Source organism: Gymnodraco acuticeps, unplaced genomic scaffold (genome assembly GCF_902827175.1).
Source record: "Gymnodraco acuticeps unplaced genomic scaffold, fGymAcu1.1, whole genome shotgun sequence".
Taxonomy (NCBI): Eukaryota; Metazoa; Chordata; class Actinopteri; order Perciformes; family Bathydraconidae; genus Gymnodraco; species Gymnodraco acuticeps.
In genome coordinates, this window is record NW_022991325.1 from 1,513,830 (window position 1) to 1,658,008 (window position 144,179).

Consider the following 144,179-nt stretch of genomic DNA (forward strand, 5'->3'; position numbering starts at 1 on the left):
CCGTTGCAATGGAAATATTTGGACTAAACATTGCTCTTCCACCTGCCAGCACCCAGCTAACATCACTGCCCCTCCACCCGTAACATCACTGCCCCTCCACCTGCCAACATCACTGCCCTCCACCTGCCAGCACCCAGCCAGAGGAGAGCAAACAACAAAAACAAGCAAGGTGTCCCGTCATGTACCTGGAAGTTTGGGTTGGCAAAATGGAGTAAGAGAGGGACTTGAAAAACCTTGGTGGCTCTCTACTCCTGTTGTTACAGTTGTCTTGGTTACAGCTCTCACATGTTTTTTTGTTGCCATTTCCACATCTTTAGAAAATATGAAATAAAAAATTGAAGTGAAATCAACCTCTTCTCTGGAGAACAAACTTTGATTTCTTTGTCTTGTGAGTTTGCAGTCTTGCTCCTCCACCTGTAACATCACTGCCCCTCCACCTGCCATACAGTAGGTTACTAACAAGATTACTTATATAATACAGTGATAGAATACATGTTTAGTATGCTTACTTATATAAAACAGTAGTATTAAACTTACCTTGTGTTTTCACACTCACTTAAGTCCCTCTCCCTTTGCCATCAATCCAAAATCAGCTGAGCTGCAACATTATACAGGCAGGTAATAATCAACATAATCACAAGGACACAATATGGCTCTGCTAAAAACACTCACTCTTACACGCACCAAAGTTATATTTATCTAATATTTAACTTCCGGGGAACGAATGAGAGGCTCCACGATCCGCCATTGCTGTAAAAAAGTGGTCCATTGGAGTGAACGGAGATGTCATAACTCTTCTATTATACGGCTCTGGTTCAGTGTTTCTGTACTTCCTCTAAGAAGAAAGGACAGTAAAAGAAGAGCTCTGTGGCTTCAGGCTCGATCGCCATTCCAATGACAGCGTTGTTTCCCCCAAAAGTGGGTGGGGCCGTAAAGTGACGTAGATGTTACTCTCATCTATGAAAATTGATAGCCTACTGCTATATTTAACCATATGTCGAGCCCGATCGTCGATTTCTAATGGCTTAATGCAATTGTTTGCCTGTCTGGCCATTGGAATCGGGCTCTTTGAAGATCCAAAAATCTCCGGTTTCCTTACATTTCTGATCGGATTGGCAAAAACTTCAGAATTTGTATTGTTCAACTGACAGCGTTGTTTTCCCCCAAAAGTGGGCGGAGACGTTATTTTTGCCCGGAAGTGACACACTCTCATCTATTCAACGTTTTCATTGTTACCAAGGTGGTTGCTAGGGACGCTGCTATCGATATTATTTCTGTTATGTTGTGTAACTGTTTAATGGTGTTATCTTTATTGCTACCCCCTTCCCCATCAATGTATAGTGTTGGTCCACAGCGCAAACGTATTAGTTTAACAAAATCCGCATCTAAAATTGTGGCATACGTTATTTTCCCCTGTGCAATTCTCCATTTACTCAACAATAACACATAATTATCCTTGTGTTTATTTATTTGTTTGATTAATAAACACAAGTTGGAGTCCGTCAGGACCGAGGGTCGGAGCAGCTCGTTTGCTTTAGAGAATATTACACCCGGAAGTAAGTATTCTCTCCGCTTCGCTTAACAAACCCTGTGATAGTCCTCAAGGGGTTACGCCGAGCGTCGAACAGCACTTGAAATGGGATAGAACCACGGCAGACTGTCCAAAACTGGATTTGAACGGGTCCACCCCGTCCCCCCCTCCCCCACCCCGTCCCCAGAACTACACATGCTGGCTATTGTGTGTTTTGCAACATGTTCTATGGCACGTCTCTACTGGGAGTTGTAGTTTTAAAAGACGTTTTCGTATTTCCCATAATAAGAAGTTGCCAGTATTAAACTGTGTACATCCCTGGAGGTTTAGGGGATAGGAAACACTCAAATTTAAAACATATAATTAATAAATGGGTGAAAATTGCTTGTGCCCATAATGGGCAGCATTAATATATACCCACATGCCAGCTAAGGTCAGAAGAGCTTTATTTAACAGCTGGTCTTATGTCTGTGACCCCTCCTGTTGTTAATTTGAAACATGCACTTGTCAAGGTTCAGAGGCAAATATGGCAGTAGCCATCGATCATCTTAAGATAAGATATACTTTATTGATCCCAAGTTGGAAACATTTGCGTTACATCAGCATGTGTAACAGTTGTAAATATGCAGTGGTGTTTATTTGTAAATCATTTAGTATAATCACACAAATTCTGTGTTTTATATTTAATAATTCTGTGTTCTTTATTTATTGATTGTTCAATACCTGACAAGGTCGGAGATGAAAAACTTGGGTCGCAGGTTCTTCAACAGTGCATTACAAGACATCTATCAATATGTGTGTACCTCCACCATTAAACGTATTATTACTTATCGTATTCAGCACATTTCTTATACTATCTACATACATCTTATAAGAGTATAATACATATGTATGTTTTTGTATAATATCAGTTAAAATAAGTGCTTCAACATAGTTAACATTGCTGGAGGTATACACAAATATTGATAGATGTCTTGTAATGCACTGTTGAGGAACCTGCGACCCAAGTTTTCATTCAATGCATAACTACACCGTTTGTGTATATGATATGTCAATAAACCTTAGAAAATCTTGAAATCTTGAAAGGGTTGTGCAAAATATACACTCTTTAATTAACTATTAGTAGAGAATAACGAGTAATGAATATACTTTATAGGGATCCTATTAATATCTAATAATACAAATAATGACATTCAATAACATGCTTTAACCACTAGGTGTCCCTTTATATCAGCTGTGCACCGTTATGGTGTAAATACAGTCTATCTACCAATTGGATCAAATATAAAAGTCAGCCGAATTAGTGTTGATAATGCAAGGAGACGTATTGTGTGAAAGGAAATGTAAGATGTTGTTTAATTGCTGATATATTTATGATCCACGTCACGTTTTCAGTTTTGGCGGCAGTTTCTCATGTTTTTCCAGAGGTCTTCTCATCAGGGCTCTCTAAATAGAGAACTACGGCAGATATGTAATATTTAATGTAGCGGAACCGTGTATTACAATGCCGTTATGTGATGAATTTCAAAGAGAAAAGCAAGCACACTCGGAATAAAGTAATATTTTATTTAAAAAAAACCTTTTCTGTTTCCGGTATTTGTTTATGACGATGTGATGTGAGATGTGAGACTGGAATTGCACAGAGGAAAATAACGTATTTATGCCACCATTTTAGATGCGGATTTAGTTAAACTAATATGTTTGCGCTGTGGACCAACACTATAAATTGACGGGGAAGGGGGTAGCAATAAAGATAACACCATTAAACAGTTACACAACATAACAGAAATAATATCGATAGCAGCGTCCCTAGCAACAGGTAGGTAACAATGAAAACAATGAAAACGTTGAATGGACACAATTTCCTGAAGTAATCTTCGTAATAACTAGCAAACTAAAGATCATGTACATCCACTGCACACATAATCTGAAATAACAACTCATATTTCTCGCATCAAATGAAATCAAAACGCATTTTAATGGCCAAACTAACCTTAAAATAGGCATTTTCCACCGAGAATAAAACGAAATTCGGCCATGTTTTTTTTTTCTGCAGGGAGAAATTTGAAGATCACGTGACATAGACGCCAGCCATTGGAAATTAATGGTGAAAAAAAATGTAGGGATCTTAAAATTTCATAGGCGTTTTTGTAGAAATACTACGTCCCAAGTTGTGGACCAACGTAGTTATTACACGTTTAGATGTGAGACTGGGTTGGTAATACTAACACAGTAATTAAACATATATTATAGTAAAATGAACCATTTTGCATATTGAGTATTTGTTTTTGGTATTTGAAGTGCATTTTGGTGCAATTTCTTTTTAGATTTATACTTAAGAATGATAAGGTGAGTAAAACATACATAACTTGTGTTACGATGTTTACCTTATTAAAAGATCAAAAATACTTTTTTCACCACTGGAAAGTTTTAATTTTAAATATGTCGCTGGTGCTTGTCAGACTGACATTGGTATAATGTCTCATATCTTTCAGCATATTTCACTTGAAGGAAGATCAGGCCACTGAATTGAAGACCACACACCACGACTAAATGGTGTTTACACACATCTTTAAATAGTCAAGCATATTTCCTCGTGAATACAATGTAGCACAATCAGAAAGAGACTTAATAACATTTAATTACAGTGCAAATCCGTGTAGGGGCTTACAAATTATCCTAATGATTTAGATGTGTTTAGATAGCTCGTTTTTTTGTATGTCTGCTCACATATTTTTCTGTATAAGAGTGTATGCTGTGTACATGAAAATGTTTGTGGTTCTTTAAACTTGCTTGCAAGGAGGCTTTTCCTGAAGTACTGGCATTTACTCTTGTCATCAATCCAGCAAAACTCCCTTTGAATGTCAATGTGGTAAAGTAGCATCTATTTATATGACTGCAGCACTGCTGACCTCCATGTGCTGTTTTCTTATGACAAACCCTTCCACCTACACATGTTACATATCGCCAATCATATAAGAAAGCAAACACAAAGTAAATGTTTGACTTAAATCTTTTTTGGAACTAAGAGTAACAGGGCGTGTGGCTATAGATGCAGTTTGGAAAATCCAGAATGCTAGTGGAAATTTGTTGCCAAGGATTCATTTACTACTTTCTTTTTGGGCCTCTGTGAGCTGCTGCTGCCCAATCCACCATCAATTCTTTTTTGGTTTTTCTTTCTGTAAACTCTTTTAATTAACCTCTGGTCAATAGTTTTCATCAATACGAGATTTAAAAATCAACAGTACACTTTTGGAGAATTTCTAACTATCTATACAAAAATGAGCAAAATCCAACTGCTCGACCATATTTTGTTGAAAAAGTGTTGTTGTGAGTTGTTTCTTTCTTTACAAAGGTCATCAATTACATTTTACATTCATTGAAATAAAATAAGTTCAACATTTTGGCAATTACACCTTTTCTGCTGAGAGTTAAGAAGATTTATACAACTGTCTTTGGTATGCTAAATATCACAAAAACTTAGCTTAGCTTAGTTTAGCATGAAGACCGCTAACAGGGGAAAGGAGCTGGTCTGGCAATGAACAAGATTAACAAAATATGCAGGCCGGCCCCTCCCTACATGCAGATCACGCAGACTGCGTGGGGCGGCCCTACAAATATGCCATATTTTGTTTGTTTAATTCATACTCTGCGACCAGCCAAGAAATAGCTCATTATATAACACAATGAGTAATTTTTACACCTACACACATACTGTACACACACAAACAAACAAACAAGATGGAATATGTTAATAAATCTCAAATGAGACAACAGTTAGCTAGCTAGCTTATCTTATTCTGTCTCCACTTCACGACTTCTTCCTTGAGTTGCGAAGGCGGAGGGACTGTGCTAGCTAGCTAATTTATACTTTTGTCCTAAAGAAGAGGCTTTGGTATCTTCTGAAGTAAGTTGAAAACCAAGCTAGCTGTTTCCCCATGCATGTGCCTGTCTCCTGGTGGTAGCTTTAACTTACAGACATACATAAGAGTCTTTCTATACAAATCAAACAATGAATGTAATGGCTATAAAGAACCAGCCATTACAATAATTGTTTTATTGCTGGAACTATTCTCCAATGAATTACACACATAGACACACTCTATTATTGCTTGTAAGTTGTATTGTATTTGTAATTGCAGTAATTAGTCAGGAACAAGTTTTTGGAGCCTTTGCTTGGTTCCCCTGAAGGTTAAAATAGTTTACGTGACACGTCATTCGTAATTCTTAAGCTTTCCGTTTGTGTGTGATTGTATTTCTCTGAGTACAATGTGTTACCTTAAAGGACATGTGCTTTGTATACAATATTCCCACCCTAAAAAATTGGTTCCGATTCACTGGCTTGTGGCTGGTTTGACTCGTCTCTAGTCCCACGGGAACCACGCTGCTGTCCCAGACAAATCCTCCTGCCAACACGCCAGCCTCCAGAGAGCTAGGCCAGCTTAAGCCCTACTTCCCCTCCAGAGGCAAAAAAAAATCCAAACAAAGTAAACAGTAAGCACCTAGTAGTCAACTTCCTTATCCTTGTTAATTATTCAAAATCCCGGGGGAGAGACCGGCCCACAGTTGTCTTCTGAGTCACTTTTTTTTCTCTCATACAAGCACTCACTCACCACAAAGCCCCCCCTTCTCTTGCCTCCCCTTTCAACTTCAAACCCAGTCATTTCTGCAAGCTGCGCTTTGATTGTACCAAACACCTGTATTTTTCGAGGAGAGACTTCCTTGCGAGCCCCCGCCTCCCATCTTTGATTGTTAAACAGCAGTGGCGCCGTCATTACTGTGTCTGTGCGACTGATGCCGCCCAGCTTCCCCTCCCATCTTCCAACTCCTTTCAACCAGAACTTTAATTGCTCAGTGAAAATTTGGATTGCTTTATTTTATCTAATTTTCAAAAACCCTTTTTTGTTTTTGAAGGGTTGTAAAACTTGAATGTGCCTTGCTGGATTTATCGGATGACGATCACAGATTTCGTAACAGTTAACACTGAATCCAAAATGTCCCCAGATTTGTAATAAGAAGTGAGAACTTCTTTTTTAAATTTAGAACATATAGTTAGTCGTAGCCAGATGGACACACAGACTGCAAAGGTTTTTCTAACTCACCTCAGTACTTTAGTAATCCTTCAGGAAGACAAACAGACAGACATACACTTACACACTCACACACAAACACACACCTTTGCAGCAGTAATACCATGCTTTATTAGACGGCCTCTCCTGCCATCCTGTCTCCCCCTCAGATTAATATCCTCTGGGCTTCTCACCAGCTGTTTCCGTCCCATAACACCCCTCATCTTCCCCCGGCCGGCCCTCTGCTTCACATGGGCTTACAAACTGGACCACTTTGCCTGCGTGTCTCTAGGAGTGATCTTTGGCTTAACACTTTGTAGGTTTGTGTGTGTGTGTGTGTGTGTGTGTGTGTGTGTGTGTGTGTGTGTGTGTGTGTGTGTGTGTGTGTGTGTGTGTGTGTGTGTGTGTGTGTGTGTGTGTCGATATGTGAGTTCACTCAGCCAGCTGAATGCCGGATCTTGTCCACACGGCCGCTTGAAGAAGGTTGGACCAACTTTATCTTATATTTCTTTATATGTTAAGGCTTTTAGATGATGGTGTTTTAACAAGATAAGCAAAGGACAATAAACCCATGGCCATAACTTTTGTTTCTAAATCATTTTTCATCAATTAATTATTCAACACAACTGTTGGTTGTCAACGTGATATGATGTATTGGTGTATTTACAAGTTTTGTCTGTTTAATTTCACTCTGTCTGTGCTTGTTTCAGTGCCCGAGTGTGTGTGTGTGTGTGTGTGTGTGTGTGTGTGTGTGTGTGTGTGTGTGTGTGTGTGTGTGCGTACTGTAAATGTGTGCGAGGTCTCATTTAGGTGTGTCTGCCTTTGGCTCAGGTGGGTGTTTACTTCTCATGGTGTTTTTACAGGATGTGCAGTGCTTGTCAGCATGCTCCAGGAGATGAAAGGCCGGAGAGGGTGTGGAAGTAGCCGAGTGCTGTTCAGGTAACAGGTTGTCTTCTCAGAAATCTCTCAAGAATTCTGTCCTGTTGCCTTCAGCATTCCTAGTGAGCCACCAGTGAGCAGCACTCACCACCATGCTGCTTCAGAATATATCTCAACACCTCCCACAAATCTGGCCATAACTGAAAGCCAATAGGGTCCAGGTGCTCACTCTCAAAACAAAAACACTGGTCGAACCTTTGGAGCGTCTCAGTTGGCGCCTCTTGTTCCCTTTACGCTCAAGTGTGCGTGTGAGCTGTTATTACACTACTGCCATAAAACTGATTGCATCACCAAAGAAACAACATGAGTCAGTTTTAAGAATGGTGCCTACGACATGCATATTGATGAGCAATAGTTACGGACACGACAGCAGTCTGGTTTGGTCGCAGACTTACTAAGAATGCTGTCGGTCTCTGAAATGCAGTTGGGCGGGTTTCTATTACTAGAAGTAGTTACAGGTACCGAATCCTTGACATTCCTGGTTGTCTCCTCTTGTTAACGTGGGAGAAGTCATTCGTTTGACTCTATGTTGTCTATTTACCTAACCTGAAACACTAGATTGTTATGTGTTAAATAAAAGCATTTGAGAAGCCGTCATTGGAAACGAAACAATATTTAGCAGGTGATTGGACGAAACCAACTAACCAACCTGTCAATAACAGGCTCACATCAACCAATTAGATAAACAGGATGAAGCCGGTCGGGGGAAGATTAAAAACATATTTTCTAGAACAGCCATAAATGCCGTTCTTTTCTCTTCTTCCAGGGAAATAATACTCTCCAGTTCTGATATAAATGATGCTACACCATCTACGCTAACCTCTTAATGAGCCAACAATGTTTTTTGGTCGCAGAGTTGCCTCTCTTTGTTGTTATGCACACCTAAACCACAGATGTCTAAATGGTAACCTCCAATTTGCAAAACTCTTGTAAGATATTTAGGGAAAGGCATTTTGTAGTTGTGTTTGAGATGAGTCGTCGGCAGTCATCTTGTGAGGCAGTAACGGAGCGTCCACACTACAGCTTTAAAAAAAGCTTGGAGCTGGGCGTGTCTGAAGCTTGGGGATGTTATTCAAGCAACGCGACCAACAACCAATCACATGAATCTCCCGCCCCCGACATACAAAGCAAAAACCCCCGGGGATTTTATGGGAGCAATATATATATATATAAACTCCCCAAACAGGCGAAAACCTACCAGTTTCACCCACTGTCTCTGCCACCTCCCTCCATGACTGGTTCTTCCGGTTTGTATCCCGGTAGGTGAAGAGGGTCTGGTCATACAAAACCGGGTGATTTGCTACGGCGATAATTAGTTTCTCCTCCATATTTTTTTGAAATATAGAAATGAACGGCGGGATATCTCTCCCAGCTTAGACGCGGTTTGATTGGCTACGGCTTGAGCTGTCAGATTTTCCGAAACGGGATTTGATTGGCTGGCACTGGCTACTCCGGCGTCTCCGGCGGAGACGGACCGCTATGCTACCCACAATTCAGTTCGGCGAAAAAGCGAGGCAACGTGACGTCACCCCATTCAAAGTGAATGGGCAGATTGAAGCTGTCCACGCTGTCGACGCTGTAGTGTGGACGTATGTGTAAGTGTCACAAGATTTTTCGCAAACTTTCAAAAATCTATGCTGGAATTAGCAGTGGCCAGAAATGTATTCAAATTGGAAATGTGTTCTTGGATGGTCTGATTAAATTGTGGGGTCAAAGGTTAAGGTCACTTTGACCTCACCTCCGTCCTGTTCTTGTAAACGCAATATCTCGGGAGCACCTTAGCTTCAAACAGCTACTTGGATTTGAACTGCTAGAATTTGGTGGCCCAATGTCAAGGTCACTCTGACATCGCAACACGTTTCTGGCCACACCTAAAAAATGTATAAGCTATGTTCAGCAATTCTAAACAACGAGGATGAAGTGATGACATTTTGGACAGACATAGGTTCAAAGTGCAACTTGACTTCTTGCCAAAGGAATACATTCATAATGTGGAAATTCTCCGAAGCTGTTCTGTGGTCTCCACCAACTCCTGACTGAAATGCTAGCTCTTTAGCAGCTAAATACTTTACAATGACTACTAGCTAGTAGCTAACTTTTGGTGATTGACTTTGAAACTTTGATTAGATTAGTTGTTTTTTCAGCCTGTTTAGAAACAATGAGCTTTGTATGGCTGAAAATGAATTTGAAAGAAAGTTGGTTGAAAAAGTTCAAAAAACACTAAATGGCATTAAAATGATTGAATGTGTCAATACAGAAACTGTGTCCACACGCACCGTTTTGACTGGACTTTCTTTATACTGAAGATACATTACATTCTAAGACAAATATGACCATCGAAAGAAGCAGGGACTCCGGTCATGGAAGACATGAGAACATGTTAAATAATGTTAGCAGCTTGAAGAAGACGTATTCGCCTTCACTGGATTTGACTTGAGAAAATATAATAATACATTACTAGGAACCACCAGATCTAAAGAAGAAAAAGTGTCTGATCGTAGTTTGGGTGGTTGACCTTTTCAAAGCTCTGCAGGATTAAGTGGAGTTTAGATTTGATCAATGCAAAGAGCAGGTGAACCGTTTTGGGAAGTGTCTGGAAAGACTGAGCCCACAGACAGGAAGTGTCAACAACATACAGTAATTCAATGAAACACCGGCGATAGGACACACCCACTCCATAAACCCACTGACAAACAGGAATTCGCCCAACTTTAATTACACTGATTAGCCAACATGTGATCCTGGTGTAGTTTCATAGTACAAAAACTGTGACTTCTTAAAAAGAAAAAAAAAGACACATCATCTTTATTTTGCAAATTGCTGCAAACAAGTGTCCTACTAAATAGCTAGTTGAAAGTTTCATTAATACCTCAAAAGTAACACAATTCGATGTATTGAATAGGGTTATTTGCAGTAAATGTCTAGCCATTCTGCAGAATTGTACTAGGTTCATTACAAAATGATCAAGTTATATCTGCAGATCCATGTTTCTTTTACCGTTTTCAGTCTGTGTCAAAGAGTTGTTTTAAAGACCCATGATCAGTAGATGTATAGTAAATACATTTACTAAGTTACTATACTGAATAACACATGTTGTCGTAATTCATTGATTATTTATATTTGATGAAATGTTACATTTCCTAAAATGCAGCATTATTTATTTATTTAACTGCACCAGAGTAAGCCAAGAGGCTATTTTTATATTAAGTCCCTGGAAAGATGTTGCTAAGGCCCCTGTAAAACTAATTATATCATATATAGATTATATTATAGCATAGTTGATGAAAATCAGTAAAAAAACAAAAATGATAGAATCCAATACTCTATCATATAGGAACCATGTTAAAGGTAGGTAAGAATGGAGAAACCAGCTCGAGTGCGCTATAATTTGAAAGTACACAACCGAACAAAATCTGCCCCTTCCTTCAGACTTCCTTACAGAGCCCCTCCTCCAACACACGAACGCAATGAGGGCAAGAGATAAGTTTGTGCACGAGATGGAAGGCTGACAGGCAGGTAGGCCATCCAGTTATCTGCCGCGGGCCAAGGCAGATGATTGGTCGTGCTTTTTGCAGCGCCACGGCTTCCACAGATTAAATATTTGTATATATTTATTGTCAAAGCATTTCATGTATTCATTGCTATCGGGATGTTAAGAGCATTCCATGGAATATAACAAAAAGTGTATCTGAAGTGAATCACCTACCCCACCTTTAAGTTGAAAGGTTTAAACAATAGCTTTATTAATGACAAACACATTTTAGTAATGCCTTTAATTGATCACTTAAAAGCCGTTAATAAGATGCTAAGTTATAAACAATCCCTTTGGTTGGTATTTATCTTCCTTCTGACACTTATTATATATTTTACTTCTCTTTTTTTAAATCTTATTTTATATATTAAATGTGGTGGTGGAGTGCATGGTTTAAGAACAGAAGCTAATCCCAATACACTTCTTTAGCCAACTGTTTCCCATGAACTTCAGTGGATTGCAACATTATTCAAAGATATATAGTTGTATTGCCATATACACATAGCTACAACATCATTGTTGGCAAAAATAATCTCCTACAACAGTGGAACGTACAAGATACTAAAGACATACAATAGTGCACAATGGTGCAAATAAATTGCAGGAATAAATACACTATGGACATTTTAAATAGATGATAAGCATTAAGAGCAGTATAGGATATGAATTAGCAGATTCCTGAGGAATAGCTGCACCACGTCGCAGGCTGTGACTGAACTCCTGTAAGAGGGAGACTGTGATCGGGACAGTGGCCCCAGAATATGAAAAACCATATCCACCTCATGAAACAGATTATATAGTTATAGTTTCATATTTGAGTTCTCGTTAACCTTATTTATGTAATTCATGTGGTGGTGGTGTGGTGTAAGAGCAGAAACTGAGCAAAATCTACTTCTTCAGCCAACTGTATCCCACCTGGAATAGATTGCAAGTGCAACGTTATTCAAAGGTTTTATTGTCATATGCACAATAGCTACAGCTACATTGTTGACAGTGAAAATCTCCTCCAACAGTGCAGCATACAATATGGGCTACTAAAAGTCAGGAAGAAGTCAAATATGTACATGTTTTTTTTAAGCATTATAAGCAGTGTGAGCTCTGGGGGGGGGGGGGGGGGGCAGACTCCTGAAGAACAGCAGCACCGTGTTGCAGGCTGTGACTGAACTCCTGTAAGCAGTGGTGAAAAGTAACTAAATAGATTTATTCTAGTACTGTACTTAAGGCGAATTTTTATTATTTAAATTTCTTACTACTATTATTTCAATTTCTTACTACTTTGTACTTCTACCCACTACAATTCAGATGTAAATGGTGTACTTCTACTCCACTACTTTAGTTACTTCACAGATGTGGATGAATAATGTGAAATCTAATCAAGTGTTAAATCAGACTTTAGTTCCACCTGGAGTAAATCCACCAGCTACCCTGCAGTATACAAAGTCATTCAAACTAGCTGCACCTTTACCAGCTTTGAGAACACTTTCATGATCAATCATTATAAAACATATCATATATATTATTCTGAAATGGACCAATATGCGCAACGAGTAGGCCTACTTTTACTCAGAGGTGGGAGAAGTATCAGAACGTGTACATAAGTAAAAGTAGAAGTACCAGAGTGTCTTATTTAAATATTGATTATATTTCAAATCATTAATTCAAATCTTCATAGTAACTAAAGGTATTAAATAAATATAGTGGAGTAAAAGTACACCATTTACCTCTGAATTATATAGTGGGGTAGAAGTAGGCTACAAAGTAGCAAACAATTTAAACAAAATAATAATATAATAATAATCAAGTAAAGTACAAGTACCCCCAAATTGTACTTAAGTACAGTACTTTAATAAATATACTTAGTTCCTGTACACTACTGATTTTACTTTTGGTAGCCTACTTTAAGTATATTTTGCTAATACTTTTGTGCTTTTAATCGAGTAACATTTTGAATGCCGGATTTTTACATATAACAGAGTATTCCTACACTCTGGTACTTCTACTTTGACTAAAGTACAAGATATGAGTACTCCTCCAGCGCTGTGAGAGGCAGACAGTGATCTGCATAGTGTCAGATGAACAGTCTACTTGTGGCCAGACGAGACGAGACCTTTAAGTACACACCTTTGGATTTCTTGGTCACGTGACCACTATCTCCAGCCTGCCTTCTCTCAGCCGACCGCCCGCTCGCACCATTGCAAAGGTAAACATTTACAACAGCAGCATTCATACACTAGCTCTATCTCACAGATACATTAAAGTCCACCCTGTTTACCCGACCCCCAGAGACAGGCGGAATGACACGAAGCGTCAGGCTGCTCTCCGCGGAGTGACACGGACAGTGACAGTGTGGACAGTTAGGCCTAATCTGCATTAAACACTGTTCACAACAAACACAGCTACATCTGCGAGCAACGCACTTTTCGGCGACAGTATTTCCGGTTTGCTAAGCGATTCATGGTCGCAAATGCGAGACAAGAGCGATAATAGAGCAATGTGGCGGAGGGATTTGTGAAGATTACAGTCAATACAGTGCTGCTTCTAATCCCTGTGTGAAAGGGATGGGCAGTGCACCGGCTGGATCTGACTTTCTGCAAAAAGCTGGGTGGGGTGTAGGGGGGCTCTTCATTTACTGTTGTGTGGATGCGTTTTCAAAGCCTTGTGATAAGGAAGTCATGTTGTTTACATGAGGTAGTTCAGCACACATGATTTGTATGTCATTATGTTGTTCTTTCTCTTTTCGTCACAGGATGGCAGAACCACCCAGGTCATGTGATTGTTTTGTCTCCTTGCCTCCTGGCTCTCGCGATGACCATGTTATTTTTGGGAAGAACTCAGACCGTCCCCGGGATGAGGTGCAGGAGGTGGGCTACCACCCTGCAGCCCCCCACCCTCCAGGCTCCATGCTGGAGGTAGTCTCCTGCACACACACACACACACACACACACACACACACACACACACACACACACACACACACACACACACACACACACACACACCACACACACACACACACTAATTACAACATATTTTTACTAAACATTACTGTTTTATATAACGAGTACTTTTACATTTGGCCCTTTTAGTATTTTTGAATACTAATACTTTTTTTACATCGGTCCAATTTTGATTGCACAGCCTTAACTTGTAACTGAGTATTTCTACAGTTTTGTTTTGCTGTTTTTCACTTGGAAATTACACACCTTGGTTTATGAACTGCATCATCCATGGTCTGTTGTATAGCAGAAAATAAATATGAATGAAAAATCATAGATTTGAATCATATATTTTCTATAAATGCATTACTATTCACAAATACACTGTCAAAGGCTGTTCAAATATTTACAGGAGACTTGAAGAGAAACATTTTCTTCTGTGAATGTTTAAGGGAGAGGAACCGAACACTTTAACCAACTAATTTATTCCTTTCTCACTTTTACCAAAAGTTTGTGTTACAGTGTTAAGAAGTGGAAGAAATACAGACTTGGTACTGATATTGATGCAAGAGACGCAGTGGCATTAATCATATCTTTATTGCTATCTAGTCTTGAAGTTTTGGTTTTCTTTGTCCAAGTATTGACCTATCTTTCTCAGGGATTACTGTCTCCGCCTAAGTAGTTAAAGGATGTTATGTTGGTTAAACGTAATGGTTTATTGCTAACTTAAAGCCTGTTGCCAATAATAAAAGATGTGTTGTACTTACGAACCCAAATGAAAGATAATCAAAAACCACCAGTGGTAAGTGAGAATAAAAAAAGTGTACTTCTTGTTTTGGTAAACTAACCCTTTATGTTTCCTATATCACCAGGGGATTCACCATGGGTTGGGAGGGTTACTTTTAAAATGTATTAAGTAACTTAAAACATGTAAATGTAATCAGTAACTTAATCTGAGTATCAAAACATAAAAGTAATGTAACCTGATTACTTTCTGTTACTTCCTGTTACTGGATTACGTCAATATCAAATGCAATGCAAATAAATACAAGAGAAAATAAGCATCAATGTGTGTTACTTAAGTGTCAATGTAAGACAACAGAACAACATCAAAGAAGAAACCAAGATATTTAGAATAAAAAATGTGTCCTCTTAAAATATAGGCCAACAGAATAGTATAGTTTACAAAGGTGTTTGTTTAACACATGAATTAAAAGCATACACACAGTATTTTTGTTTAATAAATCAAGTGTTTTCCTACTGCATTTAAATAAAGAATAATTAAAATAGCCTAGATTTAAACCATAAAGAAAATGTAGGCAGTTTATAGTTACGTCTACAGTCTACCTATAATATTTCGTTCTTTATTTTAAAATATGTTGTAACACTGTAACCCTGCTGGTAAATTAACACTGAACACTTTTTTTGCATTGAGTCATACTGGGATGTTTGCTGAAATTGATTGCATGTGGCACAGCCCTACCTAGAAACAATTCCACCAGTCGCCACTGGAATCTCCGTCTGTTTTATCTTTGCCACCATCTTGACTGTCAACCCAGACTCATGGCATTTCGTGTTCACCAACACGATTTTTAATCTATTGATTCGTGTTCACCAACAAGATTTTCCCCTTTTTTCGTGTTGCACAGCACCATTTTAAAAGCAATGTATTTCTACTGGTAATGTGTTTCGTGCCTGCAGCACGTCTTTTTCTCCGGTCGGGTCGTGTAAGACCGGAAGCTGTGTGGTTCATAAAAACATGTTCTTACTCAATATCAAGCCACAATTATTGCTTTTATTTTAAATCGTATAATTTCGGACTTTTGGTGAGGAAAATAAATGCTCAGAGCCTCAGAATACTGAAATCTGTATTTTTTAAATCTTTTTTTCCTTCTAATTTGTTATTCTTTTCAAAATAACATACTGTTACTCACCAATAATACACAATTATCCTTGCTTGTATTTATTGGTTTAATTCATAGACTGTATATATAACGGTTTAATTCCATAATCTCGGGCTTTTTTGGCGTCCGTCAGGAACTGAATTTCAAAATAAAAATAACCGGAAACAGACGTAGGCATTTCGAGCGATTACCCAAGATCCTCAGCTATGGTTTAAGCTCGCTGATTGGATGTTTTAGCCGCAATGCATGCTGGGATTTGGTGTTTATATGATATGAAATCCGGAAAACATTTTTAAAAAATACTTAATTCCGAGTGTTCTTGCTTTTCTCTTTGAAAGTCATCACATAACGGCATTGTAATACACGGTTCGGCTGCATTACATATTACAGATCTGCCGTAGTTCTTTATTTATAGAGCCCTGATGAGAAGACCTTGCCGCCGAAACTGAATACTTGACGTGGATCATAAATATATCAACAATTAAACAACATCTTCAATTTCTCTTCACACAATACGTCTCCTTGCAGTATCAACACTAATTCGGCTGACTTTTACATTTGATTTAATTCATAGATAGGTTATATTTACACCATAACGGTGCAGAGCTGATATAAAAGGACTTGTAGTTTTTAAAGATATTACTGATTTTCTTTGAATATAAGAATGTAAATACTGAGTCTGAAATAGTATAGCAATATGCTGTAAAATTATGTAAAAACATGAATAAAATTACACATCTTCAGATGTTGTACATACATAAGTGTCCTACACTAATAATACAAAGTTATTATGGCTGTGTGTACCTTGTGTGCACCGCCTAGTGGTTAAAGCACGTTATTGAATTATTGTTTTTATGTGTTATATTTGATTAAAAAAATATTAAGAGTACATACTTTAATAGGGGGAAAGTAGAAGGTCTGTGATAGAAATATAGAATATAAAAAATCAAGAAGATACTGTAAGTGATCTCTACAATAAAACAGTTTAGTACAGGATGTACAAAGATATTAATAGGAGGAGGTGCAAAACAGAAAAACGAATGAACCTTTATTTAAACATTAAATAATACTTTAGATTAAGGTCTTCTTTTAAATAAGAAAAAAACTTTGGGGGCATCTATCTACAGATAAATATTAAGCCTGACAAAGTACTTAACGTCTAATATATTTCTTTCCTGCAATGTTAACTATGTTGAAGCACTTATTTTAACTGATATTATACATATGAATTATACTCTTATGTATGTAGATAGTATAAGAAATGTGCAGAATATTTAATGGTGGAGGTACACACACATATTGATAGATGTCTTGTAATGCGCTGTTGAGGAACCTGTGACCCAAGATTTTCATTCATTGCATAACTACACCGTAGTTGTGTATATGATATGTCAATAAACCTTTGAAAATCTTGAAATCTTGAAAGGGATGTGCAAAATAGCCATTATATACAGTCTTTAATTAACTATTAGTAGAGAATAACGAGTAATGAATATACTTTATTACTCGTTTCCATTCATGTCAATTGCAGATAAATGTTTAGTCTTCTCAAGCACCAACTATCAAATATCTCTCCTGATTGTTGGCACTTTCCCTGAATTTTACTCAGGTGTAACTAAAGTCTGATTTAAGGGTTGTTTATATTTCACATCATTAATCAGAATCTGCAAAGTAACTCAACTAAGTGTAGTGGAGTAAAATACCAGGTTAACCTCTGAATTGTAGTGGAGTAGAATTACAAAGTATCAATGAGCTGTCATGTGGGTATAATGCTGCGCATTATGGACACAAGCGATTTTCACCCATTTATTAATTATGTTTTACATTTGATAACACCAATGTGTTTAATACTGGCAACTTCTAATTGTGGGAAAAACGAAAACGTTCAGTAGAGACGTCCCATAGAACATTTTGCGAAACACAATAGCCAGCATGTGTAATTCTGGGGGGTCGTTAGATTCCAGTTTTGGATAGTCTGGCGTGGTTTCGTTCCATTTCACACAGCTGTTTGACGCTCGCGTAACCTTGGCGCACTGCCACTCCAACATCCAATCCCAGTGCTTGAAGATTAATCACGGGGACTGTAGTCCTAAACGATAGCTGGGGATTATGGGTAGTGTAGTGTCTTCGGCCATCCTAAACTCCTAGAGGCCTACGTCTGTTTCCGGTTATTTTTATTTTGAAATTCAGTTCCTGACGGACGCCAAAAAAGCCCGAGATTATGGAATTAAACCAATAAATAAAAGCAAGGATAATTGTGTGTTATTGGTGAGTAAATAACAGTGTGTTATTTTGAAAAGAATAACAAATTAGAAGGAAAAAAGATTTAAAAAATACAGATTTCAGTATTCTGAGGCTCTGAGCCCCATTTATTTTCCTCACAGACGGCAACAAAAGTCCGAAATTATACGATTTAAAATAAAAGCAATAATTGTGGCTTGATATTGAGTAAGAACATGTTTTTATGAACCACACAGCTTCCGGTCTTCCACGACTCGACCGGAGAAAAAGACGTGCTGCAGGCACGAAACACATTACCAGTAGAAATACATTGCTTTTAAAATGTTGTTTGTTTTGTGAAGCACTTAGAGCTAACTTTGTGTGTCGAAAGTGCTATAAAAATAAAGTTTGATTTAATTAGTGTAAGTGTTTGTGCAATGTATACCTACATACCTTGATTTATACAACACCATTATTTTTTCTGGTTTTCAATTCATTCACTCGCTCTTTTTTCCCTCAGTGCACATACATCCAGATCCCTCAGGTGGAGCAGACCCACGCTGTCGTCCTCAGTAAACCTGCCTGGATGTGGGGTGCAGAGATGGGAGCCAATGACCAGGGAGTGTGCATCGGGAACGAGGCTGTCTGGACCCGAGAGGCCGTCAGCCCCGGAGAGGCTCTACTGGGCATGGACCTCGTCAGGTGAGAACCCTTTTGATGCTGCAGGGCTGGATGGATTGAATATTGCAATTACATAAACTAAAATACAACCTTAATGGGTTTTTTGTGGGGCCAAAATACTGAGCATGCTTTCCTTTTCTTCACCGTATACTGGTTTAGAAACTAAATGAATTATTGTATTGAAGGAAATACTTTGAAGACTTCATGAAGACACATCTCAAAAATTATAATAATAATAATGAACAGCAAAGCGATTTAGGCAATAAAGAAATATCAATTTTCAAAGCTGATTAAAGCAACTATTAACTGTGTTCTAATTATATACAGTTTAAATATTGGACATTCATTAGACCTTTTAACTTGATCCTCTGACGCTTTGATCAGAAGCGTGTGTAGATTGTCAGGAGCCTGTTATGACAGGTGTGGTAAGAACATGAAGGAGTTCTAATCTATTCATCTCTGTGTATGAAAATAGTTAACCAATAGGGAATGTTGCCAAGTGATTCTCAGATACCGTTTCCTCGAAAAAATACGCAGAGGATCGTCTGAACAGCAGAAACAAGCTCAACCGGTCCTCATGGTTAAAAAGACTGAATACATAAAAAAGTACAATTAGATAAAATGAAAGAATTGTTACCATTTATTTAGAATTTATCAGAGGTGGGAGACGTACTCAGATCGTGTACTTAAGTAAAACAAAGTATCAGAGTGTACGAATACTCTGTTACAAGTAAAAGTCCTGCATTCAAAATGTTATTCAAGTAAAAGTAGAAAAGTATTAGCATCAAAATAAACTTCAAGTACCAAAAGTAAAAGTAGTCGTTGTGCAGATTGGTCCATTTCAGAATAATATATGATATGTTTTATAATGATTGATCTTGAAAGTGTTCTCAAAGCTGGTAAAGGTGCAGCTAGTTTCAATGACTTTGTATACTGCAGGGTAGCTGGTGGATTTACTCCAGGTGGAACTAAAGTCTGATTCAACACTTGATTATATTTCACATCATTAATCCAAATCTGTGAAGTAACTAAAGGTATTAAATACATGTAGTGGAGGAAAAGTACACCATTTACCTCTGAATTGTAGTGGAGTAGAAGTACAAAGTAGCATACAATTGAAACACTAAGTAGATATCCTTAGTTGCTTTACACCACTGAAATGTATTAACTGCTACATGGTGTCTTGTAAAAAGAAAGTAATCCAGCATGTTCTCATCAGACTGGGCTTGGAGCGAGGGGACAGTGCCTGGGGGGCGCTGACGGTCATCACCAGCCTCCTGGAGCAGCATGGCCAGGGGGGGCCGTGCAGGGAGGACCCTGAGCCGTTCAGCTACCACAACACCTTCCTGCTGGTGGACCGCAACGAGGCCTGGGTCCTGGAAACAGCAGGCAGGCTTTGGGTGGCGCAGAAGGTTACAGGTAAAGGGTTAAAGGTTAAGGGGTGCTGAGTGGGAGGTGCATGAGTAGTGAGTGAAACTGAACATTCAGTCAGTGGGCCAGATAGGGTGCCTGGCGGAACACCTACCATTTTCTAATTCACCATGAAGATAAAATGATCCAAAATAGGATATATTTTAAGTAAGGGGTCAAATACAGTATTTTTGTAGGCTGTGTGGCTTGATATTTGCACTGTTTATGCAGCATACATTCTTTCTGGAAAGTTAATTGAAAAATCACCAAATCTCACATTTGCATAGACATCTTTTGCTCTTTTTTCCTGACTTTAAAACCTAAGGACCTTTGCACCCCAGTGCAACAATGTAGACTCACTAAAGGGCCAATAATAGTCATTTAGACATAATGGCCTTTTAACATGAACCAAAGACGCATTCAAATGTGACCCGGTGGAGTCAGGGATCCATAAAGCGATACCACTAGCAAGGCTAAAAGGATTTATGGGACTAAAAAATACTTAAGTTATGAGTGAGTTTAATCAGCCTTAAAAAGCATATCAACACTAAACCACATCAAATCTATATGAAATATTTCTGTACTTAAAGAAATCTCTTTGTTTATTCTTTATTCTTTAACATGAGATCAAAGCTTATAGAAAAAAGTAAAATAATTCATGGGATCCTATGACTTTGGTGAAGAGTCAGACCTTCGTGCATCAGGGTTGAAGCACTCTGTCAAGTGGAGATTAACCTGCAAGTAAACTGTACCCTGTACATTATGTTGTTTGTCATCCTTATTGTTGTTCTGTTGTTTTTATGTTACATGTGTAACTAATGTCCTGCAGGTCACCCTTGAAAAAGAGATCTTTTGATCTCAAGGGGCTTTCACCTGGTTAAATAAAGGCTACAAACAAACAAGTGTATGCAAATATAGCACAAAGATGCATTAGTGTACATAAACAGCATGATTCCTGCTGAAAGGTGGAACATTTTGAATATGTTGCCCTCTTAAAAAGGAGATTAGCATTGGAGCATAGCATTTGGAGCAAGGACTCGGAAGACTGGGAGAACACTTGAGAGCTTGAACTGATGTCAGACACTGATGATTTTTTAGAAGTTCAGCCGGAGAATTGACATAGACATTTGCTGCAGCAACAAAGTGAAAAAGCTCCTGCTCAACCAAGTCTGAAGCTCTCTAACCCAGTCCAAAGTATTTCATAATAATAACTTACATTTACATAGCGCCTTCATAAACCCAAGGTCTCTTTTACAGAGGGACAAACACAAAACACAAAACACACTCTGTGGGACTGAACACACTGGAACTACAAAGAAAGCAGACGGGAGACAGAAGGCATATTAGGGGAAAGGGCATGGAGGGACAAGTAGGTGATGAGGAGGAGCTATAGGTAATGCGAGACCTGGAGCCAGTGGAGGTGACGGAGGGTAGGGGTGATGTGCTGCCAGGGCTTGGTGCGGGTGTGGACCCTAGCAGCAGAGTTCTAACTTATTCTGAGAGAATAATCAACATTCTGCATGACAAGACATAACAAGCAAAGCACTATAACTCCTGTCCCTTTGCTAAGAATATATTTGCCTAAGGGGAGACACATACTCAATCAGATGGACTACCAGATGTCCCTAAAGCCAGGAAAACATCCTGTATCAACTTATGCCTGACTCATTACAGTCAATAATATGGAGACAAAGCCACTATTAAAGAGAGCATCACCTCAAGGTCGAATGCCTGCGCTCTGCGAGGGGAATAGAGGTGAGGCAACAGCTAAGATTAAAGAAATCAAGCATCTCTACAAGATAACATCCCCTTCCTTTTCTCAGAGGGTGTAAAGAACATCTCCAACCAGCTGACCATCGGTGCTGAGGTGTCCGCAGAGCACCCAGAGCTGCGCAGCGTGGCCCAGGCCCAGGGCTGGTGGGACGGAGAGGGAGAGTTCAATTTCTCTCAGGTGTTTAGTCCCGAGAACCCACCTGCCAGGATGGAGCTGGCCAAACAGCGCTACAGGGGCGGAACAGAGCTACTCCAGCAACATGACGGTGAGAGGGCTCAAGTTCTTCTTTTTCCAGAATGCCTGTGGACGTCCCCCTTAGAACATGAGTCTTATCTTTTTTTAAATGTCAATCTACTGTAACATTCATCCACTCTCTGCAGGCTCAGTGACGGCTGAGGTGATGATGTCCATTCTGAGGGACAAGCCCAGTGGGATCTGCATGGACTCTGGAGGTTTCTGCACCACAGGCAGCATGGTGTCTGTCCTGCCCAGAGACAGCAGCCTGCCCTGCATCCACTTCTTCACTGCCACCCCAGACCCCTCAAGGTATGTCAAGTTTAACTAAGAATTCCTCTAGATTAGACATTTCTTAGAACTATAAAAGGGGAGGTGCAATGATGATGTATTTTTAACGAGATGATTGTTAACATTGCAGGGGTTGCCTCAACTAAAAGCAATTGGATTTCTGCATCGGATTTCTAAATAATGCAGAAAATAGATCTATAGAAAACACACGTTTATGATGCTAACACGTTTTGTTCAGCGGGATAATCTCCATTTTTTAAGCTTAAATGTAATTTCTAGAAGTAAACATTTAAAACTAGGCTATAAACAAACTGTTTGCTATTGTGTGCGGTCACCTCAGAAATACTAAGTAATCATTAATACAAAAGTTTAAAATGAATGCATCATTTTATGAGTCCGTGAATTTATATTAATTTCCATGGATCTTTCTATCCTTCAATCTGAGGTATGGAACTTTTGTCTCCTCCCTCCGGCAGTCAGAGTAACTACTCAAGCTCTGTTACTTTAGGTCGGATGAACATGAAGACAAGTGAAGAACTGTCTTCAGAAAAACATGCAATTCAACATAATTGAAGAAGAGGATTTCTAATAATAAATAAATATTGAATTAATACATTTTTGGATTCAAATGGGGCAGTTCTTTTAGAGAAATACTAAGATTAATAAAAAAAACTCAACACACTCATTGAAACAAACTTAAATATCAAAATCAATGTAATTAGCCCTTAATCAGGTTCAGTTTTTTTAAGGAAATTAAAAAGAGTTGTGACTTGGCTTGTTTCCACAAGGTTATTTTGGGTTGAACAAAAATGCAATGAAATGAAATAGTATTAGAACAAGTCAAATTAAAAAGACAGTGAAAGGTCAAGAAAAAAAGGTTGACCTTAATTAAAATGATTAACCTGTTGTAGCAAAAAGTATTCAAATGTCATTTTATGTCATTGGAATGTCATTTGAAAAGCTGAGAAATGAAGGTGTTGGGACACAATGGCTCTTTCTCTCCTCATCTTTGCTCTTCTTCCATTCTGTCTCCACTTTGGGCTGATGGGAGTTTTTGCCTTTCTTTCTTTCCTGTCTTTCTCTCTATGAATCCCCCCCACCCCAACCCTAACCCTGGTAGGTCCATATTCAAGCCTTTTGTCTTCTCGGACTGTTCCACCTCAGTGCTGGGGGTGGTCTCCCCGCAGTTTGGCCCAGACGACCCTGTCAGGAAGCAGCCCCGCTTTCAGAGCCAGGTGGACCGCAGACACGAGCTGTACAAGGCCCACCAGGTGGCGCTCGGCACCATGGAGACCAACCCGGTGGGCACTGATGGATGACCTAGGTCATTGATAGCCCTGTGCAGATCAGGGCACAGCTGGAAGATCACATTATTATTATTTTAGTTCAAAAGCATGTATTGGGGATACATTTGGTCAGTCGTTGCTGATAAATGAAAGGCGAGTGGAGAAAGGTGTTGCTGCAGAGCTCCATACTGGGGCCCACCTTTTCTGTGCTGAGCTTGTAGAAAAAGATTATTATCAGGATTTGATAGCATTAGTTCGAATAAGCCCAACGACTTATCCTAACTGCGACTTAACAAAAAGTTTTTGCCTTTTCTCAAGATTTCCTATGTTAATTATTTACACAAGCGTCCTTTTAAATTATCAAGTGATCTTACATATAAATGCGGTTGTTGACCGTAAACAAAAGCAGTTTCCCAATTTAAAGTCGATTTTCTAGCTTTTATTGGGGATTGTACATTTAATCACACAGTATTCATCAGCGTTTCTTTCTTTCTACTTTCTTTGGTCAGGATTTATTGACATGCAAACTTAGTAGCTGTACTGATTTCTTCCAAAGCACTTATTGGAACTTGGTACAGTATCTCTGTACTTCAAAGTTCAAATAAATGTTGGTTATTTACCTTGGAAACAGTAGTCTAAGAAAACAATCGCAAATCAAGATACACTTTTTTTCGACAAACTCCAAATATAAATGTAAAAGTAATTATTTGCTCTCTTTAAATTAAGATTGATTGGCTGTGGCTTTTCAACATTTGCTAATGTATATAAGTACAAGTACTTAATCATTCCCTGTTTGTACAGAGATTTTTTTAAACTAACTGTCATAACAGTATACTCCGGGAATTCATTTGTTCACGTAGTATGGAATGAAAACACAACTATTGCCTGTTGTTAGGAGAGCAATTTAAGAATGTAGATATGCAGATTAGCCTTTAGAGGAAATGAAGGTGTGTGGTAACTGGAGAGCAATAAATGCTGTCATTAAATCTGTGTCTCAGATGCCTGGTTGCTTTGGAAAATCCAAGAGTGAGAACTGCATTATACATGTGATGTTACAAACAGGGGCTTTGCCATAGTTTAGGATTAAGTCAAATTACTCCGGGTTCAAGCATATGCAAATTCTGGTGTTACTGGCGTTGTGACACCACTCTGTCTTCTTCTCTCCGTGTCAGGACGAGGGTTTAGCTGTCTATGAGATTCTAAGGGACCTGGAGTCGCAGTGTCTGACCGATATCTCCGCCATGCTGAACGGAGAGATCCCAGGAGAAGAACTGGGGGACTTGTTTTTCGACTCTGTGGACACAGAGATCAAGTTCTACCAGTGAGGAGGTGGGAGGCTTTAGGAGCTGTGTTTGGTTTTGTACCTTGCATGATGTGTTCTTCTAGTTAAGAGAAGACTTAAGGCTAGAACTTGGGAGCTGGGGGAAACTCAAACCCTAGAGTGATGAATACTGTGATATAGTGATAAACGACGTTCTGTTACAATCAGGTTATCTTACATATTGTCATGTACGGAAGCCCTGAGATGCCATTGAGGGAAATGAGAATAAGCCTGATAAAAAAATAAGTCTGATCTAAATGGCCATATTTTTTTCCTTCCTGTGTTTCCAATTATGTATAGGAAATGTATAGCTAGGATGATCTCCCTATTTTTTCTTTTTTGATCTGTAACATAGTTGATGTTATGCTTCGGCCAGGGCCAGCCCTTGGCATAGGCAGTATAGGGCGAATGCTAACGGTGCATCAACCCATCGGGGGCGCCGAAAATTGGGGAGAAAGAAAAAGAAAGAAAAAAGTTAGAAATTAAAAAAAATATTTTCCTGATTTTGGATCAACAAAGTACATCTTATTAACTTATACTTACAGAACTACGCAGAGGTGGGGACTCGAGTCACATGACTAGACTCGAGTCACATGACTTGACTCGAGTCGCATATTTTTGGACTTGAGACTTGCTTGACTAACATTGATAAAAGACTTAACTTGACTTGGTATTCATGACTTGACTTAAGCTTGAGACAGATGACTTGAAAGGACTTGACTTTTTAAAATTAAATATTTGCGTTTGTATTGAGATATTACGTTTAGTTTTTTCGAAACTTGATTGGGTGATTATAGCGCCGTGCACGCAAACCTGGCAACCCACTAGAAGGCAGGAGTCTCAGTTAACATGGCAGCGGCTAGCTTTACTCCAAAAATAGTCAAGTTTGGATTCAAGGATTATTTTGTTGATGACGGTAATAAGAAGAGAACAGCGGTATGCAGGGTCTGCAGCATACAGATCAGTGACACGACCACCATAACATCCACATTAAATCATCCTACTTAGTTTATAAGGAAATTATGAAGAGGAACAAATGAAATGATTTGAAAATGATATCTATGTAGGTGCTGACGCTGTTGGCGGTTCTAGTGTTAACAGAAATTTTAATTAAATATGTGTAATGGCAAATGCCATATATGATTTTCTTACCTGGAATTCTGCCTTTTTGAACAGACTTTTTGAGTCCTAGCTATATTGTCTGCAGTTCTATGGTTAATATGAATCTAATATGATTGTCATCGGTCTAAATTAGATTTCAAATGATTAACTGTGTATGTAATGAAGATAGTGTGGGTTGAATCCATTTTCATAACCACTGTCTTTTAACTGATTGAAATGCGGAAACTGGGCTTATTCATCAGAATTTCGTATGACTTGACTTGACTTGACCTGAGCAATGACTTGCTTGACTCTCACCACAGTGACTTGGGACTTGCTTGATACTTGTAGGTCAAGACTTGAGACTTGCTCATGACTTGCACATGTAGGACTTACTCCCACCTCTGGAACTACGCCTATATTGCGTACAGCACACATAAACTATGGCGCACCCCCCCCCCCCCAAAAAATCAAGTTGAACTGCCCCAGCCCCAGAGGTTTATGTGAAATAGTTATTTTTGGGAAATAATAGTTTGTGTGCAATTATAGGTTTTCATTTTGTATTTCTGTTAATTTAAAATAAATCAAACTCCCAAAAAACGCATACAGCTTCTGTATGCTTTTATTAACATTGGAATTGACTGTGTAAGCGGCCGCGGAGGGGAGAGCTTTAGAGAGCTCTCTCCTGAAAGACTGAGCGGCTCTGATAACCTCAGCTCAGTGAGGTAAAGGCACACCTTTTATATGATCATTATAGTTATAAAAAAATAAGAGCAAAGATAAAAAACAGGTATAAGATACTTTATGGCAGTAAAACAAAGTTGTTATTAATAAACAAGAATACAGTTTGAAAGGGGAGTGATTTGTAAAATATCCATAAAGAAAAAGAAAATCTGCTTACAGTTCTGTTTCATATGGATGTTGAGAGATGTATCCATAGATCTCCTAACGTTGCTCTCAAAGTGCACCAGATTGATGCTTTTAACTTCAATATTAAAAACATAATAATCTTCCTGGGGGAGCATGCCCCCGGACCCCCCTAGAGGATGTTAGTTCCACCCCCCACTTAAATCATGTTCAAATAGATAGGATACTAAATACATCTGCACACATCTTGTGTCCATATCTTTCTGTTTTGGTGGTCATGCCACAACCGTGCACGTGGCATGCATGCGCAAGTCATAGTGAGGGGGGCGGGGGGGTAAAATCAGCTAAAATCTTGCCTAGGGCAGCAAATTGGTCAGGGTCGGCCCTGACTTCGGCCACAAGAGGCTAATGTGCACCACTACCTCATGTTCTAAATAGGACTAAAACCATTCATGTTTTCTTCCAGGTGTAAAAATATTAGAAAATAACTTTAAAAAATCAGTAAGAAATGGTGCACTGCAGCCTCTTGTGGCTAGAACGAGTATTACAACAGCTAATGTTGGTACTGAAAAATAAAAACGTTCATGTGGAAAGAATTTGAAAGAATATCCTGGCCAAACTTTTTTCCTGCATGTTATAAACGCAGGAGAGAAAACTTATTAAATCAGACTTGAAAAATGGAACACCAGAATAGTTTTCCTTACTTTCCTCTAAGGCAGTGGTTTTCAAACTGTGGGGCGCGACCCCTGGTGGGTTGCGGAGGTACTGCAGGGGGGTCGCGGGAAGATTTTTATTATTTTCTCCCTTTAGCTTTGTGAAGCACCTTGAGAGATGACGTTGTTTTTAAAGTGTGCTATATAAATCAAATGTATTATTATTAGGGCTGTCAAGTTAACGCGTTAATAACGCGTTAATAACGCGTTAACGCAAACAAAAATTAACGCCACTAATTATTTTACCGCGATTAACGCATGTGTATTTTTTTTCCTCGGCCGCCCCGTAGTTTCAGAGCGCATCGAGTTTAAAATACCATCTACAAGCTGATGCTGACAGCCCGCTCCTGCCGCCCGCTTGTGGCAGACCACACTTCCACGCTCACCGGCAGGCACCGACTGGCTATTGGGAGGACCGGGAGGGTGTGTGTATGTGTGGCCCGAGCGAGCGAGAGAGAGACCTTACGTGCATTGTTGTTGTTAGCATCTGGTGCTAGCTAGCTGCGCTAACGGATATAAGGAGCTGTTTAAATGAAAACAGAGGAGCGACATTTCGCCGACAACTGCGCCGAGCACTTGACTTTATGCAGGCAGCCAGACAGTGGGACATTGTACGAGAAGTCAGCACACTCAGCACGGATAGTGCAACATGATTGCAGCGTCCAGGCAGCTCCCGTTCGAGCATATGCCTTGAGTTGCACATAGCTCCAACGATCCATCACACACACACACACACACACACACACACACACACACACACACACACACACACACACACACACACACACACACACACACACACACACACACACACACACACACACACACACACCACACACACACACACACACACACACACACACACACACACACACACACACCACACACACACACACACACACACACACACCATTTTTATTGTATTAGGTTCCAGGTTGAATTGAGGCGAATATTTGTAATGTTCAGAAGTTGTTGTGTTTAATATTCATGAGAATATTTGTCATTGTTCAAATGATAATAAACATTAGCATAAAGCATATGTGTCCACTCATATGTTGATAAGAGTATTACAAACTTGAAAAATATTCCTCTAAGGTACATTTAGAACAGATCAAAAATGTGCGATTAATTTGCGATTAATCGCGATTAACTATTTTAATCGACTGACAGCCCTAATAATTATTCAATATTAAACAAACACTGCTCGAAAATATCTCATTGGTCAGAGAGCTGTGGGCATACTGCTGCCTTTTGCAACATCCTACTTGTGTGAATAGGCTTTTTCTGCTGTTGCTGCCATCAAAACCAAATACAGATCAAAGCTGAACATTGAGAATGAACTGAGAGTGGCAGTCTGAAAACAACAGCCCCGGTTTGAGAAGATCTGCAAGGGAAAGCAAGCACACACAAGTCATTGATAGGCTATGTGTGGAATAGGAATGGTAAAGTGATGTGATTGTTTGCAACCTGCAGTAGAAATAGTAGTTAATTCATATATTTTCCTTAAAGACATTTTAATTTAAAAATCTACTACTCAGGGAAGAAGGCCAACCAGTTTTAATTAGGCCAAATTAATTCACAGTATCTATTACAAGCACTTTTGTTCATGTGTAATCCATAATAAAATATAAAATTATAGTTGGATCTTTATATCTTCTTATTATCAGCAGAGAAAAATGTAATGTTTTTACAACAATATACAATTAATCCTACCAATATAGATGGGAACCGGGTTGGGGGGGGGTCCCGAAAATATTTCCAATTACCCAAGGGGGGCCCGACTGAAAAAGTTTGGGAACCACTGCTCTAAGGCTTTCCGTAGAAGATGATAAACTGGTAGAAAATGGTATAAAAAGTTCCCTAAGAACAGTTGCTCCAAAGCCAGTATGCCTTTATTCAATTATTAGATAATGGGTCCCTTATTAACTCATGGACTACATAATAAAATGTCTAAATCAATTCCAGTTTAATAATGCTTATAAAGATCATGGACAGTGTGCATTTGTTCGTGAAAAAGAAACCGACTATGCAGGTGAAGAGGATTTAAATACTCTGTCTTCTGACTGAGTGAGAGACAAGTCAGCCACCACCATCATAGGACTTTGGAAATCTGAACAGACCTGACCGTAATGCTGCTTTTGAAACTGGTTTAAAGCAGACATCTGAAAATACACAATTGTAATCTGTAAAATGGGTTGTGAGATATAATCATAATCTTGTGTGTTTTCTGCCAACAACTCTCTTATCTTGAACAGTTGAAAACCAATTTGAAAACTTAACAGTTGTAATTCTAACACGTTCTTGATGTTGCAGTGTGTATTTTTATTGTCTTCACTCATTCTTTGCATGCAGATAATCTATCCCTGCATACAGGGCGGACTGGCCATTGGGAATACCGGGAGTTTTCCCGGTGGGCCGGTACCGAAGTGGGCCGGTCGAGTTTCCCGGGCTGATTTTTAGTCCCAGTCCGCCCCTGCCTGCATAGAAGTGTGACTGTGTTCCCGGCTAAACTCACAAGCTTTAACTGTGTGCTGTGTTCAATTGTCCTCTGTTACAGCACCCTCAGGTGGACGTCCCTAACACAGAGTTGTGGGAAAAGGCCTGGGACTGATAACAACTCTGTGTTCCTCGACTGATCGGCCTCTGCCTCACTCACACAGCACATGTCCCTGACACCATTCCATCATTAACATGGTTTGAATGTCTAAACTGCACTGATGAAGTGAATGTATCATCTGTATCACCCAGGGAGCAGTGAGTTCACCCCATTAGTGAGTTAAATGATGTAGACTGCACAAGCGCCTATGTAGAGCTGTGTGAAGGAATGTGGCATTTGTTTAACATTTTGTTTTGGTTGCAAATGAATGGATTGTCATGTGATGGCTTCCTGAATAGAAATATTAAATAAATAATGTGTCTGTCCTGTGTGTCGTGAGCTATACTGTGTTTCAGCCTTCAACCTAGGGCTGGCTGTTATGACAAAAAAACTCATATCACGGTATTTTTCCAACCTATAACGGTATCACGGTATTTATTTATTTTTCAATCATTGAAAATGTATTTACATTAATATTTTTTTCCTATCATAGGCAGTCCCTGGAACAAATGCGTTTTCAAGTGACGCTTGACTTGACTTTAGACCAAACTGTGGGGCGCGACCCCTGGTGGGTCGCGGAGGTACTGCAGGGGGGGGGGGCGCGGGAAGATATTTATATTGTATTATTTTCTCCTTTTAGCTTTGTGAAGCACCTTGAGATGACGTTGTTTATAAAGTGTGCTCTATAAATCAAATGTATTATTATTATTCAATTGTAAACAAAGACTGCTCGAAAATATCTCATTGGTCAGAGAGCTGTGGGCATAATGCTGCCTTTTGCAACATCCTACTTGTGTGAATAGGCTTTTCTGCTGTTGCTGCCATCAAAACGAAATACAGATCAAAGCTGAACATTGAGAATGAACTGAGAGTGGCAGTCTCAAAACAACAGCCCCGGTTTGAGAAGATCTGCAAGGGAAAGCAAGCACACACAAGCAGTAGCGTGGCGTGGGGAAAAATGTAGGGGAAGCCCATTTTTTGGGTCGGGGGGTGGTCAATAACCTTACCAGATGAGTGATTACAGCGCCCGGTATCATTTTACACACATTGGTATCACACAGATGCAGGACTTGCACACGCCTGTTATCTAACCGACAGGTCCGCACGCACTCTCCAGCTGAAACTCTCTCCTTATTAATTTAAGCATTTTACTTATTAATGTATGCAGACAATCACACAATCTATGTGATTTTTGGATTTACCGTGCCTCTCAATTGCCCGTGACAGGCTGGCAAGGTCGATGAATCCTGAAGTTGCCCAAGGATTGTTCAGGGAGCACGAATCCTTGTCAAAAAGAAGACATGGCCAGCAAATTAGACGCTGAAGTTTAGCGCTTCCAGTTAGCCACTCCGTGCGGACATAATTGTCCTCATTGAACGTCCGATTCTCTCCCTTTTTCCTCTGCGTACACACAGCTCGAGTGCGGGCATTTGCCTGTCATCTGATTTAATTTGTAGTTGCTGCTGTAGCGGAAGTTTAGTAAAGTTATGTTTGATTAAGTACGCCAAATCTCCACCCTCCATAATGCTTCATTTGCTTGATAATTTCTAACGGCGGTGATGACAGTTACAGTATTAAAACTGATGTTGATGTGATTTGATTGGATGGCAGTGTCCAATCAAATCGCCAGCCGCCAGCCGCCTCTGAAGGGAAGCAAGAGGCGGCTAGCTTCCCTTGGCATGGCCCTGACCAATCACAGGTTGGCAGGGGCATCACGTGGGCCTCATCTGATTGGTCAATCCCTCCATTTTTTTTCACCAAGGGAAGCTAGATTCGGCTGGCCTCCTCTCGCAACAGGGAGTGCAATCTACTGTTTCACCATAACATCTAGAGGGGCGCTGTTTGTTTCACTCTTTGTAAAATACTCAATGAGAATGGGGGAGAGCCGGGCCGGCAGCAACACACAGCAAAGGAGAATTATCGAAACAAAACAAAGTGTTTGTATTTATTTATTTAAATTATAACTACAATCCGAAAAAACAGGGGAAGCCTGGCTTCCCTTGGCCTCCGGGAGAAAACGCCACTGCACACAAGTGATTGATAGGCTATGTGTGGTAAAGTAATATTTTCCTTAAAAAAAATTGAATTTAAAAATCGACTACTCAGGGAAGAAGGCCAACCAGTTTTAATTAGGCCAAATTAATTCACAGTATCTATTACAATCACTTTTGTTCATAAATAAAATATAAAATTATAGTTGGATCTTTGTATCTTCTTATTATTAGCAGAGAAAATGTAATGTTTTTACAACAATTAATCCTACCAATATAGATGGGAACCGGGTTGGGGGGGTCCCGAAAATATTTCCAATTACCAGAGGTGGGAGTAAGTCCTACATGTGCAAGTCATGAGCAAGTCTCAAGTCTTGACTTACAAGTATCAAGCAAGTCCCAAGTCACTGTGGTGAGAGTCAAGCAAGTCAAGTCATTGCTCAGGTCAAGCAAGTCAAGTCATACGAAATTCTGATGAATAAGCCCAGTTTCCACATTTAAATCAGTTAAAAGACAGTGGTTATGAAAATGGATTCAACCCACACTATGATCTTCATTACATACACAGTTAATCATTTGAAATCTAATTTAGACCGATGACAATCATATTAGATTCATATTAACCCTAGAACTGCAGACAATATAGCTAGGACTCAAAAAGTCTGTTCAAAAAGGCAGAATTCCAGGTAAGAAAATCATATATGGCATTTGCAATTACACATTTAATTCACATTTCTGTTAACTCCAGAACCGCCAACAGCGTCAGCACCTACATAGATATCATTTTCAAATCATTTAATTTGTTCCTCTTCATAATTTCCTTATAAACTAAGTAGGACGATTTAAAACTCAGTTAATTGGATTAATTTTGAAATTGCTTCAGTTTATCATCATAACAGATCAAAAAGTTCAGATTCATTTTACAATAAATCAAGGAATGATGCACTTTTACAAACAAAAACAACATAAGTAACATCAGTAACTTCTGATAATAACACAGGGGAAATAAACGAGGCATCTCTTTTCCTCTCTCTGACAGCCCGTCAGTATCAGGGTTAGTCAAAATGAATCCCTTGGCGGTTCTAGTGTTCATTTACCGTTTTCTCTTCTCTTTGCAATGCTTAATCGATTTGAAACCAAGTCTAACGTAGCTTAAACGTAGCTTTCTAGCTAACAGAACACATTCACGTACCTTTCTCTGTGGGTTTTTTGTAGTGACGAATGAAGTTGGATGTTGTGGTGGTCGTGTCACCGATCTTTATGCTGCAGACCTATGAAGGTAGATATGGTGCAAAATGTGAGAGCGTGTAAAACCTGATGTGAGCACTTGCAGAAAAAAAAAATCTGAGCTTGTGCGCATACATTTACACTTGTATAAAATATCCACGTAACTGTGAACCAAATTTACACTTGTATAAAATATCCACGTAACTGTGAACCAAATTTACACTTGTATAAAATATCCACGTAACTGTGAACCAAATTTGAAGTCACTGAAGAAAAAAAAAGTTTTGTAGCTTGTAGAAAGAAAATGAACTTAGTGATGAAATGTTCACTTGCAGAAAAATACATATTTTTTAAATATATTTTCCATTACAACTGCAACTTGGTTATTACAACCTCTCAAATCAGTCATTACAACTTGACAAATCTGCTCTGTGGCAGTATAAATCGACGAATCTGCGGTCTTGACTTTTGCTACACTTCTTGCGATAAATGTGTCGCAAAAGTCATTTTCACCTGTAGATGTGGGGGAGGGAGGGGGGTTGGAGCGAAGGGGCGGATCTATCAGAACAACCAGGCTCGGGTCAGTCCAAGCCCCCAGGAAGTGCGCCGGAGTCTGATGAGAATATTCGTTGTGGCCAAACGGCGGTACTACACTTCCTTTAGGTTGCTGGGCCCGGAAACACTTTTTCCCATTGACTTACATTGGGAAAGAGTGGTCTGTAACTCGTTGGATAATTTTTTTTAAACTAAATAAACTACCCAGTATGAACACTTGTATAGCTCTTATTAAAAACATTTGTTCCTCTAGTTGTAAACATTTGCTAATAACGTTATTCTGAGAGTTATTTCCCTCTGCATTATGAACGCGCATCTAACCCACGGGACCGCGCCGCCCGGCACCTTCATGTTACGTGTTCAGCACTACATGCGTTTATCTTTACCCATGGATGCACAATAAGAACGGACCCATATCGCCTTACTGCCATCCCACAGAGCTGTAATAATGGATATATTGCACATGTTTGCTGTAATTCATCATTTGTAAAATATTATACTACATGGGCTGTATGATTAAATCTTGTACCGTAAATGTTGTATTACATAAAGTTAATATTACCGACGTTAGATTAACGTCCCTGTTGCTTATTATTGCACTAAGAAGCTTATTGCACTGTATATATATATATATATATATATATATATACGGTGCAATAACTCTTTCATGCTAAATGAAGCTCTGTTGGATATCACTAGATCCTGTTACAGTGTAATATAAGTACATAACGATTGATGTGTACATTAGCATAATTACTAGCTAGCTGCTAACTGCCGCCTCGTTAATATCAAATCCATCATAATAACAATCCATTACCATGCTGTCATGAACGCACGGTGCTGTTACGTGTACGCAAATTGACGTGCTTCATGTGAACGAGCATTTTGGTTAAAGTTGCGCATGCGCTATGAGCGCACATACAGGTACTTCTCAGGCATGCCGGGTAATCTGTGACGTTTCACTCTCTCAAAAGTTGGGCCATTTTACCAAGCCCCCAGGAAGTGCGCCGGAGTCTGATGAGAATATTCGTTGTGGCCAAATGGCGGTACTACACTTCCTTTAGGTTGCTGGGCCCGGAAACACTTTTTCCCATTGACTTACATGGGGAAAGAGTGGTCTGTAACTCGTTGGATAATTTTTTTTAAACTAAATAAACAACCCAGTATGAACACTTGTATAGCCCTTATTAAAAACATTCGTTCCTCAAGTTGTAAAAATGTGCTAATAACGTTATTCTGAGTTATTTCCCTCTGCATTATGAACGCGCATCTAACCCACGGGACCGCGCCGCCCGGCACGTTCATGTTATGTGTTCAGCACTACATGAGTTTCTCTTTACCCATGGATGCACAATAAGAACGGACTCATATTGCCTTACTGCCCACGGAGCTGTAATAATGGATATATTGCACATGTTTGCTGTAATTCATCATTTGTAAAATATTATACTACATGGGCTGTATGATTAAATCTTGTACCGTAAATGTTGTATTAAATAAAGTTAATATTACCGACGTTAGATTAGCGTCCCTGTAGCTTATTATTGCACTAAGAAGCATATTGCACTGTGTGTGTGTGTATATATATATATATATATATATATATATATATATATATATATATATATATACGGTGTGTTGCGACCTGGCTCAAAAGGCCACAACAAAAAGGAGACACAACATGTCAACGGGTAGGTAAAGGTGTTTATTTGCACAACACTGTTCAAGTCAACTCATGGTTCATACTCATCAGAGCCGGGTGCCTGCAGGAAAAAGCAGAGAGAGAACAGACAGGAGCAGAGAGGCTTTAAAATAGCTGCAGAGCACCAGACCCAGGTGCCCTGAGTTACTGCAATCAGTGCGATCAAGTGCGATTTCATCTGAACACTAACAGCCTGAGACACAAACTGGCTGAACTCAGGCAGCTATTCATGAACGGTAAGGCAAGCATATTATGCTTTTCTGAGACCAAATTGGACAATTCCATTACAGATTCAGAGATTGAAATTGAAGATTATCTTGTAGTGAGAAGGGACAGGAACGTGAATGGAGGTGGTGTCTGCATGTACATACATAAAGACACCAATTTCAAAAACCGTACTGACCTGCATCATGAAAATATTGAATCTGTGTGGGTTGAAATTCTTTTTGACAATGCAATGCTAAATCTGTAATAGTCGGGACAATCTATAGACCACCGGAACAGAGTGACTTTTATCATACATTAGATGGGTGTTTGGCTGATGTGGGGGATGTAGAGACAATTATTATTGGAGACTGGAACACGGATATGCAACGTAAAGACACGTCCGTCTTCAAGTCCTTCAGTAGGATTTGTGATCTGCACGGCTTCAGCCAGCTAATCACCCAACCCACCCGGGTATGTGAAACAACACAAACTACCATTGATCTCATTCTGACCTCTGACAAGTCCAGGATCTCCAGTAAAGGGGTTATAGCATGCGGGTTAAGTGATCATTATATGATATTCTGTACCCGCAAAAAGCTAAAACAAAGGGCCGGCTGTCACAAAACAGTCATATCTAGAGACCTCAAAAACTACTCTAGCGAGGCCTTTAACGTAGAACTGGAGAGCCTGGACTGGTCAGATGAGCTCAGTGGTACACAAGTTGAAGAAACATGGCTTGGTTTCAAAAACAAATTCTCTGCAATACTCAATGATTTGGCCCCCCTAAGAACAACCAGGGTAAAAAAATCGCGCTGAGCCGTGGATGCACTCCGGCATACTGACCGCCATGAAAACCAGAGACAAAAAATGCTCTGAGTTTCATAAAAGTCAGTCAAAGCTTTCCAAAAGCACGAGCAGTGAACTCCAGGCCCACGTGACTGAACTCAAAATTGAAAGAAACAGACTAAGAAATGACGTAAGCTCCATGATCAAAACTGCCAAAAAGAATTTCATCAATGTCAAAACTGAGGAAAACAAAAATAAACCCTGTGAACTTTGGAAATTACTCAATAACCAGCTTGGCTGCAGTAAAAAACTCAAAACGAGATTTTCTAACTTAAACATAAAGACAGATAACAGGCTCATCACAGACAAACTGGATGTGGCCAAGTACTTGAACATTTTTTTCACAAACATAGCCACAACTCTTGTAAATAAATTGCCCTCCCACTCAGGGCTTTTTGGAGTAGATCACATCATGACCTACTACAAAAACCTAGGGGTACGCAAAGATGATTTCAGTCTAGCAACGGTAACAACAGCAGAGGTACTCATTAAACTGAGCGCCCTCCAACCTAACAAGGCCACTGGCCACGACAATATCCCCTCCAAATTCCTCAGAGAGACAGCAACCGCCATCTCACCAGTCATAGCTCACATAATTAACCTCTCCATAAAACAGGGAAAAGTACCCAAAGACTTCAAAATTGCAAGAGTAACCCCCCTGCACAAAAAGGGCAGCAAATTGGACCCAGGCAACTACCGCCCTGTTTCTATACTTACCTCCATCTCGAAAGTCATGGAAAAAATAGTATATGAACAGGTCGAAAAGTACCTCTCGGAAAAGAAACTAATCTATGAATTTCAATCTGGCTTTAGAACATCCCACTCCACTGACACATGCCTTCTTTATTTGAGCGACCACATCAAACAAGAGGTGGACGAGGGCAAGTACTGCGGCATGGTGATGCTGGACCTACAAAAGGCTTTCGACACTGTCAATCACCCCATTCTGATTGACAAGCTAAAAGCAATTGGTTTTGATAAACTATCGGTGAGCTGGATGCAATCCTACCTGGAGGGGAGAGAACAGAGGGTGGAGGTAAACGGTACTCTGTCCCCCCCCCTCCCAGTGAGCTGTGGTGTTCCACAAGGAAGCATATTAGGTCCATTACTGTTCCTAATTTATGCAAATGACATGTCATCAGCATGTGACTGCAACTTGTTCCTGTTCGCGGACGACTCAGCCCTGCTGGTCTCTGACAGGAACAGGTTGCAGGTTGAAAAAAACCCTCAGCTCCGAGCTCGGCAGAATCTGCACCTGGCTCGCCGATAATAAATTATCATTACACCTGGGTAAAACAGAGTCCATTCTCTTCGGTTTGAAACATAATCTCAGCAAATCCGACGACTTCTCAGTTGCAGTGGGCGACATTATTGTCACAAGTAAGAAGGAAATTACATACCTAGGATCTATTCTTGAGGCAAACCTCTCCTGTGACAAAATGGCATCCAATGTAATAAAAAAAGTCAATCAAAGAACTAGATTCCTATACCGGATCTCCTCTCTGGTAAACAAAAACACCCTGAAAACTCTGGCAGGAGCACTCATTCAAGGGTACTATGACTATGCTTGCACGTCATGGTACCATAGCACCTCCAAGGCGCTAAAAATAAAACTTCAAACATCGCAAAATAAACTGGTCAGACTACTGCTTGACCTCTCATCTAGAACCCACCTCACCTCTGCCCACTTTGACAACCTAGGATGGCTTAGAGTAGACGACAGAGTACAGCTACTTGCAATGGGCCTGGTCTACAAGATCCACTACACCTCTATGGTACCCATGTACATGTCAAAATTCTTCCCAAAGGTCAAGGAATACCATGATCATAACACCAGAGGGAGCTCCACAAATCATGTGAAACCCAGATTTGGCACAAAAAAGGGGGAATACACGTTTCGCAATTATGCCACATCAAGGTGGAACGCTCTTCCCACAACTGTAAAGGAAAGTAAAACTATACTTACCTTCAAAACCTCTCTTAAAGAGCACCTTCGGGGGAGAGCATTGCAAAACTGGCCCCGGTAATGGTACAAATCTCAACCTGTCGTTCAATGGACAGCTTCCCCCCCCCCCCCCATCTATGTATATACTCGCATTTTAGACTCTGTTACTAACTGTATATCTGTAGACTTGGTATGTCTTAAATGTCCAGTTAGGATGTATTAGAACGAAATCTAAAATGAAAATTGTAAACAAGCAATCTGTATGTAAAAAAAACACCTGTATGTAAATTGTAAATAAGCCATCTGTATGTCAAATATGTCTTATATGTCTTAAATGACATAATGAATTGGAAATGGGGGACCCTGATGTAAACAAGACGAAAGTCTTTCTCTGGTCTGCATCCCCTTAACAATTGTATGTTTTGAGCTGTACTGTACTGTACCCAATATACAAGCTGTTAATAAACTTTTCAATCAATCAATCAATCAATGCAGCCAAGACAGTACAGCCACACCCTCTCCACTGATGAACCCACAGGGGGATCACAGGTGCAATAACTATTTCATGCTAAATGAAGCTCTGTTGGATATCACTAGATCCTGTTACAGCGTAATATAAGTACATAACGATTGATGTGAACATTAGCATAATTACTAGCTGGCCACTAGCTGCTAACTGCCGCCTCGTTAATATCAAATCCATCATAATAACAAACCATTACCATGCGGTCATGAACGCACGGTGCTGTTACGTGTACGCAAATTGACGTGTTTGATGTGAACGAGCATTTTGGTTAAAGCTGCGCATGCGCTATGAGCGCACATACGGGTACTTCTCAGGCATGCCGGGTAATCTGTGACGTTTCACTCTCTCAAAAATTGGGCCATATTATCAAGCCCCCAGGAAGTGCGCCGGACTCAGATGAAAATATTCGTGCTGGCCAAACGGCGGTACTACACTTCCGTTTGGTTGCCAGGCCCGGAAACACTTTTTCCCATTGACTTACATGGGGAAAGAGTGGTCTGTAACTCGTTGGATATTTTTTTTTAAACTAAATAAACTACCCAGTATGAACACTTGTATAGCCCTTATTAAAAACATTCGTTCCTCAAGTTGTAAAAATTAGCTAATAACGTTATTCTGAGAGTTATTTCCCTCTGCATTATGAACGCGCATCTAACCCACGGGACCGCGCCGCCCGGCACGTTCATGTTACGTGTCCCGACCAATCAGAGCACACTGTGCTGCTCCCAGGGAGGGTGGGGCTGGAGCTATTGGAGCTACAACGAGCCGTTAAAGGCAGAGAGTGAAATTCAGTGAATACACGTAGTTTACAGAGATGCTGTTTGAGAAACCAATGTGAGTTGCGTTTATCTTTACCCATGGATGCACAATAAGAACGGATCCATATCGTCTTACTGCCATCCCACGGAGCTGTAATAATGGATATATTGCACATGTTTGCTGTAATTCATTATCATACTACATGGGCTGTATGATTAAATCTTGTACTGTAAATGTTGTATTAAATAAAGTTAATATTACCGACATTATTAACGTCCCTGTAGCTTCGTATTGCACTAAGAAGCTTATTGCACTGTATATAAATATATATATATACAGTGCAATAATAATTTCATGCTAAATGAAGCTCTGTTGGATATCACTAGATCCTGTTAGAGCGTAATATAAGTACATAACGATTGATGTGTACATTAGCATCATTACTAGCTAGCCGCTAGCTGCTAACTGCCGCGTCGTTCATATCAAATCCATGATAACAACAATCCATTACCATGCTGTCATGAACGCACGTGCGGTGCTGTTACGTGTACGCAAATGGACGTGCTTGATGTGAACGAGCATTTTGGTTAAAGTTGCGCATGCTCTATGAGTGCACATACGGGTACTTCTCAGGCATGCTGGGTAATCTGTGACGTTTCACTCTCTCAAAAGTTGGGCCATTTTATCATCATGCGCTAATGAGCAACTCTCATAGGAATTAATGAGGCCCCGCCTCCCACGCTGTATCCAGTTCTTATTATACATCCATGGCCTGAAGCCACAGAGCTCTTCTTTTACTGTCCTTTCTTCTTAGAGGAAGTACAGAAACACTGAACTATTGATTATGTTTAATGTTTGAGGTGCAATAAACGACACAGCAGCTTTTTGACATGATACAACTATTATGTTCCGCCTCCCTCATGAGAGTAACAGCTGGAGAAATTACAGCCTCGCCTACTCATTTTAATTTAACCATATATCAAGACCGATTGTCGATTACCAATGATCGAATGTAATTATTTGCCTGACTGGTCATCGTAATCGAGCTCTTTGGAGATCCAAAAATCCACGGTTTTCAACATTTTTTGATCGGATTGGCAAAAACTTCAGAATTTGTATTGACCGCCATTCAAATGACAGCGTTGATTCCCCAAAAAGTGGGCGGGGCCATATTTTTTGCCCGGGAAGTGACGTAGGTGTTAGTAATCTTCGTAATAACTAGTAAACTAAAGACCATGTACATCCACTGTACACATAATCTGAAATAACAACTCATATTTCTCGCATCAAATGACATCAAAACGCATTTTAATGGCCAAACTAACCTTAAAATAGGCATTTTCCACCGAGAATAAAACGAATGTCTGTCATGTTTTTTTTTCTGCAGGGAGAAATTTGAAGATCACGTGACATAGACGCCAGCCAGTGGAAATGAATGGTGAAATAGGTATCTTACAATTTCAGAGGCATTTTTGTAGAAATACTACGTCCCAAATTGTGGACCAACGTTGCAACAACTTGCATAATGATTTAAAGGACAATCATTGACCAAGTAAGGCGTAAGGGGTGGGAATTAATACGCATTTAATTCCTCCTGCTCCCTTTCGGACACATATGATTTATTATTATTATTAATATGAAGACTTTTTTTGTTGAATATATAAATATTATCATGAATGTGGATAAATACTGTATTTTAACAATACGGTATTCTGTTTTTCACATTTTTTTTTTTTTTTTGTATCTGTTCGAAATAAAGATTGAAATGCATCTTTAAAAAAATGACAGAAACCTCCCGGTTTTAATTTCACTTTAACACGCCTCAAACAAACTATGCAAGCACATTTCGCCCAGTGGCCATATCCTCCAATGATAGCAGCGTTTAGCACAGAATGACGTTCAACCAGCCAATGATCGTTGCGCAAGTGATGGCGTATTAGAATCAAGTAAGGCTGATCCATCGGTTTTGTAAATCGTGTAGTCACTGTGGGAAACTGAAGAGCAGTCATTCACAATAGCCAAGAAAAAGTGGAGTTTGCAAGTTCTAGCTACTAGGAATAAACCACAACACACTCACAATGGTAAGAGCACCAGACATTAGATCACATGCCAATGTGTTTTTAGGTAAATGGTCAAATGTAACTAGTATTTAAGGGTAACAGTTACAAGCGATGGCTAAGCTAATGTTGGTAGCCAGCTAGCTTATAGACTTCTCCATCCTGCTTAAAGTTAGCAAATATTCTATGAAAACATATTTTAAGTTTGGGGTTGCAAGTAACTTCAATCTCACAACTCTATAAACGTTTCAATATATTCAATGTTGTAGTTAATTATACAAAACATTTCATTGTGATGGTAGCCGGGGCATAGCTGCAATGCTAAATATTTAGCTTACCTAGCTGCACACGAGCTAACGTTGTGTCTTGTAGGCTAACTTAACTGTTACAATCATTCCCCGAATTCACTTTAATGGCATTATGATTCAATAACTCCGGTTCACTTAAAGGGCTGATGTTGCGTTTGGGTCAACATCAGCTAACGTTTGGTTAATTAGACATTGCTAGTTTGGTTAGCTAAAGCTTCAACCTACCAAGCTAGTCAGCAATTTGTTCACTGACAGCAGACAACTGCAACAACTTCAACAACCCAGCAACGAGGTTTCACTATACATCATTACATTTAAACATGTATAATGCGTGATAATAAATACTGTGGTTTAATAATAATGTTCTACAACTACACTTTTTATTTTATCTTGCTTTTATTTCTTTTGATCGTTGAAATAATTTTTAGATGAACGTTATGCTCCATGTTTACACATTTGGGTGGTTGGAAATAACCCTGAGTCATGTTTTTGGTCCTTAAATGAAATACATAGATTTCAGTCATTTATTTTGAGGACAACATTATTCAGTATCTTATTTGCATGTTGCAAATAATACATATTCTTAGGATATTCTTTACATGTTATGCTGCATGAAAGGGCCTCAACTTAAACTTAATTTTAATTTCAATGAATGTGCTTAAAAATGAGCTTTATGTTTAAATAGTTTGATTTGTCGCTTTAATCAGTTGTTTGATCTATCAATGGTTTAAGCTCTGACTAACTTAACTCTTCTCACGTTTCTCCTTCTTCATCCAGTCTATTATGTCCTATAACGGAGGGGCCGTCATGGCCATGCGAGGGAAGAACTGTGTGGCGATAGCAGCGGACCGGAGGTTTGGCATCCAGGCTCAGATGGTCACCACAGACTTCCAGAAGATCTTCCCCATGGGAGATAAGCTGTACATCGGCCTGGCAGGACTGGCCACTGATGTTCAGACAGTGTGAGTGTGTAGACCTCCACCTTGTTCTCTCAAAGTGGCTTAACAGTTGTGTTCACAACACAGTACCAGGGTACTATGGTGACAGGATTGATTTACAACTCTATAAAGCTACAACTCTCAGATCTAGACTAAGTAAGACTTCTCATTTAGAGAAATCCTGGAGTGTCAAGTACAATACTACACCTATAATGTTTATACCAGTAACAAAAGTGTTGTAGTTGAATAGTATTACTATTCATTCTAATAAATAGGGGAGAAAATGTTATTAGAAATTCTGAAATAAGTTAGATTTGTGATGACTGAATTCAATGTAAATATCTGAGGATTGATGGACGTCTTTGCCTTGTGTGTAGATCCCAGAGGCTTAAATTCAGACTGAACCTGTACGAGCTGAAGGAGGGTCGCCAGATCAAGCCCAAGACCTTCATGAGCATGGTGTCCAACCTGTTGTACGAGAAGAGGTGAGTGCACTGAACTTAATATAGACCCATGTCCACATTTAAGCTGCTTACAGTAGGCACAAATACCTGCATAAATGGTAAATATGTCATGCTCTCATCAGGTTTGGGCCATACTACATCGAGCCTGTGATCGCCGGAATAGATCCAAAAACCTCCGAACCATTCATCTGCTCCTTGGATCTGATTGGCTGCCCCATGGTGACAGAAGACTTTGTTGTGAGCGGCACCTGCTCCGAGCAGATGTACGGCATGTGTGAATCTTTGTGGGAGCCAGACATGGTGAGTAGTGTGTGAAGTCACCTCAAGTGTAGGTTACTTGGAAGTCATTTATGTTTCCTTCATGATCAATGTATATATTGTAGAGAAGTACACATATTACTGTAACTGGTTATGTTAATATTCTTATTGTATTGGACATTTTACTCTTAACATAATTTTTTACATAAATATCTTAGTTATTTTTATTGCATATTGATTATTATTTTTTACTTTAACTTGTGTTTATATTACTATAAATTATAATAACTTTATAAACATTACATTAAATTATTATATATAATTCAATTTCTATTGTTTCTATTATTTACCTTTATTTGTTTCCTTCTGATTATGGTAATTAGGAACTTTAGCGTGGGCATTTTTATGCATTCAAATGTTCCCATTACCTTCCACATGTGGTATGAATGGAGCAGAGATTAAAATATCACAAAAATATATTGCACATTTGACAGCTGACGGACTCAATACGGCGTTCAACTTTTGAGAAATATTCATTTACCACTTTTGTTAACTGGGATATAAATCTGTTTTCTGTTCATGCCATTTGTAACATAGGGTCTAAATTGAAGAGCCTTCCTATTGTTCAGGACTCGGTCTACCTGGTGTTCAATCCTTGCCACACATTTGTTTTGAAATATCTCGAGTAGGGATGGGTACCGAGCCCCGGTATTAAACGGGTCCCGGGGCTGAATTATTAAAGACCGTGGTACCGTTAAGGTCCGACGTTATCGCTCTTTTTATCGGTACTGGAGACATGTACAAAATATGTCATATGTATTATTGCTACACAAACATTATATTGCAGTTTTAGTGTCGCCAACTCCGTTTCTAATATGCAAAAAGACTGCAAAATGCATCGATGGTTATTTTTAGTATTTTCGATCTTTCCAATCCAGACGAGAGATCTCTCTCTCTCTCCCGTCTGTGTGCGAGGGGGCGGGTCAGTTTACACACACGCAGCTGCTACATGCAACAACACACACACACGGAGGAGATGGCGGAGAGAACGCACTCCGAGGTGTGGTTCAACTTTACCCGTCTCGATGTGGAAAATCCTCGTCACCAAAAGTGCAATAAGAGTTTAGCATGTAAGGGCGGTAACACGAGCAATTTGTCGAAACATTTAGCAAAAGTGCTCCACATCCAGACGGAGGAATGCACCGGGTTCCACTGTCTTTCTAGCAGCTCTGTAGCCCCATCCACGAGTAACGTTTCCACGTCAGGTGTTATGTATGCTAGCAGCAACACATGAGTTAACTACATTATGCAAACATGGGTTAATGATTAGAGGAAACTGAGTTATTTATTTTGTTAAAGTTTCAGCTATTCTGTTTACAGTTCTGTCATCAGATTATTTAATACCATTTGTTAAAGCATTGTTGTTTCTTTTGATGTGAAATATTATTTATTTAATTTAAATAAAAATAAATGTTCACATTACATGTCACTTGTTAGACGCTTTTATCCAAAGCGACTTACATACTCAATACTGAGGGCAATCCCCACAGGAGCAATTTGGGGTGAAGTGTCTCAGGGACACAACGACACGCTGACTGCAGTGGGGTTTGAACCTGTGACCCCCTGATCCCAATACCAAGGCTCTACGCCCCCCCGTTCACAATTTGTTTACCTTATTTTTTTTCTCCAAAAGAACCGATAAGTGTTCCGTTAAAGGACCGGATCGATAAGCGGTCTCGATAAAAGTAGTAATACCGTTAAAACCTTAAAGGAATGCTCCACTCATTAGATAATTAATCAGAACTTCAGTATTTAGTGAAACATTATGTTTAAACCATACCCTAAAGAAATCAGCGATATTCCCCGGTAAATAATGATTTTATAGCTGTCAGGCCGCTGCCATTTTCAGTAGTCACGTGATGGTCGTGACGTCATCCATGCGTTCACTTTGTAAACACACGAAAACATGGCGGAGTATTTGAGTTCATTACATTACATTGCATTTAGCTGACGCTTTTATCCAAAGCGACTTACAATAAGTACATTCGACCAGGAAGACACAACCTTGAAGAAAACAGAATCATATAAGTACATCAGGTTTCATAGAGCCAAACATTTCAAGTGCTACTCAACTGGCTTTAGATAAGCCAGTCCTTTATTAGTATAAAAGTGCTTTGTTAGTAGTTCTATCGCTCGAAGTGGAGTCGAAAGAGATGAGTTTTCAGTCTGCGCCGGAAGGTGTGTAAGCTATCTGCTGTCCTGATGTCAATGGGGAGCTCATTCCACCATCTTGGAGCCAGGATAGCAAACCCACGTGTTTTTGCTGATGGGAACTTGGGTCCCCCTCGCAGCGAGGGTGCAGTTCGGACTCGTCAGCCGAGGAAGAAGTTTTGAGCAATATGAAGAGATTGGATGGGGGAATTCAGCCATACAGGTTCGAGCCTACTTAATAATTCCTTACATTTATTATAGCGCTTTTCCAGATGCTCAAAGCGCTTTACAAATACACATTACACGTATCATACATGCAATGTGGACAATACCCACAGGAGCAAGTTCAGGTGAAGTGTCTTGCCCAAGGACACAACGGCTTTACAGACGCAGCAGCGGCGGGTTTCACCCCTTGATCTGATGATCATTGCACAGCGCACTGCGCCACACCGTCCATCTTCACGCCTCGAGGTCATCGAGGCGCTTTTACAAGTACACATTGGTATCATACATGTACTGTGGACAATACCCACAGGAGCAAATCTGGGTGAAGTGTCTTGCCCAAGGACACGGCCTGACGCAGTGGCGGCAGGAGCGGGTTTCGAACTGGAGTTCCCCAGCACCCCCCTTGATCTGATGATCAGATGCACAGACCACTGCGCCACCCGTCCGATAAATACTTAGTACTACTTAGTAGATACAATGATTTTGATTACTAGATATGTATGCATGTAGTACCACCCTTGCTAGCGATTCCCTCTCTAGTTTAGCATACTCAGCCTCGTTGTCCCTGGCCCTAGAACCACGATATTATGGGGCCGGAAAACTGTGGGAAAATACCCACTAGCCGGTACTACGCTATATGGAAAGGCCACCAAAAACTGGCCTGGCCTGGACGATAAAGGACGTTTAAACGGGGCTACCCGCTGTAATGGAAATGCGCCATAACATACCTTATTCTTACTCCGAGCACTACTTCTGGTCCTCCGTCGCTTCACACTTGCAGAGGGCGATTTCTCAACTGGCCGAACTGGTGTCCTGGTCGGTGGTGACACCAGAAAGACCGATGGTACTGCATCTCCATTAAGTAATGGTTGTTCAATAAATCCCATGTTATGTTTTATCATACTCATAGTAGTCGTCCGGAAACTTGAAATGTTCGCTGCATACATGCGCCTGTGGATCTTTCGGTTCGGGCCGGCCACATTTCGCTAGCCACTGCCTCCGAACGTACTTCCTACGCTTACCTTTTGGCAACAGATGGAACCGAGCATTCCGTGGATTGTTCCTATCAGAATTGTGGCAATGTTTCGCGATACAATGAGGCATATTTGAAGAGAGTAACTACAGTAAATAACATGAACATCAACCTCGAAACCAAACGCATGGTTTACGTCACGTCCGGTAAAATGGCGCCGCCCACAGTGTTGATGTTATTTCGGTAATTAATCAGTTTAAAATCACTGATAATGTCATCGGATTAAAAAAGAAAAGAAAGACTGGCAGAGACTGTTTTATCGGATGATAATTATTTAAAAATGAGTGTCATGAGCATACCATTCCTTTAACGATACCCATCCCTAATCTTGAGTGCTTTATTTGAGAAATGAGTTGTGTGTGCAGGAACCAGAGGATCTGTTTGAGACCATCTCCCAGGCCATGCTGAACGCGGTGGACAGAGATGCCGTGTCTGGAATGGGAGTGGTCGTCCACGTCATGTAAGTACAGAGACGGTTCAGAGATGGTTTGATGTTGATTGACAGGTTTGCAGTGATTGACAGCCTTTTCTTCTCTCTGGCAGTGAGAAGGACAAGATCACCACACGAACCCTGAAAGCCAGGATGGACTAGAGTTTCTGTTTCTCTCCACACTTCACCAACACACACGTTTTGTATAAAAATAATAAACAATGCTTGTTCTGTCTTTTTCTTTTCTTCAAAAAATAAACATGTTTAAACTACTGACATGACTGAAGTTATTGGTGGAAAAACTTTCACTACGTCGGCAATACTTAATTTTTGTTGCATTTTTGTATAACCAGGATTAACAAGTTCACATTAAAGACACAGGCAGGGTTGACCATGGAAAATATAGTTATAACCTTTCGTTATTGTCTATACGGCTGCTTTTTTCCAGCATGTCTCACTGATGACACTTAAGAAACATTACCGTGTAGAAAAAATGTAATACACTATGATCTGCCATTATTTTTTTTGTCCAAATATGCTGCTTAAAATGATTTGGTTTTTCAAAAATAAGCTACCAAGTTGGCCGTGGTGTAATTTAATGAACTACATTTACTTCAGTATTTTAGGGGGTACTTGTAGTGAAGTATTTCCGGTCTCTGCTACTTTATGCTTCAACTCCACTACATTTCAGACAGAAAAAGAGTACTTTTATTCCACTATTTCTTTGACACTTGTTATACTTTTGACACGTTTATAATATATTTTCTTATTTACTGTGTTTTCCAAAAGTTGCTCCACATTGACAAATGTCAACATTAAAAAACAGAACCATATTCTTATGTTAAAAATTGAGCAGTTTGTTTATATGTATGCATTTGTGTATAGATGTTGCCATTTAGCAATACTGTATGTCACTATGGTCATGCTAATAAAGCTGTTGAACTGAAACAAAGTCATGTTTCTAATGAACAAGAGAGACATTATGTAATAGAACACATAAGAGGCATTCTGCACAATTGATACTTAACTTTAGTAACATTTTGAACTCAGGACTTTGAATTGTGATGGAGTATGTTTTCACTAGTACTTTTTGTGGTATTCGTTATGTTGAGGATCCGAGTACTTTTCCACCACTACATTACATGTGTGGGAAGTGTAGGAAAACGGATTTTTTGAGTTTGACCCCCATACCTGGATAAAAGTCAGCGGTTTTTTTGGTCTCTGCTGGTTCGGTTATTTAAAAACTAAATGTTTTCGAAGTCTCAGTGCAGTATATCATTTAGGTGATTCTCACCTGCCATAATTACCCTACTCTCTGTTTAGTGGAATATTGATTCATGACATGATAGCACTTATTTTTGACAAAATCTAAAAAACGTACTAGCTTTGTCTGACGTTTTCCTCAGCAACCTTAATCTTCCTTTGTAGATGTAATATGGTGGTTGCCATGGAGATAGTAAGCGCTGTGGGAAAGTCTCTGAAGAAGAAAAAAATAATAGCCCCACAACACAAACAAGATAAAACTCCCTTTAATATGCAATGATCATTTTCAAGTAACTTTTTTTCAAATGTCTGTTGGTAACAAAACAATACTGTATACAAACACAAAATTGCTACATTAATGTAAACAAGATATAAAAATGATCCTTATGGTAATAAAACAAGTATTTGCTGCAGAATTCCCCTTTTTTTGTGAGTTTTTTTTCTTAGACCAACCTCCACCAAGCTCATGGTTCAAATTTCAAAATATTCAAAAACAATATGGCAACGTAACATTCAAACACCAATGTTTTTTTCAGGTTTTGTTATTTTCGTCATAATACTCAGATGCTAAGTTCAGTGGTTTGATGTTTCAACTTACTGGTGGAGACTCATGTACACATCAGCCATGCATTTTTGATATTGCATTAATTGACTTAATACACCATTATATATTAATGTGTTTATCTCCTGTTGTCAGCAGTCATTTGAGTTACTTTGTTGTTACTGAGAGAGAAGCCTCATGGCGACTGTCAAAGAGTTTGTCATGCAATCTGACCATTCAGCTCTGTGCAAGTTCTTTACATCTGTGTGTGTGTTTGTGTGTGTCTAAAATAAATCATAAGAACAACAACAACAACAACATTAAATCAAAGAGACTGTACTAACGGACTGTGTTACTGAACTGCTGAAGCTGACACACTCGTTCAAGGCATTAGTGAGACAGTTTCCGTGCTGGCGTGAGGAGTAACGAGGAGCAGACATTTTAAAAAAAGAACAGGGAGATTATCGGGAAGTTGTTCCGAATTCAGCGAGCGGTTTCACGAGTTTTCCTTGCAGAGGACGAGGGAGGTGTGTGTGAAAATGTAACAGGCTCAGTGCATCCTTTCCTTCCAGACTGCTGCTGGCTGTGGGAGGATGCTTGTAGTTTTTTTTTCCTGTTATGGGGCGTAGAGAGGCAGAGGGGAGAAGGATCCTACACTGAGGTGAAGGAGAAGGGAAATAGTGCGTGGTGTTTGACAGATCTATGACAGGAAGTGACTGGCTGGACTGGGAGATGAGTCTATGATAAGATGTTGGACATGAACTCGTAGAATCGCTTGGAGTACTGCTCCGGGTTCACCGTCGAGATCTCTGCCCCCGCCTGACAGACAGACAGACATAAATAAGGCAGAAAATCAGATGGATGGAGCAATACTAAATCAAAAAATAATAGTATGGATGCTGGGTGGGGGTTCTATGAGGTTATATATTTATACTCTTTTCCATACCAAACTCCATTGAGAAAAATAGTCATTCTAACTCGAAGAAGGCAGGAGTTGCTGTTCTACAGCTGCGGTTTGAGTTATTGTGGGGCCGATAACACATACTTTCTGCAGCGATAGACTAAACAACTCTCTTTTGCGTTGAAGTAAAAATGTGTGTTTTTGGCAATGTGGTCTGGTGGCATTACAGAGAGCATAGATAGCGACTTTACTTCCACGTTAGAAAGAAATGTCTGACAGCAAAGTGAAGTGATGAAAATATACTGAACATAACATTCAGTAAAATGTATTTTTTACAGGTGGATAGAATATGTGTGTTGCTTCACATGTCCACAGTGGTAATTAGCTTCTGTGCTAGGTGTCTGCCATCTACTGTATTCACTGCTAGGATAAGCTCATACAGCCCCACTAACCCAACATCCAAACTATCCCTTTAATACATTTCATTAGTGTGTGGCATGGAGAACATTTCCATGGGCCTTGTGACATGATAATACAAATATTAAATAATACAACTTGATTATTTTGTATTAATTTAGATTATTTTTTAATGTATTTTTTGCTTCACATTTCAGTCAATCACATGCTCCCAGTCTATTTGAGCAAGCTCAGCAAAGCATCAATTATATTAAGGTTATTCTATATTAACCAACTAGCTCCTGCTGCTGTAAATAACTACAATTAGGTACAATACATTAGGTAGCTTCCTCTTTTAATAAGCTTAACAATGATAACCTCACTCCCAAGCTAACTAACTAACTAAGCTAGCTAGGAGGTGAGCTGGGATGTATTACTCAGCATTAAAGTGAGTAGCTAGTGTTAGCATTAGCGGCTAGATGAAGTTAACGCTTACTTCTGTAGCATTGTGCTTTTAAAGATGTCCTTTAGAGAAACTAACCACTGGGTTAACAGTCTCTGTTTGGTTGCTGTAGCTACCTGTATGTAGCTCACATGCTAACTGGGAGCACATGTGATTGGCTAAAAGTTCATTAAAAGTGAATTAATGAAATAAAAAAACATACTTATGAAAACATATATATACACACATTAATACTCGAATTAAACACTTTTATTATGTAATAAAATAGAAAAGAATGATGCAAACATTTAAAAATATTTCAGTTATAATAATGATTTAAAAAAGTTATTCTAATTGATACTTTGTTACTTGTTTGAACATAACATTTAAATGAAGTAATCATAATGTCCTATTGATTTGTTTGAATTTTATAACAACATTTTGGGGAGCAACTGAAGTCGCATGTGAATGGCTACAAGTTGTTGGAGCAGTCTGGTGAAAACGTATAATGTAATTAAAAGTGAAAAAAAAACAGACTATACATAAAACAGAATTATGGTAATACTGTATTATTGAATTGAGTGATAATAATGATTAAATAAAGATAAAATTACTCAAAACTTAATTTCCATACTGCTGGATGATGATGGAGTCTCTGTACTCACCCCGTGTTTCACAGTTTTGGCAGCATGTGCAGCTTTTTTCTTTGCGTCATAGTGCGTGAGGATGTCGATGATAGCCATGAAGTATACTTCCTTCTTCACAGCACCTACAACAACACATCACAGGGTTTTACTCTCACCTGAGAATAACAAAAGCCCAAGCTTTATTTCACACATTTTCTAACACTTTTGTATGAGGACGGCAGCTTCATCTGTTAATCTGCTCGATAGACATAGACTGGAGTTATTCTTCCTACTTCTATCATTGTTTCTTCCTTCTTAACGAGATAAATGTCAAACATGATCCTCACAGTCGTGGCTCTTGATTGCGTAAACGTCCACAGAGGGGTCGAACTCCCCGGGGCCAAAGAACCCCCCGCAGTTCAGAGGGTTCCCGGGGCTGTCGGGGGGCGTCCCGAAGGAGCCGGTGAGCACGCCTCCGCCCATCCCGTCGTTCTCGTACTCCTCTTCCTCCCCCACGCCCTCCACGTCCATCTCCTCCTGCTCGGCCCGGTCCACGTCATGGATCCCCACCAGGAGACTGTAGTCCATGATCTTTAGGGTGGCCAGGAACTGAGACACACACACACACACACACACACACACACACACACACACACACACACACACACACACACACACACACACACACACACACACACACACACACACACACCACACACACACACACACACACACACACACACACCCACACAACACACACACACACACACACACACACACACACACACACACACACACACACACACACACACACACACACACACACACACACACACACACACACACACACACACACACACACACACACACCACACACACACACACACACACACACACACACACACACACACACACACACACACACACACACACCACACACACACACACACACACACACACACACACACACACACCACACACACCACACACACACACACACACACACACACACACACACACACACACACACACACACACACAGAGAAAACACTCCATGTAATGCCTCATTTACACATCTGCCCTCCGTGGTCATACAGGTCTGAATTATTTTTTGGGGACATATCATGCTTATCTTGAGGTTCATATCAGTATTTAGTGCCTCTAGAGTCTACAGTGACATGTCTCCAGGCATTAATGTTCAAAAGCTCTTTATTTGTCTCGTATTGCCTGTGCTGCAGCACCTTTTTTCACCCTCTGTCTGAAACCAGAGCCCAGTCTGCTCTGATTGGTTAGCTGGCCCGCTCAGTTGTGATTGGTCAACCGCTTACAAATGTGTCGGAAATGTCCCGCCCCTTAACCGTGCAAAAGCGTGTGTGGGAGAGAAACTCTGGGATTTAGCCTTTGCAGACCATTCACATGCACAGAAAGCTATAGAACACACTACAGGAGAGGGAAACCCCCAAATAGCAGAATACATTAGGGCTGAACCGAATAGTTTGAAGCTCAATTCAAAAATGTACTTTCTTGCACGTCTATTCAATTTGTTTAAAGCCTGTTTCTTTATAAAACGTTGGCTACACTTATTGTAGGAGCCACATGTAAGTTCTCTGTTTAATATGACATATTGTTTCACTCTTTTTCACTGGAGCTCAGGCGGGGATGTTAGTGGTTTTACCTGTTCACTTTTTCTTGGCATTGATGTTGGGGAGAGATATTTCCCATGACGGCACTCACACTCAAATGCAATCATTTATAATATGGACTGCCTACAGCTGCTTTAATCATATGAATTCTATCATACTATATATCATCGAATATAGGAATAGTAGATAGGATCACTTAAAATATAGTACCTTATATTTCTTCCCTTTAGACCCTTGCGGTTTATTCTTAAAATCCCTTACCCTTACCCACCCCCCATTTTCCCTCTGCTGGTCTTTGGTCTTGTAGAGGGTAACGGGGTACAGAGTCGCTTAGATAAGCGGGGGAGTGCATCTGACGAAGAGATAGGTTGTTGTGCTCCCTATCTCTGTTTCTTATATCTAATAGAACTGCTCGGGTCTTGATAGATTGAGTGGGGAAGTTCATGAGATCTTTCTAGAGGGTTATCAAGAATAACTTTTATCCAATGACCTTTCCCCTCTCTGTCTGTGTCTGTGTATTCTCTTGTTCCGATTAACCCAGCCAAATCTTTTCTTGTTTTGTATCTATATCTACGCCGGGATCCGGAGTCGAGGCTGATCCTCTTGCTGTAGTCCTGTGTCTTGGATCCTCTATCCTGAGTTCTGGATTAAGTCGTGGACTTCGGGTCGTGGCTGAACCTGTCTCTGCGGTCCTGCCTTGGGTCTCGTCATGCTGCTTCCCTGATGGCTTCCACAGGATTGTAGCTGACATTCTCGTGGATTCATCTTCTTATTACAGACTCATGCATTTCCTAACATTCGGTCTATATGCTGTAAAATGTATTATCTCTTGGATTTACACACGGCATCTATTGCACGTCTGTCCGTCCTGGGAGAGGGATCCCTCCTCTGTTGCTCTCCCTGAGGTTTCTCCCATGTTCCCTTTAAACTGTGGGTTTTCTCTGGAAGTGTTTCCTTGTACGATGTGAGGGTCTAAGGACAGAGGGTCTAAGGACAGAGGGTCTAAGGACAGAGGGTGTCATTTTTCTCATACTGATATTCTGAACAATCTGTGCTGTTGTATTTGCTGTAAAGTGTCTCTACTGTAGGCTATTTTTATTTTATGTACAGCACTTTGGCTCGACCAAAAATCGTTTATAAATGTGCTATATAAATAAACTTGATTTGATACTGTTTGCAGATGACAGCGGTGGCTGCTTAGGATTTTTTCCTACAAGTTTGATACTAACATTTCCAAAAACTCCAGAGTAGGGCGATGAAGTTGAAATGTCAACATTTATTGAAAAAAGAGAGATGTAATAATTTCCAAACTCACATTTTTTTATTTAACCAAATATTTTGGTTAGCTGGATGTGTAAACCAGCAACTGCTTGCCAAAAGTTAGCCACGCAAACTTATAAAAAGGTGATAATATATCAATGTTGTGTTTGTAGCCCTGAGTGCTTAAATAAATCATTCATCCGGCTTTAAAGTGTGAAACCTCATAGGTCTGCACAATTCATTTAAATGTGATCAAAACCACAATATGGGTTAATGCATTATTTGAACAGTAGGAGGTGCAATTTTTCCTAAAGGCAAAATATGTTTTATATGGTTATTATTCTGAATGTAATGCTGCATGGATGGCCTACAAAGATTTTCCTATGGATTTAATAATATATCTTTGTTTAGTACAGAAAATCACACAATGATCATTTTCAATTTATCCTCAATGATAAAGGGAATAATAATGCAACATGATCAATCCCTTCAATATTGTATCGGGCAAATAATCACAAGTAGTTATTTCTTCCAAATTGTCAAACCCAATATAGTCAGCTTTTTTAAACAGAACTATTAAACAGAACTATGTATAACTGTAGTATGATTTCACTGAAATAAAAAGAATCACACTGAACAAAATCATCTTTTTTGTATCCTTATAGCACCAGAGTTACTAGATGGTAGTAAGTTTTCGTTAATAATTTAAAGACACCTAAAATGAGTCCAGTTAGTACAGTATTAGATTTAAGTCTAAATGAGCAACAGTCTCATCAGAGTAAAAATAAAGAAGAATATCGATCCCAGCTTAAGGTATTTGATCATTTTCAATACTTGGTTATACTGTAATAAAAGTATTGAGTCCTAATTTGTTCAAGCAATTCAGAGATGCTAAAGTGTAAACTGTCAATCAGATTCTGAGTTGCTGTGAAGCGCATCAGTTCTACAGAAGACTAGATCAAACACTTTTGTGATGTTTCTTACCTCCACGTCCCGTTTTAGCTTCTCCAAAAAGTACTTCTTGTTGTCGTCTCCTATCTGCAGCTTCTGGCCTTCATTCAGGAAGTCGTTGTCTTTAAAAGTGGGGAGTTCTTTAGCCTGGAGAGAGGGGAGGTGTTTGGGTATTAAACAGTAGCAGTACAGAGGATGACTAGAGGTCCCAGAGTACTTTGTTGACACACTTGTACTACAGTATACTCAAGTATTTCAATTGGATACTAAATATACATTGAGTCGACTACACTTGAGTTCAATAATGTACTTTTTTCTCCTCTACATATACAGTGCATCCGTAAAGTATTCATACCCCTTCACTTTTTCCACATTTTGTTATTTTACAGCCATATTTCAAAATTGATTAAATTCATTTGTTTTCTCAACATTCGAGACAATACTCCATAATAACAAGTTTTTAAATCATTTTTTAAATGAATAAAAAATAAAACACTCAAATATAACATGTACATAAGTATTCATACCCTTTACTCAATACTTTGTTGAAGCACCTTTGGCAGCAATTACAGCCTCAAGTGTTCTTGAGTATGATGCTACAAGCTTGGCACACCTATCTTTGGGCAGTTTCTCCCATCATTCTTTGCAGATCGTCTCAAGCTCCATCAGCTTGGATGGGGAGCGTCGGTGCACAGCCATTTTCAGATCTCTCAAGAGATGTTCAATCGGGATCAAGTCTGGGCTCCGGCTGGGCCACTCAAGGACATTCACAGGGCCATTCTCACTTCGGTTAAATGGGTTCCTTGCGTCTCTCACTTGCGTCGTTTCCCTGTGACTAGTCCCTCCTACCAGGGAAGCATGGAGAGACGCAAGGAAACCACGAGAAGCAGGGAAATGAGTTTTAAGAGCAATGGGACGTCCTTTCCTCCGGAGCGTCACGTGAAGCGACGTCCGTTTGTGATGACGCTGCACAGCTGTTCGTCTGACAGCAGCTCTGTCCCCGTTATTTACACACACCCCCCTGCCTCGGTTAGTACACATTTACTGACACAAACATTTGTATCATCTGTTGTAGACCCAAATAAATAAAAAATAAAATAAGAACTAATTCTCAAAAAGATAAACGCCATTCTTAAAATGTATAAACGAACAATAGTTTGATTAATATTGATTAGAGTGCACAATAGAAATAAAATAATTGAGAGAAGAAAAAGAGATATGTTATCTATCAAAACCCAGTTAGATTAACATTCATTGGATTGCACACTTTGTTTGTTTGTGTGGATATGTAGCACATTAACATTTTAATAGCACTTAATGACTGACTGAATGGAAATGACAATAATTGAAAATGTAAAGCGAAAAAAGCGATCATGAAAATGTTTCCAAAAAATGAATAAAATGATTTTTGACCACTTTGTTGTTCAGATATATCACATATTTGTAACTAAATGATACATTAATTGAAACAAAACACTGTATAAACTGAGGAGTGAGTCCCGTGAGGTTCATGTGTTTTCTTCACTCCGCTGGGAAACTGCTCTCATGTCAAGAAGCATCAGATCAGTGCATGCACTGCATCGTCCAATCAGTGAGCGATACACAGTAAGGGGGCGGGGCGAGTGTCTGAGGATTTCATCGAAGGATGGTCTGGTGGTTCCTCGGTTATAGCTCCTCCATTATCGCTCCTCGCTCCTCCGGCAAACATAAGGCCATTGGGACGCTACTCAAGATGGCGCAGACAAATCAACTTCCGGTGAGACCGAGACCGAGGAGTGAGGAAATGAAAAATAAGAGAAGTGAGAAGGGCCCACAGACTTGTCCCAAAGCCGCTCCTTTGTTATCGTGGCTGTGTGCTTAGGGTCGTTGTCCTGTTGAAAGGTGAACCTTTGCCCCAGTCTGAGGTCCAGAGCTCTCTGGAGCAGGTTTTCATCAAGGATCTCTCTGTACATTGCTGCATTGATCTTTCCCTTTGATCCTGACTAGTCTCCAAGTTCCTGCCGCTGAAAAACATCCCCACAGCATGAAGTTGCCACCACCATGCTTCACTGTAGGGATGGTATTGGCCAGGTGATGAGCGGTGCCTGGGTTCCTCCAGACATGATGCTTGGCATTCAGGCCAAAGAGATCCTTTTTGGTTTCATCAAATCAGACAATTTGGTTTCTCATGGTCTGAGAGTCCTCTAGGTGCTCCATGGGGTTTTTTATGTGCCTTTTGCTGAAGAGTGGCTTCCTTCTGGCCACTCTACCATAAATGCCTGATTGGTAGAGTGCTGCACACATGGTTGTCCTTCTGGAAGGTTCTCCCATCTCCACAGAGGAACACTGGAGCTCTTTCAGAGTGACCATCAGGTTCTTGGTCACCTCTCTGACTAAGGCCCTTCTCCCCCATTGCTCAGTTTGGTTTGGGCAGCCAGCTCTAGGAAGAGCCCTGGTGGTTTCAAACATCTTCCATTTTCAAATGATGAAGACCACTGTGCTCGTTGGGAGCTTCAATGCTGCAGACATGTCTCTGTACCCTTCCCCAGATCTGTGCCTTGATACATACCTGTCTCTGAGGTCTACAGACAATTCCTTGGACCTCATGACTTGGTTTGTGCTCTGATGTGCACTATCAACAGTGGGACCTCATATAGACAGGTGTGTTCCTTTCTAAGTCCAATCTATTTAATTTACCACAAGGTGAACTCCAGTCAAGTTATAGAAACATCTCAAGGATGATCAGTGGAAACGAGATGCACCTGAGCTCAATTTGCAGTGCCAAAGCAAAGGGTGTGAACACTTATGTACATGTGATATTTCATTTAATTATTTTTAACACATTTGCAAAATATTCTTTAAAAATGTTTTCACTTTGTCATTATGGGGTATCATGTGTGGAATATTGAGAAACAAAATGAATTGAATCCATTTTGAAATAAGGCTGTAACATAACAAAATGTGAAAAAAGTCAAGGGGTATGAATACTTTCCGGATGCACTGTATTTAACACTCATAGTAGCTATAGCTACTTGTTCATGTATGAAAGCATGTGATGTGGTACAGGAGTGTAATCTTTAATAAACACAGTATTTCAAAAAGGTAACTAAAATTGACTCCACATTTACAAACTCCAACATAAAAAAATATGACATGTATAGTTTAGTGATGATTACAACATATTCATATTCAATAATACTTTAAAAAAGAGCCATTGTGCATACCGAGTACTTTTGACAGAAAATACTTCTGTACGTGACACTTTCAACTCAGGACTTTTACGTGAGTATTTTAATACCATATTAATTCTACTTCTACTTAAGTAAAGGATCTAAGTACTTCTTCCTCCACTGAGTAGTACACACTGATCATATGAGGCCAGTGCAAAAGCTACTACTAGAATCCATCTGCATACTTAAACATGCTTAATTTAGCCGTCATTTGGCAGGTTTGCCTCTGGGGTAAGCTAAGGGCGTTTATTTTTGTCCCATCAGCTGCCGTCACTGCACAGAAATAAAACGTACCTTCTCCTTGTCGCTCGCTTCCCTTGAGACCGTAGAACCCTGAAAAATGAGGGAAAATAAGAATGAAAATAGAATAAATTCAAAGCAGCTAAAGATAGATCAAAGGCATAGTTAGCATATTACACACTGTAATTACACACTGTCACTCTCTCACTGTCAATATTTAAAAGGTAAGGTGGTTTTTTTCTCCAGAGGATACAGGAGAGGAGGCTTAGGTTGCGGTCGGATAGTTTAAAAATCAGCTCCTAAGTTCTAACCCTATCTCCTATTCCTTGACCTCTGAGTGAAACGTCACGGGGTTAAGGGATAGTGGATAGGAGAATTCAAAAGGACTTAGGAGAAGAGACTGCGGTACTTTAGAGAATCCGACTGCACTTTCACTATCCGACGTGTTTATGATGCGCCAGCGGACGTCATGAATGTGCGTCTGCTGCTGTGGGGAAACTATGGAAACTACAGTTTTCTATACAGCGGACTACAACATGGATGTTTAATAAGAACGAGGGACTCCTGTGAACTCATCTAGAGACTCTGCACCGTGCTCTGATGCTGTTGTTTTATGCTTTATGAACGTGGACAACAGAGAAACATATTCTTCATGACCAAAGTTGGAATTGAAATAAAAAAGGAAAGTGAAACTTATGCTCGTCACCCTCTCCCTCCGGTCCACATATGATTGTATGAACTATGAAAATATCTTAAAATCATAAATGTATTTATTATAAACGTTAGTCCTTACCATCTATCACTGTGTATATCACCATTCAAACATCTTTTAAAAGTTGAACAAACCCCACACAGCTCAGTAAAGACTGTGAAATGTTGACTTTATTTGATCATTTCAGTAAAAACTAACGTTCATATTTCTCTTTTTGATTATAATACTGATGAACGTTCAAAACAAAGCACTTTGGCAACTTACCACATACGTTTTAAAAAGCTTAATAAGCACCGTAACTTTCATGATATAATTTCTCCGTCATAATCGTTTGTTTCCGTGAACGGCCGACTGTTGAGTGACTAAATGCTGCGGCTGCAAGGCATTGTGGGGAAGCACTTTCTCCTCTCCTTTCGGTTAGGGAGGTTCAGTGGTTCCTAAGCTAAAGGAGGTTATAAAGGAACTTTGAAACCTCCTTTCCTATCATTCTAGAGAATTCGAACGGCACTTATCATGGCTGCCAGTGACGTATTTCCGGGTCATTTCACTCCGTTAGGAAGGTTCCTAAGCTAAATGGACTATTCGACTGCAGCCTTAGGCTTTGAAGGAGCTTTTTAACCTGTTAAGCCCCAAGCCTGTTTCCTCAGGCTCGAAAATGACATTCCCAGAACAAATGACTATATCTTCCCTTCTAAAAAGGGTTAAATTAATAATCTTTTTTCTCAAAGTAATGATACACCTGTGAGCGGGATGTAGAAAAGTCAGAATCAATATAGATGTTTTTATTTTAAAGTAAACTCAGATTGAACACAGTAAAAACACATTTTAAATGATAATGTCTGTCGAAAAGAAACATTGTTTATAGTGAAAACCACCGGGATCGGAGACTAAAAGCTTTAGGAATCCAAACTATAACATAATAAGTACCCTGTATCAAGATTGATGCAAAACAAGTGAAATTTGATCTTTTTGAGAGATTTAGAAAAGAAAAAAAACACTTCTGGAGTCATTTGGGAGCATTTTCCATATCTCTGGCCCCCCTCGGTCGATTTTGATGATTGACACCTCTTTTTAACCGTTAGAGCCAATGAAATCGAGAGGGAAGTTCCTAAAATCCATCTAAACATTACCCATTGGTGAATGAGTGATGCGCAACCACAAGTGACACAGACACATTGGATTAACCTATGGATTAACCTTCAGCAGCGTTGTATGCGTTGTAATGCCATTGCACACAACTTTTGATCAGAAAACAGCAACGGTAAAACTTATTTTCCGTTTTGGTCCCGTAAAGCTACGTTGTGTGTTGTCTGGGTTTGTTTCCCCTGCCGCGAGTTTTGGTCGCTCAGTGATGATACTAATACTTCTAGAATCTGTGGAATCTGATATCTTGTTTGTGCAGATCCGTAAGTAAGTAATAAAGTATTTCTACCGTGAATTCTGTGCTAAGTGTGTTAGCATTTTTTCGCTCAGGGCTAATTCAGAGGCTTGTTATTACCCTTGTGTTTTTTATTTAGCTAAAAATGGTTAATATTGTCTGATAGCTAAGTTTCTTCCCGTTAAGTGGGTATGACACATTCATAGTTTATCAAATGTTAAGAAGCTCTCAGACGCTGTTTCTTGCAAGATGTTGTGTTTGTCCCCCGGTACCGGGAGCATGGGGCTTAACTGGTCAAGGGAGAGTGAAGTCCTGGTACTGGTGAAGAACTGAGAGATAACAAACAACTAATTAATGAGCTGGATTTACATTATTTTGCAAACTTTTGAATTAAGGATGCGACTGGCAATAAATCTGGTCAATTGAAAAAAAATAATCTGAAAAGAGCGTATATCAGGCCGTTCAGAGCAAGTTTAGATTTGTATTGTGATAGGATTCGATCTGTAGCTGGAAACTGCTTTACTGAAACACCTGTCAGTCATGTTGGAGTGACAGCAGGTGTTCTGATATATTTAAGTTTTAATTAAATAAAAGACAGAAAAAGGTGTGATGGAAACTTCTGAAGCAATGGAGACAGGACTCAGAGAGACACGAGGAGAGCTGGAACTTTGATGGCCAACACTGACGGTTTATTTGGAGCTTCGGCCGGAGAATTCACAAGACGTGTCGTGTGCCAGGAGGTGACACAGAGGATGCCAAACCAATTCAAGAACTCTTCTGTAGTTCGAGGTTTTAACTAGTTCGGAGTGTAATAATCAACATTCTTCATCAGTGAGACTAAACAATTATGGACCCTGAATCTAACTAGAGCTCTCGTCCATAGGAAAGAATGTGCGCCAGGGAACCTACGTCCCTGAACAGTGAACTACCTCATGGCAGTGTTGTAGTCAAGTCACCAATTCACAAGTCCAAGTCACTCTCGAGTCACCACTCTTTGAGTCCGAGTCCAAGACCGAGTCACCAAGGGAGAGTCGTAGTCGAGTCCGATACCAAATCCGAGTCACCAAGGGAGAGTCGTAGTCGAGTCCGAGTCCAAGTCCGAGTCACCCAAGGAGTGTCCGAGTCAAGTCCGAGTCTGAGTCATCATTACCTGTGTTCGAGTCCGAGTCCAAGTCACCCAAGGAGTGTCCGAGTCGAGTCCGAGTCATCATTACCTGTGTTCGAGTCTGAGTCCAAGTCACCCAAGGAGTGTCCGAGTCGAGACCGAGTCATCATTACCTGTGTTCGAGTCCGAGTCCAAGTCCGAGTCACCTAAGAAGAGTCCAAGTCAAGTCCGAGTCACAAGTCTTCATGTATTAATCTTCGTGGATATATGTGTTGAAATGTAGCTGCTCCTCAACATTGCTTTTATCCTGTCATGTTATACTAATCTGTCTATTGAACTGCTGTGAAGCGAGTTTGGCTACAATTCTTGTAATAGGTGCTATACAAATATAAAGCTTATTACTAATATTATTATTATTATTATATATAAATAAACTATATTTAAAAAGGAGTTAACTTTTAGAGAAGTGATTATATTTGTATGCCAATATTTTCCTATGGTAAAGTTTTCGTTTTTCACTTTTATTTTGATAGTAATAAGATCGGGACTCTTATTTTGAAGGAACTTTTACCAGTGAAATCGGTTTACTGATAAAGATTTAGCCCCAGAAAGCACATGGCTACTTGGCATGCAAAATGATGTCATTCTGCATGTTAAGTAGCCATGGGCTTTCGTGTTATCAGCTGAATCTTTATTTATTGATTAGATCACGTTACTCTGATGATAGTGTTCAAGACAGCCTATATGTCTGAACTCGATCCTGAGAGTAATGTGTTACGGAGCCTTCTCTTCAATATTGTTTAAACATAACGAGCATTTTGCGCTGCTTTTTTCCAATGTGGAAGCAGAATGTGTGAAAGCATACAGCACAATGCGGAGTGTGTCTCTAGACATCTTTAGACTGGAATAGCGGGGCCTAGTACTTGAACTCGCCTCGCAGGTGCACAGCACACGCAAGGATAGAGGACATTAGACTCCAGAGAAAATTTGCTCGAGTCCGAGTCCAAGTCGGAGCGTCAATGTACGAGTCGAGTCCGAGTTATCGTGGGGGGGGAAACATTCACGAGTCCAAGTCAGCCTACGCGATAATTCACGAGTCCAAGTCATCGTGCGCGAGAATTCACGAGTCCAAGTCGCGTCAATCAGTGCGCGAGTCCGAGTCGAGTCCCGAAAATCGGCACTCGAGTACTCCATCTCTGCCTCATGGCGGCTTGTGCTCCGTCATAGACTGGCAACAACAATGCGCCAAAGCTGCCCCTCCTTAAGAGAGATAGCAGCAATACCCAAGGCCGTAGACCTATGCCGTGGGAAAGGAGACAGTGAGAGGAGAAAACGGTGAATTGTGTCAAAGGTTGACACCTAAGCAAATTATTCCATAACGAAAGTGGAATCAGCTGATATTTGGTATTCCGCTTAAGTTGCACATTCCAGCCAACCATCTTTCTTTATTTATTTTTGTCATAAATGTTCTTAATTTGTATTTATGTTATTCTGTTTGGTTTGTTCATTGATTCTTATTCATTTTCCTACTTTCTCCTTGGAGAAAAAACCTCATACATCGTTTCAAATAAATCCATAATGTAACTACGTTTTTACTTCATTCATATTGTTGATCCGTCATTCATCAAATCATAAATATGTGATAGAGCTCTGTGCTAATAGTGTTCAGTAGCTGTGTGTGTGTGTATGTGTATGTGTGTGTGTGTGTGTGTGTGTGTGTGGTGGGTAAGTGAGAGAGTGTTCTACCTTAAGGTCGTATTTACGGTGTACGGTGAGGCGGTGGCTGAAAACATTCCGGGTCACCACCATGTAGGTCTCCACCCCATCCACCGTCAGCCGGTACATGCCCAGGAACTGAGGGAGCAGCGTGTTGCCATGACACTCCACGATAAACTGCACACAATCAGGGGAGGGGGGCAGAGAGTGGAGCGGAAAGTGTGGGAGTGAGGAATATGAAACCTGATTAAAACTGGACACTGCTCTTCAGTCATATTCAACACTTTTGCATCATTTACGTGGATTTGTGACTTTCTTTCCTGTAATAAGAATAAATATATTCAACCACATCACAGACACTTTGTGGTGAGAGGGGCTGCTACCTGGTGATATTTCTTTAGGATGTTGTGCATCTCGGCGATGTCCTCACTGGACACGGTCTTGATGACAAAGCGGTGGTCGTAGCTGGACAGGAAGCGGTTGCCGAAGCGACCCTGGGAGTCGCTGTTGAGCGGGGCGCTCCTCGTCAAAGAGTTCTGCCAAAAAAGAGACATCTAGTTATATATAACTCTCCAAGAACTCTTTTTTTTACACCTTTTTTTGAAATAGAACAGGTGAGGACTGGGACAATAAAGCATACAAATAACAAATACAAATGCAATTACATTTTACAATGCATAAAAGAGAGCTCAACCAAAAGAGACATTGTTAAGATCCAAAACATTTATAACAATCAGAATTTCCCTCAATATGGATCTACATTTTCCTTTTTAATTCAGACACTAAAAGTAATTTTTCTCCACTCAGCTTGATTACGCCAGCATTTTGTCAGTTTCTATACTTTCCATAATTATCCTCAAAAAGAATCTATGGCTTTTAATGAGACCTTTCGGGATATTTCCAGGGTACACAAATGTAACAGATCAATCAGATTTCAGGTTTAGGATCTCTGAGATGAAATGATCCATCAGAGTTGGTCCGTGGGAGACTTGCCTGGTAGTCCTGGTCGTCGATGCAGAACCTCTCCCTCAGGTTCCTGAACACCATGGGACAGTACTCTTTGAACTTAAAGCGACTAGGCAGGTTTTCTCTGAAGGGGAAGAGACACACAGTCAGAACACCAAACACGAGCTCAGGGATTCATTACTGGAACTGAGGAGGAGTGATGATTGACAAACATTTGCTTGCCGAGTGTTGGATTTATTTCTCCTATTCTGTGGATCCTGCATAGACAGTAATACCAATCAGACATGTATAGCTTTAAGAGATGCTGCTGGTGTGCAGGATGCATGCACTTAAAGTGCATCAAATATCAAAACACCTCTTTTGAATTCAGTATAGCAAACAAAACATGTTTCCTGTGTGAGCACAGGCACTGACATGTTTCCAATCACTCAAAAGCAAACATACATTTTATTGAATGAACATTTGCTGTTAATTGTGACTTTTTTTAGAGTCATCCTCTATTCCTATTGGCAGTCATCATATAGAGTGTATTTGTTCAGGTAGAGCAATAGAAAGAGACATGTGATTGCAAACTAGTGAACAACATCCCCGACCAAAAACATATATCACTACAAACTGTGACAAAATGTAATACACAGATACATTTGAATTGCAGCAAAACATTTCAAATTAAATGTGCATTGTTAGACGTCTAATACTAACAAGAAAAACCTTCCCAGATATCCCCAAATAAGACCCCATTCTCTCAAATTGTTTATTTATTTACTTTAATTATGTAAATGTATGTTCTTATATGTTGTGTTGCACTGCTGTAAAGCAAAGATAATAACTAAAAAGACAAATGTTGCATTGTAATTGTTTGTGTCTGGCTAGTAGCACTAAGAAGTGAAAGTTCTCAAAGCAACACAATACTTTTTGGCTCAGAGGGGCAGTGGTTCAACCCCCCTGCAGCAGTCAGCTTCTTTGGGCATACTGGACCCTATATCGCTCCTGTAGGCATGTCTATGGTATAAGAGTGTATGTCTATGGTATAAGAGTGTATGTCTATGGTATAAGAGTGTATGTCTATGGTATAAGAGTGTATGTCTATGTCATAATGTCTATGGTATAAGAGTGTATGTCTATGTCATAAGAGTGTATGTCTATGGTATAACAGTGTATGTCTATGGTATAACAGTGTATGTCTATGTCATAAGAGTGTATGTCTATGGTATAAGAGTGTATGTCTATGTCATAAGAGTGTATGTCTATGGTATAAGAGTGTATGTCTATGGTATAACAGTGTATGTCTATGTCATAAGAGTGTATGTCTATGGTATAACAGTGTATGTCTATGTCATAAGAGTGTATGTCTATGGTATAAGAGTGTATGTCTATGGTATAACAGTGTATGTCTATGTCATAAGAGTGTATGTCTATGGTATAAGAGTTTATGTCTATGTCATAAGAGTGTATGTCTATGGTATAAGGGTGTATGTATATGGTATAAGAGTGTATGTCTATGTCACAAGAGTGTATGTCTATGGTATAAGAGTGTATGTATATGGTATAAGAGTGTATGTCTATGTCATAAGAGTGTATGTCTATGTCATAAGAGTGTATGTCTATGGTATAAGAGTGTATGTCTATGTCATAAGAGTGTATGTCTATGTCATAAGAGTGTATGTCTATGTCATAAGAGTGTATGTCTATGTCATAAGAGTGTATGTATGTCTATGGTATAAGAGTGTATGTCTATGGTATAAGAGTGTATGTCTATGGTATAAGAGTGTATGTCTATGGTATAAGAGTGTATGTCTATGGTATAAGAGTGTATGTGTATGGTATAAGAGTGTATGTCTATGTCATAAGAGTGTATGTCTATGTCATAAGAGTGTATGTCTATGGTATAAGAGTGTATGTCTATGGTATAAGAGTGTATGTCTATGGTATAAGAGTGTATGTCTATGGTATAAGAGTGTCAGCTAGATGACATGTTATGCGAGATAGTGTAAAAAGACCAAACCACATGAGGCTAAACTGTAGGTGCATCACTCAAACTGGCTACAAGATTATCAGATTCTCATGAGCTTGCACTAGTTTTATAGTTTTTTTGTTTTGTTTTATGTCTTGTATATATTTATATTGCATTGTTTAGGAACCTGTAAACCAAGTTTTTCATACACAACTATACTGTAGATGTATCTACTTCACCAAGTTGTCTTTGTGTCATATCACATTGCTTATTTAGCAGCATGCTTATTACACAGGTGTGTCTTGGGCAGGTCACGGCTCTGAAATGATCTCATGCTATTCTCAGCCTGACAGGCTTAAGGAAAACACCACCCTGCTCCAGTCCTGCACTGACACTAGCCATGAGGATTATCAGTAGTGCAAAGATGGTTGTGTCACAATCTGCAAGGTGACATTTATTCTGAATCGAGCGTATAACAGGCCGTTCAGAGCTAGCCTAGATTTGTATTGTGATAGGATTCAATCTGTAGCTGGAAACTGCTTTCCTGAAACATCTGTCAGTCATGTTGGAGTGACAGCAGGTGTTCTGAACTCTGGTGGGGGGGGGGGGTTGACCCTTTCTGTTTGCAGGTGGATTACAGATTGTGCCTCTACCGAATAGTGCTAACAGTTCATAAGCTGTGATGTACCTACTTGTTAAATAGGTGGTTGTCCACTTTGATCTTACTGTAGGCTTTAAAGTCATCTGGCATCAGCATTACTGGGACAGGCACGTTACTTAACTCGTTAATCTGAGGGAGAGAAGAGAAAAACAGAGAGAGATCAGACAGGAGCGTGAAGCTGACACACACAGCACAGGCTCTATAAGTATTTGCAGAATATATGAAAACAATCAAATATGACCATTTAAATAAAGGCACAGTTTAAAACAAGACTGCACAAATTATTTTGACTGATATGCAATTGCGATATGATTCACGATAACGGAGAGGTGGATCTTTTTAGCATCATAATTGTCATTATCAGAAAAAATGTATTTAAATGATTTTGGTGTAATTTTGAAGAGACCTGTACCAATCAAATATGTTTTGTTGGCCAATATACTTCTTTCAACATCATATTATAACACACATTTAGCCTTTAGCAAATATAATGTTTCTTCACTGAATATGGCACTAGTGCATATTCAGTGAAAAGTGTCCAATCTGCCCATGCTCATCAGTATCCAGAGATATGTTTGAGTGACAGATACGTGGGAGTATTTACCAGCACCAAACATTAACTCTGGGACCAAAGAGCAGGCTACTGCTGCTGACCCCCCCTCCCCCCACTCTGATCTTATCTGCTGAAACACATGCCGAGTTAAAGCTCAGGCCGATACACTTTAGAAAAAAACTCCTTGTAGGTTATGGAGTAAACAACCATACAGGGGACATGCGGCGGAAAGGTTGAAGAGATACCACTCCCCACCCCCAGGGAGGAAACGTGAAAGAGCCCGTTAGCAACTACACACAGTTCAGTGCAAACATTTCATACGGATCACATCTGTGAGGGTCAAATGTTTCACTGATATTATCATTTTTTTATTTAAATTTGTATTACTTGTCATGCAGATCAGTATCTGTTTGACCTTTGTTTATTTATAACATGACTACAAAGTATTGAAAGGGACGGTTTCAAATACTTTTCAATTTATTGTACACTACAAATGTATTTACTGTACTGTGTATAATTCAAACACTAAAATAGTGTACATTCCTGTAAAAGAAAACATAACAAAGCAAATACTTTACTGTATTTCAAAGTAGAATTAGGCTATATCCTCAAACAGTATTATGCTGTTCAAAAACAGTAACATTAGTAATGCGAATAGTTACTAAGCCTCATCTTGGTTTCGACTCGTAAAGAAACTGTAGCAGTCAATGTGTTGTGTACAGAATGTCTTTTTTTTTTTTTAAGCTGACCACTGGAGAACTGAAAGCAAATGATTTAAACACCATTTGTTCAGGAATGATTCTGCCCTAAGCTTTTTGATAGCTTTAAGAAACAAATCACTGTAACCATAGTTACTATGAGCATTTTATTACGCTTGTAATAACGAATAGACTCCTGGCGGTGCTGTTTGTTTATTTAATATTCATTCTACTAGTTCTTCAAACTCAAACCGCTGATGGTAATGTGATGTAAATATGCAGCACTTATATAACTGAGTGAGACAAATGACTTCATAGCAACAAAAAATATCATCTGATACCACTCTTTTACTTCCACATTCATAATATAAATAACAACAAATTAATGTTATTTCAATCCATGGTAGGAAAACATATATATATATATGATGTATATTTAAATCCAAACTGTAGTAGTTTGTACAGTTACGAGTTTAATATTGGAATTAAGTCAGGAAGTTTTCTGTGAAGGCTTGTTAATAAGTTATGAACTCAGATGTGTGCAGTAACAGTCAACTCATCAGAAAGTGAGGTATTGCTTATAACTTGTGGAAACATGAAGATTTGTAACTAAATGTTTCTATATGCAACACCACACTGTGTCATTACTGCAGATGATCAGACAGAAGCAGTGCAGTCAATCACAAACACTTCTTTAACTTAAACTCAGATCAACAGGATTGGAAATGACTTTCTGACATCAAACAGGTGGTGCAGTTGCTGCATCATCTGCACACTAGCTGACGCTTTGTGGAGCTGAAGTCTCAAGCTTCACAACTGAGGCTCGATTACAAATGTATACAACTGCTGACTGGAAGGAGGGGACTTTGATGAGAAGTCTGTTTGATGTCTTGAATCGGCTTCCCGCCCACACCTCAAACCATCTCCAGGCCGTGCTGCACCCACACTGCCAAAGTTCAGCTTCTGAATAAAGGATGCTGCAGGGGTGACCATATCCGCCTCCTTCATTCCCCCATTGCATGCATTATAGTGTCTTTTCATTCAAAAGGAAAGGGTGGTTCTTATCTTATGTCTTGCAGTAATCAGACGGAAGAAGAAGTCACAGGGGCAAATCTGCTGTGTTGACGTTTCATCCAAATAGTGCAAATCGGGCAATAATGTAGTGACTTGGAGACCCTTGAGTTATTTATTGCGTTTCATGCATCAAACAATCTGTGCCGAGTGGCTGTCTGGCAACACAGTTATTAGGTGTATTGCACATTAAGCGAGAGCAAACTAGTGCTGCAAAGTGCAAACACACCCCATCTATCCCTGGTGTTGATGTTGCACCTCACTGTGCTTTTCATAGCCAATAGCCATAGGCACTGTCGGCCAGAAGTGAATGTGATATATTTTCTATTCTATTTATAGGAAATGAATGTGCAGGAGTTAAGTGCAGCAGTCGGCTGCATGCACCGAGCATTGGATCTGCAACTGCACGCTCAGAGCAGGTTTATTGAACAAAAGGCAGGCTGCTGTGTGCAGCTGTGGGGCTGAGAGAGTGTAACCTGCTGCTCCGGTCACACCCCTCCCGCTCCATGCTCCTGCACTACAGCCGCAGCTCACGACTTGGCTCCCAAACACATCAGCATCCATGATTTATGAAGGCAGATTGGTAACGCTATGCTTTGAGTGAAAATGCACAACCTGCCGCGGACATGCCGATGTTCTGATACTCATTCCACAGCTGCAGAGTTTAACACACACACACTTCAAAAATCCCTGCAAAACGCACGCTTCAGGCTCAGCACACCGAGGCTAGCTTCAGAGGCAGTTAGCTACACACTGTCTGACAATGACCAGCTTAGCACAGTCAACCAGCAGGTGTTTATCCAAGCACATTACTCAATACCTGGCGAAAACATGACAAAGACAAATAACGAGATAAAGCTTCAAAGCTGGCATGACAGATGAGGGCAGCTGGCTAACAAGCTAGCATGCTAGCTAAATCAAAACAGCAGCATAAACAAACTGCTTACTAGCGACAGAGAGGCAGTTAGGATGGACTCACCGTATGGTTGACACCCCACATTAAAACGCTGAGAATGGGCTCACTTGCACGGAATAACTTCACTTTCTGTCCTATAAAATGCTTCTTTTTCGTCTTGGTTTTGCTAGCGCTGACAGGCGCTGCGCTGGTGCAGTTGGATGACATGTCTGAGGCTGGGAATTCAGGGTACGCAAGACGACACTCACTGTCGCCCCGACACACAACAAAACAATGCGGAAAGTTAAGAGCGTTTAAAAAATCTATAAGTGCATCGTGCTCGTCGTCCACCACGCAGCGAGTCTCTGGGTAGGATAACTGTCTTGTTGGGAGTCAGCGGTATAGCATTTTGCGCCGTCACCACCCTTCCTCCTCCAGAGCAGGCCGCGGTGGAGTCCAGAGAGCAGCTAGCCGGCCATCGGGCTGCAGCCAGCCCCTCTCTGCAGGAAAACTACCGGGAGAGGGGAGCACGCGCCGGGCAGCTCTGCTCCTTCACTTTAGCGCGTGCAACGCAGAGCAGGTGTGATGCTGTTTTACTTGTTAGTGAGTAATCCCATCATGATGCGCTTGAGATTGTTGTCAGTCATAAACCAGCGCTGCGTTTGGGGTCTCCTCAAGATGGCGTCTGTACTGCACTTTACAGTCAACAGCGCCCCCAGCAGGTCGCCGGTGGTCACTGCAGGGGTTCCCACACACTGGATACATTACATTACATTACATTACATTGCATTTAGCTGACGTTTTTGTCCAAAGCGACTTACAATAAGTACATTCGACCAGGAAGACACAACCTTGAAGAAAACAGAATCATATAAGTATATCAGGTTTCATAGAGCCAAACATTTCAAGTGCTACTCAACTGGCTTTAGGTAATCCAGTCCTTTATTGGTATAAAAGTGCTTCGTTAATCGTTCTAACGCTCGAAGTGGAGTCGAAAGAGATGAGTTTTCAGTTTGCGCCGGAAGATGTGCAAGCTATCTGCCGTCCTGATGTCAATGGGGAGCTCATTCCACCATCTTGGAGCCAGGATAGCAAACCCACGTGTTTTCGCCGATGGGAACTTGGGTCCCCCTCGCAGCGAGGGCGCAACGAGTCGTTTGGCTGATGCAGAGCGTAGTGCACGCGCTGGGGTGTACGGTTTAACCATGTCCTGGATGTAGGAAGGGCCAGATCCATTCGCAGCACGGTAAGCAAGTACCAGTGTCTTGAAGTGGATTCTAGCAGTTACCGGAAGCCAGTGAAGGGAGCGGAGGAGCGGAGTGGTGTGGGAGAATTTAGGAAGGTTGAAAACCAGACGAGCCGCTGCATTCTGGATGAGCTGCAGAGGTCGGATGGCACATGCAGGTAGACCAGCCAGGAGGGAGTTGCAGTAGTCTAGGCGTGAGATGACGAGAGCCTGGACCAGAACCTGAGTCGCTTTCTGAGTCAGCTGGGGACGTATCTTCCTGATGTTGTAAAGCGTGTATCTGCAGCAGCGGGTTGTAGCAGCGATGTTTGCAGTGAAGGACAGGTTGTTATCTAGGGTCACACCCAGATTCCTTGCAGTCTGAGTCGGGGGAAACAACTGAGGTGCCGATGTTGATTGTCAGGTCAAGAGTTGGACAATCTTTTCCCGGGAGGAAGAGCAGCTCAGTCTTGTCAAGGTTGAGCTTGAGGTGGTGAGCAGACATCCACTGAGAGATGTCAGCTAGACAAGCAGAGATGCGTGCGACGACCTGGGTCTCTGAGCGGGGAAAGGACAGAATTAATTGGGTGTCGTCAGCGTAGCAGTGGTAAGAAAAACCATGCGGGCTAATGACGGATCCGAGCGAGTTTGTGTACAAGGAGAAGAGGAGGGGACCAAGAACAGAGCCCTGAGGGACCCCCGTAGTTAATTGACAAGGGTCGGATACCCAAAGGAGAGGAGGGGAGATGGGTTGGAGGCTGGAGCCATACAGTCAGTGTTGGACAGTAACTAAGTACATTTCTCAAGTATTTTACCAACAGTTTTGTTCAATGCTTACACACGTTTTTGAAAACATGGCTAATTTTCTCAAAAAACTCAACACAATTAACAAAACCACACACCCAAAGTGCAAAACACCCCATATATCCTGCAGAATAAAGAACTGCACTCATAACTATATACACACATATCAAAAGAAAACTTTTGCCCAAAATGGCACACGCTTCATTCATACTACCAGTCCACCGAATTCAATCAAGAGCACACTCCTCTTTTATGGGTCCTTTATGTGTGCAGAGACACTACACAAATATGTGCAGAAACTTTTACATTTTTCTAAACGGCTAATCAGCGCAACATGCATGCCCAGCACATAGTGACAGTTGGGCGAACATAAAATGTGCTCACTATCAAATACAGTAAATGGATATTTTTTTCTTTAACTGACTTCAATGTGTCCTCCCTCTCACTCTTATCCTCCCACTACCCCTCCCCCTGCTGCTATGTTGGCTTTTGTGTTGTAAAAAGCTTGTAAGTGTTTTTTTCAAGTGCTTTAAATACATCCTAATTGATAAGTCAACATAAAAGCAGTTAGGTGTTTGGCAAGTTGGCCTATGTTAATGGATTCATGTGTGTAACACTTTTTTACATTTCTAGTGAGAAAATACTGTAGAGTTTATAAGCTGTAAAAAAAATCCAGATGTCGATTTCTTTATTATTAGTTTGTGGAGTGTGAAGTACCCCCAGGTGGCTAAATGCAAACAAATCCTGAAAAAACCCACCACCAGCGGATATGATGACCTCAGTGTCCTCGGGTGTTTATGGCCCTGATCTTAAATCGGTCAGATTCTGTGTCACTATAAAAAAATTCAGGTAGCTCTTTAAAAACAACATACTGAGCTCCTGTCTGCACCTGTAGTGCTCGGATCAAACATTTGAGCTGTAGATATTACCACCACTATGTTTGATAAAAGATCTAAAGCCATGATTAGATCAAATGGTAGTCAATGGTACAACAAAATGCAGTAAGCATCTCACCAAATGTGCAAGAGAAGCAGTAAAGTGCAGTGTAATGTATAATATACGTTTATAAATACGACAGATATGAAAAGTTAAATTATATGAACAGTATTAGCAGTACTATAAATATGAATACAATATGAGGGTAGTATACATATAGACAGTATCATAAAGACACTATCAAGTAGTAAAATTAGAAGTGTATGGACACTTTGTATGAATACATTTCAGATGACTAATGGGCAGCTGCCTCAAGGGACCAGTGTTAGGGAACTTTCTCACATGAATCTTCATAAAGGAAGAATAAAAAGTCGTCTGATGAGTCTTCTGCCTCTTCACAAACTGGATGTGTACTGCTCATTTGTGTGTCATAGATTATGATGACATTGGACATTAAGTTAAAATAATACTTTAAAAGGGCCCTCCAACCATTTTATTGCTATAAAGCTAACTTTTCTGTATGTATAGCAGGGTGAGTCTTTACGAACAGAGTTGCATTGTGCGAAGTGTATTCATGTTTTTGGAGCTTTACCTTTTTAAGGGTCTATAAGTCAGGATATCTTGGCTTCTTCAATTAAATTACTGGAGTAAGCCCTTTTACACATTAATAAATGTACAAATACACAACAAGATTCACTCATTTGTAATAATCTACTTGTAAATATTTGTATTACTTCTTATTTGTTCACATTGTTTGTCCATACGTCTACTGTTCAAAATACTTAAAGTAGGCTATAATTAAAACAAGACAAAAAACATGCCTTATCATATGCCTTAAGTCACAAACCTTTTATTTTAAGTGAAGAACCAAAACAGGAAAACAAAAAAATTGGGTCAGGATATGTCCTCATGTCATCCTTTGTAACAGTTTGAAATTGTTTTCTTTCATGAGACCTGATGGTTATCATACACTGTCCAACATGTTTTGTTTCAGAGAAAACTCTCATTACAGGCTACATACAGTATGTTACCATTCCTAACACATGTGAAAGCCAGTATAGGTTGCATTAAAAGTATAACTGGGTATCTGACACCATGAATGTCCTAAAGATAACAGATTCTGAGGATTTCTCTTAAAGACAAATCTTTTAACACTGAGATTAATGTATATTCATATAGTAGGATATATATACAATGCTCTTCTTAATCATATTTGTTGTTGTGGTTCACAATTGTTCTTTAGGTTACTGCTGTTTGTCTGTCTGTCTTTTCTTGGTAGTTTCTATGCCTGTGTAACACTGTTGTATTATGTGATTGTATTTCTTAGTAGCCTAACCATGGAACATGTTTTCAAATTAACTACAACTAATACACTTAGACTGTTTCACTCTTTTAAATGCAACAATGCCTTAGATAATCTCCCTGTCAAATACATGAATACAATAAATAGAATGTCTGCATGTTACCTAAGGGAACTGCTGACTTATTGTCAGTTTTACCCTATTGTAGTTCTATTCTTTTTTGCTGACTTTCTATCTGTAAATGTTTGCTGATTTCTTAGGTTACCCAGGACATTATCCAATCTCTGGTTTGAAGGGAAAAGCTTATTTGGATTCAAATGAAACTCATTTTAAACTGTGCATCACTGGATCGGTGGCATGCTAAGGCCTATTCAGTATTCAGTGTTTGATCAGACACATTTTCCCACTGGTAGGCCTTTATTACCCTATTTAAAATGTAAATCATTTGTATTTCATTTGTACGAAAGAGGATTATTTCATAATATTATTATATGATATAAATATATTATTAAAATAATTCAAATGGAGCGAGACCTGCAAATTGCCAATTAAATTCCACACTCTTTTGGGACAGCCCACCGCTCGGGCCCGGGAGGCCTGCAACAAGGCTGCGGGGCCTCACGCAAATTCACATTCTGCGTGACTGAGACAAACACACCCCTCTCCTGTGCAACATATTGAAATACAAAATAAAAAAATAGATATAACGTTACAGAATGTAAGTGCGGGCCCACGCAGAGTAAATGGATGCATGAAGTGAGCCGGGCCTGCAGAGGATCCCTGTCTGCCCCGTGAACGAGGCGACAAAATAATATCACGTGATCCAAAATGGGCAGTCCTCTGACGGTGCTGAAAAAAGCCATTTTCTGGCGCTGCTGCAAATTCTTCCCAAGTCCAAATAATTTACCTGGATCCTGGCTGGGAGGAGAGGCTAACTTTGATGTGTGATCAGGTAGGAACCAAGCGTCGGTGCCCGCTCTTTATCGGGCCCGTCGCGCGCGGTTTGATGAGCCGCACACAGAGTGCACGGTGTCACATTTTGAGCCTCTCTTGTTCGCCTCCTGATACAGCCCTGTCAGTGAATTTAAGATGGCTGCTTTGTGTACCAGTGTGATTTTCTGCGGCTCTGCAACCCCCATCAGTGTGTGTGCTCGCTCGGGATGTGTCGGGTGTCTGTGCCCGGGCGGGCGGCGCGAGCTCCGGGGCATGAAACGCTCTTTGTTGCTCGTGGAGCTGATGCACGAGATGAGGCCACACAGGGGCGATTCAATAGTCTGCTGGCTGTGAGCAGCAGCAGCAGCAGCAGCAGCAGCAGCAGCACACAGGCTGCATTTAGCTGCACGGCTCCTGCTCTCCTCACGTTATTTCTCGCTACTACATGTTAGTATACTTGTGTTTTTTGGCCCTGAGCTTTCTTTGTTGTGGTTTCACAAGCGGCTGTCCCAAGGACGAGCTGCATACATTGTCTAAGGCAGCCACTCTCTTGGGATAATAATAATAAGGGGCTCAGGCTGTAGGGACTTGGCTCTGGAGCCGAAGGGTTGGCGGTTCACATCCCGATAAGACCAACATACGGAATGTGGACTGGCAGCTGGAGAGGTGCCAGTTCACTCTGGGCACAGCCGAGGTGCCCTTGAGCAAGGCACCGAGTCCCAACTCCCGGGCGCCGGACGACTGGCAGCCCCTTCACTCTGCTACTCTGCATGTGGTTCTGTTTGTGCATGTGTCCATGTGTATACCAACTAATGTAAACAAAAAATAACACCAGAGGGAAACCCTTAATTTCCCCCTTGGGGATTAATTAAGTACGTCTTCTTCTTTCTAATAGTGTTAACAAGCACATTTACATCGTCTCCTGTGCCCTACTTTTTAACTAGAACATGTGTGTTGTTGTTTGTTCCCTCCTCAGATCTGTCCAGATGGATAAAATGCAGCCCAACCGGATTAAAATCACAGATCTGAACTCACACCTCACATGCCCACTGTGCGCTGGCTACTTAATTGATGCCACAACCATCGTAGAGTGCCTGCACTCCTGTAAGTTCCTCACATGAAAACATCCCCTCACATGCATGGACAGTGTTTTCATTTACCCAATAAGAAGATCCCATTTACTGTATGTTAGCAGAGCTCATGTTGTGGTTGTATGGAGGCAAACATGAGTCATTTACAGAGATGGGGTCGTTACTAAAAAGGTAATATTACATATTACTTTTAAAAAAAAAAGAAGTAATATATTACACTACTTCGTTACTCTCTACATAAAGTTACTCGTTACTTTACTCGTTACTTTACTCGCAGGGCCGGCCCGCCCTACGGGCAGATCACGCAGACTGCTAAAGTTTCAAATGTTCTCTTTAGTTCAGTTTCCATTGTCGCATAAGACTGATCCAGCTCCTGAATGTTTTCCTATCTAACCGTGGCTGTCTTCAGCTATCTGTATTTTGCGCAGTATATCTCTGAACGATGGTGATTCCACTGTGCAAATGGGCAACATTTCCTCTACTATGAAGGATGCTACAAGCCTGTCCATCTCTGCTTTGGTTACCGGTCCTCCACATTCTAATTGTTGCTGCTTCAGAGTCTGCGGCGGCGCACTCACAACATCCTCACTCTGGGTTCGGGGGTCCTTAGCTATTAGCTTCACCTTAGCATGTGTTCTTTGCAGGTGTTTGTTGAGGTTTGACGTGGTGTTTACAGCAGTGGATAACAGCTTCTGGCCTGGACACAGTTTGCACCTCACCGTCACATTCCTGTCTATTCTTCGGACGAACTCAAAGTAATGGGCATACCTCCACCCCTCGAAAGTTATCGCTGACTCAGCCATGTTTATGCAGCACTGCACGTGGAGATGTGGACGCGCAAGTCGCGTAGATTACGTATATAAACCTGCGGCGGAAACCCCTCTTGTCTGTCAGTGTGATTATGACTGATTTTAGTAAGTAACGAAGTAACGCGTGTTGGGGAAATGTTAGTAACTGTAGTGTGATTACTGAATTATAAAAGTAGCGCGTTACACTACTCCGTTACCGACTAAAGTAATGTTATTACAGTAACGCGTTACACCCAACTCTGGCCATTTACTGACGATGTTCTTTTTTAAATCAGGTCTGTAGGAAGAGGGATCAATTATGTTTATTGCATGTGACACATTTACATTTTGTTTGATAGAGTTTATATTATATCGCTTTAACTCCAACCAAAAGTAGTATTGTATTCTAAATCCGCCCCATGAAGTCTACATTGAAGGGATAGCTTTGGTGTTTGAGTGTGATGAGGTACTTATTCATAATGAGTGTACTACCTATGCCTAGATGTCAGTTTGCAGAAACAAACAGAAGTACTAGCAGGGAAGCTAAGCATTGTACCACTGTGGACAGGGACAGCAGGAACACATACTTAAGCCACCTACAAAAAGTAATTATAGTTTAAGTGTATGCTGAATCTAGAAAATGTTAACCGCCAGACACGGGAATTCATATTCATATTCAATTCATATTCAGTTAGCCCATTCTGATGGGGAACTGAATATATGCTCTCTTCAAAGCCAATAGAGTGCCACAGTGACGCGTCCTAAAACCCTACTTTTATAATTTTCAAATAATAAATCTATCGATCATAATCTATCGATTAGATTTATGACTCGAAAATGATAAAAGTAGGGTAGACATGTGGAGATTATCCGACTGAACAAAACGTGACCCGTCTCTTAAATGTGTTTCAACCACAGACCTTATTTCTAGCTATTTTCCAAAACCCTATGGAGAAATCCCATTGCTTTTTTGTCGAAGGAACCCATGCGCAGCTTACTTCCGGGTTTTAGGACGCGTCACTGTGGCGCTCTATAGACTCCATTGGAAGAAAAAAACAGTAATTTATAACTAAGGCAGGAGTAGACTAGCAACTCCTGTATTATGCAAGAGAACAACCTGTTTTAGTCAATGGAGTGTGGTGGCTTTGAAGAGAGCATTGATAGCTTTTCTTTAAAGTGTCAACAACTGAGTAAAACATATTTGACTGCTTGGGATGGGGTCTTTTCTGCCTGTACTTCTGTCCAATCTACTGTATGTAGTCCCCTGTCTCTGGATAAGTAGCAACCCCACTTAAAGCAATCCTAAATTCCTCTTGAACACTGTTTGTAATGCAGAGCAGTGATTTAGCATCTGTCCTCTTTCTCTCCACGCAGTTTGTAAAACTTGCATCGTTGCCTTCCTGGAGACAAATAAGTTCTGCCCTCGATGTGACGTTCAGGTCCACAAGACATGTCCTCAGCTCAGCATCCGGTAAGTTACCATGATCTGTGTCAGGTATTATGTCATCTGAATGCAATGAGCATCATGCTTATCAACTCTTTTTTATCTTTTCCAGAGCGGACAAAACTCTACAAGATATTGTTTATAAGCTTGTTCCGGGGTTATTCAAAGGTAAGACCACGTTTATGAGCCTGCAGAGGAACAGCTTTTCATGATGATGCCTTTGTTTACCAATGGACACTTTTTTATTTCTGAACCCAGATGAGATGAAACGGAGGCGGGACTTCTACGCAGAGAACCGTGTGCTGGAACCAGGGGAAGTGGTGGAGACGTTTAACATAGCAGAGGATGAAATCATCAGTCTGTCCATACAGTTCTACGAGAGGAACAAGTGAGTCAATCATTTCTCAGTTTCACAAATAAACAGCTGTGGGAAATGTTAGACAGGTTTGAAAACAATGACAAATAATGACCTGATCATGCATAAAGCAAACAATGGAGTAGTTTTACTTAAATAAATAGCTAAGGCCCATTTAAAACCTAGGATAAATAGGAAATGAAATTAATTAATGTGTGAAGAATTCAAAAGGTTCCATTGTCATTTGGGCTGAGTGTTTCATTGAATTGTTTTTCTCCAATTTTAGCAGGATAGTGTTAATAAAGCGAACATTATTCCACGTTCCGTTGCAGTAATTATCCTGCCGTTTTGTGTTATAAATCAGGCGCAACCTACGTTTACCTTCCAGCAATTTGCTTTGCTGGAGGTCCGGACTGGAATATGTTAAACGTAAACATTTAAAACATATATTGATTCAGGAGTCTTCTGTATGTTGTGGTAGTGCGCTACGACCATAGGCTACGACATAGTTGATCATATTTGTTTTGGTCCAAATTATAAAATATTTTTTTGTTTTATATTGAGTGTTCAGTAGGTTGTGGAAGAGCCCTTTCTTTACAAAATAGTTAATGTTATCAAGTTGTATTTAATATGTCTATTTGGTTTAAATCTATATAGAATTATATTAGGGCTGCAACTAACAACTAATTTGATAATCGATTAATCAGTCAATTATTTCTACGATTAATCAATGAATCGGATAAAAAACACGCCAAAATGTTTTTCCATTATTATATTCAGAAAACTGCATTTCCAAATTGACAACATCAACACACAAAAACAACCCAAATGTAGGCTATAAAACATATGCAAAAGCTATATAACAGCTTGTTTTGAACAAAAAATATGTCTCTTTAGGTTCCAACAAAAATAATGTTCTTTCAAATGATCAACAATTTGAAAGAACATTGCTGTAGGCAATACAACATGGAAATAAAGATGTGTCTGTTTTGCAAAAAACTATTTTTTTTAAATGCTTGAATGGACCTACTTTCTGCAAATGTGCAAACACTTTGAAATAGGCATAGTTCAAATAAGTAAAAAATAAGTCTTGTTAGTTTGTTTAGTATGTGGCCGTGTAATAAGCTGGATCATGTGCAGCGAGCCGGTCATCGTTGGAAAAAAACCAGACAGTATGATCACAGAGACTGACGCGAAGCGGAGGGATCTTGATCGGGTGTTTTTTCTTTTCACTGCACATTATCCCTTACTTGTCAATGCAATATTGAGCAAACATCATAATGTTGATCATAATTCTGATCAACATGTTTACCAAAATAATATTAATAATAGAATAATGATCAATATATTTACGGTTTTATTTTATTAGTATTCAGTATATTGTGGAAAAGCACTAACATTACTTTTTTATTACACTTAAATGCATATAGGATACTATATTTTAATTGTTTTATTGCTTTTTATTTGACAGGTTGAAGAAATCCTGTTATTTTTTTAAAGTCAACGAGTAGTTATGTTTAATTCTGATTTAAATATTTTCCAAAATAATCGTGATAATTATGTATTTTATTGTTATTGATTAACGCCTTTTCTTTGTTTTGAATATTTCCTTGCAGAAATAATGAGAGGCAGCATTCAGAGCTGGAAGGTGATAAGGTAAAGTCAGATTTGTATTTATTTATTTTGAAAGAAATCAGTGTATGGTGACGCAGCAGTTGAAGCCTACGTGCCATGTTTGAGGTCGTCTGGTGTTCAGTGTGGATTTACGGTCTGCTCTTTTCTCGGTGCCAGGCCAACGGTAAACGCTTCCTGCAGTGCCCAGCAGCCATGTCCGTCATGCACTTAGCAAAGTTCCTCCGAAGCAAGATGGATATCCCTAACAACTACCGGGTAATGAGACACTTTGTACCCACACAGCAGCCCATGCTGTATTGATTTAAACTATCAGGGTTTCCACACAATAATATCAAGGGACTCTAAATTACACAGTTGTAAAATCTGATACAAAGGCAGGTCATACCAGGCAGTGCAACATATTAACGAACAGAGCTTTAAAGAAACAAATGTAAAGCGCTTTTCTGCAAAAAGCTAATGGCAGTAATTTAGGACCAGAACTGAACTGTTTTGGTTCACTCATGCTACTCATTTCTGGTTTGCTGTCAGGTGTAGCGTACAGCTGTTTCAAGTGAAAACAGTCAGATAAACAAACTTAATCTGAGCATTTTACGGAAGACAAATTCCACATTTCTACTCAACTGGACGCTCAATATTTAGGTTTTTTTGTTTGCAGAAGTTATGGATGATAGTACCTACTACTTTTTTTGCGACCACAATGTTGAGGTTCCAAGCAAGCAAAGCTGAAACCAGAAGGTTGAGTTATATCACTGCAGACCTGTGATTGGTCAGAGAAAATCATTACAAGTGTGACACGGGGCATGCTGCACAAACTTGACATTTTTAAATAGCCACTCTATTATCAAAAGAGTCTTAAACTAGGTTGTAAGTGCACTGAAGATATCAGCATGATGTTGCTATAGCTACTAGCTGAGAATCCTGCCTTCATGGAGTGGTATTATGCACTGTGGAAGGCAACATATAGGGTAGGTACAGCTAGCTGATGAGCTTTGTGAAACAAGAAGCAGCAAAAGAGCAAGATATTTTTCTCAGGAGTTGATGGAGTCACAATAGAGTTAAAGGATCTTTTTTTTTTTTATATACATGAAGTCGACAAATAAACACGGCAACATTTTTTTTACAAAAACAACTAATGTTGTTATCAAGAAGACAACTGTTGACAACCATAACAACTTTGTAAGCCGATCCAATTTCATTGTCATGTTTACAACTGGTTCCACCACCATTTGTCTCCAAAAGAACAGTTATTATTTGAACTATGTCACGGTAAAGAGAGAACAGGGAAAGCATGGCTCTGATCCACAGAGTGAGACAGCTTTCACAATAACACGTCTCTGGATCTCAGTCGCTGTTACACCGGTGCTTTTCTTGTTATGAGAAGTCATAATGTAATAAATAACAGACTTACCTTTTTACTGATTAGTTTGCATTTCAAAACTGATGCTCACTGTGAAGCTGACCATTGAGCGGCCCGACCAAGCAAGGAGGCAGAGGCAGAACGTCCAAATACAACCCGGTGTGGGCATTTATTACTCCTTGTGGTACATGACACAGCCTCAATATGACTGTCTCACGTGAACACAGTCACCAGCAACAAGGACCTCACAGACTAACAGGAAAACAGAGCCTAAATACACACAGGACTAATCAAACCAACAAGACACAGGTGAGGAGGGAGGAGAAACACAGGGCACCAGGTGCACACAATCACCAGCAACAGACAAGACGACGACGACGGGGGGGGAACACTTTTCAAACTAAAACAGGAAACGGAGACAGACAAACTAAAACACAAACAGATCGCGACAAATAGATGCATAAATTACAAATTCACATGCTTCCTGTGCAATGTTTTAGCGTGGAACAAATCAATATGCTTCGCCAATAATGAAGCTATATCCTACGTTACGGAGAACGAGATCTACGGCCCCAGAGATCACCTCCGTTACATTTCCTTACCCCTCTCCCCAGGAAGCACAGTGTCTTAAAAATCTTGGCTTCGGGACACCCAGTCAGCCACCAGGTTGGACTTCCCTGGCCGGTGCTTAACCGTAAAGTTGTATGGCTGCCAGGCAAGGTACGACCCCGCGATGCGCATGGTTGCATCTCTCTCTGGCCTTGGCCATTTTGCTTTCCTCCATGGGTCTCCACTCCGCCCGGTGTTTCTGCTTCCCCTTGTGCAGCATGGTTTCCTTAGAGGGGGGTGTGAAGTCGAAAGGAAGCTTCCCTTTCTTCCTCTTCGGGATCTGATTCTTCCTCTCCAGCTCCAAAACTCTGACAGAGATTTCATCCTGAGGTTCTGGATCCCTCCGCTCTTCTCAGAGAGCAGCCTCTCCAGCTGAGCGGGGTCCGCCCGGAGCCGCTGCAGCTGCATCAGAGTGGCTATCTGCTGCTCCATGCTTCTCAAACGGCACTCCTCCTGCTTGTCACTGGCTGTCTGAAACCGCATGAATGACTTCATCATCTCCTCTAGTTCCTCCAACCTGTCCCCTGGTTGACCAGCCGTGGCCCCCTGGTCAGCTGCTGGCATAGCCACACCGTCATCTGGCTCCTCTCTTTGGTCGCTCTTGTTTCCTCTCTGCATTTTCCCCTCCTCACTTGGTCAATCCCACTTCTGACACCAATTGTGAAGCTGACCATTGAGCGGCCCGACCAAGCAAGGAGGCAGAGGCAGAACGTCCAAATACAACCTGGTGTGGGCATTTATTACTCCTTGTGGTACATGACACAGCCTCAATATGACTGTCTCACGTGAACACAGTCACCAGCAACAAGGACCTCACAGACTAACAGGAAAACAGAACCTAAATACACACAGGACTAATCAAACCAACAAGACACAGGTGAGGAGGGAGGAGAAACACAGGGCACCAGGTGCACACAATCACCAGCAACAGACAAGACGAGCGGGGGGGGGGGGGGGGGGGGCACTTTTCAAACTAAAACAGGAAACAGAGACAGACAAATTTAAAACACAGACAGATCGCGACAAATCGATGCATAAATGACACACCTTCACATGCTTCCTGTACAATGTTTAAGCGTGGAACAAATTAATATGCTTCACCAATAATGAAACATACAACAAAAGTTCAAATGTTGCTGTGGGTGTAGAGGAATTATATTTTATATTTCACAATTGCATTAATGATAAGAATATAGAGTATAGGGCTGCATTATTTTGGAAAAAAATCATTGTGATTATTCTGACTTTCGAGTTGATTCACGATATTGGAGGAATTGATCATTGTTGCGTCTTTGTTCTCACTATCATTGAAAGATCTATTCAGAATTATCATGGGGAGATACCAAACAGATATTTTATTAAGTCTGTGGAATAGGATTTGTAGGCTGGGAAGTCTATGCAGCACCACAATCCTTAATTTAAAAAATATATAATTTTGCCGCTATATAATTATTGCACGTACTGCAATTTTGAATACTACACTAACCCATATTGCTATATTGATTAAATGTGGATTAATTCTGCCGCCGTAGAAGAGGGGAGAATAATATCTGCAAGAGTGTTGGAATTCTTGGTTTAGGGACCTTGAAAGTGCTTACATTTTTATCTTAAAAAGATCTGAACATTCTGCAGCTAATGTTTGAAATAATGAATTAAAGGTCATACTTCAGCCCTACTTTGAGACTTTCCTCACCTAATGCTTCTTCATCAAAACCTCCCTCTTTTTTGGACGCTATCAAATAAAGGCTCATCTTTGTACAAATGATCGGCCACAAGTCAGTGCCATTTTTTTATGAGGTAGAAACACAACAAGAAAACTTTAAACTTTCATGCGTAAGTAAATAAAGAAAATGATCGAACATGAGCAGCAGGTTTTACTGGGTCGATATTCAAATGCAACTCTCCATATTGATGATTACAATCCAACTCAAAAAGCCTCTTTGTCTCACAGCGGGGATATTCCATTGTTACAGGAAAAGACCAAATAAAAGAGAAGACTCATATTAAATAAAGAGTCAACAACACGTTAAAAAAAGAAAGATCCCAAAACCTCCAAGGTAGAACAAAAGTAAGTTAAATATTTATTGCATATTATGTGTTACTGTACAACGGAGGCTTTATGTTATATGGAGTTTTTATTTCAAAATATCACAAACTATAGTAAAGATGATCTTAACTTCCGTAGGTAGAAATACCTCATCTTAAAGAAGACCTCTGTCTGTTGATGCGGGTCACTGTGTGTTCAGTGTGTGCTGTGTGTTCAGTGTTTGCTGTGTGTTCAGTGTGTTCAGTGTGTGTTCAGTGTTTGCTGTGTGTTCAGTGTTTGCTGTGTGTTCAGTGTGTTCTGTGTGTTCAGTGTTTGCTGTGTGTTCAGTGTGTTCAGTGTTTGCTGTGTGTTCAGTGTTTGCTGTGTGTTCAGTGTTTGCTGTGTGTTCAGTGTGTGCAGTGTGTTCTAGGGCTGTAGCGATACACTAATCTCACGATACGATACGATACGATACACGATATTCAGCTCACAATATGATATATATCACGATATTCAGCCAACGATTCGATACGATTCGATATAATTCGATACACTTATATCATTTTCTGAAAGATTTTAAAGGGACAGTGTGATTTTGGTGACATCTTGTGAGTGTTCCATTGACTTGGATTGAATTAATTCAACTGAAAACTGAAAGCATCAATTATACAATATATGGCTCTGACAGAGAGTCTACAGCTTGCAAGTGCTGGACAAAATGAATCAAAAGATGTGGTGAGAAAATTAGTTTCATTTATTGAAACAGTGCAAACTGTAGCTTACAAGCCTTTGAAACGTAAGTACATAAAGTGCAGTATCACAATGGACAATGGAGAATTAAAAGGTGCAGCAGGTGGCGGAACACGGGGGATTTGAATGGGACTTGTTAGAAATTAAAATCAATGTTTTGATGGCATAAAGTATCTTAAACATACCGTCAGTTTAAATGCTGTTTTATACTGAAAAACCAGAAGTTCTTGTGCACAACCAGTTGTTAAGCTTTTATTCTGAAAATCCTTCATCTCCGGTTAGCATTTAGCATGTGGCTAATATACCATTTACTATAGAGGTGAATTTAGTAGCGATATGACACGGAGTGTTGCACACCGAAACCTACAGATTTCAACACTACAACTATAGACGTCGAGATATTATTATTGCTGAATATTAAATGAAGGTACAGTTTATTTGAATACGTTTGTTTACAGACGTGGGTAACATGAGACAACATCCGGAACTACCGGAAATGATACCAGCCGTGAGGTATTTTTGGAGTATTGATTACAGCGTTTAAAATGTATTAAATGAAAAGTCATGAAAGAGATAAGGAGGAGAAAAGGCGTGTTTAGTTATATATTTAATGTACAATGTCTGAATCCTCTGTAATGCGCAACAACGAACATTGGAGACGTGGAGGGCAGCGGAACACAGCTGTTTTTCTGACTGAACCATCTTCTGCTTGTAACATTACCGCGCTTTTTATTAATTAAAGTATACATTTGAACCTTCTCAGAGACTCAATTAGTCTCCTTTTTAAAGCTTCTCTCCTGGACGCGAGAATAACGAACACAGTTATCAGACTTAATGTATCGATACCCGCGGCTGAAATATCGATACTTTCTCGGAAAACTAAATATCGATATATATCGCAGGATCGATTAAATTGCACAGCCCTAGTGTGTTCAGTGTGTGCTGTGTGTTCAGTGTGTTCTGTGTGCTGTGTGTTCAGTGTTTGTGTGTGTTCAGTGTTTGCTGTGTGTTCTGTGTTCAGTGTTTGTGTGTGTTCTGTGTGTTCAGTGTTTTCTGTGTGTTCAGTGTTTTCTGTGTGTTCAGTGTTTGTGTGTGTTCAGTGTGTTCAGTGTTTGCTGTGTGTTCTGTGTTTGTGTGTGTTCTGTGTGTTCAGTGTTTTCTGTGTGTTCAGTGTTTGTGTGTGTTCAGTGTGTTCAGTGTGTGCTGTGTGTTCAGTGTGTGCTGTGTGTTCAGTGTTTGTGTGTGTTTTCTGTGTGTTCAGTGTTTGTGTGTGTTCAGTGTGTTCTGTGTGTTCTGTGTGTTCAGTGTTTGTGTGTGTTCTGTGTGTTCAGTGTTTTCTGTGTGTTCAGTGTTTGTGTGTGTTCAGTGTATTCAGTGTGTGCTGTGTGTTCAGTGTTTGTGTGTGTTCAGTGTTTGCTGTGTGTTCTGTGTGTTCAGTGTTTGCTGTGTGTTCAGTGTTTTCTGTGTGTTCAGTGTGTGCTGTGTGTTCAGTGTGTGCTGTGTGTTCAGTGTGTGCTGTGTGTTCAGTGTTTGCTGTGTGTTCAGTGTTTGTGTGTGTTCAGTGTTTTCAGTGTTTGTGTGTGTTCAGTGTGTTCAGTGTGTGCTGTGTGTTCAGTGTTTGTGTGTGTGCAGTGTGTTCAGTGTGTGTTCAGTGTGTGCTGTGTGTTCAGTGTGTGCTGTGTGTTCAGTGTTTGCTGTGTGTTCAGTGTTTGCTGTGTGTTCTGTGTGTGCTGTGTGTTCAGTGTTTGCTGTGTGTTCAGTGTGTGCAGTGTGTTCAGTGTTTGCTGTGTGTTCTGTGTGTGCTGTGTGTTCAGTGTTTGCTGTGTGTTCAGTGTGTGCTGTGTGTTCAGTGTTTGCTGTGTGTTCAGTGTTTGTGTGTGTGCTGTGTGTTCAGTGTTTGCTGTGTGTTCTGTGTGTTCAGTGTTTGCTGTGTGTTCAGTGTTTGCTGTGTGTTCAGTGTTTGCTGTGTGTTCAGTGTGTTCAGTGTTTGCTGTGTGTTCAGTGTTTGCTGTGTGTTCTGTGTGTTCAGTGTTTGCTGTGTGTTCAGTGTTTGCTGTGTGTTCAGTGTTTGCTGTGTGTTCTGTGTGTTCAGTGTTTGCTGTGTGTTCAGTGTTTTCTGTGTGTTCAGTGTTTGCTGTGTGTTCAGTGTTTGCTGTGTGTTCTGTGTGTGCTGTGTGTTCAGTGTTTGCTGTGTGTTCAGTGTGTGCAGTGTGTTCAGTGTTTGCTGTGTGTTCTGTGTGTGCTGTGTGTTCAGTGTTTGCTGTGTGTTCAGTGTGTGCTGTGTGTTCAGTGTTTGCTGTGTGTTCAGTGTTTGTGTGTGTGCTGTGTGTTCAGTGTTTGCTGTGTGTTCTGTGTGTTCAGTGTTTGCTGTGTGTTCAGTGTTTGCTGTGTGTTCAGTGTTTGCTGTGTGTTCAGTGTTTGCTGTGTGTTCAGTGTTTGCTGTGTGTTCTGTGTGTTCAGTGTTTGCTGTGTGTTCAGTGTTTGCTGTGTGTTCAGTGTTTGCTGTGTGTTCTGTGTGTTCAGTGTTTGCTGTGTGTTCAGTGTTTTCTGTGTGTTCAGTGTGTGCAGTGTGTGTTCAGTGTTTGCTGTGTGTTCAGTGTGTGCTGTGTGTTCAGTGTGTGCTGTGTGTTCAGTGTGTTCTGGGTCTAATGGCGCATTTCCACTGCAACGGGGTAGCCCCGTTTAAGCGTCCCTATGGCGCATTTCCACTGCAGCGGGTAGCCCCGTTTAAGCGTCCTTAACCGTCCTCAAGCGGCCAGGCCAGTTTTTGGTGGCCTTTCCATATAGCCTAGTACCGGCTAGCGGGTACTTTTTCCGGCCCCATAAAATCGTGGTTCTATCAGACCAGGGCCAGGGCTGAACTAGTGACGTCAACACTCTCGCCTGCTGATTGGTCAGAGAGAATCGTCACAAGATCGTGCGCGAGTTCATCCCTAGCGTCGCATATATATTTAGAAGCAAGCTTGCAGCATTTTTATAAACAGCATTTTGTAAACGGATGAGCTACAAAAATGGCTACGTCTAATAAGAAAAGCACACCGTGGTCGACCGAGGAGGTGACGACGTTCCTACATCTCATTGGGGATGATCAAATCCAGCGGGAGCTCGACGGAACAACTCGAAATGTGAACAAAAACAAAGCCGATCGCCCCGCCTACACTGCGTTGCTACCCCAGGTCCTAAACTGTAATGGAAATGCGCCACGGCCTCGGACGGCCAGCGAGGCAGCCCGAGGCCTGAGCGAGGACGCTTAGGGACGCTTAAACGGGGCTACCCCGTTGCAGTGGAAATGCGCAAGCGTCTAAAAGCGGAGGTGCTGTAGACGCTAAATACCGTAATTAAACACCAACCATACAACAGCAACGATGAAAGAGTGTAGCCAAGGCAGCAGAGCTATGAATATAGCTCTTGTTTCTTTCTCTTTCTCTCTCTCACTCTCTCACTCTCTCTCTCACTCACACACACTAGGGATGCTCGATTATGGCAAAAATCATAATCACGATTATTTTGGTCAATAATTGATATCACGATTATTAAATACGATTATTCATTGACTTCGAAAACATCCATTTATTGAACTTTAAAACAAATAATAATTTAATAATGAATTAAAATACGATTAATTGCACAGCCCTAACACACACACACTTTTTGGCTAACACAGTTATGTACTGTTATGTTCAGTCATTGTTCTTATGTTGAACATGAATACATTTGCTTTGTAAGTAATTATGGGACATATTTCTTCTTTCATAGCAATTTTCCTTCATGCATTCTTGCCGTGAAATAGGTCTTAAATTCTATTCAAAGTGATCTTAAAAAGGTCTTAAAAAGTCTTAAATTTGAGTTAGCGAAACCTGCAGGAACCCTGTGTTCAGTGTTTGCTGTGTGTTCAGTGTTTGCTGTGTGTTGCAGGTGGAGGTGTTGTATGGAGATGAGCCCCTGAAGGATTACTACACACTAATGGACATCGCCTACTTCTACGAGTGGAGACGAGTGAGTGGCAGCTTTCACCCCTCACATGTTTACCCTCCCTGAACCGTTACTATCACTCTTGTGTCTTCATAGTTTCATTTTCTCCTCTTTGCAGCGTTTTGCAGCACTTTCACACACTTAAAACTAACAATTTCTTGTGCATGTCCTCAAATTCAAAACATGGGTTGATGGAAGTCTGTCCTTGGTTTGAGCGGGAGGTACTTTTTAATTTGTATTAATGGGTTAAATGGTCCGTCATCATGCTGACATTGTGGAAAACATGTAAACATGATCCCAAAACCATTTCAGTTAAAAAGAAAATTCTGAAGCACCCCCTAGGATTGCCAAAGCCCCCCCTAAGCACCCCCAAGAAATATGTTTTTTTTGAAAATTATTATTATTATTATTTTTATTAAATTAGAAAAATGATTGATTACATCAATGCAAATGTGAAACAAACACATTTTTGACCAAAAACATAAAGCCAACACAGGTGATATGATTAGGCCAATGGCCAGCACCCATTAGATTTTTGACCTACCCATAGGCTAAATTACTTTGTGACACTTGAGTGACTTCCTGTTAGCTAGAGCACCAAATTATTTGCTAATTTGTGTGTGTGTGTGTGTGTGTGTGTCGAGCTATTTTGTGTGCGTGCGAGAGAGAGAGCTCGCCTCGCGCACCGGTGGGTATCTACCGGAGATCGTTGTGGTTAGCATCTGGTGCTAGCTAGCCAAGCTAAGGGATATAAGTAGCTTTTTCAACATCAAGGTGGAGGGAGAACTCTCTCCTGTCAGACGGAGAGTCTCAGATAACCTCAGCTCAGGTGAAGGGCTCTCAGTGTTTAGATAGTTAACTTTAGTCTAGTTATCTCAGTGGGTCTCAAACGGTTTGTTTTAAAAGGGGAGTGATTTGTAAAATATCTATAAAGAAATAGAAAATCTGTTTACAGTTCTGTTTCATATGGGTGTTGAGAGATGAATCCATAGATCTCTTCATTTTGCTCTCAAAGTGCACCAGATTGATGCTTTTAACTTCAATATTTAAAAAAATCTTCCCTGGGGAGCATGCCCCCAGACCCCACTAGAGGAGGTGAGGACCCTCCTAGAGGAGGTGAGGTCCACCCCCCACTTGTAAAAATAGCACTTTACCCCTGCTTACACCTATATGCCGTGAGCTGATTACCGAGCCTTCATTGTAACAGTCGCGGGTACACTGTGTGTGCGTGTGGGGAGTGTTGCAGTAGAGAATTCAACTGTAGCGCTGGTGCATTAATGGGAAACCCTTAATGTTTGAGCATCCTCTATGAAACGTCAAGCTACCCCACAGCACCCCCTAGAGAAAATCTCTGGAGCCGCCACTGGTCTGAGGGCTTCTTAACATTTAACAAACTATGAATGTGTCATACCTACTTAATGGGAAGAAAGTCAGCTACCTGACGATATGAACAATTTTTACCGAAACAAAACACAAGTCTAACGCCGAGCCTCTGAATTAGCACTAAGCGAAAGAGTGCTAACGCACTTAGCACATAACTCACGGAAGAAATATGTTATACTTCATCGGATCTGCACAGACAAGATATCACCTGAAAGCTGAGATTCCACAGATTCCAATGGTATAAGTATCATCACATTGCGACCAAAACCCGCGGCAGCGAAAGCCAGCAAAGACAACACACAACTTCACTTTATGTAGCCAAAACGGCAATATGTCTTACCTTTGCTGTTTTCTGATCAAAAGTTGTGTTCAATGGCATTAAAACACATACAAACGCTGCTGAAGGTCAATCCAATGTCTCTGTGTCCCTTTGAAATGATTACTGATAATCCATCATCATATTTATGATCAATAAGCCTAGTTTTCAGTTTTCAGAGCGTAACGAAGGTTTCGGTTTGGGCAAACTGCGTGCGCATCACTCTCACTCCTCAATGGTAACATGTAAGTGGATTTAGGAACTCCCTCTCGATTCTATTGGCTCTAACGGTTCAAAATCGACCAATGGGTTCCAGAGATATGGAAAATCCACCCAAACGACCCCAGAAGTGGTTTCTTTTTGCTCTCTAAAAAGGTCAAATTTCACTTGTTTTGCATCAATCTTGATACAGGGTACTTATTATATGTTGTACTTTGGATTCCTAAAGCTTTCAGTCTACTATCCCATCATTCAATCAATCAATCAATCAATCAATGTTTATTTATATAGCCCAATATCACAAATGTTACATTTGTTTCAGTGGACTTCACAGTGTGTACAGAATATCAGTATGACAATACGACACCCTCTGTCCTTAGACCCTCTGTCCTTAGACCAGGCATCCTCAAACTACGGACTCCGGTCCGGATCCGGACCGAACCAGCACTGTCTCCGGACTCTGAGCAAATTATACTTTTCATATGTATGATCTCTCTGTATTATATGTGAGACATCGCCACAACGCATTCGCAACGAGTCAAAATTCTCCGCTATGTCCACTGCAAACAGCGCTCTGCATGTCTGACTGTTCCACTGTGTTCCACCTGTGTGTGTCAACGCTTTGGTCCAATCACATTCAGCATCCAGTCAGCGTTTTTTCCCCCCAAACAATCTGCGAATCAGAGGCACAGTAGGGCGGGTCTTCGCGGAATGCGGGTGGGAAAAATGTGTGTGTCTCTTTCAACCTGTCTAAGTCAGAGCGAGAATTAAAACAAAAACAAAAAAAATTCAGAGCGAGAGTTAACAGCTCATCTAGTTCCATCTGTACTGTAGCTAGTAGCCTAGTTTCACCTACCGGGGTGGCAACTGACACCCTAAAAATAGGCCTTGCCACCCCAGCTGCCATCCCAGTTGGCAGCTTTGTTTTTGAAAGAAAAGTTGTGGCTCATCGGACATTTATGAGAGAAAGTCTCTAATGTCCGAGTGCAAGTGAATGCAGCACAAGATGCACGTCATGTAACCCCTCCCCCGGTCCTGGCGCGAGCGTGGACATACGATTTGGCGGCGATTTCATTTTTAACTGGACGGCGCAAAACGAGAAGCATTCTGACCCACGCACTGAAGGAATGAGGTATTTGCGGTCTACAATGACAGAGAAGAGACTGTCAGTTTGGCTGTACTCAGCATTGAATCAAAACGCACTAAAGCTGTTTATCTTAATACGTTTGTGAGGCGTTTCGCTGAACAAGATGGTAATCGCCGCATTCAGCTGTAATAGACATGTCAACTTGATGCTCTGCTCACGGATGAGCATACAAAACTATTAAGATGATGACCTTACGTGTGTAAATATATTGTTTTCTTTGAGGGGGTCTGCCCCCAAAAAACTGTTTTAATTCCTGAGAAAGTCAAATAAGACGGTGTTTAAAACTACACTGCCCAGCCAAAAAAAAGTAATCACTTTGATTGAACTAGGCCAGTAGGTAAGGACTTTCCACTGGATAATAACTGCAGTATAAAAGAATGCATGTCTGAAGTGATGGAGACCATGTTGAAGGCAAACAAAAAGAGGAAATAACAGGTCAAATCAAGCAAATCCCCTCTCAGATTGCACAGCAACCAGAAGAACATAAATACTGGCTGGTGATTTGATTCATCAGCTTTGTGATGGAATAAAAAATGCACAGTGCATTTCCTTAGCTGTGGGTGAGTCCACTGACACCACTGACAATGCTCAGTTGCTGGTGTTTGTGAGTTTTTATGATGAGGCAAAGGGGGAGTTTGTTGAAGATGTGTTGGGCCTGACGAACCTCAGTGGACACACAAGGGGGCAAGACATGTATAAAGCAATAATGGGAATGCTGAATGAAAGAGGGTGCAGCTGCCTTTATTCCTAACTGTGCAGCTCTTACACTGCGACTCTGAGGGGTCAAGCACAGACACAATAACAATGAAAACTGCTGCATACAGATTATTTTTGTTTTTGCAACCTCGTGTTAAGAATCTTGTTGCAATTGTTTAAAAGTTTGAATGACCGTAATAAACGGACCTTTGTCTTATTGAAACATTTATTTTGGACCTTTAAGATTTGTATTTGAGTACCCCTGCCTTAGACCCTCACATCGTACAAGGAAACACTTCCGGAGAAAACCCACAGTTTAAAGGGAAAAATGGGAGAAACCTCAGGGAGAGCAACAGAGGAGGGATCCCTCTCCCAAGACGGACAGACGTGTAATAGATGCCGTGTGTAAATTCAAGGGTGGTTTTCACTATAAGTAATTTTTTTTTTTGGACGGACACTATAAGTTACATTTTATGTTCAATCTGAATTTACTTTAAAATAAAAAACATCTATATTGATTCTGACTTTTCTACATCCAACTCACAGGTTTATCATTACTTTGAGAAAAAAGATTATTAATGTAACCCTTTTAGAAGGGAAGATATGGTCATTTGTTCTGGGAATGTCATTTTCGAGCCTGAGACCTGAAAAACAGGCTCGGGGCTGAACAGGTTATGATGGTTTAACTGAGACCTATGTCATAAAATGAAACCCGCTTGCATCCAACTCTTTGTCAATTCGATTGAACAGAAACAACTGTGATATGTTGACGTTAAGATTGATGCTGGTGATATTTAATACATTTGTATATCACCAACAAATGCCATTAAAAGACAAATCCTCTCCACCACCCTCTCTGTGGATTTCAGCCCAGGCCTGTTATTATTGACTGTTCACAATATTTCTCATTTGTATACATGTAGTTTCCTCCAACAGTAGCACACTGTAGTTTTTGGCAAACATGACTTAAACTGGAGGAGCTCACATTTGTTGGGGACTATTTTCTGCTGAGGATTGATCCATGGTGCGTCAGATGTATGTGGGATGGAGTCAAAGTAAAGTACATTGTCCATATTTAAGGGATGGTTTGGATTTTCTAAAGTCTAAAAGTATCTAAAGTGTTGCCCTTAGATACCTACAGCAGATTGCAGTTTGGTAAAGCAGACTGGAGTGATAGCACAGAAGCTAAGCGTTGTACTGCTGTGGATTGTAGCCACCTTAAAGGTAATGCAAATAACTAAATACAATCTAGCAAACTTTAGATATATAAGGAACTGTTTGACAACACCTGTAGCAAAACTCTATATGACTGCCATGATCCTTCCCCACCTAACATACTGTATGAGCAGCTGGACCCAGGCGAATAGCACAACATGAAGGCCTATCCTGTCACTTTACAAACAAGCTCTCAAAGTGTTGGACAGAAAACCTAAGCTATACCACCATTGCAAAATCATGGACAAACATAACCTGCTCAGCTGGGAACATCTTTTAAAACACACTGATGCAGGTCTCATTTTTAAGATTCTAAAGGGCAAGGCACCCCCACCACCACTCTGCACTTTCATATAGCAGAACAATTCAAACAGCAGAACCACAAGTTCTGCCCTAAGAGGGGACTGTACAGTCCTTCTTAGGTCCAGCTCCTTTGGCAAACACTGTTTCTCTGTGAGGGAATCAACACCTCCTATCATACATTTAACCACTATCATAAGAACTGGCTTTTAAGCTATCAAAAATGTGAACACTTTTAACTGTATCATAGTATGATAGTATTTCATCTGTTTGCATGTTTGTCTGTTCCTATTTACTGTTGTACTGCTGTTGTCTGCTGTACTCTATTTAATTATGTTTTTATTTCTCTAGTCTTGTTGTGGTTATTTAACATCTTGCCAAGGACAACAGTTGAAAATTAGCCTGCTGGCTAATACTGGCTCATTTACAGCAATGTGGATTAATGTGCACTGTCCTTTAAATAAATAAACAAGTAAAGAAAAGCCCACCTATATTTAGATGATCTTTGCTGCTTTACCTTGCTGTCTGTCAGCGCATTCAAACAGAGAACTCAAGCTGTTGTTTTATGTTCTCTTCAAAGCCCCAGACTCCATTCACAAAACCAGTCAGTTTTACTTGCAGTAATAGAATTTGCCGGACTACTGCTGCCTCTACTGGTTGTTTGTTTTGTGTTCCTGTGTGTCTTTGCTGTATCCTCACTAACTCTTTTAATACACCAAAGTCTCACAATAACACTAACTAACTGATCCAGGCACAGATAGACCTGAAACTCCTGAGGTCAATTGACTGTTTGTGTCAATGGAGTCTGGTGGCTTTAAAGAGAGCATGGATGACGGCATGGATTTGGCTGTAGACTTAAACTGATATTTATTATTCAAATGTAATGTCTAAAATATATTTGTATACTGCTGTCATACCTAGCCGAACATTGCTTAGCTTCCATGATGGAACTCATTTCTGTTTCTACATACTGCCTAAAACACTGACTATTGGTATAGAACTCATACATGCCAACTTAAAAACACCCCATCATGATAACAAAGGCACATGTCAGTACATTTATGTATTTTTAGAATCCAATGATGGAATATTGTATAAAAACAGGTTAAATTAATATGACTAAATAAATAAATGTTCATACTGGTTATACCTTCTATAGTGTATTTATATTATTCATTTATGTATACAAAGTGTCTAAAGTGTAGTAATATCTATAGTGTCAATATTATACTGTCTATATTTCTACTACCTATATTCAATATTTCTACTTCTTGATATACTAGCTTTTCATATCCATCATATTTATATACATGCATAATGCATGTTCATTTGACTGCACTCTTCCTGAGATGCAAACTGCATTTCGTTGTCCTGTTACTCTGTGAAATGACAAAGTTAAATCTAACCCAATCATCCAGCCTTAGATCTGTCTGTAAATGTTCCCCATCAAAAATAAAAGCTGTAGTGTTAACCGTGTGTGTGTGTGTGTGTGTCTCTGTGTGCAGACTGGCCCCATCCCCCTGCAGTATCTGGTGAAGCCCACCAGGAAGCGCAGGAGGGCGTCCCAGGCGGCGCAGGGCCACTCTGACGGGGTCAACACCAGCCCCACGTCAGAGAGCGACTCCCACAGCGACAAGGTGCACAGCCCCCCCGCCGCGGCCCAGCCCCCCCGAGCATCCTCCCAGTCCAGCCCTGCGTCCCACAACCTGCCCCCCGCCCTCCAGAGCTCCAACGGGACCACCGTGCCCAACAACACTCAGCGGCACAGCCACGCCTCCAAACAGGGCGCCAACGCTCGGAAGGTGACTGTCAACGGCACGGGCTCCGGGGCCAAAGAGGAGGCGAGGGGGGGGGACAAAAGCGGTTTGCCTCCGACGACCTAACGACTTTACAGACCCCCGGGAGGACAGTGTTGGAATTGCTCCCGTCTTTCTTTCTACAGAGCGAACAGACACGCCTTCTGGAGAAACAGAAGGTCAATGCTTCAGCAGGAGGGACTGAAAAGTGCAGCCAAATAGACACTTGTATGTATGTATGTATGTTCGTGTGTGTGTGTGTGTGTGTGTGTGTGTGTGTGCGTGCGTGCGTGAGTGTGTGTCTTTATGTGTGTTAGACTAGAACGGTGCACACATACAAACTGTACAGTATGTATCAAACGTGAGCATGTGTGCATACATATGTATAAACTTATCTTTTATACAAGATATTGTAATCGTTTTGTATTGTATATGCAGTGGGTCTGTTTCATTTTCATACTGTAGTTCCATCGATGATTGACTCTGTGAAACGCTGAGTCACTACAGACGTGTGATGTAAAGAAGTAAAAAAAAAAAGAAGCTAATCCTGGCCTTTTTGAACATGTGTTAATAACTGCTGTATAACGTGTCCACAGTAAGCAGCTGCTCATCAGGTAACACCGGTACATTACATTAAAACTGCCCATGCACTTTGTTAACGTCACATCACAAAACCTGAAGTATTTTCTTTAAGTCCAAGCACTACCAGGCTCCAGGCAGGCGTCTGTCACAGCCCAAGTTCTCTCATGGCAGTCGAACAACTCAAAAGGGATTTGAATATTTGGCCATGTATGTTGTAGTTCCATTCATTTCAACATTCCTTTTGTTTCTTTTCAACAAATGATGATTTTTCTATCAGCCATATGTGCATGTTTTAGGTCAATAAAATGTTTACTTACTAGGTGTTTCTGAGCTGACTGTGCTGTTTATGATGGAGTGAGCGTAAAGTGCTAATGCATGTTATTAGCAGTGGTCTAAAGTAACTAAGTATATTTCTCAATAACTGTACTTAGGTACACATTTGGGGTACTTGTACTTAACCCAAGTGTTTTTGTTTTATACTTCTACTCAACTACATTTTGGAAGCAAATGTTGTACTTTTTACTCCACTATTTTTTATTTTGACAGATGTAAATACATCATTTATAGCATTTATAAAGCTACTAGTAAATACTAGTAACTTTATAAATTCAGATTTTGACACCAGTACTTAGGAACAACTTAAAAAATATGATTTGATTTAAATTAAACCATCTCACATATTTAAGTAACTAAATCCATGAATGGGTTAAAAGAAAATAAATTGGATTTCATTTTAGTTCCAGCTTCTTAAATGTGAAGATGTTATGCTTTTGCATATATATGTTTTATAAAAATAAAAAGATTCTGCAATGAGTACTATTACTCCAAGTACATTTTCCTAATCGTACTTAAATACTTTTACTTCAGTAACATTTTTACAGTGTGGTATTAATACTTTTACTAAAGAATCTGAATACTCCCCCCCCATATTATTCATAATGAACTGAGAACAGGTGATGTATCGATGTGATCATCCTTTTAAATGTGTACATTTCAAAAATAAAACCAACATAGAGCCAACCAGTAATGATAAAGTAAATATCATTGGGATTCATATTGCCAGATGTGGAAGCAGTACAGCAAGTATTTACTTAAATAAAAGTTGCAGCATTGAAGTATAAAAACTCATGAGAAATTTCTAATTGTGTTCTTTATAGATAAAGCTTATATAAAGCTAGGACTTCATTAGAGGCTGAGAAATGTAACGTCTTTGTTATTGTTAATGTTAGATTATGATACAAACCTTCATAGGGCTCAACTGCTATGTTGGCAACCACTGCCATATATAAATATATTGTTATCAGCAAAAGGATTTCCTGTGTCTGAGTCATGCATTCAGCAGGTCTCGTCTTTAAGGAAAATAGAAGTACAATATAAGATGACTGCCAGAGCAGAGCGTCACTATCAGGTTCACATTATAACGTACAGAGCAACACGCTTACATTTGTTTTCCTTTATTTGATTATCACATTATAATCACCAATTCGCTCAAGTTTAATGCAACGCTTTTTTATTTCTTAATCTAAATGAACAAAAATATATAAATAGGCATCCCAAAAGGGAGGACAATAAGTCATTTGATATAAGCTTACATCTTGGCCCAGACTGACAGATTGATACTGTGTTGTAGTTCTGAGCTATGGGATGGAACATTGCTTTATGAACTAACATCACTTTTCTCCTGTAAAACACTTTCAGCCATAATAATACATCCCATTCAAACCTTTTAGCAGCCTCTGAAGCAGCAGGGTCAGACCTCGCTCCCTCCCAGTACACAAACCTTTGTTATGTCACAGGTCTGATCAAAGAGCACAGATGCAACATTGTGTCTCCCATGTACAAAAAAGGAAGGACACTGAGTTGAGGGCTGAGGTGGTAACTTTCATCTTCTCGCTAACTTAAATACTGACACAAGGTTCCAGTACTTGTCATGATGGATCACTTTATGTGTGCTGCTTTCACAGAATGCACTTATTCACAAAAATGCTCAGTTCATCCCTTCCATTATGTTCAGGGGTCTGTGTGTTCATGAAGCGGGGCAGAAACGATGAAGTCCTGCTTGTGTGTGCCGTCACAGTACGGCGGGTTGTTGGTGTGCTTGCAGCCACACAACCAAACTGTGCTGTCTTTCTCCGGGGAAAAGCGCAGCGGGGACAGGCCTTGGGCTTTGAATTTGTGGGCTCCATCGCAGAAAGGCTGAAAGATAAAGAAGTGGTGAGGAAACATGTGGGAGGTGTGCTTCAGACAGGGGTCACTGAAGATGAAGGCAAAGGAGGAACAAACCTGCTTCTTGCTGTGTCCACAGGTGCACCATGAGTAACGCTTTCCACCCAGCAGCTCCACTCTGAGAGGCTTCTTAGAGGGGATGACGGGCTCTGGAGGGAGGGTGGACAGCTGTGGAGAGAAGAGAAGCACATTAGAGATAAGTGGGATAACTGTAAGGTTCACATGCTGAAGATGAGGGGTCCTGATTCTCATTTTAGAGATTACAATTGTGATATGTTGATATACTGACTAAATGTGAATTTAACCAATAATACATTAAATATTATTTTACATCGTTTATTTACAAGGTTTTGTTTGTATTTCATGGTAAAGTCAATGTGCATGATTAAAAAGTACACACATACGTAGGTATAAACATTTAGTAAAACAAATTAGTACTCTGGAAATGGTTTGAGTAATTCATTTTGAAATACCTAAATACATCTTTTCAGGGCTCTCTGGTCTGAACTGGCTGGGTTTAACTGACATCTCCCTAACTCAGTTGTTTTACACCGGATACAAGTGGAATACTAAAACGTTAATAATATGTTTGGTTCATGGACAACTTCTAAACTAGGTGGAAACACCTGTGGGTGTGCACTGCAGACTCTTTAGGAAGTATTTTAACAAAGTCCTGTGGACACTCGGGCGTATTCATCAATTGTTGTCTTGTAATACTTTTCGCCTCATTCTGAAAGAAAGAGGTGAAATGTTCCAACGTGACGGCCGTCTTGCTGTGTGGTGCGAGACGGGAGATGTAGTTCATTGAGCGGTTTCACACAAAATAATGGGTTACTTCACAGTTTTACGACACATTTTTATTTTTAAATTGAAAAACATCATATGTGTAATTCGTGGCACAATTCAAACGGAATTGAAAGATAATCTTTCTCTCCTATTGACTTCAATACATAATTTTTCAGAAACAAGGTCCCATCAGCGCCACATACACTGAACAAAAATATAAATGCAACACTTTTGTTTTTGCTCCCATTTTTCATGAGATGAACTCCAAGATCTAAAACATTTTCTATATACACAAAATAACCATTTCTCTCAAATATTGTTCACAAATCTGAAAACTGAACATTTCAGAGTGGCCTTTTATTGTGGCAGCCTAAGGGACACCTGTGCAATAATCATGCTGTCTAATCAGCATCTTGACATGCCACACCTGTGAGGTGGGATGGATTATCTCGGCAAAGGAGAAGTGCTCACTATCACAGATTTTTTCAGATTTGTGAACAATATTAGAGAGAAATGGTTATTTTGTGTATATAGAAAATGTTTTAGATCTTTGAGTTCATCTCATGAAAAATGGGAGAAAAAACAAAAGTGTTGCGTTTATATTTTTGTTCAGTGTAGATAGAATTCTATCTATCTAGCGCTGGGTCCCATGGAGGTCCACCGGAAGGGGAGGGACTTCGCCACTATCAGGCTCTGATTACAAACAGCTGTGCAGAGGCTTTCATGTAATACAGTGGGTGGCTCCAATAACTATAGGCTATGCTCTGTTATGACTATGAGTGTTGGCAAGGTCAAAGAGACTATCAGAAAAACGTGCAGTGTTCCTATCTGTAATGTGCTTTGTTCGAATTAAGTTTAAGGTATGCCTTTTAGTTAAATATCTCAAAATTGTTCTAAAGTGCTCATAGGTCGTAGGTCGAAAGCGATCCAAAAAAAAAAACTACTTCAGAATAAATAAAGACTCAGACCAAAATCATAATTTGAACAAAAGATAGGGGCTAACATTAGCATCTATTTACCTTTGAAGCTGTTATCCATGGATTCCTCAAGGTTAAACTAATCCATTTGTAGTCTATTTTGGTCACCAACGTGTTCATGTTTCCAATGACAGCTGCGGAACTTCAAAGCACCTCAGCTAGCGAGTGGTAAAATCACGCGAGGTTACAACAGCCGTGATATGTGACTTTTACGGCACAGCGGTGGGAAATAGAAAAGGTAACGCTAACAGATAAATACAAATAAAACAACCCTAAAATAATGCCAGGTATTACAGCTCTCCTAGCCTAGCAGCCGAACCATGGATTTATAGAGCTGACCATGGTGATTGGAGAAATCACTTCCTGTAGAGTCACGTGTTGTTAGTTTGACCAATCAAGAGACGGATATCAGTCTGGCGCAGATTGAATAGCCTACTGTATATATTTATCCATAAAACCATGAAAAACAACACAAGTCTCCAAGAGAACACAGGTTTCTTGAGTATTTGTACTAGTATTTCTGGGAATTTTTAGAGCAGTTTACATTTGAAAGTTACACCAGACAGATAAACTACCTTTTCAGTAGCAGTGTCCAGGATGTGAGAGCATTAGGACAATGCAGTAATATCACTTTTACAATCAAACACATCATTTCCGATCATGTATAACAACTGTGGGTCATACAGCTATACAAAATACGACTTTTTATTACAATTTGTGACTTTTATTTTACGATATTCACATCAGTCACAAAACAGATGACATACAGCTGAATACATATAAAACTGACTTAAACTCCCTATCAAAACCCACCGTGGAAACAACATATGTCTATATGTAAGAATGACTTTTCCACCATGCGTTCCAGATAAATGATTGTCTATTAATATTTAGGTTTGGATTTAGCCAAATACAAGAGACTTTATCTAGCCTATGTTAGAATCTAAATCTGAGTCTTTGTCCTTAATATGCCCTGGATATGATAAATAATTGGATAAGCACGTTTACATGACTTAGATACAGACGGCTCAATATTGTGCAATATGGCTTTTGAAATTAATAAATAAAAATCACCATATATATAATATCCAGTTGGCACAAATCACTAGTGATGGCGAGATGAAGCCTTATGAAGCTTTCCAGCCAATTGGTTCGCAAAAGGGTTCATCTCATGAGGCTTCATCATGGGCTTCATTTGAACACAAACCCCCCTGTTGGTCAAAGTGTGTAAAACAGGCAGATTGGACATCTCAACAGTGTGCTCCATCATCTCATACCGAGTTCCCATTGAGTAAAGCCTTAGAATAACTCGAAACAACGAACATTAAATCATATCTTCATGTTAACAATATTGTTTGTATTCTAGTTGAATGATTGTGATTGAAAAGCCTAAGGAGGCTGGTAAACATTGCAAAGAGGGATTTGTATTCCTTAATAATATTCATAAACGTAACCATGTTGTAGCCTGAGAAAGGCTAAACCATATCAAAGAATACATTATTAACTACATTATCTCATTTAGCTGTAGCTTTTATAAACAACAAAAAAGACGTATTGACCAGTCGTTGAACCAGGGACCCTGCGGTCATGAGTCAACTGCTTTCCAGCTGAGCCACAGCACACACACTAAAGCTCCCTGAAAACACTGCAACATATTTATTCCTGTATTTATTCATGTTTTTATTCCTACATTTATTTATGCTTGTATCTATTTATACTTATGACATGTTCTGACCTCTACAAAGGCCCTGTCACACTGTCCCGAAATTGACACCCGATGGACACACGATAAAGGAAATGTTAAAATTCGGCTGTGATCGTAGCAACATCGGGCCATTCGTGAGGGCATCTTAAGCCATCGTATGACCGCCGGTGGAGTTTCTCAGGCTCCGGCAGCAACTTCGTGAGCGGCAACTTCGTAAGGCACTCGTGAGGGCATCTTGTCAAATCGTGTCATCTTCGTGTTATCATCGGTGCATTCACCCTCACTCTGATCGGGGCGAATGCCCGATGGCACCGATGATAACAAGATGCCCTCACGATGGCCTTACGAAGGGCAACATTTACACACGAATTCAACACGAAAATGAACCTTCGCAAGGTCCTCCGGCAATTTTTTGGCATGCCAAAGATTTTGCCACCGCTCACGAAGTTGCTGCCGGAGCCTGAGAAACTCCACCGGCGGTCATATGAAGGCTTAAGATGCCCTCACGAATGGCCCGATGTCGCTACGATCACAGCCGAATTTGAACATTTCCTTTATCGTGTGTCCATCGGGTTGTTTTATTGCACAACAAAATCATGTAAATATATTATGTAAATAACCCAATTTGTGTTCTGTGAAACTAAAAAGGATATAATATATTATTTTGAAGGACAGTTGACAGGAAGTTGTTGTTGTTATGGAAACAACATTACGGAGAAAACGTAATATTTTCTACATATAAAGACGGATAAAGTAAAGAACAAAGTCTGAATATATCAGTACAGTATCATAGTACTGTAACATAATTGTTTTTGGTACTTTCATTGCAGTTGTATGTCTTAAATGTAATGTAAATGTTGCCTTCGTGTGTGGTTCGGGGCCATCTTCGTGCGAAATTCACAATTCCATATTCGTGTGTCCATCGGGTGTCAATTTCGGGACAGTGTGACAGGGCCTTAAGTGAGGGTCTGAGCTCTCTTGATTCCATCGTGTCACCGGGCCCGGGTACAGGAGGGGTAATATGGTTCTTATTATACATCCATGGGTATTATGAGCGTTGTGGTTCAACCGATCTGAATCGCTTCGTGAAGCAGTCACGTGGTATCGACAGGCAGCGAGGCTTCGTTTGTCATCGATGACGTCACTGGCCCAAAACGATACAAGCCTCGATACATGCTTCACAAAAAGCTTCGGAGATTACTCGACACACGCTCCGAAGCCTCGGCGCAATACGTGACATCACTACAAATCACTAATACATGTCATTTACTATTGGAATTACTGTTTTCTTGTTACTATGCTATTGAAGACAAGCAAATCAAAGCATGTTTTATTTGGTTATGCATCTGTATATAACATTGGGTTAAATTCATATTTTTAAATAACACTTATTTATACAGACATAATAAGTATGAAAAGGACACAATGACATCACATTTTTACAGAGACTTGTTTTTTTGTTGAGACAAGATTTAGATAGTGACTATTATCTGTTTGATTCTGGTTTAGTTGCTGCTCCTTGGCCTCCTCCATGCAGACATGTTGGATGCTGCTCATTTAAAGACTCCTTTCACCTTCTTTACTATATCCTGGAAGATGACCCTGAAGTGAGATCCATCGCAGTACGGAGAGTTTTTGGTTTGCTTGCAGGCACACAGCATCACCGTCTGGTCCTTGTCGGGGGTGAAGCGCAGGGGAAGGATGGTCGGAGCTTTTTTAACGTGAGCGCCATCACAGAAAGGCTGGCAGAAAGAGAAAAAGGATGGAGGAAACAGAATGTGTAATCATTTTCATATCAATAAGTGTGCAAGTTACTCATGGTTCATGAAAATGTCCAATAAACTTAAATTGATTTTGTGGGACAGGTACAAATAACATTGCAAAACCTTTTGTTGGTATAGCTAAATAATAAATGAGCGTTTGGGATAAAATAACTACAAAAAGTGAAGTTACTCGTGTACGGAAGTCACGTGACAAATAAATCAACATTTGTGTTAAAATAACTACCTAAATTAATGAACTTAAGTACGGGAGTAACCTTAGTAAACTTTGTGTTAAAATAACTAAGGAAATTACTAAACTTTAATTCGGCAATTCACGTGACAAATTAGTCTATGTTGAAATAATAAATGGCGTCGCTTAGGTATCCAAGTTACATGACAAATAAGTCAACATTTGTGTTGTGTTGCATTTTCACAAACGTGAAATAAACTGAAAATGGATTTAGTTAGTATAGCTACAAATAAGTCAAAGTTTGGTTTAAAATAAATATGAAAGTGCCTAACTTATATACGAAAGTCAGGTGGCAAATGTCAGCATTTGTGTACATTATTAACCTAAAAGCTATTAACATTGTGTTAAAAGAATATGGAAGTTTCTGAATGTGAAGTATTGAATTCACATGGCAATAATACAATAAATCACAGTGCAAAACTTTTATGTTCGTATAGCCACAAATAAGAAAACAATTGGGGTAAAAAAAACTACGAAGGAGTCCACACTTATGTGCAGAAGTCACAGGACAAATGTGTCCGGCTGGCAGTGTGAGGACACAGACCGGACAATCATCTGGACCTCAGCAATTGTATTTATTATATCCAATGCAAGGTTGGTGTTTAGTATTGCAAAGTCAGTTTAGCATATTATCTTATTACTTTTGGATTATTCTAATGTGATTTTATATTCTCAAGCACACAATAACAAATGTATTGTAGGCTACTGGCTTATGTTACGTTTTTTGCTATACTTTATTAATCCCAATTTGGGAAATTGGGATTATTTTTAACCAGCCGCCAGTAGGAGTCAGGATTGACTTATATCCATATATCTCTTCATGTTGCTCTCAAAGTGCACCAGATTGATGCATCTAACTTCAATATTTAAAAAAAAAAAACCCTGCACCCCCTCTAATCTCAGATGCACCCTGAGTCATTTAGTTTAAGTACAGTGAGCCTTTCTAAAATATACAGTAAAGAGACAAACCCACCAGCATTATAGGATATACTATGACTTTGAGCCAAATACTTGTTTTTGGGCTGTATAAATAAATTGACTTGAAACAGTTGCTGATTTAGAGTACTGGCATCTTTTTTATTCCAATTCAAGCACTGTGTAATATGACTTGATCGCTTTAAACTCCGCACACTGAGCTCTGATTGGTCAGCAGGCGGTGCTTTCACTGAGTTGATCTCTTAGCCTGCAACCTAACCTGCTCCGGGGCAGGCTAGACGCACAGCATAAGTTACCATGGAGATCTAGCCTGCTAAAAAGAGAACCAGCGTCGTAGGACCGGAAACCCCGAGTTTCCCCTGAAGTTAGTCGCTAAGAGAACATCCTGCTTCGTAGTACAGGCCTCAGGTGTGTCGAAAGTTAAAAGCAAAACATGCTCACCTGTTTCTTACTGTGTCCACACGCACACCAGGCGTAGCGCTTCCCAGCAGACACCTTGACCCTGCAGGGCAGCCGGGCTGCAGAGATGGGCTGCTGGGTGGACAGCAGGCAGCTCTGGACCTGCACAACAACCATCACATCAACGCTACAGAGGGACATTCATGTTGTTAGCACACATTTTTCTGTTTGTTTATTTGAAATATCACTACCTTGTGGTTTTACACCTCTGCCAACCAGTCAAAGTGCATTTCACTGTCCTAAAGTTATTACTTCATCCTTTTCATATCAGATCATAGTGGCCTTTAACCACCAGAATCCAATCAGTTTTTTCTTGACTCCAATTAAACTTTTTTTGCCAAAATGCCAAAGGAATTCCCTGAAGATATCGCCTCACCAGAACGAGACAGATGTGAGGTCCCAGTGACTGTGACCTTTCACCAGTGTTCGAAATGGGGGGGAGCCAGGGGGAACTTGGCTCCCCCGAAGAGGGAGGGAGCTCCCCCGAAGGCCGACTTTGAGATAAATAGGGGGAGCCCAAAAAAATCGTGCATATTTGTGTCACACAGATTAGAAATGTTGAGTTTCTGTAAATAAAAGTTCTTGAAATAAATTATAGGCATTGTTCATTACAGTTTCTGAATATTCGTTTTACATTTGTGAATATTTCTGTGTGTTGCTCTGTACACGGTGCTGCATTGTTTACGCTACTTACGTTGCTATGGTTACGGTGGCGCCGGCGCGGGATTTGAAATGTTCATATTGATGTTGTTTACTAAATAATAAAGAAAATGGCGAAACGAAAACAGCCAAGCCTCGCAGCTTTTGGTTTCACGACTAAAGAAGCAAAGGAGTCGAAAAATGAAGATGTCAACCGGACAACTTTTAGTTCGCCAGCTGTTAGCGGCTGTAGGGTCGATTTTGACAGTTCCACTCAGAGGGAAAGGCCTGCCGATGCGGAGCCAGAAGAGGCTTCAGAAGAGGCTTCAACAACGGCCACAGCCGCCGGTTCGACCTGCACTAGCGAACCTGACGCTGACGATGCCCATGATGGCCTGCCTTTTAACTGGACACTGAAAAGATGTAGTGAGTGGAAAGAAAAGTATCCATGGCTTTTCATCAAAAATAAAAAATGTGGATGTGAGATTTGCAAAGACGCAAAAACAATATTGATCTCCTTGCCGCTCGGAGAGAAATCCACCGGAGTGCACCTTTCACCAGAATGGATTCAGGGACAGGTCAGCTGTGATCAACAAAATAACCTGCGAAAAAAGATTTATAAGCACGATAAGAGCCAGGCACATGAAAAGGCAATCGCAATTTCGGAGATGAGAAAGAAAGATGTCCTGCCAAACAAGGTATTAGCAATCAATGCTGATCTAATGCAGGAGACATATACATCGTTCAGATCTGCGTATATGATTGCCAAAGAAGAAATGTCATACAGAAAGCTACCTGCTGTAATGTTCCTACAACAACTCAATGGTGCTACGGTAGGGACTGTGCACAAATCGGACCATGCCTGTGCTGAAATAATCAGGCATATCGCAGAGGAAATGAGAGCTAAATTCGTTTCCAACATAAAAGACATGGGCTCACTAATTAGTATCACAATAGATGAGAGCACAGTTCATGGGCGGGCCTACATGATTATTTACGTGCGATGTGACATGACAGGAAAAGGGGAAGTGGACAATGTTTTTTTGGATATTGTTGAGCTTTCAGAAGGTACGGATGCTAACTCGCTGTACAGCAGTTTGAGGAAAAGCTTAAAACAAGCTGGATTGGATGACGAGTTCTTGGGGAAAAATCTCATCTCAATAGCAACGGATGGAGCAGCAGTACTCACAGGCAGAGTTGGGGGACTTGTGACAAAACTCAAACAGGATTTCCCCAAAGTGCAGTCTATTCACTGTCTATCCCACCGACTAGAATTGGCTGTCAAGGATTGCCTTAAAGAAGTAGCTGGGTGTAATCAATTTGAGTTTTTTGTTGCAAAACTATATGCTCTCTATCACCAGTCAACAAAAAATGCCCGTTTGCTCCAAGAAGCAGCAGCAGAATTAAACGTGCAAATATTGAAAATAGGCCAAATCTTCACTATTCGTTGGGTGGCTAGTAGTTTTCAGACTGTGAAAGCTGTCTGGAAAGATTATCCCGCACTGGCACGCCAATTCAAAACAGCAACAGACGACACATCATCTCGCAGTGACACAGAGAGACAGAAATTCAGGGGACTGCACAAACTCCTCATGAGCACTGGATTTCTGGCTGATTTGGCAACAATGAAGGATGTTCTTCGAGAACTTAAAAGCCTGTCGCTAAAACTGCAACGCAGAGAAACATCTTTGGTAGATGCAAGTTGCTACATTCAGCAGACCATCGATGTGTTGACAGCTATGAAAACCAGTGGCGGAAAGTCCACACAAAAAGTGGAAGAAGGCATTGCTACTGGCATGTTCAAGGATGTTGAGCTCTCAGAGAGCAGGCCCAAGATAAACCGTCTGCAGTTTTACCAGTCTATAATAGACAGTTTGAAGAAGCGACTGCCTGAACCGGACCTGGTCCGCATGCTGAAACCACTGGACAAGCGCTTTTGGCCCGAACAACGGAGCGCCCTGATCCTCTATGGGGAGAATGAAGTACGCGCACTGGCAAAAGTACTGGGGGAACCGGCCCGAGAGGCCATTGAGGAGTTTCGGGACTACAAATTAGAGAATAAATCTCCAGGGAAAGCCCTGCAAAAACTGCAGACAGCGAGCAAGACCTTTTTGCCTACATCAGCTGAGTGTGAGAGGGGGTTTTCTGCCGTCAATTCGACCGACACCGACAAACGCAACAAGTTGCGGGAGAAGAGCCTCTTCTCACTTCTCTTCGTAGACATCAATGGCCCCCCCCCTGGAGGCAATTCGACCCTCAAGCCATTTGTACGGTCTTGGATCAAAGCTGGCCACAAACCCTCCACATCCTGGGTTCCGGGACCGAAAGCGAAGAAGAAGCCGCCCAGGTCCCTGTAGTCGCTTTTACAGTAAGGTAAGAGAGTATATTTTACTGTTTGAGCTTTTTGTTTGTTTGGACTGGCCCCAGTCCTACTGTTGATATCATTTTTGGTTGTGGGATTTATTAGGTTTTTATCAGACTGATTGACTTGCGTATAGTCTAATCAATCTATAGGTTATAGGTTATAGGCAACACACACACACACACACACACACACACACACACACACACACCACACACACACACACACACACACACACACACACACACACACACACACACACACACACACACACACACACACTACCACACACACACACACACACACACACACACACACCACACACACACACACAGATCACACACACACACACCACACACACACACACACCACACCACACACACACCACACACACACACAACACACACACACACACACACACACACACACACACACACACACACACACACACACACACACACACACACACACACACAACACACACACACACACACACACACACACACACACACACACACACACACACACACACACACACACACACACACACACACACACACACACACACCACACACACACACACACACACCACACACACACACACACACACACACACACACACACACACACACACACACACACGTCCGTTTTCCCTCCATAGCAATCCACCCACAGGGGAGTGACAGGGAAGAAGCGATAGGGACAATACTGTAGGCCTATTCCAGGCTGGTCCTAAAGAAGCCCCAATTCCTTCCCCTTCAGCTGAAAAAAAGTTCAACTAATTTAAATTCTGAGGCCGCCGTGCCTATGTTATATAGCCTTTACACTGAAAAACGCTGCCATGTGTCCCCAACAGCAGCTGATGTCGTTGCTTTGTTTTGTTTGTTGCAATTGAATAAATGTTGGCTAATGGCTATCAATTGGTTTTGAAACAGTAGCCTCATGTTGTTATTTATTCTCTCTGAAATGTTATTGTGCCTTGGCAGTAATACCGTCTATAGTAGTAGCAGAGTGTTTTTATAGCAATTGATCACATCCGCGCTGCTCCGCCAGTCAACAGAGCGTGCGTGTGACATATTTAGTAGCAGGATGTGCACAAAAAAATAGGGCTCCCCCGAAAGCAAATGGGTAATTCGAACACTGCCTTTCACTCCAAAATCTAATCAGTTCATCCTTTGTTCCAAATGGACAGACAAAGAAACCCAAAAACATAAAGCAACCTTGGCTACTTCCAGCGCGGATGCATAAACAAGTTTAACTAGGCTACTGATAAAAACATAATTTTGACAATTAATACAAAAACACATTTTATTATATTACATTTATAAGTAACATTACAATAATGAATTAGTATCTCAAAAATAATAACAACAACGTGTCTTACAATAAAGTATCTCAACATATTGAGAAGCTTATTTTGAAATGCCAAGTTATTATTTAGAAGTTTCTGATTACATTGACGTTATTTTTCCCCATCACATAAGCGGGAATGGGCTTCCATACTCATGAGGTGACAAGCCTTGCCGCGCTCCTCTATTGTACCAGCAGGCGTTTCTGTGAGCGAATGAGGGTGTGTCAAGATTTTGGTAACATAGAACAACATTAAAATTCCGGTACAATGTAGGTTTCTCTAAAGTGACGCAGCACTTTTAAATACTCCGCATAATGCGAGTACGGCAGCAAAGATAAAAGGTAAATGAGCTTCTCACATATAGAAAACTAATACAAATACTTTAGTTGTGTAGACAGTGATGAAGGCTCACCATGGGAAAAGGTCGTCTTAAGGTCCGCGTGCATCCTCTCCGCATTGCGGTGACTAGAAAGCTGCTCGCGCTCATTTCAAGTTTGAGTGTTGAAGTCGTAAATCTTCTGCTTTTTACACAGGAGGAGGAATCCCAGACTTTACAGACAGCTGCCTCTCTGAAAGCTGGAAGGACTTCAGTGAAAGTTACAACATGGCTGCTGCTGGGTCGCTTCAGGTGATTGGCTCAGAAACGTTAACAGCTCGCGAGCTCAAACCACTCCTTCCCTTCCTCATTGGAATTTAAGGAATGTATCAGCTGTTCACAAATGTAAAATAAGCGAGAACAACTTAATTACAAGCAGGGGCGGATCTAGACAAATATTCATGGGGTGGCAGGAGATTTTGAGGGGTGGCATCCCCTGGCAGAAGTATATGCTGATTTAAATCGCAATCATATCAATCAATTAGGGGTGTAACGGTACACGTACCCAGGGCCGCCCCTGGCCAACTTGGGGCCCCAAGCGACATTGTGAGATGAGGCCCCCCCCCCAACCGACAGTTGTTTTTGGAAACAAAGTAGGCTACTTTGCAAATATAATTCCTGTTTATTATTATTATCAACACAGTTACTTTTTTATACAGTGAGGTAAATGGTAAATGTGCATGTATGTCGTTCAGTATGCGTTTACAGGTGAATTTTGCATTTCCTGCCAAATACTAGCCTCAAAAAGATTAAAATATAATTAATGCAAATAAACTACTTCAACTAATAATAATCATAATCAATTCAATAATATAAATATATTGTTTTATTATAATATAGTTGTAATATAGTCAAGACAAAACATGCTTATGACATGCTCAAAAACTGACATTTCTTAAATTTGTATTCTAGTTCCCTCTGTCAGCAATGCATCAACAACTACACACACATTTCTATCAGTGTTTCTCTGTGTTGTGGTTGACATGATGATGACTGTTAGGAGTTAAGGGGAGAGGCTGAGCATCACCATGATGATGACTGCTAGGAGTAAAAGTTTACTTTTTATTCATATATTTTTTCTTTTAATGTTTCTTTTATTATCTTTTACTGTTTTTAAATGCCTTTGTCTGAATGTCTTTCATTTTTGTAAAGCACCTTGAATTGCCTTGTGTTGAAAGGTGCTGTATAAATAAACTTGCCTTGCCTTAAGGGGAGAGGCTGAGCGTCACCATGAAATGTGCAAATTGACATAAAAATGAATAAAAGGGGAAAAAAATGCTCCATGTTTTTTAGGCTGTAAACTTTAACTGTTATGTAAGCCAACTAGACAGACAGTTTATCACTCTTCCTCCTGTACATTAGCAGATCAAAGGCATAACATACTTGAATGAATGGTAAATAAAGAATGCTGGAAATAACTGCATCTCCATTAGCCTGTATGCTCTGCAGAGACTGCCTTCTTCATGTCGTGAATTGCAGCTGATGTTTTAATATGGCAATTGGCAATTTGACTTATACAACATTCGTAAGTTGTACATTTGACTCATACAATAACCCACCTTCGAGTGATGCTCTAGTTTCTTCATGTTTTGTTTTTTGCGCCGGACTGAAACTGTCTTTTCACCGACATCTCTTCACCTGCACTAGTGGCCGTATCAAAGCCGTGATTGGTCAGATGTCGATTCATTGCAACGGTGTCGGGTTACACACGTGCTCTCCTTGTCTCACCTCTCACTCTCGCGGAGAACTGAGCGGAGAACTGCGCACAGCAGCTGAGGCCCTCTGGGCGGGGCCCCCTGCGCAAGGCGGGGCCCCATGCAGCCTGCGTGATTGGCCTGTAGGGAGGGGCGGCCCTGCACGTACCCGTACTGAAATTATTCGGTACGGGCCCTTCGGTTTGGTACACGTGTGTACCGAACGAATATAGCGTTAAACGTAAAAAATTGAGAACATGAACAACTTTCTGGAAGTAATCTCAGGTATATATCATAGAGCAGTGTTTCTCAAACTTTTTCATACCAAGGACCACTTAACCAATAAAAAAACACTCACGGACCACCTAACTCCACAAATATCCAAAAACACATCGTTTTTTACAAATCGCCTGAAAATTGTACAAATAAGTGGTAACATGTGTGATGAAGGTGTTTATCTGGGTTATATCATGCAATCGAAAGTGAAACTTAAGCTCGCTCCATTGCGGAGATATTCCCGCGAGAGTGCGGAAAACTTTAATTAATTAATTAATTAAAAATGTGAAATTTTACCAATATACTCACGGACCACTAGGGGGCGCTCACGGACCACCAGTGGTCCGCGGACCACACTTTGAGAATCACTGTAAAATAGAGCGACCAAGTCATTTCATTGTAGGAGAGGCATACTATGAGAGCTGGTCACAGGGATGCGTTCAAATGTAGTCAGTAATTTGAGGAACTGTCGAAATGGCGAACGCAGATAAAGTTGAGCTCGAAAATCCTCCAGCATCATTGAAGTCTCCGGTTTGGGAACATTTTGGTTTCGCAGTTACGTACAAAGACAGGTGGACCGAACCAAAGCTGTTTGTCGGCATTGTTCAACTAAAATTGGTTACGCGGCTGGCAATACATCAAACTTGCACTCATATGAAAAGGCATCACCCAAACGTGAATATCACCGGTACCAAAAGAAAAAAGACTGAAGTGCAAACCCAACTCCCACTAGCATTTAAGCCTCCACCACTCGCAAAAAGTTCAGACCGAGCCAAAGCTAATAAAAACACCAAATATCCTTATGTTGCCATGTTAGCAAAGCGCTACCTGGCTGTATCTGCTACCTCTGTCCCTAGCGAGGGTGTTCTCCACAGCAGGAGACATTATTAGTGCCAGCAGATCTGCCCTTTCGGCAAGCAATGTGGACAAGTTCATTTCTCTTTAAAGAAACATGAAAATACAATGACAAGCAAGTCCTAATGTCAAGCTGGCTGCTTAGGTACTAGTACAGTTCAAATACAGATTATTTCAGTTAATCGAAATGCTGCACCTTAATGTTTATTTTATTATATTTTGTATTTATTTGAGTGAATATTCACAGTTTAATAATAATTAAAAACCCAAAACTAATAGTTTATGTTTTGTGAGTACTAGTGCAGTAAAGTTCAAATACAGATTATTTCAGTTCATCGAAATGCTGCACCTTAATGTTTATTTTATTATATTTTGTATTTATTTGAATACATTATTCACAGTTTAATAATAATAATTAACAAATATATATTTAATGTTTTGTGATAATTTTTTCTGCTGTACCGAAAATGTACCGAACCGAACCGTGACCTAAAAACCGAGGTAGTACCGAACCGAAATGTTTGTGAACCGTTACACCCCTACAATCAATATTAACTTGGAAAAAGGCACAATATTAATATTTTAACTCAATGACATAGGTGATATTATTGTGGCACATCAGTAAAGCCTTACATATAAGGTGGCTGACGTAATTTAATGAATTTTAACTGAATGAGTTGGTTTCACTCTTAGACCAGCAGGGGTACCAAATCTATGAAGACTGCTCCAATAAGTATATTAATTAACTGTCTCATCGATGTTTGTCTGAATGAATATGATACTATTAACAATCATATTATTCCTATCAGCTGTCAATCATTGTTAATAAATAATAATAATAGATTTAATTTGTTAGCGCTTTTACAGGTGCTCAAAGACGCTTTACAGATATAGTGAAGAACTGTTATGATTCACATATTCATTTATTATTGAATAAACTATATTTTTTAGAGGAGTTAATGATGAATGTTCATCAAGATGCTTGCTCACCCTCCTTCAAATTTGAAAAACAAGTAATTATATAATTATTGATATACAGTTACAACCTTGACTTTGCATCAGAAAGAACAAACATTAAAGAAGTGACTAACTGCATCAGTTGGGGTTAAAAAACGTGTATTCAGCTAAAACATATACATCGCTGCAGTAAGTTATTGTCCAGTGGAAAGTTCTTACCTACTGGCCTAGTTAAATCAAAGTGGTTACTTTTTTTTGTCTGGGCAGTGTAGTTTTACACACCGTCTTATTTTACTTTCTCAGGACTTAAAACAGTTTTTTGGGGGCAGACCTCCACAAATAAAAAAATATATACACGCATACAATGTCATCATCTTAACAGTTTGTTATGCTCATCGAGTCATCCGTGAGCAGAGCATCAAGTTGGCATGTCTATTACAGCTGAATGCGGCGATTACTATTTTGTTCAGCAAAACGCCTCACAAACGTATTAAGATCCAAAGCTTTAGTGCGTTTTGATTCAATGCTGAGTACAGCCAAACTTCACAGTCTCTTCTCTGTCATTGTAGACCGCAACTACCTCATTCCTTCCGTCTACTTGAGTCCAAAAGGCTTCTCGTTTTGCGCCGTCCCCCCATTCAAGTGAATTCGCCACCAATCATATTTCCACTCTCGCGCCAGGGACGGGGGAGGGGTTACAAGACTCGCGTCTTGTGCTGCATTCACTTGCACTCGGACATTAGACATTTTCTCTCATAAATGTCCGATGAGCCACAACTTTTCTTTCAAAACAAAGATGCCAACTGGGGTGGCAGCTGGGGTGGCAAGGCTATTGTTTAGGGTGGCAGTTGCCACCCCGGTAGATCCGCCCCTGATTACAAGGCATAGTAGATACATTCAAAATGATGGATGATAGTGAATTGTCCGACCGGCCCACTTGGGTACCGGCCGACCGGGAAAACTCCCGGTATTCCCAATGGCCTGACACCAGCTAAAAGGACTTTCCTTGAACTGGCAACCCAAGTGTTGTCCTTAGTGACCCTCACTGATATACTGGATATGACATCAATAAAGTACTTTAGAATGATCAATAAAGCTTTTAGTTATTAGCCCTTTATTAGGGGCTGCTACCTGTTCTCCATCCTATTTACACCACAGAACTGATCTGAAATCTGTGTAAATTAAGAAACAAGCTATAATTGAGTCTTGAAACAGAATGTATGTAAACACTTTTTTAATATGACTTTGTCTATGAAAAGATGTGAACTCACTGAGTTACAATTACAATATATAAATATTCTTGTATATTAGACGTTCATCAGCCATATTTAATAAACCATTGGCCATCCTTATAGTAGTATATTATTTACTGTTCCCCAATAATTCAGGTTATCCTAGTAATATTTTTATTTTATTATTTATTTATTTCATGAAATATTATTTAGACTTTTTTTTTTTTACCAGGAACTGAAGTCATTTGTTAAGGTTAGGTTGTTAGGTTGGAATAATTAGGTTGGAATAATTAGCATTATTTCAAAACTATAAATTGACAATAATTCATCTTTCATTTTAACAGTTAATGTTTTTACGTACTGTTATTTTTATTTTTAATTACTTATATAAATGTAACTGAATTTGTTTAATTACATTTATAAAACCATTATGTCTTTAATCTAATTTTAAATAAGAAATTGTCGCTATATTATTCTTTGTACATTTAACTGATTAGAAATAGGCAAATACTTTTAAACCTAACAGTTGATTTGCGTATGCCCTGAACATTACAATAAACAGTAAGTACAAAAAGAAAAAGAGAATTCCCCCCCACTCTCCTCTTTCACAAAACAGAAAAGTAATTCAACACCAGAGAGAAAATATAAACAACTCAGTAAAATACATTTATTGACAAAAAAAAGTTGTCTTAATCCGTTCTTTTAATTGTACACACAAAAATATCAAAATACTTTACAGGGCTTTTCATCTGAATATTGTCAAATTAGTTTTGATCAATTCTCTCAAACAAATACACTATACAATGACAACATGCTTGTCCTTTTTAAAAGTCAGTGCTCATTTCATTTAATTTATTTTCTTTTAAGGGAACAATGCATTTAAAATGATGCATAGTTATTACTTGGTATTTAGCAACACATTTGAGAGACCTCGCTGCATTTCATGCAATTCATATCCCGACAGGAAACTCGCTCTCCATCAAACCTCTTTCAGAGCCAAGTGCTTAAATGTTGATACACATAAAAGATACACAGTACGACATTCAGAACATGGATTATCTTGGTTACCCAACCTTCAAAGCTTAAAAGAATGAATGTGTTTTAACACAAACATATTAAAGTATACAACTCGTATTCCAACAAAATTGAAAAAGGTACTAAAAAATGATTTACGATTGGGCCCAAAGCGCCCCAGTGCAACATGAGAAAGAAACGGCTTCAGAAACCCAGCACCGCTCTGCAGTCCGTCTCCTGGACATGCTCGTGTGTGTCTGGACTCGTAAGGACAAACTCAGTCAATTCTCTCAGTAAAAACTCAGAGCTCCCGCTTTGGAGGCGTGTCAATGCGTTGGCTCATGTCTTCATCCACAGAACCAACATTCTCCTTCTGTCGTTGCTACAGTATTTATCACAGACCCGTGAGCTGCTTGGACTTCCTCTCTGACGTCTACATTAGCTGCTAACAAAATAATCTAGCACTCAAGTTACATCACATGTATGGGAGATCATGTTCAAGATTGCAAACAGAAAATATTTAATAAAGGTCTATGACAATATTGTTAAAGAACACAGGAGGAAACATGATTAAATAGTCCTTTACTTTGTGAAGAGCCTTTGTTAGTAAAGGTGAGCCAAACAGAGGCATCGTAGGATAAAGTGGAGTGGAAGGAAAGACAAGCTTATCTCTACGTTAGCTTAACGGCTACACTATGTATGACACACCGCTGTGACGGCACTTTAATAATAGTTTACATCTCGGCCGTCTCCTATGACACACTGTGCAGGCTTTCCTGTCAGACTTCTTCGAAGCACAAACAACTAAAGAACATCAGATCTGAACACAAAAAAGTACAATAGAAAATGATTTGACACTTTAGTTACTCACTATACGGTTATTCACACATTTTAAAATCATCAGTCAGCTATCAAAAGTATAAATGGGTTTAGGAAGAGTGCTTTCACTTCAGTAATGAACCCCACCGTGTACCCCAGATAAAAAACACTATCAAAGAAAGAGGACAACAGAGTGAGCCTGGACTCGTGGTGTCTCTGTACATCTAGCATCATTAAGGCATTATCTATCCAGTATTGCTAAAAGAACATCTAGTTGGTGAATATGATTAAGGGTTATGTATGGAAGTAACAGAGAGAACGGACACTGCAGGAGGAGGAGTGCAAATACTCACATGGAAAACCTGTCTGTCCCTAGTGGCCTATCAGTATCCTTAATAAAGGTTCTGTGATGATGGCGGATTTGCTCTGTTAGCTGCTAACATGCAAAGTGCACAGTTGTTCAGGAAAAACTATTAATTTCTTACTTATAAGTTCCAAATGTTTGTTTTTTTCTGCTTAATCTCGATAGCAACTGGAAAGAAATAAAAGTCTTTAGAAACTCTTTTTGAATAAAATCTGGTGCTCTTGTGGACGATATCATGGCTTCTGTGCCATGTCCCATTTACATACCAAGGTTTTTGGTGCTTTCTTTAGATCCAGTGAAGGCTATAGCGGTAATGACTCAGCAAACAATTTGGAATTGGAAAATGGGTGGCAGAAAGATCTGAGGTAATAACTAGCTCCAAATTCCACTAACCACACATTGGAAATGACAGTATATTTATCGTTAACATAATAAGTGCCTGCAACATATAGGAGATCTGGATGGGGTGGGGGTGAACATAAAGGGAAGACGAAATATCAAGGAAGACATTGAGGTTGCAGGAAGAGGCAGTGTGACTCGCTGACCGAGTGGAAACGTGGAGGAAAATGGTGAATGGTCAGGAAAGAGTTCACACTTCAACCAGAAAGCCTGAACACAACCCCTGCAGGGCGGAGCAGGGGGGGGGCTCTGCCTTCAGAAGCAGCCGCGTTGGGCTAGCTAAGTAATTAGTGCAATTTAACAAGAGACCACTGTACTCTCTGAAAGCTGCCTACACAAAAACCTATGAGAAGAACCTCTGATATAAAGAACTCCAAAACACCAAAAACCGTTAAAGTCCATCCTGGTATACATTCATAAAAGAGGGTGTAAGAGAAAGATGTTCAGAGGGCAGGGACCTCAGTCCTTCTTCTGCTTCATTTGAGCTGCTGCTGTGGAATCATCACCCGTTCTTGTCTCCACCCTTCTCTCCTGCAGCCGGAGGACACACACACACACACACACACACACACACACACACACACACACACACACACACACACACACACACACACACACACACACACACACACACACACACACACACACACACACACACACACACACACACACACACACACACACACACACACACACACCACACACACACACACACACACACACACACACACACACACACACACACACACACACACACACACACACACACACACACACACACACACACACACACACACACACACACACACACACACACACACACACACACACACACACACACACACACACACACACACACACACACACACACACACACACACACACAAACACACACACACACACACACACACACACACACACACACACACACACACACACACACACACACACACACACACACACACACACACACACACACACACACACACACACACACACACACACACACACACACAATACTGCTATCATTTTAAAGCTGCAACTGTGAGGCTGCATCACATGATACGCATTACAGGTAGTTTGATACAATTACAAATGACCTGTAAAAATATCAATATTTAATGCAACGGCGATAAATGATCTATGTTTATTACCTCAGTGTATTATGTAAGACAACAGAACAATGTGTCCTTAGAAAAGAAGAAGCCAAGATATTTAGGATCAGAAATGTGTCCTCTGCACAGAGATGTTATTGATAAGAAAACCTGCCTTTCATTGAGCATATTCAGGCAGTCTCTACACACATCGAGGTTAACCTGCTAAATAAAATAATAATAACAAATGAACCACAGATACTGATACATCGTAATACATCGGAAGGGTATTTCCGTTACTCCCCAAGCCGCTACTCACCCCGGACTTGTGCAGTGCGTTGTCCTGCAGGCCGAACAGGCTTCCTGCCGGGCCGCCCTGCAGGGGGGGGGCTGAGGACAGCAGGCTGGGAGACTGGGAGATCAGGGGGGAGTTTGGGGTGGAGGTGAGGACCCCCGTCAGGGTGAGGCGCTGCAGCTCCCTCTGCCTCTGCTGCTGCAGCATCTGGCACACCATCACCTGCTGCTCCTGGGGGGGGGGCACAGACATGTTCAGTAAACCACGGAACTGAAAGGTGTTATATCAGAGATTCTATTTTTGCATCAATTCAAGTGTGGCTTCTCTTGGCCAATAGTCAGGTTTCCATCTAAATGTATTGCACATTTTTTACATATTTGAAAAACGTAAAATGTAGATTAATGCTTGTTTTCATCAGCTACTGTTATAATATTATAAAGAGTTTTTCATCACAATAAGCTGAAGGTGGCACTACTTCTACAGTGGGACAACTTTAAAAGAACGAAAGTCATTCAAAGGTCATTCAAAGAGCGCCAGGCAACCATCAACAGTCAAAAACAATGAAGAAAATGTGTCTGGGCAGATTCAGTGCACGTTGAAGACACGTGCATCATGTACCTAATCATTTATCAGCTATTAGTTATTTATGGTTGGGGTCTATGGGCAATTTAAAATGTACAACACAAAGAGGTGAAAGGAAACACAGCCAATATCAGTTTCAAAGCGTGTTATTATCTATGTTGCACCCGCTTCCCTTATTGTCTATCTATACATGTAAATCAAAAAAGCCCTAACCCCCCAGTCACCACAGAAACACAACAGCTCTACATCAACATGTTTCTCAGCTTCTGATTGGCTGCAGACTCTACCAAAGGTTTACCAGTTAGCATGTCAAATAGAAACACTCATGGTTTCCTGTTGTTGGCACACATTGACTCATACCATCATCGGCCTGTGAGTCACAACTACTGTTACCTCAACATTAATCTGTAGAGCAAACGCTATGAATCTCTCACATATTACTCATTTATAAACTTCATATTTATCAATGTATTACTTATTCTAAGTGTAATGAGAGGAAGGAAGTTGCAGATTGCTGCTGTTCAATCAAACACATATTTTTTTTGATTCTGGTAAATTCTTGAAACTTATTTGGTGGATTTAAACAAGGTTACAATTTACATCAATCAAGGAAGTGTAACATATTCACTTCCTGTTAGAGCCAGCATACAGTTAGCAAATGTGCTTTCTGCCATTTTGTCTTCCTGAGTGGTTTGTGAATCAAATATGAACAGAATCAAGAAAACAAGGTGATCCTATGAGAAAATGTACATAGTGAAAACAGAGGAGAGAGTGTGTGTGATTACAGGAGTGAAGTTCTGTGAGGTGAGGAAGTGCTGGAGCTGCTGCTGCTGCTGCTGCTGCTGCTCCGACAGGAGGGAAGACCTGGAACACACACACAGACACACGGTCACATGACACACCAGAATCTGCACCCACACGCCTCACTATTATAGGATTATCACTGACATGATGTCAATGCCTTGATATTAAACACAAATTCATTTTGAAGAAAGGCTGGGCACATACGGGCTGGCGCTCTTGGGCAGCTGGAAGCCCTGGGCCAGAGCCTGGGGGGTGAGCGGGGGGGGCTGGGGGCGCAGAGCAGGGAGCGAGGGCGGGGGGGCGTTCTGCACGGGAGACTGGATCACGCCGTTCAGACTGCCCAGCACGCCGTTCATGTTCAGCTGAGGACTTCCTGCCAGGGAGGACATGAGCCCGCCCACCACGGGCTGACTGATGGCCCCCGAGCTGTCGCTCATGCCGCGACTGAAGCCATTGAGCAGGGGCTGGCTGAAAGAGGCGGGGCTCTGCTGGGGGGGCGGAGTGCTCTGGAAGGAGAGGGAGGAGCTGCTGCGGGACGGACTGCCAGAGTGGAGCTCCTGGAACACACAGGACAAAATTACTGTAGCCATTTTAATGTCCATTATTACATGGTATTAGTTGAATACTCGATTCCGATTGGTCAATTTGGACATTTCAGAGGCTAATATAACAATAGTATGGACCGTTGTTAAGCACTATAATGATCTTTGCTAAGGAGGATCAAAAGAGAGAAAGGAAGTAAACCCTAACGGGAACACAGAATGGGCTCTGTGGTGTTTAAGGACTTGTTAGTGGAAAATAAACTGTGAACAGACTTGGACAGTCACAGGAAACATCGATCAGAGCTGCCGTTCCTTTTAAATGAAAAGGCCGCAGATCCAGCCATTGGTGTGCAGTGGAACGGAGTTTTATTTTCTTAGTGGAAGCAAAAGGATAATTTTCAAGTCAATAAAATAAAGGGCACCGCGGCAGTACCCAGGAGGAGAACTGGCACCTCTCCAGCTACCAGTCCATACTGCGTATGTTGGTCTTATCGGGACGGGCAGCCCTTCAGTAGACTGAGCTACAAACCCCTGATTCTGCATTACACCCCTCCTAGTGTTAGGCAGCGTGCAGCCGTTCTGTACTGCGCCATGGGAGCAGTGTAGGGGTGGGGGCTTTGCTCAGGAGCACCCCGACAGTACTCGGTCTCTCCGGGACTTGAACCGGGAACCTTTCAGTTTCTAAGCCAAGTCCTTGATCTACTGCCGCCCTAACATTTACATTTTACACTAACAAATAACTTGAAATGTAGGCATTATTAACTTCAGAACTTGACTGCAAAACAGCGGCTGGCATACACAACTAGTGACGCTTGTGATTGATAAATGACTAGTAGTCATGGCTGATGTCGCTTGTTCTTCCTGGGAAAGTGTCCTGCAACTGCCCCTGTTTATCCTACTCCTTCATTTCAAAGTTAAAAAGGGCCGGCAGGGTTTCAAAAGTCTCTCTATATTAGAGAAACAAGTAGAGAGAATGGCAGACCTAAACCTAGAAAGAGTTATGCAATTTGAAACTACATTTGATAAATGTGGATGGAGCCACAGTTTATAATGAAATCAAAAAGGTATGGTTTAACCCACAAACTCTTGTTGCAAGGAGGTTAAAGTGGGAAAATGTACTGGTTTGATACATGTTGTGTGGTGTGTTGCAGGTCAGAGAGGTCCTCACCTCAGACGAGGTAACAAAGGAGGTGTCATTCAGGAAGCAGCTTTTGGACAGAGGACTCTTGTTGGTGCTCAGGGGGTCTGAGGAGGAGAGAGGCACAAACACAGGGTGATACTACTGTATTTTATTTGGATGGTAAATGCTCTACATGTAGCATTTTAACATCTGCAAATCAATGTATCTTCAGTCTGTGTCCTTTCTGTGTACATGGCCATGTCAAAATGTGTTTTATTTTTGTGCTGCCAGGCTTAATTTCAGAGACTATACGCTGCATTAATTTATGGCACTGAGGGAAATGAGTTTACTCAACAAAACCAGCAGAGAGGAGCCGATTTCAGACAGACACTCAGTTACAGCCATTTTGAGTTCACAGTAGGTTGTTTGGTCAGTTCTAATGAGCGTCATGGATATTATGCAGCAGGACCTTATACATTACATTGCATTGCTTTTATCCAAAGCGACTTACAATAAGTACATTCGACCAACAAGACACAACCTTGAAGAAAACAGAGTCATATAAGTACATCAGGTTTCATAGAGCCAAACATTTCAAGTGCTACTCAACTGGCTTTAGATAAGCCAGTCCTTTATTAGTATAAAAGTGCTTTGTTAGTAATTCTATCGCTCGAAGTGGAGTCGAAAGAGATGAGTTTTCAGTCTGCGCCGGAAGGTGTGTAAGCTTTCTGCTGTCCTGATGTCAAAGAGGAGCTCATTCCACCATGTTGGAGCATGAAGAACAGGGGTCCTGACCGCCTCGCTGCATTATATTCTGCTTATTTCACCGCTAATAACGAAATCAATCAATCAACAATCAAATGATTGCATTACTTTTGCTTTACTGCCCCGTAACTGTCTGTTCAGTCTTTAACACTACCATCTGAGCGCTTACTTCCTGTCTGTCTTCTTCTGCGGATTTCTCTGTCCTCCTGCTATCTGTGGCTTTAACCTATTTCTTTCTCATTTTTCTTTTCTCCAGTGGGGACAGTTTAGCCATCATGAATCCAAACTTTCGTGATCTCTTGAAAAATAAAAAAATAAATATTTAAACGTTTTCCATTCTGTATTATGATGGAGGAAAACGTGTGTATTTCTTTGGCCATCGCTGATGGTAAATCCACCAGACATCTTTCTGTGGACTGATATGACTGCACAAAGTCGCTTTATTAGAAAGTTCTTAGCAGCAATGTGCTGTTGTAAAAGAACAGACTGCCAAATGTCCAAATTGACAAATCAGAATTGAGTATTTATGTAAAACTGCTGAATGCAGATGATGAGGGAGGAACATTCTGAAGAAATTGGATTACAAACACAGAGTTTATTAGATAACATCACAGCAACAGTGTGTCCTAAGGTTTGGACATAAATGTGGGTGGAGAAGATGAAGAATCAGACCTTGGGTGGATGACAGGAAGTGGACCTGGGCAGAGTGCATGGAGCCGTGGGCGGAGTGGATGTGTGGAGGGAAGGAGATGGCCAGCTCCGTGTTGAGCAGCTGCAGGCGCTCCTTCTTGGCCGTCAGGCTGAGGATCTGATCCTGCAGCCGCTGGTTCTCCTGCTGCAGCGAGTGCAGCGACTGAAGCATCTCCACGACTACAGGAGAGGAGCAGGGGGGGAGAGGCGATATCAAACACAAACTGTTTCCATTCCATTATTTCACTGTAGTTTGGAGTAGGTTGTGATGCAGAGAAGAAGACTCCAAATGGTGTGTCTACAACATGCACGGGAAGGCCACTTGATGTAGTGTACGATAGATGCTGTGCTCATAACTTTGAGCTTCATATCATCATATCCACAATGATTGGATATGATGCCGCAAAATATATTTTTGAAGTATCTAAGGTCTTGATTTACTGCTCAATACAAACTAATTAGTGTTAGAATATATAAAAATGACTCATATGTGTGGACCACAGATATCTTAAGGATTCAATACAAATATTATTACACACTTAAGAGTTGCTTTATTTTAAAATACTATGTTATGGTGAACCTGCATTAAATGCAATACTTCTTAAACTAAAACTCCACCATGTTTCAATAAGATATGTTCACTTGAGAAATAGACTTGTTCAATGTGGAATACAGTGCGGACATGAACTGGTGATTTTCTCTGGAGCTGTGGGTGCAGCGTGCCCTGCATCGCTGACTGAAGGAACACACAGGCTCATTTCTGCAACAGCAGTCAACACTCTGAACACTTTAAAGTGAACTCTCCCTGGAGCCCAGAAATGTGAGGAAGGTGTTTAAGGTGGAGGGGATGGAAGATAGTAACATAGAACGTCTGAGTTTAGGAGAGGAAACATTAGTAAGACAGAACGGAAATGTGTTGAAATAAAAAGAAAACAAAAATATAATGACAGCACAGGGTGGAGAAAGACAAAGGTCAAGAGAAAGCAATACATAGTTATCACATTCAAATGCTATTTATCTGCTTTGTATCAACAAATACTGTGGGAATAATTGGTCACGAAGGTTTTTACAAACTGATATGGATCATAGAAATATTTGGTATCGTATTATTTTGTTCTCCTACCTCAACTGTATAAAAGTGGTTTAGCAGTATATCACATTCAATATTATTTGTTTATTGTCTTTTCTTTCATTTGCTTACTAGGTTTGCACTAGTCTGTGTATTTTCTATATTATCATCATGAGACAACAGTCATTTGTAATCCCTATGAGGACTTCAGGTGATCTTTACCTGAAGTCCTGTAGATGTTTCCTTTTATGCCACTCTCTCTTTTTATAAGACTCTGGGGAAAGCCTCCGTAAACACAAAGCTAACATGATAATACGCTGTGTTGTATTACTCCTCATATAAAGAATCTAAGCTGTTACAGCTGTGTTGTATATTGTTTCAGCATGCTGTCTCTTGCTGTGCTATCTTTTGTTTCTAACTGTGTCTAGAAGCACATCTATCATCTGCAAATAGCACCAGGTCATTCTCACGAGAGAACTGCACAGTGAGTGCAGGAAAACACAATCATGGGCACACTATGGAGGGTATTCTGCGCCGCGTTTGGCACTAGTTCCAAATACCTTTGGCTGAAGCTACTGAAGCTTCTTAAGACCCCTTAGCCAAAGTTAGTGACCACTAGTTGTGATTTCTCCTTCTTAGATTCTGTAATTCTAGGGATTTCAAGCGCATGAGTCTTGTATTAAAGGTTAAGTCTGGATCAAAAGTTGTGGCTCCGCATGTTGGCGGCACCTGGAAAATCTTTGACTTCCTTCTGGATCCTTTAGTTTTATATATAAATGTATTTTTTAAATCTATAAGACATCTATTGCACATCTGTCTCCTCCTCTGTTGCCCTTCCAGAGGGTTTTCCCTTTTTTCATTTTGGTGTTGCTTTTCTAGTTTAGTCTTGTACGCTGCGACAGAGGGTGTGTAACCACTGTAGAGCCTCCTGAAACAAATGTGTAATTTGTGATATTGAAGTGTGTAAATACAATGTGATTGATTGATTGAACTGAGAAGGAAAGTATCGGGTTTTTTACAAAAATATAACTCATCTAGTGACCCTGAGTTTTATCTTGGTACCAATGCTGTTCACTCACTGTTGACTCCCATCTCTCCGTTGCTGTGTTTCTCCAGCAGCAGCTCGATGTGAGAGCTGGCGAGGGGGACGTTCTCAGGGCGGGCTCTGACTGCGGCCCCCAGCCCGTCCCTCTGCTCAAACAGGAGAGGAAGACAGCTCATAGGAGACCTGGGGGGGGGAGGATTAAACCAACAAGGAGTAAGAAGTCATCGCTGGGAAATGACCAACAAGGCCCCGTGGCTGGGGTTAATATCTCTGTCTAGTCACTTTGATAATAACTAGCTGTTAGTTTTCTTATGCTGGTAACAGAAATAGAAACTCGTCTGATTAAAGGATAATCATCCAAATATTTGTCATTGATGAGTGATAATGGATGACTGTGTTGCTGACTCGTTTTCTGCAGGAGTGTTACAGCATGTATCGTACAAGAATCAACATTAAAATAGCTATAACGATGAAATGAGACTCACTGTGAGGAAAGACTCTCTCTGGGCGAGTTCCCCTGACACGGGAAACGACAGTCATCAAGGTCGGACTCTGAGAACGGGACAAAGAGTTATTACTTTTATTGTAATTCTAATGAAACGTGGTGACAGCGCTGATGATGCACAACATGTTCCAACACGAAATGCCTAATAACCCCCCAAAACACTTAGTCAGCATGTAGGCAAACTAACACTGTGTAGATAGCTTTATAGAACAACCATTCAATGACACAGTTTATTGATAATCAGTTTTAAATATATGGTATGCACAGAACCTGCACAGAACCTTATTCTCTCTCAAACAGAAGCCAAACGTCTTTCACCAATTCTAATATTGACTTTCATTAGTTCATTAACAAATAATATGCATTAATAGAATAAAAAACATACTTTGAAGGTATTTGGTAATCTTTAAAAATGATTTGATTGTATAACTGTATATCTATTTATTTTTTGGTATTTATTATTTCAGTCCCTATACATGACTTTCGTAAACAATTTTTTAAAATATATTTTGAAACTTAAAGTTTGTAGTTATAAAAATACATAAATGAGGAGGGATTTTTTGTATAAGTTTTCTGCCTTCCATCTTGACTAACTTTGTGTTCTTGTACCTTAACTGTAGACCAGTGTTTCTCAAACTTTTTCATACCAAGGACCACTTAACCAATAAAAATACACTCGCAGACCACCTAACTCCACAAATATCCCAAAACACATCGTTTTTTGCAAATCGCCTGAAAATGATACAAACAAGTGGCAACATGTGTGATGAAGGTGTTTATCTGGACTATATCATGCAATCAAAAGTGAAACTTAAGCTCGCTCCATTGCGGAGATATTCCCGCGAGAGTGCGGAAAACTTTAATTAATTAATTAATTTCAAATGTGAAATGTTACCAATATACTCACGGACCACTAGGGGGCGCTCACGGACCACCAGTGGTCCGCGGACCACACTTTGAGAAGCACTGCGTAGGTCTACAGTAAATAAATATTGATTTCAAACAGGTTGGTCAGATTCTGTCTCAGAGGGTTTTTTCTTGTAGAAGCTTTTCTGAAAATAGCTTCAGTTTCCTTAACAAATGCAAATAAATGTGTGTTTGTGTCACCTGGCAGTGAGGTCTGGGCTTGGGTCAGTAGTGGTGGCAGATTGGGGGGGGTGGAGAAACAGCTGGAGAACGGCTGGGTGGAGCTCAGGCTGTAGGAGGTGCTGGAACCTGGAAGGACCTGGACACAGAGAACATCAACATCTGAAATCTGGAAAGGATGTTGGTAAAAAAAGAAGGCTTTTCTTTGTAAAACTGAGACATGGGTCATCACAGTTATTCGGGCCTCCTTAGAGTGTCAGAGAGTCTTTTAAATATAGCTCCAGCACTAACAAGCACACATATTAAGATATTTGATAAGGATTATTTAAAATGTGTTACACCTGAACACATTTCTTCATGGTAAATGTATAACAGTACTTATACTGGGTATAGAGACCCCCCCCCTCCCCGCTGTAATACCTGTGTGTTTGACACAGCGTTGACTGATGGAAGGGACATTGAGGAGATGTGGGATGTGAGGAGTCCTGAGGAGAAAGGGGTGCTACACATGCCCCCCCCCAGGGACAAGGAGGGGCTACAAACCCCTCCACCCAGGGAGAGAGGGGTACTGCCCAGTGTGTGGGGGTCCTTGAGGCTGGAGTAGATGCCTGAGGGAATCAGAAAGATAAAATGAGGTAAAACAAAGGTATTTCTGACTTTCTTATCTCAGGATTGCCAAAAGAACTAACAAACATGGCGCTGAGTCTGTAAGTGTGCACGGGAAATCAAGGTGTAAGTGTGACAGGAAATCTAGCACACACACAAACCACAATCGAGGACAATGTTGTGAATTTGAAAACCCTGTGTATGAAAAACATAGTAACAGTATCATTGTGTTATTATAAAACACTGAGGTTCTGATGCACAGATAGGCTGCTGCTCTGATGCTGACATGGAACATGGGTAATGGAAACATTTCAACACTGTTTCTGTAACACACAGGAAGCTTGAGGGCTACCACACGCCCCCCCCCCCACAGAGACTCACCGGAGCTGAGAAGAGAGTTGCCACGGCTCGTGGAAAAAATGCCGGCAGAGGAGGAGAACGAAGAAGAAGAAGAGACGGCTGTGGGAGGCAGCGTGGAGGGGAAGGCGGGGTGAGGGAGGGAGGACTGGCTCGGGTAGAGCGGGGAGGTTAAGGCTGGAGGAGGAAGAGGAGGAGGAGGCGCTGTGTGGTGATGGTGGTGGTGATGCTCCTCCTCCCTCCTCTCCCGGTTCTTGCTGCCCCGCGGCCGCCCTGGCCCGTGGCTGCTCTTCTTGTTGCCGCGGTGCCTGCGCTCTCTGGGCAGCTGCGGGGGCGGGGCTTTGTCCTCTGGCACCGCCTCCTCCAGGATGGGCGGTGTGCTCAGCTTACTCAGAGACTTGGAGGGCTTGTAGTCCCCGGACGAGGAGATCTTCCGGATCTTGCTGCTGCTGCCCAGCCCAGAGGAAGAGGTGATGCGCATGATGGAGCCGAAGGTGGAGATGGTGACCTTGTTCTCGAAGGGGCTGGAGTTGTTCTCCGACCGGTCGTGACCCTGTGACCCCGCCATTGGGCCGTCAGCTGGAGTGAGAGCTGGTGGCTTGTGGTATTTATTGTCCTCCTCCTCCTCCTCCTCCTCTATCTCCTCATCTTTGCCCTCCTCCTTTTTATCGTCCTCCTCCTCCTCCTCCTGCACCGCTGGCCTCCGGTGGCGCTCCTTACGCTCCTCCCCACTGTGCTCGTCCCCCCCGTGGTCATGGTCCCGCTCCAGGCGGGAGGATGATGAGAACGGATGGAAGTCCTGAGCGGAAGACAGGGAGCCACCTCCAGGAGAAACACAGAGTTTTAGTCACATTTAAAGAACCTCACTGCTAAAACATGTTTATGTTTGATCTTGGAGACAGTAAGCATCTGAAATGTGGAAAGGATACTTATTGGTTAAAAACCCTTCACCCTTCACTTTGAAGGACTAATGCTGCGTTCACACCGGACGCGATATTCGCATCGCTCCAATCGCTCAAGTTTCACCGCGGCTTGCAGTTTGTTTTATCGCGTCATTCAAAACAGACATACCGTTGACGCGCCACGCTGTTGACGGACAGTTGAGGTTGTTTACACTTCCATGCAAGATCGTTTTGGTTATTTCTGTCCTTGACTATGGAGGATATAACAACTATTGCTGCTTTGTACCTTCTGTGGAAGTCCTACAGACGTAGCAACAAACGCTGTCGTGTCTGGGTTCTTATTCTCCTCCAAGCCAGCTCCTTTTTGTTGCGGTCCCGGTAGATACGACATTGTATCGTAAATCTCCGGGAACCCACTCACAGCCACAGCGATCATCTCTTCCATCTTTACAACTGATCAACAGCAGGACGTCAGAGGGAATCCCAACGCTGAACACGCCACGTGAATTTGACGCTCGAGTTGAAAAAATTGAACTCTCGCGTTTGACGCGGCCCCCTTCAATCGCGTGATTCGCGCCGCGTCCACCGCTTCATGCGCACCGTCGGAGCGAATTCGCGTCTGTCCGCGTCTCTGCATTGACTTAACATGTAATCGCGCCGCCCCCAAAAATCGCATCGCGTCCGGTGTGAACGCAGCATAAGATGCTGGTTAAATAAGCACACATCTTTTATTTCAAGAAAAACTCCATCTGACAATTTCCATGCACAAAAACCTATAGAACACACTACAGGAAACAGAAAAGCACAAAAGTACAATAGGGCCTCTTTAATAGTATTCAATATTACTGATGAATTTCTGGGATTATGACAACAATGCAAACCAAAAAGTGCCGTTTGTAGGGTTAAAACGATCAAAATAGCCATTTATTTTAAATAAGTAAATTGGTAATTTTATAAATACTGAATACATTTTTGAATTGATAAAATGTCAGAAGATGGTAATGAATGCATTAGTTTCCAGAGGCAAAGGTGATGCAAACAAAGTGTTGGTTTTGTTCTACAAACTGATGCAAAACAGTAAGAAATGTGTGAAAAGAAGATTTTCACATCATAAATGTCACGATCTGTCTTTATGGTGTTTTGTCTTGTCTTGTTTCATGTTTTATTTTGTAAGGTCTTCACCTCCTGTCTTGCCTGTTTCTGTCTGCGTTGTGTCTTGTTTGGATTTGTCTGTGGTTCCCTGTCGTTAGTTTCCCTGGTGTGTCTGATTACCCAATTGTGTTCACCTGTGGCCCCTGTGTTTTCTCCTCCCTCCTCACCTGTGTCTTGTTTCTGTGATTAGTCTTGTGTGTATTTAAGTTCTGGTTTTTCTGTCTGTCTTTGTCGGTTCGTCTTTTGTCATGACTAGTTCGTCGGTGAGTGTTCTGTTCTGTCTGTGTTATCACCTAGCCTTGAAATAAAGGAACTTTCACTTTAATCTGCATTTGGGTCCTACCTGCTTCACACACCGTGACAATAAAGACTTATCAACTATCTGGTTAATAAATTATCCGTGAATTCATTATTTATTTTACTCATTGAATCGGACCTACATGTAATCCTGTATGACTGCAACTCACTACTTCCGTAATTGATACATCTGCTATGAACATTATTCTGATTGATTGTCGTACCTGTGTTGAAGGGACTGGAGGAGCAGGAGGAGGAGGAGCAGCTCTTGCCGATGCTTCCCGTCTTCTTGCTGCGGTGAACGTGAGTGTGTGAGCTCAGCTTCTTACACTTTCCCTCACTGTCCTTGGTGCTGTGGTGACTGGAGGATATCTGGAGAGAACACACAGGTCATTAGAGATGTTCAAAGTGCGTGGGTGTCATCCTGTGTTTGGCCTTCGTACCTTTTCTATAGAGCAGCTGGTCACGGAGGAGCCCAGGCTGTCAGAGGACTTCTTGTGGCGCTCTTTCTGATTCATCTTGTCCTTATGACTCTGAAAACACAGAAATACACAGGGCTCAGGAGTTAAACTATTACACTCACCACTCGTACATGAACATGCACTTACAAACAATTACCAGGGCCGAAATTGGTGGTATAACTATTTTTTTTTTAACAAATTAAGCCAACTTTCTTAAATGTTAATGGTGTTTAAATAAATCAGTCAGACAAGAACTGCATCTGTAAACTAGCTGGAACTGTTCATTCATTTACAATACTTTCTATATAGTAATTTGGTCATTATCCAATTTCATAATTTAAGTTAATTTGAGTAGCTCTTCATGCCTTTATTTTGAATCCAGCTTTGGGCACTGGGTGAAGAGGTATTTCATGGTTCACAAGGTGTAGGCGGGAGTGGTTACCAAATGTTGTATTATTATTTTTATCTTGATAATGATTGAAATCTTTTTAAAACTCAAACCAGAAACCTTCTGATCAAAGAAAGTTTCAACATAGCTATAAAATGTGAAATCTGACCAGATATTCATTTCCAAACTTTGGTACTAAACACGTTACCCATCATCCCTAGTGCTAACCTTCCTCTGTCGGTGGTGATGGTGTTTGTCCTGGGGTGGAGAGCTCGAGCGCCCCCTGGAATGACTGAAGGAGCTGCTTGTGTTTTCACTGGAGCGCAACTTCTTCTGCTGTAAGAAAACAAACAAAAAGTGTGATTTGTCTCGAGACCTAAACATCTGCTGGGCGCTTTGAACGCTGTTTACCTAACTGTCAGCTGAGCTAATCAGAATTGTTATACAGCATGGGAGAAATCTACCCAGCTATAGAGGCTGATTCAAGTCAAATGTATGAAACAACATTACATTGCTTATATGCACAAGAAATGTATGTTAATTGATCACTGTTGTGCCTGTGTTGAATACAAATGACTTTGGCAGGACGGATACATCAGTCACAAGCCAGATAGAAGAAGTGAGCCTGTTTGACACATAGTAGCATCACTAGGGATTTTCTCCATTCACACATGCACTACATTCATGAATTTATGGCTGCCACCCCTAAAACTCAACTGAAAGAACACCGGACGTACGCTGCCGGACCTGATCCACCAGCATAGTTGTTCAGTATCTCATGTTATAAAGAAATACATTTCATGAAAATAGGTTCAGATTTTGTAAAATGATCTGCACACTGCACATCCATCTTCTCCCGCTTGTCCGGAGTCGGGTTGTGGAGGAAGCAGTTCCAGCAGAGGGCCGCAAACTACCTTTTCCCTGGCCACATCAACCAGCTCTGACTGGGGGATTCCAAGGCGCTCCCAGGCCCGCGTAGAGATGTGATCCCTCCACCTGGTCCTGGGTCTGCCCCTCTTTCATCTCCCTGCTGGACGTCCCAGGAACACCCCCCTAGGGAGGCCACCAGGTGGCATCCTTACCAGGTGCCCAAGCTACCTCAAGTGGCTCCTTTATACGCGAAGGAGCAGCTGTTCTACTCCGAGTCCCTCCCGGATGACTGAACTTCTCACCTTATCCCTAACGGTACGTCCACACGGCAGTGTGCGTTGAAGCTTGCCGGTGGGCGTGTCTGGCGCGAGACCAACAACCAATCACATTAATCCCCCGCCCCGGACACACAAGCACGCAGTTTGATTGGCTAGCGCTTGTACTGGCATATTATTTGATTGGCTGACACTTCCGTCGAAGCTTGAAAAGTTGAACTTTTCTCTACTTTTGAAGCGAGCAACAATGCAGTTCGGCAAAGCCTGACGTCACCCCATTCAAAGTGAATGGGAAGCGTCTCCGTTGAAGCATGCAACGCTGCCGTGTGGACGGGCCGTAAGGGAGACGCCAGCCACCCTCTGTAGGAAACCAATTTTGGTCGCTTGTATTCGGGATCCCGTTCTTTCAGTCATGACCAATCCTTCATGACATGGGAGAGAGTAGGAACAAAGATGGACCGGTAGATAGAGCTTTGCCTTCTGGCTCAGCTCTCTCTTTGGTAAAGCTCCCGCTGCTCCGATTCTCCGAATCGTTGAACTCCTTCAGTTGGGGTAAGGACTCATTCCCTAGTGGACAGTCCATCGGTTTCCTGCTGATTGTTTTTGTTTACTAGCCAATTAACTGCTCCAATATGGCAGACGAAAAGAAAAAGTGTCTGCATTTCCATATTTATGTTTTCACTTTATCTTAAAAAAAGTGAAAACAACATGCCAACTGTTATTCAAAGGCTTTATGGGATTGAGAGGTAAAAAAAAAAAGAACCCTGAGCTGCTCCCGAAGGCCAACGGTGTGTGAATGTTAGCTTCCTAGAGCAAGTGGCACTGCTCTGTATGAATGAGGTGTGAAAGGGTGAATGATGATAGTAGTATGTAAAGCGCTTCGAGGGGTCGTAAAGACTGGATAAAGTGCTATATAAGTACAGTCCATTTACCATAACATATATATTAACATATATTTACTGATAATTAGCATTATTCAAACTTCACAGTGCATTAAAGGAGGGTTCTGGCTAAGGACCTTTATCTCTGATGTGTGTTGCTGTTACTTTATTTTTAGATGTTTTGTGCAGCCTTTAGACTGTTTTCCATCTCACCATTTTGTTGTAGTGGTGCTTGCAGTAGCCACAATATTTCACGTTGTCAGCTTCTGGACCTTCCTCCTCACACAGCAGACCTGCCATCTGAGCACTGAACACAGGGAGGCACAGGGTGAGTCACACACACACACACACACACACACACACACACACACACACACACACACACACACACACACACGACGACATGTCGCCTGAGTCACCTCGGCAAGACAGATTGAATCAAATGTCAGTTCTCTCTACACATAACTGTACAATCTTCAAGGCTGGATGTTATCCTGGAGTTTTGACAGGAATCAGTTAAAAAGGGAAACAAAAAGGAATCTAAAGAGATATGGAGATAGAGTAGAAAAGAAGTGCAAACACAGTGAGTGAGACCGTAGTTTCTGATGACTGGTGGCTTCTTTATTTTGAAACTAACTTCATCAGCATACAAGCCAAATCAATCATGTGTATCTAAAACAGATTTAATGTCATGTTCCAAAAGAACGTCACGTCTCAGTTAAAGCACACTGCCTTGCTGGAAAAAACGTCTTATTTAGTTTTTCGAGGAACACACTGTCTGTGGACATAAGAAAGGCAAGCTCTTGCAGAATGTTTGAAAAGTAAATTAAAAATAAATCCTTAGTTTTAAAGTTTTAATCATTGGTCTAAACATGATTTTATGGACTTTTATTTATTTTCAACATTTCATTGTTGGCTGCATGTTAGAATGGAAGGTGCTTTATAAACAAAGATAACTTGAGTTGACGTTAAAATGTATTCTATTCCTGGAAGATATTGGCGTCAGTTAGTCATGACGTTGAATGAGGCAGGAATGAGTCCTTAAACCGGGAAATGAGTTAGCATTTTGTCACTTCGGGTTCCCTCGCCTCAAAGTCAAGTTTTTTAAACCTGTTTTGGGTTACATGCCTGATATAAAATCTGTTTGAAGACAAGCTTAAGAGAATTTCACGTTTAATTTACAATATAAAACACGTAAATATTCTAAGCTTCTATGTGTCTAAAAGACGGCTGTTGCTAACAAGTGTCTGAATGAGACTGCTAAACGTCACCACGCCGATATTAACCGCCTTTAGCTTAGCAGTGGTGATGTGCGCCCACTGTGATGTAGTTCCTTTATAGCCTAACGTAAGCTTTTTACTTTTAGTGCTTGCATTTACGCCTCAAAAATCATAAAGTGGTGTTTATATGTACAGATTATCCTGCTGAACCAAACGTGTTAGTATCATAAACATGTGTTTGCCACAGATCTTAATGTTCCAAAAAGCAATGGACAAATCCCATTGCTTTTTATCGAGGGAGTTCTTGTGACGCTAACTTCTAGTTTGGCATTCAAAATTCGTCATCGGGATCAAGTTATTTTCAGAAAAAATATCACCATATTGTGGACTATAATTTCCATGTAAGCATGAACCCAGCGTCAGACTGACCAGGTGACGTGGAAGGCCTGTCTGCAGCCCTGCCTGTTGCACGTCATGCAGGCTCCGCACGCCGCCTTGCTCTCCCTGCCGTGGTCCTCACAGATGTAGCAGGTCTGGTGAAGCGTCAAAGATGGAGAAATTAGGAGGTGTAGGAACAGATACATTTAACTTATTCATAGTTTTAATAACAGGTGCTACTGTAGATGAACAACGCTTGTTCACGCCCTTGCAGATTCGTGCAGAAAAGTACTAAGTGTTACCAGGTCAAACTCATACATGTTATATGACCATTAAAGTGAACCATTGTGGTCGTAGTGAGGGGAAGTGAAACACTCTTTAATGTGAGTCCAGCAGCAGCTACACTGTAAAACATTAGGACGTTTTTCTTGTCCGACAACAGATGGGGATTTCAAACAGAACACAGTTTGCCGCCTTGTGCAGCAAAACTATCGACCAGATGTTTGGGGATGTTGTGAAGAAAGAACGCCGACGCTGAGGAGCATGTGTGAGCTTTTTGTATCATGATGCTTTTAACATCCACATTCCTTATCATTTTCTTCTATGTTTGATGAATTAGGTGTAGAATGGTTTCAGGCAGCCAAAGCAAATGATGCATGATATTGGAAATAAAGGATTCAGTGATGCAGAATCAGAATTCCGTTAGTCCCACAGCAGGGACAGTTACAGTGTTACAGCAAAAGCGGCAAAGCAGGTAAACAAAGGCATGATATAACAAATATAGAGAAGTAAAGTAAAAAAAAAAAGAAGTACACTACCATTTTAAAAATGTGTAGCAGCAATACAAAAAAAGGGACATAAGTAGCATATTAAGGTGTTGAAGCATTACAATGTATTCCTTGCAATCATGTGCAAATATGCAATCATGAAAAACAGATAAGCATCACACACAAACCGACAAAAGCACACCCACACACACATCTTTGTACTTCAGCCTCTCCCCAATGAGCGGGGCTGTCTGGTGGGGGGGGGGGGGGGGGCAGGAGAGACCTAGCAACAGGTGCGGGACAAAGGAACAGCGGGCTCTTTACCTTTCTGCTGCAGCCCTCTGTGTTTTGGCTTTTTCTCCCCCCCCCCGTCCCTCTGTTCCTTTGCTCCCCACGTCCCACTCTGCTCCCCTCGGAGGATGTGGGCAGTGTAATGAAAGCTGGGACGTAACTACCCGAGTGTGTAAGAAAGGGAAGAGTGCCATCTCAAATTTTCACTGTCCCATTGTAACGCTGTCTCGGAATGCGGGCAGCAAAACGTGGATGAATGGCTCTGGCGGGGGGGAAAGCTGCATGCAATTTACTGTAGCTGACACAGTAATATGAAACCAGACACTCAAACACTCACATGTGTACATTTATATGCAGGCACGCACACACACACACACACCACACATTGCGTACACACAGCACGTCGGCCACTCGCTGCTTGGGTCTAATGAGTCCATGCGTCAAATATTGATTTCCCTGTAATGTGCGTTGCTTGAAAGAGACCAGAGGCCTGAGGCCTGTACTACGAAGCCGGATTTTCGCTTAGCGAGCTAACTTCAGGGAAAACTCTGGGTTTCCGGTCCTACGACGCTGGTTCTCTTCTTAGTGGGCTAGATCTCCATGGTAACTTATGCTGAACGGCTAGCCTGGGGGGTATACTACGAAGCAGGTAGTTTAGCAAGATAACTTCTGGGATTTCCGGTACTACGAAGCTGGTTTACTTTTTAGCGGGCTAGATCTCCATGGTGACTTATCCTGGAACCTAGTCTGTGCTCCGAAGCAGGATATGTTCCAGGATAAGAGATCAACTGTGCGGAGTTCTTCTTCTTCTTTGCTTTAATGGCGAATCGCTTCCACTTGCGATATCGCCAAGATATACTGTTGATTTATTTAATGTATAAACTGCCCATATTGTTCATGTAGAACAGTGTTCACGTAGGCTAAGCCTGCACATTGATTTTATTTTTCATTGAATGTAACCGTTTCAATAAGGATACATCTATTACAGGTTGAGGTAGAAACCATGGTGGAACAGCTGATAACAACAGTGTGCAGAGTTTAAAGCGATCAAGTCCTATTACAGGATAAAGGAAATACAGTTTAAACTGCCATTGCAGTTCAAATCACTGTCTGTGTGAACGTGAAAATGAATAGAATATCACCTCCCATCTTCAGAGCAATCTGACTATTATAGCATTACATTTAGCGTTAAGAAAGCTTACTTAAATATCTGCCACAACATAAGTAACCAGATCAAAGTAACATTACATAGCCTACAGTCCGCGGCACTGTGAGTGCAGACGTCGATGTGTACCATTATCACATCATAATGTAGCCTAGGCCTATCATATATTTCCTTATCTGAGTCAGCTTCTTGAGCCGTATCTGGCCGTGCAACACTCACAGTATCACGTACTGTATGCAGAAGTATTATTTTAAGCAACACATTAAGTTGTGGCTTTTATCCTGGATAAAGTGTTTGAGTCATGGATGTTTAAAGTTTAACTTCTTCATATTTTTCTAATATTATAGTTCACTTTTCATTCAGGGAGTATGACGCTGCGCTGTCAGTACGCTTCTCCATGTTTGTGATTGGTCAAATGTTGCCAGCCCCGCCCCTTTCATGTGAACGCGCACTCAGCCGGACAAAGAAACCCTGGCTTGAGTTACCAAGTTGTAGGACCGTTTAGCGAGAGCGCGTTTGTTTTGGATTAGGTAAGCCAGCTAACTCAAACATATTCAGGGTATGTTGAACTGGATTCGTAGTACAGGCCTCTGCTGTGGTGCATGCTGGGCACAAAGAGTCTGCTGAACATCAAAGACTACACAGACAAGAGAAAAGGTGCATAAAGTAACAAGAGGTGCATGTAAAAGCTGTAACTGTTTGTAGTTTGCTTTAAACCATTTAAAAAAAAAAAGGAGATATGAGAGAACAGAAGCAGACTGAATAATGGAGAGCAGGTTCAGCCTGTTTTCCATATGCAGCCCTACTTTGCATGCTATGGCTCTGTATGAGGTCAGTGTCTCTTTATCCTGTCAGTCAGTGAGCAGCAGCATACGTTTATCATGAATTATTTTCATCCAAACATCTGCCATACATGTCAAATGCTTCGGCTTAGACTCACTAGAGACCATTTTTATTTGGACATTTTGCATAAACTTCTTTGAGCTAAAATCTTTATTAAATTTGAACAATTTGTCATTCTTTTTCCAGAACAGAATACTTTTTTTTATATACAGGAGTTTAGGAGATTTCTCATGTTTCTCTTAAGAATAATGGTCAGTAGATACTGTAAGTATTTTTGTGACTTAATGTTAGGTATATTTTAAACAAAGTTTAGTATTAAGGAGTGTTAGCATTGGCCCAGAGAAAGCCAGTTTAAAGCCACTTTAGAGGCAGTGGCTCAGTCAGTAGGGACTTGGCTTGGGAACCAAAGGGTGGCTGGTTCCACTCCCCAAACAGACCAAGGAAGGGAGTGAGGAGCTGTACTTGGAAAGGTGTAAATGGTGAAAATAGCTTCCCACTGCATCCAAATACTAGGATGGGTTAAATGCAGAGGTCAAAAAGGTTTCTAAAAAAGTGTAATCATCAATTTAGAAGTGTTCTGTACATTATTGTCCTGGCTACACAAACATAAAAGATGTATTCATGAGTAATAATAAATCAAATGTTTTGATTTCTTTTGATCACTAAAAACGTCTCCTTCCTGAAGAATATTTCTTTGAAGACATGGGCCGTGTCTCAATTCAGGGGCTGCATCCTTCGGAGTATGCAGCCTACGCGGTCCACGGAGGACCCAGCCCACGTAGACCGGGGCCGTTTCTCAATCTCGAGGATGCTGGCTTGGTAGTCGCGTACTTCCAAGTCACTTCCTTCAGAAACGAAGCAAGTATACTTCCAAGCCATGGCTTCGGAAAACGAAGAAGAATGGAACAGGCAAACAAGTGTACCACTCAACATGAACTGTACCGAAAATAAATACCTCACGATGTATATCTAATTATGAACTTGCTTTACTTTCACGGAACACATTTTTGGTGATAACAAATGTAACATACTTAAATTTAAATGTGTGCTGCGTCGGTTCAGCCATTCTCCGCAAGGGTTTTTGAAATTGGTCCGTGCGCAAAGCATTGTGGGGATTTTAAGGACGCGAAGTCTACCCATGTGCAGCCTCGAAATTTCCCCCAAAACAAGAACGCGGCCTCGGTGGAATTCCAAGTATGCTGGAGATTGGAACAGTATTTTGGCGGCACTCGATGACGTAGCATCCTTGAAATATAAGCTTGGAAGCCAGTATCCTCGAGATTGAGAAACGGCCCGGGGTAGGCTGGACCGAGTGGCCTCTGAAATGAGACCGTCTAGCCTACGGAGCGCTTCGTATTTACGTCACGTGATACGCGTTGTTCGGTTGCGCTGCTCCAGCAGCCTGCTAGCAAATTTGCTTACAAGCTAACTCAGCTGAAAAGGATCCAGAAACTTTACTTTTTTACTTTAACCATTTTTTGGAGATCACTGACGGCGATGAAATAAAGAGGACCATGGCCAGGTAAATAAGATTAAGCTGTTCCTTTAGCCCCAGCAATGTTACATTAGTAAGTTAACAAGTAAATTATATATAGCTGATGTAATTTAATCATATTATTTCATATTTCAAATAAGTCTTGATTTTTCTGTACTAATAAAACAATATGTTTTTTTAAATGAACAAAAGCATGTTGTATAGATTGATTCTTAACAATATTAGTGTTCTAATCTTAATAGCTGTGATCATAACAGTTTATATATTCTCCTTCTTCCCCTAAACCTGCCCAGATGATGTCCCACTGACACCAGGTCAGCACCTCCAGGTCCAGCACCACCGTGACCCCTCCTCCGCTCTGCTGAAATACACAATTAAACATTTTTCTATGACCTATTTTTTGTATTAATAAAATTAAACTGAACTTAAGACAGTTTAATGACCTAGAGATATCCTATTATTCCACTGCTTATGTACACATGTTATAATATAAATAAATAAACAATGTGTTTAACAATGACTATTTTAATTTAATTTTGTATTTTCATCTAATCACAAAGTAGAGGTAAGAATATTATTATCCATCCTCTCTCTGCAGCTTCATGTCTTCTTTTATTATAACTTTCATCATTGAGACAGAGGAAATCAATCATGTTATTTAACATCATCAGCAAGGCAAGTTTATTTATATAGCACCTTTCAACACAAGGCAATTCAAGGTGCTTTACAAAAATGAAAGACATTCAGACAAAGGCATTTAAAAACACTAAAAGATAATAAAAGAAAAATTAAAAGAAAAAATACATGAATAAAAAGTTACAGTGCAGTTTAAGATATGAATAGTTCACACAGAAGTTCCACTTTACTGATGAACACAACGGCTCAGTTTCAATTAAAAGCAGCGGCAAAAATAAAAGTCTTCAGCCTGGATTTAAAAGTAGTCAGAGTTGCAGCGGACCTGCAGGTTTCAGGGAGTTTGTTCCAGATATTTGGAGCATAATAACTGAACGCTGCTTCTCCATGTTTAGTTCTGACTCTGGGGACAGAAAGCTGACCAGTCCCTGAAGACCTGAGAGATCTGGATGGTTCATAATTTAGCAGGAGGTCAAATGTATTTTGGGCCTAAACCATTCAGTGCTTTATAAACCAGCAGCAGTATTTTAAAATGTATTCTTTGACACACAGGAAGCCAGTGTAAAGACTTCAGAACAGGAGTGATGTGATCCACTTTCTTAGTGTTAGTGAGGACTCGAGCAGCGGCGTTCTGAATCAGCTGCAGCTTTCTAATAGATTTTTTAGTGAGACCTGCAAAGACACCATTACAGTAGTCCAGTCTACTGAAGATAAAAGCATGGACAAGTTTTTCCAAATCCTGCTGTGACATCAGTCTTTTAATCCTAGATATATTCTTTAGGTGATAGTAGGCTGATTAAGTAACTGTTTTAATGTGACTGTTGAAACTCAGGTCAGAGTCCATGACTACACCTAGATGTCTGGCTTTATCTGTTGTTTTGAACATTGCAGGCTGAAGCTCAGCGCTAACTTTTATACGTTCTGCCTTGGCTCCAAAAACCATTACCTCAGTTTTATCTTTGTTTAATTGGAGAAAGTTCTGACACATCCAGTCATTGATTTGTTCAATGCACTTACTCAGTGTTTGAATTGGAGAATAGTCTCCTGGTGAAATGGTTATGTAAATGTGTGTGTCATCCGCATAGCTATGGTAACTTATTTTGTTGTTTTTCATTATCTGAGCCAGTGGTAGCATGTAGATGTTAAAGAGAAGAGGCCCCAAGATGGAGCCTTGAGGTACCCCACCTGTCATATTTGTCAACTCAGATGTGTATTTACCTATAGAAACAAAGTTGTTTCTGTCCTTTAAGTAGGATTCAAACCAATTTAGAACTGTTTTCGAAAGTCCCACCCAGTTTTCCAGTTGGTCTAGTAATATGCTGTGGTCAACAGTGTCAAACGCAGCACTGAGATCTAATAATACTAACACTGAAGTTCTGCCACTGTCTGTGTTTAAGTGGATGTAATTAAAGACCTTTACAAGAGCAGTCTCAGTGCTGTGGTTTGGACGAAAGCCTGACTGGAACACATCCAAACAGCTATTTAAATGCAAGAAATTACTCAACTGTTGAAAGACTACTTTTTCAATGATTTTACCTAGAAATGGGAGGTTTGATATGGGCCTGTAATTGTTCATTACTGAAGCGTCTAGATTATGCTTTTTTTTTTCAGCAGTAAAACAAATATCAGCGAAAGTGTGTTTATCGAGTTGTTTATTTGTATTATATGTGCAGCAAGTATATAGAAGCAGCTGTTTGGGGAATCAGACAGATTCAAGCTATAATCGTTAAATATCTATTAAAAGAAAGGACACATACAAAATCAAATTCTGAAACTAAGACACAAGTCTGTAGGATGGCAGTAAGCAGAGGTCTGGGTGGAGGATGTTCCTGATCGCTGTTTTGCTTTCTCCAGCACCTTGGGGGTCCAGCTGGATAGCAGCTCTGTCCTGATGATCGCTGTGCACTTTTCAGATTAGGGGTCCTTCTCCAGCAGATCCATTTCTCCAGAATTTTCCTAATTACAGAGAAAAACAAGAGAAAAAGAAAAAAGTGAATTAATCATATTAAACAC

General features: G+C 40.6%; 7 protein-coding genes and 1 long non-coding RNA gene across 11 annotated transcripts in view; 3 read left to right on the forward strand and 5 right to left on the reverse strand.

The window, feature by feature from the left end:
- Positions 1–13,137: 13,137 nt before the first annotated feature.
- scrn2 (secernin 2) lies at positions 13,138–30,736 on the forward strand. Of its 2 annotated transcripts, none has more exons than XM_034240327.1 (9): positions 13,138–13,271; positions 13,818–13,980; positions 18,652–18,833; positions 20,032–20,231; positions 22,046–22,261; positions 22,377–22,542; positions 23,642–23,822; positions 24,980–25,136; positions 30,367–30,736. In XM_034240327.1, exons 2-8 carry the CDS (start codon positions 13,819–13,821, stop codon positions 25,130–25,132), a joined length of 1,260 nt encoding a protein of 419 aa, XP_034096218.1. In that variant the 5' UTR covers positions 13,138–13,271; position 13,818; the 3' UTR covers positions 25,133–25,136; positions 30,367–30,736. The 2 variants fall into 2 exon arrangements, with proteins under 2 accessions (XP_034096218.1, XP_034096216.1); XM_034240325.1 differs by lacking the exon at positions 13,138–13,271 and adding an exon at positions 13,282–13,673.
- Positions 30,737–42,075: 11,339 nt separating this feature from the next.
- On the forward strand, positions 42,076–48,361 carry psmb3 (proteasome 20S subunit beta 3). Its single transcript, XM_034240361.1, has 6 exons — positions 42,076–42,244; positions 43,306–43,490; positions 43,844–43,951; positions 44,053–44,230; positions 48,023–48,117; positions 48,201–48,361. The coding sequence occupies exons 1-6, from the start codon at positions 42,242–42,244 to the stop codon at positions 48,247–48,249; spliced, it is 618 nt and encodes a 205-aa protein (XP_034096252.1). The 5' UTR covers positions 42,076–42,241; the 3' UTR covers positions 48,250–48,361.
- Positions 48,362–49,600: 1,239 nt separating this feature from the next.
- LOC117562520 (phosphatidylinositol 5-phosphate 4-kinase type-2 beta) lies at positions 49,601–71,967 on the reverse strand. Its single transcript, XM_034240360.1, has 10 exons — positions 71,353–71,967; positions 68,083–68,180; positions 65,464–65,560; positions 64,854–65,006; positions 64,501–64,647; positions 59,614–59,652; positions 56,144–56,257; positions 52,604–52,865; positions 52,296–52,399; positions 49,601–50,710 (listed from the first exon to the last, which is right to left on the reverse strand). The coding sequence occupies exons 1-10, from the start codon at positions 71,494–71,496 to the stop codon at positions 50,630–50,632; spliced, it is 1,239 nt and encodes a 412-aa protein (XP_034096251.1). The 5' UTR covers positions 71,497–71,967; the 3' UTR covers positions 49,601–50,629.
- Positions 71,968–76,179: 4,212 nt separating this feature from the next.
- LOC117562524 (polycomb group RING finger protein 2-like) lies at positions 76,180–98,471 on the forward strand. Of its 2 annotated transcripts, none has more exons than XM_034240366.1 (9): positions 76,180–76,486; positions 77,444–77,571; positions 79,721–79,817; positions 79,903–79,958; positions 80,049–80,178; positions 81,762–81,801; positions 81,937–82,035; positions 90,438–90,518; positions 97,276–98,471. In XM_034240366.1, the coding sequence occupies exons 2-9, from the start codon at positions 77,454–77,456 to the stop codon at positions 97,651–97,653; spliced, it is 999 nt and encodes a 332-aa protein (XP_034096257.1). In that variant the 5' UTR covers positions 76,180–76,486; positions 77,444–77,453; the 3' UTR covers positions 97,654–98,471. The 2 variants fall into 2 exon arrangements, with proteins under 2 accessions (XP_034096257.1, XP_034096258.1); XM_034240367.1 differs by lacking the exon at positions 76,180–76,486 and adding an exon at positions 76,543–76,914.
- A 1,115-nt stretch (positions 98,472–99,586) lies between these two features.
- LOC117562525 (CDGSH iron-sulfur domain-containing protein 3, mitochondrial-like) lies at positions 99,587–102,470 on the reverse strand. Its single transcript, XM_034240368.1, has 3 exons — positions 102,180–102,470; positions 100,432–100,542; positions 99,587–100,344 (listed from the first exon to the last, which is right to left on the reverse strand). Exons 1-3 carry the CDS (start codon positions 102,255–102,257, stop codon positions 100,159–100,161), a joined length of 375 nt encoding a protein of 124 aa, XP_034096259.1. The 5' UTR covers positions 102,258–102,470; the 3' UTR covers positions 99,587–100,158.
- A 2,656-nt stretch (positions 102,471–105,126) lies between these two features.
- LOC117562510 (CDGSH iron-sulfur domain-containing protein 3, mitochondrial-like) lies at positions 105,127–112,248 on the reverse strand. Of its 2 annotated transcripts, none has more exons than XM_034240347.1 (3): positions 112,015–112,248; positions 107,233–107,352; positions 105,127–105,584 (listed from the first exon to the last, which is right to left on the reverse strand). In XM_034240347.1, exons 1-3 carry the CDS (start codon positions 112,087–112,089, stop codon positions 105,396–105,398), a joined length of 384 nt encoding a protein of 127 aa, XP_034096238.1. In that variant the 5' UTR covers positions 112,090–112,248; the 3' UTR covers positions 105,127–105,395. The 2 variants fall into 2 exon arrangements, with proteins under 2 accessions (XP_034096238.1, XP_034096239.1); XM_034240348.1 differs by having other exon boundaries at positions 107,233–107,377; positions 112,015–112,221.
- A 5,389-nt stretch (positions 112,249–117,637) lies between these two features.
- Positions 117,638–144,179, reverse strand: part of LOC117562500 (protein AF-17-like) — a 38,932-nt gene continuing 12,390 nt past the window's right edge. Inside the window, exons 5-20 of the mRNA XM_034240335.1 lie at positions 137,024–137,127; positions 135,588–135,681; positions 133,577–133,684; positions 132,943–133,032; positions 132,724–132,871; positions 130,173–130,970; positions 129,606–129,793; positions 129,207–129,324; positions 128,080–128,146; positions 127,629–127,777; positions 125,463–125,660; positions 124,074–124,150; positions 122,568–122,920; positions 122,345–122,423; positions 121,003–121,208; positions 117,638–120,127 (exon numbers count right to left, since the gene is read on the reverse strand). Coding sequence (XP_034096226.1) covers positions 120,091–120,127; positions 121,003–121,208; positions 122,345–122,423; positions 122,568–122,920; positions 124,074–124,150; positions 125,463–125,660; positions 127,629–127,777; positions 128,080–128,146; positions 129,207–129,324; positions 129,606–129,793; positions 130,173–130,970; positions 132,724–132,871; positions 132,943–133,032; positions 133,577–133,684; positions 135,588–135,681; positions 137,024–137,127 — 2,814 coding nt within the window. The 3' untranslated portion in view covers positions 117,638–120,090. The remainder of the gene's footprint in view (positions 120,128–121,002; positions 121,209–122,344; positions 122,424–122,567; positions 122,921–124,073; positions 124,151–125,462; positions 125,661–127,628; positions 127,778–128,079; positions 128,147–129,206; positions 129,325–129,605; positions 129,794–130,172; positions 130,971–132,723; positions 132,872–132,942; positions 133,033–133,576; positions 133,685–135,587; positions 135,682–137,023; positions 137,128–144,179) is intronic.
- LOC117562506 overlaps positions 143,802–144,179 on the reverse strand; it is a 1,376-nt gene continuing 998 nt past the window's right edge. Inside the window, exon 2 of the long non-coding RNA XR_004571559.1 lies at positions 143,802–144,122. This is a non-coding gene — a long non-coding RNA (uncharacterized LOC117562506). The remainder of the gene's footprint in view (positions 144,123–144,179) is intronic.

Excerpts from the sequence above, each read along its gene's own strand:
- scrn2 (XM_034240325.1), top strand. The coding sequence starts at position 13,630 with ATGGGCAGTGCACCGGCTGGATCTGACTTTCTGCAAAAAGCTGG. Across the intron at positions 13,981-18,651 it reads CTCCAGGCTCCATGCTGGAG|TGCACATACATCCAGATCCC; the intron begins GTAGTCTCCTGC and ends TTTTTCCCTCAG. Across the intron at positions 18,834-20,031 it reads CTGGGCATGGACCTCGTCAG|ACTGGGCTTGGAGCGAGGGG; the intron begins GTGAGAACCCTT and ends TGTTCTCATCAG.
- psmb3 (XM_034240361.1), top strand. Across the intron at positions 43,491-43,843 it reads GCCACTGATGTTCAGACAGT|ATCCCAGAGGCTTAAATTCA; the intron begins GTGAGTGTGTAG and ends CCTTGTGTGTAG. Across the intron at positions 44,231-48,022 it reads CTTTGTGGGAGCCAGACATG|GAACCAGAGGATCTGTTTGA; the intron begins GTGAGTAGTGTG and ends TTGTGTGTGCAG.
- LOC117562520 (XM_034240360.1), bottom strand. The coding sequence starts at position 71,496 with ATGTCATCCAACTGCACCAGCGCAGCGCCTGTCAGCGCTAGCAAAACC. Across the intron at positions 65,561-68,082 it reads GACAACCACCTATTTAACAA|AGAAAACCTGCCTAGTCGCT; the intron begins GTAGGTACATCA and ends CTTCCCCTTCAG. Across the intron at positions 52,866-56,143 it reads AGCTAAAACGGGACGTGGAG|TTCCTGGCCACCCTAAAGAT; the intron begins GTAAGAAACATC and ends TGTGTGTCTCAG.
- LOC117562524 (XM_034240366.1), top strand. The coding sequence starts at position 77,454 with ATGGATAAAATGCAGCCCAACCGGATTAAAATCACAGATCTGAACTCA. Across the intron at positions 79,959-80,048 it reads TGTTCCGGGGTTATTCAAAG|ATGAGATGAAACGGAGGCGG; the intron begins GTAAGACCACGT and ends TTCTGAACCCAG. Across the intron at positions 90,519-97,275 it reads ACTTCTACGAGTGGAGACGA|ACTGGCCCCATCCCCCTGCA; the intron begins GTGAGTGGCAGC and ends CTCTGTGTGCAG.
- LOC117562525 (XM_034240368.1), bottom strand. The coding sequence starts at position 102,257 with ATGAACACGTTGGTGACCAAAATAGACTACAAATGGATTAGTTTAACC. Across the intron at positions 100,543-102,179 it reads CATGGATAACAGCTTCAAAG|CTGTCCACCCTCCCTCCAGA; the intron begins GTAAATAGATGC and ends TTCTCTCCACAG. Across the intron at positions 100,345-100,431 it reads GTGGACACAGCAAGAAGCAG|CCTTTCTGCGATGGAGCCCA; the intron begins GTTTGTTCCTCC and ends TTTATCTTTCAG.
- LOC117562510 (XM_034240347.1), bottom strand. The coding sequence starts at position 112,089 with ATGAGCGCGAGCAGCTTTCTAGTCACCGCAATGCGGAGAGGATGCACG. Across the intron at positions 107,353-112,014 it reads TAAGACGACCTTTTCCCATG|GTCCAGAGCTGCCTGCTGTC; the intron begins GTGAGCCTTCAT and ends GTTGTTGTGCAG. Across the intron at positions 105,585-107,232 it reads GTGGACACAGTAAGAAACAG|CCTTTCTGTGATGGCGCTCA; the intron begins GTGAGCATGTTT and ends TCTTTCTGCCAG.